At 47.2% G+C, this 144179-nt stretch overlaps 1 protein-coding gene and 2 non-coding genes across 3 annotated transcripts; 1 reads left to right on the top strand and 2 right to left on the bottom strand.

Annotated features, from left to right (window-relative positions):
• Positions 1 to 37203: 37203 nt before the first annotated feature.
• trnat-ugu (transfer RNA threonine (anticodon UGU)) lies at positions 37204 to 37276 on the bottom strand. The gene has a single exon. It is a non-coding gene; the product is annotated as a tRNA-Thr (tRNA).
• Positions 37277 to 45114: 7838 nt separating this feature from the next.
• trnat-ugu (transfer RNA threonine (anticodon UGU)) lies at positions 45115 to 45187 on the bottom strand. Its single transcript has one exon. It is a non-coding gene; the product is annotated as a tRNA-Thr (tRNA).
• A 21228-nt stretch (positions 45188 to 66415) lies between these two features.
• LOC144597961 (procollagen galactosyltransferase 2-like) lies at positions 66416 to 131529 on the top strand. Its single transcript, XM_078407807.1, has 11 exons — positions 66416 to 66521; positions 73290 to 73407; positions 76215 to 76349; positions 77493 to 77697; positions 94409 to 94528; positions 100474 to 100550; positions 104351 to 104457; positions 108218 to 108350; positions 124569 to 124696; positions 128216 to 128422; positions 129966 to 131529. Coding segments are annotated over exons 1-11 (1506 nt in total). The 5' UTR covers positions 66416 to 66519; the 3' UTR covers positions 130240 to 131529.
• Positions 131530 to 144179: the final 12650 nt, after the last annotated feature.

The following is a 144179-nucleotide window of genomic DNA, read 5'->3' as shown; positions in this document are numbered from 1 at the left end:
ACACACACACACACGGGACAAATCACCCCACACACTAGCAGTGTCCTACACACACACACACCTGGGACAGATCACCCCACACACTAGCAGTGTCCTACACACACACACACGGGACAAATCACCCCACACACTAGCAGTGTCCTACACACGCACCTGGGACAATTTACTATTTTACCAAAGCCAATTAACCAACAAACCACGTGGGTTTTCTCCGGGTGCTCCTGTTTCCCCTCAAACTCCAGACGCCTTTGGAGTGTTGGAGGAACAGCAGCACCCGGAGAAAACCCACGGAGGTTTAGTTTAAGAAAAAAAACTGCAGATGCTGATTTAAATCGAAGGTGGACACAAAATGCTGGAGTAACTCAGTGGGTCAGGCAGCATCTCGGGGGAGAAGGAATGGGTGATGTTTTGTTTAATCCTTTGGTGTTTTGTAACTCTTAATTGCTGAGGCATGTAACTAGAAAGTTCACAGTGCACAGACATGCATAAACACAGCTCCCCCAGATCATTGCAATAATGTATTGCATGCTTAGGCATATTTTATATAGAATGGGTGAGAAGGAGGGGTCGAGACCCTTCTTTAGACTGATGTTTAGTTTAGTTTGGTTTAGAGATACAGCGCGGAAACAGGCCCTTCGGCCCACCGAGTCCGCACCGACCAGCGATCCCCGCACACTAACACTATCCTACACACACTAGGGACAATTTTACATTTGACACCAAGCCAATCAACCTACAAACCTATACGTCTTTGGAGTGTGGGAGGAAACCGAAGATCCCGGAGAAAACCCACGCAGGTCACGGGGAGAACGTACAAACTCCGTACAGTCAGGATTGAACCCGGGTCTCTGGCGCTGTGAGGCGGCAACTCTACCGCTGCGCCACCGCGCTGCCCACAATGAAGTGTGTCCTTTATAGTTCTCATGTAACCCAATATCATAGACTTTATGAAACCGGAATAATGTTCAGTAAATCAGTCTTCCAGACTTGCCTTTTTGTCCTCCATTAGATAGGATAGTGAGGTTTAAGAGGCTTTCAGATAGGCACATGCAAGTACAAGGCATAGAGGGATGTGGATGGTGTACAGGCTCATGGTCATGTCATCAGTATAATTTGGCATCATGTTCAGCACAAACATTGTGGGCCGAAGGGCCTGTTCCTGAGCTGTGCTGCACTATGTTCTCTGTTAGGTTACCACTTCTTTTCTCCGAGATCTTCGGATTCCGCCCACACTCCAAAGACGTGCAGGTCTGTAGGTTAATTGGCTTGGTAAATGTAAAAAAACGTCCCTAGTGTGTGTAGGACAGTGTTAATGTGTGGGGATCGCTGGTCAGCACGGACTCGATGGGCCGAAAGGGCCTGTTTCCACGCTGTATCTCTAAACTAAACTAAACTAAAGATGGCAGTTTTGATAACTTTTGTTTTAAATTTACGATTCTTTACTTTTTCAGTCCTAAATTTATTGAGCAAATAAGTAGCAGTAAATTATGATATATGTTCAAATAAGAAACTGCAGATGCTGGTTTACACAAAAGGACACAAAGTGCTGGAGTAACTCATCAAGTCAAGCAGCATGTCTAGAGAACATGGATATGTGTCGTTTTGGATTGGGACTCTTCTTCAGACTGAAAAAATGTCTCGACCCGAAACGTCACCCATTCCTTCTCTCCAGAGATGCTGCCTGTCCCGCTGAGTTACTCCAGCTTTTGGTGTCTATCGTCAGTTTAAACCAGCATCTGCAGTTCCTTCTTATACCCTTCTTCAGACTGATTGAGGGGAAGGGGGAGGGGAAGAGGATGGATGAGATAGGGGGGGGGGGGGGGGGGGGTGGGAGGAGGAAAGTTGGGAGAGAAGAGTGGCAGAATAAGACCAATCCGAAACGTCACCTATCCATGTTCTCCACAGATGCTGCCTGACCCGCTGAGTTACTCCAGCACTCTGTGAAACGTCACCTATCCATGTTCTCCACAGATGCTGCCTGACCCTCTGAGTTACTCCAGAACTCTGTGAAACGTCACCTATCCATGTTCTCCAGAGATGCTGCCTGACCCGCTGAGTTACTCCAGCACTCTGTGAAACGTCACCCATCCATGTTCTCCAGAGACGCTGAGTTACTCCAGCACTTTGGTCTGTCAGTTTATGATATATCTTGAAAACCTTTAGCATTTTTATTTGCTTTTAAATATCGTGGGTTGTCTGATTCTCATCAGTGATGTAATGTCACCCACTTCTTTTCAACTATAAATAAATGTTGCAATCTAAGCAATGCTTCCAAGAGTTATTGCACTCCTTTTAACTGGATAATAGTCGCGAAACAGATGCAAGTGACGGACTTTAATGATTGAATTTCATGGTTTATTCTCTACATGTAAATTTTTTTAGATATTCAACATCAGATTTTAGACTATGTACCACGATCCTCTGCATTATTTAGAAGATGTACAGAGATTGGTGTAGGTCGGAACTGCAGATGCTGGTTTACACTGAAGATAGATACAAAGTGCTGGAGTAACTCAGCAGGTCAGGCAGCATCTCTGGAGAGAAGGAATGGGTGACATTTCAGGTCGAGATCCTTCTTCAGATTGCTTCAGTTCTTAAGTCTGAAGAAGGGTCTCGACCCGAAACGTCCCACATTCCTTCTTTCCAGAGATGCTGCCTGTCCCGCTGAGTTACAGTGCGGTATTTGTTCATTAGTTGTTCTTCAACGGACTTGACTCTGAGCCAAATGGTGAGCTTAACTCATTTCAGGGACAAGCGTTCGAAAATCTAAGATGATAGACAATGGGTGCAGGAGTAGGCCATTCGGCCTTTCGAGCCAGCACCACCATTCAGATTTTAGATTTAGATTTAGAGATACAGCGCAGAAACAGGCCCTTCGGCCCACCGGGACCGCGCCGCCCAGCGATCCCCGCACATTAACACTATCCTACACACACTAGGGACAATTTATTTATTTATCTATTTTTATTTAATTTTTTTTACATTTACCTAGTCAATTAACCTACCTACCTGTACGTCTTTGGAGTGTGGGAGGAAACCAAAGATCTCGGAGAAAACCCACGCAGGTCACGGGGAGAACGTACAAACTCCGTACAGACGGTGCCCGTAGTCAGGATCGTACCCGAGTCTCCGGCGCTGCATTCGCTGTAAGGCAGCAACATTCAATGTGATCATGGCTGATCATTCTCAATCAGTACCCCGTAGGTATGAACTGCATACCTTATCTCCAACACTTGAGAATGATACTCCAACACTTATCAACACGGGCGGCACGGTGGCACAGTAGTAGACTCACTGCCTTGCAGCGCCAGAGACTCAGGTTTGATCCTGACTACGGGTGCTGTCTGTACGGAGTTTGTACGTTCTCCCCGTGACCACGTGGGTTTTCTCCGGGTGCTCCGGTTTCCTCCCACACTCCAAAGACGTGCAGGATTGTAGGTTAATTGGCGTTGGTAAAAATTGTAAGTTGTCCCTAGTGTGTGTAGGATAATGTTAGTGATCTTTGATCGGTGCTGACCCAGTGGGGTGAAGGGCCTGTGTCCATGCTGTATCTCCAAACTAAATTAAAATAATATGTTCTCTTGCAGATGAGGCACTAAAGCTGTTCTCTGAAAAATGGATATCAAAAGTTAGCCGATCATTGTTGCGATGTTGTTTGTATATAAATTGGCCAGTGCATTTCCCACATGTGCAACAAAGACTGCACATCAGTTTGCTTTTAGACATCCTGGGATAATTAAAATGAGCGACGTAAATGTATTTCATTTTCTTTTAAACAAGGGGGATTTTTTTCAGTGATTCAGTGATTCTTATTCAGGGGAATAAGAAAGGAAATTGTTTTTTAAACTTTAGTTTAGAGATGCAGTGCAGGAACTAGTCCGACCAGCGACTAGCACTATTCGACACACACTCGGGACAATTTACAGTTTTATACAAAGCCATTTGACCTGCAAGACTGTACAACTTTGAAGTGTGGGAGGAAACGGAAAATCTTGAAGCAGACCCAAGTGGTCACGGCGAGAACGTACAAACTCAGTTTTACAATTTACACATACACCAAGCCAATTAAACTACAAATCTGTGCGCCTTTGGAGTGTGGGAGGAAACCGAAGATCTCGGAGGAAACCCACACAGGTCACGGGGAGAACGTAAAAACAGACGGCACCCGTAGTCAGGATCGAACCTGGGTCTCCGGCGCTGTAAGGCAGCAATTCATAATCTTATGAATTATCCCAGTATGGTACTTCTGTATTGTGGACATAGATTATGGTTGGATAGATCAAGTCGGTGTAAACCAGCATCAGCAGTTAGGAAGAAGGGTCTCAACCTGAAACGTCACCCATTCCTTCTCTCCAGAGATGCTGCCTGTCCCGCTGAGTTACTCCAGCTTTTCGTGTCTACCTTCGGTTTAAACCAGCATCTGCAGTTCCTACCTACACTTGGGCAGCACGGTGGCGCAGCGGTACAGTTGCTGCCTTACAGCGAATGCAGCGCCGGAGACCCGGGTTCAATCCCGACTACGGGCGCCGTCTGTATGGAGTTTGTACGTTCTCCCCGTGACCTGCGTGGGTTTTCTCCGAGATCTTTGGTTTCCTCCCACACTCCAAAGACGTACAGATTTGTAGGTTAATTGGCTTGGTGTATGTGTAAATTGTTCCTAGTGTGTAGGATAGTGTTAATTTAGTTTAGTTTAGAAATACAGCGCGGAAACAGGCCCTTCGGCCCACTGGATCTGCGCCGACCAACGATCCCCGCACATTAACACTATCCTGCACACACTGGGGACAATTTACATTTATACCAAGCCAATTAACCTACAAACCTGCACGTCTTTGGAGTGTGGGAGGAAACTGAAGATCTCGGAGAAAACCCACGCAGGTCACGGGGAGAACGTACAAACTCCGTACAGACGGCGCCCGTAGTCGGGTTCAAACCAGGGTCTCCGGCGCTGCATTTGCTGTAAGGCAGCAACTCTACCGCTGTGCCACCGTGCCATCCTTAATGTGCGGGGATCGCTGGTCGGTGCGGACTCGGTGGGCCAAAGGCTTGTTTCTGCGCTGTATCTCTAAACTAAACTAAACTAAAACCTCTGCTTGAGGGAGTCGACAGGTCAGGCAGCACCTGTGGATGTAAAGGAATGGTGCCCTGTGCAAGGATTTGACCGGAAACATCAACCATTCCCCTGCATCTGCAGATGCTGCTGGATCTGCTGTGCTCCGTCTGATTCCTGCATCTGCTGTCCCACGTGTGTCTAGCCCGTCCAATCTTTCACTCTAACAAAATCATCCATTCCACCTGCATTCTTGTTGATATTGGACTTGTACACCAGTAAATCGATAATTGTTCACATCATTCTCCGACCATTTCTATTATGTTCATGTGATAGGAGCAGAATTAGGCCATTCGGCCCATCAAGTTTGTTCTGCCATTCAACCATGGCTGATCTATCTCTCCCTCCTAACCCCATTCCCCTGCCTTCTCCCCATAACCTCTTGCACCCGTACTAATCAAGAATCTATCTCCGCCTTAAAAATACCCGTTGACTTGGCCTCCACAGCCGTCTGTGGCAAATATACCCACCGATTCACCACCTTCTGTCTACAGAAATTCCTCCTCATCTCCTTCCTAAAGGAATGTCCTTTAATTCTGAGGCTGTGCCCTCTGGTCCTGGACTCTCCCACAAGTGGAAACATCCTCTCCACATCCAGCTTATCCAGACCTTTCACTATTTGGTAACTTTTGGTCCCGTGTCGATAGTGGATGCGAAGGTGGGGTGACTGATGCGGTCGGGTGATCGGTGGTGGGCATGGACTCGACATCAGTGATCGGAGCAGAATTAGGCCATTCGGCCCGTCCCATCAAGTCTACTCCACCGTTCAATCATGGCCGGTCTATCTCTCCCTCGTCACCCCATTCTCCTGCCTTCTCCCCGTAACCTCTGACACCCGCCCTGGACTGGGCTGGATGAAGGACTGGATTAAGAAGGAACAGAGAGGAAATGATGGTTACCGTGTTAACCTGAGCAATAAAAATCTCACAGAGGGAGGACACTTGGGGTTTGCGTGGAAGTTTACTTACAGCAGGATTGTAAATTCATGCATTAGAATATCCTGAGGTCTTCTTGGGCATCGTAGAGCGAATCAATCTGAGCCTTGTCCTTGTACAGACGGTCGACAGATGGATTTCCAGGATACAGCCTTCCTGGAGATTATTATGCAATTAAATTGCAAAGCACCAGGAGGCTTGGCTTTACTGGATCGCATTTGCTTCAACTTTCGAAATGTTCTACTCAAATCTGACTCTAGTCTTACTGACCGTCGTAGAGATTCTTCAGACCCAGACCAATAAATCGCTTTGAAAGCTAACATAGCTGCAAAGTTACATCATCAAATGTCTTAAAGGTCTCCTTCACAAAATGATATAACCATTCACGGGGAAAATTGTGATTGCCTTCAAAATAGCAGTGATAGCTTTAACTGTGACAGCCTTACAAATTCCATTTTAAATAATGTGATAGATACAATTTTAAAAATTCAGTTTACACAAGGATACAAGGATTGGATAGTTAGTCAGTTTAGTTCATTATCACGTGTACTGAGGTACAGTGAAAAGCATGTTTTGTTGCGTGCTAACCAGTCAGCGGAAAGTCATGATTACAATCAAGCCGCCCACAGTGTACAGATACAGGGTAAAGGGAACGATGTTTAGTGCAAGATAAAGTCCAATTAAAGATAGTCCGAGGGTCTCCAATCAAGCAGAGGGAAATGGGCCAAACAAATGCAGGTGGGATTAGTGTAGATGGGGCATCTTGGTCGTCAGGGGCAAGTTGGGCCGAAGGGCCTGTTTCCCTGTTCTACAACTCTATGACTCTATGAAGTTTACGTTAGAGTTAGGGTTAGGGTTATGCAACTTGCTAGCTCGACACAATGCAGTTTTGATCTCCAAATTTGAGGAAGGATATTCTTGCTATTGAGGGCGTGCAGCGTAGGTTTACTAGGTTAATTCCAGGAATGGCGGGACTGTCATATGTTGAAAGATTGGAGCGACTAGGCTTGTATACACTGGAATTTAGAAGGATGAGAGGAGAACTTATCGAAAGGTATGATTATTAAGGGGTTGGACACGTTAGAGGCAGGAAACATGTTCCCAATGTTGGGGGAGTCCAGAACAAGGGGCCACAGTTTAAGAATAAGGGGTAGGCCATTTAGAACTGAGATGAGGAAAAACTGTTTCAGTCAGAGAGTTGTGAATCTGTGGAATTCTCTGCCTCAGAAGGCAGTGGAGGCCAATTCTCTGAATAGATAGAGCTCTTAAGGATAGCGGAGTCAGGGGGTATGGGGAGAAGGCAGAAACGGGGTACTGATTGAGAATGATCAGCCATGATCACATTGAATGGCGGTGCTGGCTCGAAGGGCCGAATGGCCTCCTCCTGCACCTATTGTCTATTGTCTATTGTAACGGTGAAAGCAACAGGTGTCCTAAGTTTTCTGAGACACAACTTTTATCATTGTTCAACTTCTATCAAGGAGAAGTTATACTTCACCCTTGTTAGACCACATTTGGACTACGCAGTTGCAGCTTGGGACCCATACACAATAAAAAACATTTCTTCCATCGAACATGTCCAAAGACGGGCAGTTGGTTTTGTTACACATACCTATGAGAGAGAGAAGCGTGTGTTACCCAACTTTTACATTCATTAGGGTGGAACACTCCCCAAGGCAGACGTAAAGCCCATCCACGTTTGACCTGTTTTTACAAAATATTAAATGGTCAGCTCGACATAGATGACCACATCTACACCAAACCCAAACCCTATCAGGAGTGGACGAGGACATTCGATTCCATTTGAGATACCAGCTATCAAGACAGATGTGTATAGCAATCCATTCTTCCCTCGCACAATCAAAGCATGGAATAGTCTTCACCCTACTATAGTTACTCAACCAGACACAACTACATTTAAGGCAGCTTTTCTCCAAGAAGCCCTTCTTGTTTAAGTCCATACTCCGCCACCTCCAGTTTAAATTCCATTTGGAATATTTTGGAGGAGCAAGAACCAAGAACAGACCTCCCTCTGGTGGGTTTTGGTTCTAGTGGACCAAAGATCCCGCTGCACCATCCCTCCCTTCCTCCGCTAGTTGTCCAGCAAACTGGTGGCACATGGCCAAAGTTTCCGGCAGCAAACAAGCTGCCAGAGGAGGTAGTGTAGAAAGGAACTGCTGATGCTGGATTATACCGAAGGTAGGCACAAAGTGCTGGAGTAACTCAGTGGGTCAGGCAGCATCTCTGGAGAAACGGATGGATGACGTTTCGGTTCGGAACGGGTCCAAAGAAGGGTCCCGACCTGCAATGTCACCCATCTTTTTTTCTCTAGAGATGCTGCCTGACCCGCTGAGTTACTCCAGCACTCTGTGAAACGTCACCTATCCATGTTCTCCAGAGATGCTGCCTGACCCGCTGAGTTACTCCAGCACTCTGTGAAACGTCACCTATCCATGTTCTCCAGAGATGCTGCCTGACCCGCTGAGTTACTCCAGCACTCTGTGAAACGTCACCTATCCATGTTCTCCAGAGATGCTGCCTGACCCGCTGAGTTACTCCAGCACTCTGTGAAACGTCACCTATCCATGTTCTCCAGAGATGCTGCCTGACCCGCTGAGTTACTCCAGCACTCTGTGAAACGTCACCTATCCATGTTCTCCAGAGATGCTGCCTGACCCGCTGAGTTACTCCAGCACTTTGTGCCTCTTGCCATAGGAGGTAGTTGAGTCAGGAACTATAACAACATTTAAAAGGCCTTTGGACAGGTATATGGATAGGAACGTTTTAAGGGGATGTGGGCCAAACGCTGGTGGGACTGGTGTAGATGGGGCTTTTTGGCCTGTTTCCATGATGTATGACTCCATGACTCTAAGTACATCGTGCCAAATTAGTTCACAGCATCTGTTGCTCCGTGGGAACAGAGGGCTTGTAGCAGGGCCATTTCTTCCTGTTATAAATGGTCTGGCACCTAACTCATGTCAGACGATGGCGATTTCCATTTGCCACATTTTCATATTTCCATTGTTTTACCAAATGCATTATTATCCTCTGATCTCAGGCCACCATGTTCCCTTCGTCCTTTATCTGGCAGTTCAGATCTCCAATTAATGGCCCATAGCAAACAGGATCTTGTAGGCTCCATAATTGAGACCAGAGAATTGGAACACTATTTAATTCTCCCCAAAACGGGGCGTACCATAAGACTAGCCTCGTAGCTGAACGGCTCTACAGTAGGTGCACTTCACTGAACTCCTGCTCTCAGTCTGCTAAGGTCTACCATATCTCCTGGGTTGTTCACCATTTTAATTCCCCTTCTTATTCCCAAGCTGACCTTTCTGTCCTGGGCCTCCTCCACTGCCCTAGTGAGACCACACGCAAAATGGAGGTTGTGGCAGTGGAGAGAGAGAGAGAGAGAGAGCAGCATGAAGTACGGGGCCTGTCCCGTGTGGGGCAGGGAGGGCCGTGTGCGGCCGGTGGGCTCTGTGGCTTCCAGCTTCTTTACAACCCCCCCCCCCACCAACCCCCAATGACCGCTTCACCCACCCACTCTGTTATAGTGGATCATGTGCTTTAACGGACACCAACTTCACCCCCTGGTCCATTATTGTGTGGGTTTGCTGCATGAGCCTTCACACTTGAGTAGTGAAGCCAGCGTTTGTTTAAAACTCGGATTTTGCACGTTATTCTGCAGATTACATCTTTGGCCAGCGAGCACTGGCTAAGACCCTGAGTTGCTTTATTTACGATTCATGTATACTTTGTGGAAAGAGCTAGCAGCCGTGAAGATTGAGGTGACATAACTGGAGCTTAATCTTGTGATCTGAGTTGTTGTCGACCCTCTGACCCAGAACTGACCATTTGTGCAGCAGTTTCCCAGCGTCAATTAATGTAAACGTCAGATGAAGGGATTAAAAGTACCATTGGCAAATTTGCAGGTGATACAAAGCTGGGCGGCAGTGTGAACTGTGAGGAAGATGCTATGAGGTTGCAGGGTGACTTGGACAGGTTGTGTGAGTGGGCGGATGCATGGCAGATGCAGTTTAATGTGGATAAGTGTGAGGTTATCCACTTTGGTGGCAAGAATAGGAAGGCAGATTATTATCTGAATGGTGTCAAGTTAGGAAAAGGGGACGTACAACGAGATCTGGGTGCCCTAGTGCATCAGTCACTGAAAGGAAGCATGCAGGTACAGCAGGCAGTGAAGAAAGCCAATGGAATATTGGCCTTCATAACAAGAGGAGTTGAGTATAGGAGCAAAGAGGTCCTTCTACAGTTGTATAGGGCCCTAGTGAGACCGCACCTGGAGTACTGTGTGCAGTTTTGGTCTCCAAATTTGAGGAAGGATATTCTTGCTATTGAGGGCGTGCAGCGTAGTTTTACTAGGTTAATTCCCGGAATGGCGGGACTGTCGTATGTTGAAAGACTGGAGCTCAGAAGGCAGTGGAGGCCAATTCTCTGAATTCATTCAAGAGAGAGCTAGATAGAGCTCTTGAGGATAGTGGAGTCAGGGGGTATGGGGAGAAGGCAGGAAGGGGGTAATGATTGAGAATGATCAGCCATGATCACATTGAATGGTGGTGCTGGCTCGAAAGGCCGAATGGCCTCCTCCTGCACCTATTGTCGATTGTCTATTGACTAGAATGACTGGAATTTAGAAGGATGAGAGGGGATCTTATTGAAAGTCGTCTTGTTGAGTCTCATTGTCTGTAACTCTTTTTAACCTGGCAGCTATACAAATAAATTGACTTGACTTGACTTGACACAGCTAACAATGGCCTGTTTTCTTTATCATCGTTATTTTTTTGCATATCTTTCACTCATTTGTTCCACATCTCTCTAGATCACCGTCTAGGATCTCTCGTATCCCTTTCCCCTGACTCTCAGTCTGAAGAAGGGTCTCGACCCGAAACGGCGCCTATTCCTTTTCTCCAGAGATGCTGCCTGGCCCGCTGAGTTACTCCAGCTTTCTGTGCCTATCTTATGTTCTCCAGTGATGCTGCCTGACCTGCTGAGTTACTCCAGCACTCTGTGTCCTTTTGTGTATGAACCAGAACCTGCAGTTGTGTTTTTCTACAACTTAGATGGATGGATATGATTTTATAATCGCTCTCCATCACTTGTAATGTTGTGACAACTGAGCCTGCCTTGACTGGGGAATTATCCATTTATCCCCAGTTGAAATGGCTGTTACAGTGTCCCTTTATACAGTCGGATGGTTTAATGTTCCTGGGATGGTTGTCTAACAGTTAGTCTGACCTCAGAGGAAACTAAGGGAAAATGGAACAAATTTATATGAATTATACGAGATGTGAAATTGAATGTCCAAATAAGGTCATAAAGTCATAAGGAATAGGAGTAGAATTAGGCCATTCGGCCCATCAAGTCATGTCTGCCATTCAATTTTGAGGAAGGATATTCTTGCTATTGAGGCCGTGCAGTGTAGGTTCACTAGGTTAATTCCCGGAATGGCGGGACTGTCGTATGTTGAAAGACTGGAGCGACTACGCTTGTATACACTGGAATTTAGAAGGATGAGAGGGGATCTTATTGATACTTTTTATGATTATTAAGGGATTGGACACGTTAGAGGGATTGGACACGTTTGGAGGCAGGAAACATTTTCCCAATGTTGGGGGAGTTCAGAACCAGGGGCCACAGTGTAAGAATAAGGGGTAGGCCATTTAGAATGGAGATGAGGAAAAACGTTTTCAGTCAGAGAGTTGTAAATCTGTGGAATTCTCTGCCTCAGAAGGCAGTGGAGGCCAATTCTCTGGATGCTTTCAAGAGAGAGCTAGATAGAGCTCTTAAGGATAGCAGAGTCAGGAGGTATGGGGAGGAGGCAGGAACTGGGTACTGATTGTGAATGATCAGCCATGATCACATTGAATGGTGGTGCCGGTTCGAAGGGCCGAATGGCCTACTCCTGCACCCATTGTCTATTGTCTAATGTCTATTGTCATTCATGGCTTATCTGTCTCTTGCTCCTAACCCCATTCTCCTGCCTTCTCCCCATAAGCCCTGACACCCTTACTAATCAAGGGCACTCCGATATTGCAGAGATCGCCAAGATCAGGAGGGGAATAGATAGGGTGAATGCACAGAGTCTTTTACCCAGAGCAGGGGAATCAAGAACCGGAGGACATAGGTTTAAGGTGAGAGTGGAAAGATTTAATGGGAACCTGAGGGGAAATATTCTCACACAGAGGGTGGTGGGTGCATGGAACGAGCAGCCAGAGGAGGTAGTGCAGAAAGGAACTGCAGATGCTGGTTTATACTGAAGATAGACGCAAAGTGCCGGAGTAACTCAGAGGGCCAGGCAGCATCTCTGGAGAAAAAGGATGGGTGAAGTTTCGGGGTCGGAAGAAGGGTCCTGACCTGAAACATCACCCATCTTTTTTCTCCAGAGATGCTGCCTGAACCACTGAGTTACTCCAGCACTTTGTGCTTCTTGCCATAGGCGGTAGTTGAGTCAGGAACTATAACAACATTTAAAAGACCTTTGGACAGGTATATGGATAGGAACGTTTTAAAGGGATGTGGGCCAAACACTCACAGGTGGGACTGGTGTAGATGGGGCTTTTTGGCCTGCTTCCATGTTGCATGACTCCATGACTCTTAGTACATCGTGCCAAATTAGTTCACAGCATCTGTTGCTTCGTGGGAACAGAGGGTTTGTAGCAGGGCCATTTCTTCCTGTTATAAATGGTCTGGCACCTAACTCATGTCAGACGATGGCGATTTCCATTTGCCACATTTTCATATTTCCATTGTTTTACCAAATGCATTGTTATCCTCTGATCTCAGGCCACCATGTACCCTTCGTCCTTTATCTGGCAGTTCAGATCTCCAATTAATGGCCCATAGCAAACAGGATCTTATAGGCTCCATAATTGAGAGAGACCAGAGAAATGGTACACTATTTAATTCTCCCACAAACAGGGGGTATCACAAGAATAGCCTCGTAGCTGAACGACTCTACAGTAGGTGCACTTCACTGAACTCCTGCTCTCAGTCTGCTAAGGTCTACCCGATCTCCCGGTTGCTCACCATTTTAATTCCCCTTCTTATTCCTACGCTGAACCTTTCTGTCCTGGGCCTCCTCCAATGCCATAGTGAGACCACACGCAAAATGGAGTGAAAGCACCTCATATTCCTTATAGCTTACAACCCAGCAGTGTGATTCAGTTTTAGTTTCGTTTAGTTTAGCTTGGATTAGTTTAGATTTTTAGATTTTGAGATTCAGCGCAGAAACAGGCCCTTCGGCCCACCAGGTCCGCGCCGCCCAGCGATCCCCGCACACTAACACTATCCTACACCCTCTAGGGACAATATTTACATTTGCCCAGCCAATTAACCTACAAACCTGTACGTCTTTGGAGTGTGGGAGGAAACCGAAGATCTCGGAGAAAACCCACGCAGGTCACGGGGAGAACGTACAAACTCCGTACAGACGGCGCCCGTAGTCAGGATCGAACCTGAGTCTCCAGCGCTGCATTCGCTGTAAGGCAGCAACTCTACCGCTGCGCCACCGTGCTGCCCTAGTTTAGTTTAATTTAGTTTTGTTTAGTTTGTTTTCACGTGTATCGAGGTACAGTGAAAAGCTTTTTGTCGGGTGCAGAAAGACAATACACAATTACAATCGAGCCATTTGCAGTGTACAGATACATGATAAGGGGATAACGTTTAGTGCAAGGTAAAGCCAGCAAAGTCCGATCAAGGATAGTCCGAGGTTCACCGATGAGGTGGATAGTAGTTCAGCACGGCTCACTGGTTGTGGTAGGATGGTTGAGTTGCCTGATAACAGCTGGGAAGAAACTGTCCCTGAATCTGGAGGTGTGCGTTTTCACACTTCAGTACCTCTTGCCCGATGGGAGAGGGGAGAAGAGGGAGTGGCCAGAGTGAGAGTCATCCATGATTAAGCTGCTGGCCTTGCCGAGGCAGGGTGAAGTATAAATGGAGTCAATGGAAGGTTACCAAGGTTGGCTTGTGTGATGTTCTGGGCATTGAATTCTCTAATTTTAGGTAACATGTAACTAACCTTCCCAAACTCTCACCCCCTTTCTCCCTGACTGGTGCCCCCCTCCCCCCTTTTTGTTCCCCTTCCCTTCCCTCCCCTGAGCTCCACCCAGACTCCCACCTCATTCTCTCCTCCACCCACCCCTCTCCGGCTTCACCATCAGCAGCTCCACAAACCTGAACTTCAACAGGACCTCATTGTTATATCTTTGCACTAAACGTTGAACCCTTTATCTGTGTACTGAGATTGTAGTCTTTGACTGGATAGCATGCAAACAAAACTCTTCACTGTATCTCAACAATAAACTTGGCAAAAATTGCAGCAGGATCTTGGTTGGTTGGGCAGGTGTATGGATTTTCACACAAAGGGTGGTGGGTGTATGGAACAAGCTGCCGGAGGAGGTAGTTGAGGAGTTGGGACTATCCCAATGTTTAAGAAACATTTGGACAGGTACATGGATAGGACATACCCTCTGGGTCTTCATTCCACATATGGACCCCCTTTTTGTCGAAAAATGGTACAGAGAAGATTTACGAGGATGTTGCCAGGACTAGAGGGTGTGAGCTCCAGGGAGAGGTTGAGTAGGCTGGGACTCTATTCCTTAGAGCGCAGGAGGATGAGGGGTGATCTTATAGAAGTGTATAAAATCATGAGAGGAATAGATCGATAAAAGATGCACAGAATCTCTTGCCCAGAGTAGGTGAATCAAGGACAAGATGACATAGGTTTAAGGTGAAGCGGAAAAGGTTTAATAATAATCTGAGGGGTAACTTTTTAACACAAAGGGTGGTGGGTGCATGGAGCAAGCTGCTGGAGATGGTAGATGAGGCATGGACTATCACAACATCTATGAAACATTTGGATGTACATGGATAGGACAGGTTTAGAGGGATATGGACCAAACACAGGCTGGTGTAGAAAGGACATGTTGGTCAGTGTGGGCAAGTTGGGCCGATGGGCCTGTTTCCACACTGTATGACTCAATAACTAAGCCAAAACGAAGAAGGGTTCTGACCCGAATCATCATTCATCCATGTTCTCCAGAGATGCCTGCCTGACACGTTGAGTTACTCCAGCACTCCAGTGTCCTTTTAACCTCCATTATTAACAGTTGGTTCCGACATCCATCTGATAAAGGATAAAGGATGGTGTGTGCAGGAAGGAACTGCAGATGCTGGTTAGAACCAAAGATAGACACGAAACGCTGGAGTAACTCAGCGGGACAGGCAGCATCTCTGGCGAGAAGGAATGGGTGACGTTTCGGGTCGAGACCCTTCTTCAGCCATCTGCTGGTGGAGATTGCAATGTGGAGTTGTGTAGGAAAAAAAACTGCAGATGCTGGTTTAAATCGAAGGTAGGCACAAAATGCTGGAGTAACTCAGCGGGCCTGAGTGACTCCAGCATTTTGTGTCGACCTGCAATGTGGAGTTGGGTCAGTTCTCATGTAAAAATACAGTTGGAGTTTGTGACAGGATAATAGTCCACAAACTCTTTGAAGCACTTCCCTCTGGAAGGCGACTCCGGACTGTCAAAGCAGGCACAGCCGGACATAAAAACAGCTTTTTACCACAAGCAGGAGCTCTACTCAACAGCCAAAAGTCTGTAGCCTCCTTTTGCTCTGGTATTTTATTTCATTCTTCACATGTGTAAAGTATAATGTTTCATTCTTAATTGCTTACTGTAGGTCCTGTTGTTACTTGCAGGCAAAGCACCAAGGCAAATTCCTTGTATGTATACATACTTGGCTAATAAAATTTATTCAATTCAATTCCATTCCATTCCATTCAATTCAATTCAATTCAATTCCATTCCATTCCATTCCATGTTTTAAAAGAAGGAGATGAAATAGTCAGGGCCCTTTTTCATCTGACTTTGTTCTCCCTGCTGTCAGTGTGTTTACAAGTAACAGATGCCAGGCAGCATTTCAAGTATTGGAGGCAGCCATGATGTTCAATTCTCATTCCTGTTCCTCTTTTCTCCCAACCCATTAATCTGTGTGCTCAGACGAGCAGTAACTCATGGGGCAGGAGGTTAAATCCTGCACTGTACATTGTCGGAACAGAGGAGGACAACGTGGCTGTGATCATGGATCTGATTCTTCATTGATCGGAGAGAATACGTTCAACTTATTAGATAGAAAGTGTGCTCAGAAACAAACCATTCTCTATTGCAGTGCCAGTCGACCTTGTGTTTTCAATAGTGTAAGAAAATAACTGCAGATGCTGGTACAAATCGAAGGTATTTATTCACAAAGTGCTGGAGTAACTCAGCGGGTCAGGCAGCATCTCAGGAGAGAAGGAATGGGTGACGTTTCGGGTCGAGACCCTTCTTCAGACTGTCTTCAATATATCACTATCTCTAAACTGAACCAGTTTAAGCAAAGCTAAACCAGTTTATGTTTATAAATTCATAAGTTATAGGAGCAGAATTAGGCCTTTCAGCCTATTAAGTCTACACCATTCAATCAGAGCTGATCTATCTTTCCCACCGAACCCCATTCTCCTGCCTTCTCCCCATAACCCCTGGCACACGCACTAATCAAGAAACTGTAAATCTCTGCCTTAAGATATCCACTGACGGCCTCCACAGCCTTCTGCGGCAATGAATTCCACACATTCATTCTCATCTCCTTCCCTTTTATTCGGAGGCTTGTCCGTCTCTGAATGCGTCCCTGCGAACAGCCCGTATATTAGCAGAGTCCACTGTGACAGAGCTGTTCGGAATAAATAAATCGTGACAGGGACCCTCCAGACTGTCTTTGCAACTCCACACTCTGTGAAGAGGTGGGCAACCGTCTCCTCTCCAGATCAGCCGTCCCGAGACTGCAAGAAATTGCAGCAAATTGTGGACGCAGTCCAGACCATCACACAAACCAACCTCCCTTCCATTGACTCCATTTGTACCTCACGCTGCCTCGGCAAGGCCACCAGCATAATCAAGGATGAGTCACACCCCGGCCACTCCCTCTTCTCCCCTCTCCCATCAAGCAAAAGGTACAGAAGTGTGAAAACGCACACCTCCAGATTCAGGGACAGTTTCTTCCCAGCTGTTATCAGGCAACTGAACCATCCTACCACAACCAGAGAGCAGTGCTGAACTACTATCTACCTCATTGGTGACCTTCGGACTATCTTTGATCGGACTTTGCTGGCTTTACCTTGTACTAAATGTTATTCCCTTGTCATGTATCTGTACACTGTAAATGGTTCGATTGTAATCATGTATTGTCTTTACGTTGAAGATAGACACAAAAAGACAATAGACAATAGGTGCAGGAGGAGGCCATTCGGCCCTTCGAGCCAGCACCACTGAAGTAACTCAGTGGGACAGGCAGCATCTCTGGAGAAAAGGAATAGGTGATGTTTCGGGGAGAAGGCAGAAACGGGGTACTGATTGAGAGTGATCAGCCATGATCGCATTGAATGGCGGTGCTGGCTCCAAGGGCTGAATGGCCTACTCCTGCACCTATTGTCTATTGTCTATTGAGACCCTACGCTGGCTGGTTAGCACGCAACTAAAGCTTTTCTCTGTACCTCGGTACACGTGACAATAAACGAAACTGATAACTGAGTTAAAGTGTGCTGATATCCCTTTTAGTCTTTTGTATAAACTGGTCTTTGACTTATTATTCATGTGCACAGGTCAGTGTAAAAAATTCTTGATGGGCCACATCATCCAAGTGAATATTTTCTTTTCTTTTTTCCATCAGATTTATGCAAGGAATTGGCACAAGATTAATATCAGGTGCTGTTTTTCACAGGAGGGTAATTTACATGCAGAGTAATCTTGTAATCTTAAGGTCATGGTAGACATATAACATATATAACATATAACAACTACAGCATGGAAACAGGCCTGTCCGGCCCTACCAGTCCACGCCGACCATTTTCCCTGACCTAGTCTCATCTACCTGCACTCAGACCATAACCCTCTAATCCCCTCCTATCCATATACCTATCCAATTTACTCTTAAATAATAAAATCGAGCCAGCGTCCACCACTTCCACCGGAAGCCCATTCCATACAGCCACCACCCTCTGAGTAAAGAAGTTCCCCCTCATGTTACCCCTAAACCTTTGTCCCTCAATTCTGAAGCTATGTCCCCTTGTTGGAATCTTCCCCACTCTCAAAGGGAAAAGCCTACCCACGTCAACTCTGTCCGTCCCTCTCAAAATTTAAAAAACCTCCATCAAGTCCCCCCTCAACCTTCTACGCTCCAGAGAATAAAGACCCAACCTGTTCAACCTCTCTCTGTAGCCTAAGTGCTGAAACCCAGGCAACATTCTAGTAAATCTCCTCTGTACCCTCTCCATTTTGTCGACATCCTTCCTATAATTTGGCGACCAGAACTGCACACCATACTCCAGATTCGGCCTCACCAATGCCCTGTACAATTTTAACATTACATCCCAACTTCTATACTCGATGCTCTGATTTATAAAGGCAAGCATACCAAACGCCTTCTTCACCACCCTATCCACATGAGATTCCACCTTCAGGGAACAATGCACAGTTATTCCCAGATCCCTCTGTTCCACTGCATTCCTCAATTCCCTACCATTTACCCTGTACGTCCTATTTTGATTTGTCCTACCAAAATGCAGCACCTCACACTTATCAGCATTAAACTCCATCTGCCATCTTTCAGCCCACCCTTCCAAAAGGCCCAAGTCTCTCTGTAGACTTTGAAAATCTACCTCACTATCAACTACTCCACCTATCTTAGTATCATCTGCATATTTACTAATCCAATTTGCCACACCATCATCCAGATCATTAATGTAAATGACAAACAACAGTGGACCCAACACAGATCCTTGGGGTACTCCACTAGACACTGGCCTCCAACCTGACATACAATTGTCAACCGTTACCCTCTGGTATCTCCCATTCAGCCATTGTTGAATCCATCTTGCACCTTCTGCCTAAAATCTGGCAACAGAAATCCAACTGCTTATGAGCCACGGTCTCATGAACAGATGATTAGAAGAATCTTTCCCTGTTGTTGTGGACTCGATTCAGGAGTGAATTCTGTTTGCGCGACTTAAAAATCGAGTTTAATTAAAAATTAGGACATTTGAAAATGTGATGCGTGGAGAGGCGTTCAAATGTTTTACAAAGTAATGGTGGCACACGTACATGGCCAATTGCATTCCTGCTCAAGCAAACCAAATAAAGCAACGAGGGTCTTTCTGTTATAGACACAAAATGGTGGATTAATTCAGCGGGACAGGCAGCATCTCTGGAGAGAAGGAGTGGACAGACGACGTATTGGGTCAGGACCCTTCTTCAGTCCCAGCCCACAACGTCGTTGGGCCATTCCCTCCGCAGATGCTGCCTGACCTCCCGAATTTCTCCAGCACTTTGTGTTTTGATCAGCATCTGCAGTTCCTCGTGGCGGGATGTGAAGAAGGAACTGCAGATGCTGGTTTAAACCGAAGACAGACACAAAATGGTGGTGTAACTCAGCGGGACAGGCAGCGTCTCTGGAGAGAAGGAATGGGTGACGTTTCGGGTCGAGTCCCTTCTTCAGACTGAGAGTCTGGGGAGAGGGAGACACGGAGATGTGGAAGGGCAAGGTGTGAAAACGAGAGATCAAAGGGGACGAAGGTGAAGGAAAATGTAGACTAGATCACTGTTAGCGAGGGGGAGGTGACAACAAAGCAAACAGGGATAAAATGTAATCAGGAGGACAGTCAAACTAGTCAGATAACTAGGGTGGGGGAGGGACGGAGAGCGAGGGAAAGCAAGGGTTACTTAAAGTTAGTGCAGTCCATGTTCATACCGCTGGGGTGTAAGCTGCCCAAGCAAAATATGAGGTGCTGTTCCTCCAGTTTGCGCTGGGCCTCACTCTGACAATGGAGGAGGCCCAGGACAGAAAGGTCAGTGTGGGAATGGGAGAGGGAGTTAATGTTTAGGAACCAGAAGATCAGGTAGGTTTAGGCGGACTGAGCGGAGGTGTTCAGTGAAGCGATTGCCTAGCCTGCGCTTGGTTTTGCCGATATATAGGGGTCCTGGAACAGCGGATACAGTAGATGAGAAAATAACTGCAGATGCTGGTACAAATCGAAGGTATTTATTCACAAAATGCTGGAGTAACTCAGCGGGTCAGGCAGCATCTCGGGAGAGAAGGAATGGGTGATGTTTCGGGTCGAGACCCTTCTTCAGACTGTAGATGAGGTTGGAGGAGGTGCAGGTGTAGTATACCAGTTGGGTATTTCCTTGGCTGATATTTATTTTTTATTACTATCGTAACAGCCAGCTCTTCTGCCTGAGAGGCCTATGTTACCATGAGATTGGACCCACTGTTTCTTACTTTGTTTTTTTAGTTTAGAGACACAGCATGGAAACAGGCCCTTCAGCCCATCGAGTCCATGCTGGCCAGCAATCAACCATACACAAGTTCTATCCTGTACACTAGAAACAATTTACAGAGGCCAATTAACCCACAATCCTGCACGTCTTTGGAATGTGGGAGGAAACCGGAGCACCCGGAGAAAACCGGGGCGGTCACAGGGAGAACGTGCAAACTCCGTACAGACAGCGCCCGTAGTCAGGATCGAACCTGGGTCCCTGGCGCTGTGAGGCAGCAACTCTACCGCTGCGCCACCATGCTGCCCCCATCATCTCACTGCAAGATAGCCACTTCCCAACGAATTAGACTCTGAGACTTTGAGTCTTACCAAAGTGAGTCAATTTCTCATTTTATAACGGTGGCTTAGTGAAGATGGAAGGAAGCCTGTTACATTGCATTTTCATCCTTTATCTCCTGCCAGACTAGTTCGTCCTAGAAATTAACTCCTCCAAATCAGTTGTTATCAATATCCTGGCTGCGTTTTATCAACATTCCCAGATAACCACGGATTATTAACCTTATACGTGGCAAACTGCAAATGTTGCTTCAGGCTTAAGGCAGTGTCCATTCCGCTGCTGCTGGCTGTTTTCACCCTCTGAATAACACATAGAACATAGAACAGTCCAGGCACAACAATGCTGGAGTAACTCAGTGGGACAAACAGCATCACAAGGGGTGGGGGAACCGCTGTGGGGGGTACAAAAGGAGGAGCTGGCGTGCTTTGTAACTTTGCCTGAGCCATAGGTGGCCACTATTTGTATACATTGGGTATGCAAGCAAAGAATCTCACTGTGCCCAGTCACAGGTGACAATAAACTATTCCATTCCTTTCCATTGCAGCTCTGGATAGAAGGAAGGGGTGACGTTTCGTGTCGAGACCCTTCATCAGTCTCCACCTGAAACGTCACCCATTCCTTCTCTCCAGAGATGCTGCCTGTCCCGCTGAGTTACTCCAGCACTTTGTAGTCTATCTTCAGTGTAAACCAGCATCTGCAGTTCCTTCCTATACATAGAGCAGTACAGTACAGCACAGGATCAGGCCCTTCGGCCCACAACGTCTTTGCTGAACATAGAGCCAAGTCAAGCAACTCCCCCCGCCTTCACATGGTCCATATCCCGCATAGCCATGCACCTATGTAAAGGTCCCTTAAATGCCTCTGTCGTATCTGCTCCACCACCACCCCTAGCAATGCGTTCCAATCACCCACCTCTCTCTATGTACATCAACTTGCCCAGCACATCTTTACACTTTGTCCCTCTCACCTTAAAGCCACGTCCTTTAGTCTTTGACATTTCACAGCCTGGCACAAAAGCCGTCTGACTGTCTCCCCTCAGTCACAAGCACAATCACAACCATTCTTTATTAGCCAAGTACTGTATGTTTTGCAACATACGAGGAACTTCATTTGCCATTCAGTCATACCAATAGAAAGCAATAGGACACACGAGATACATTTTAACATGAGCATCCACCATGAGGACCCCTCCACATTCCTCACTGTGATGGAAGGCGAAGAAAAGTTCAATCTTCTCCCTTCTTTGTCCTCCAGTGGTCGGGGGCCTCAAGCCTTCCGTTGACGGGATGATCTTATAATAATAATAATGCATTTTATTTATATAGCGCTTTTCATATACTCAAAGACGCTTTACAGAGATTTAGAGAACATAGGGAAATGAATAAATAGATAAATAAGTAAATAAGTAAACGAACAGAGAAAGGAGACAGAAGGTGAGGTGACCTTCAGTGGTTGAAGGCAGTGCTGAACAGGTGAGACTTCAGTGATGTTTTGAATGTGGTGAGTGAGGAGGAGTCTCTAACGGTTTGGGGTAGTGAGTTCCGTAGGGTGGGAGCAGCGATGGAGAAAGCCCTGTCCCCCCAGGATCTGACTCCCATGGCCGGCGGTGGGCCTTCCTCGTCAGGGCGATCAAGCTCCTGCATTGGGGGGGCATCTCAGCTCCCCGGGCTGGGCGTTCGGACCCCGGGTCGGGGCTATCGAACCTCGTGCAGCTCGGAGCTCCTGACCGGTCTCAACCTGAGACTGCGAGCTCCTTGAAGTTAAGTCCGCGGGCCACGTTGGAGCGTCGATCCCATGCAAGGGATCGCCCGCTCGGATGGTCAGTCCATGCCCCGCGGTGGGGCTCAAAGTCAGCCCCAGACAAGGCCGCCAGCTCCACGATGTTAGGCCGCAGAGCGACCGGAGATACGATCCGGAAAACAATCACATCTCCGGCAAGGTAAGAGATTGAAAAACAGTTTCCCCCGACCCCCTCCCCCACCCCCCACATAAAACAAACCAGAGAACATTTACACAAACTTTTAAAACGTACCAGAAACAACTAAAAGAGTTTGAAAACGACAGACAGACTGTAGGCGAGGCAGCCATCGTGGTCATTCCAGGCACCCACCTCTGCACACAGGCCCTTCGGCCCACCGAGTCCAAACTGACAATCGAACATCCATGCACTAGTTCCACTTTGGCATCCTGCACACTAGGGGCAATTTACAGAGGCCAATTACAGCATGGAAACAGGCCCTTCGGCCCACTGAGTCCGGACTGACCAACGATCGCCCATACACCAGTTCTATGTTATTCCAGTCTTGCATCCTACACACTAGGGGCAGTTTTACAGAAGCCAACTAACCTGCACGGGATTGGGATGTGGGAGGAAACCGGAGCACCCGGAGGAAACCCACGAAGTCACAGGGAGAAAGTGCAAACTCCGCACAGACAGGTCGACCTGGGTTCGATCTTGTCTACGGGTGCTGTCTGTACAGAGATTTACGATCCCCCCGTGACCACGTGGGTTTTCTCCGGGTGCTCCGGTTTCCCCCCCACATTCCAAAGATGTACAGGTTTGTAGGTTAATTGGCTTCAGTAAAAATTGTGAACTGTCCCCAGTGTGTAGGATAGTGCGAGTGTACATGGATCATTGGTCAGTTCGGACTCGGTGGGCCGAAGGGCCTGTTTCCACGCAGTATCTCTAAACTAAACTAAACTAATGGTGGCTTTAACACAATAACTAGAGTGCACGTCTAATCTTTTCCTTAACACTGACACAATCTTTTCCTCTATAACCAGCACTGGCAATGAATAAGGTCATAAGTGATAGGAGCAGAATTAGGCCATTCGGCCCATTAAGTCTACTTCACCATTCAATCATGGCTGATCTATCTCTCCCTCTCAACCCCATTCTCCTGCCTTCTCCCCATAACCCCTGACACCCGTACTAATCAAGAATCTATCTATCTCTGCCTTAAAAATATCCACTGTCTTGGCCTCCACAGCCGTCTGTGGCAATGAATTCCACAGATTCACCACCCTCTGACTGAATAGGCACCACTCCTAAAAAAATTAGTGTATTTCTTAAATCTATCATGTTTAATTTCTCTTTGGTCCAGAACCCTAATCATCTGGAAATAATCTGTATTCCATCCTTTCCCAATAGTAAAAGTCCATAAAGTCCTTCTGCAGTTGTACAGGGCCCTAGTGAGACCGCACCTGGAGTACTGTGTGCAGTTTTGGTCTCCAAATTTGAGGAAGGATATTCTTGCTATTGAGGGCATGCAGCGTAGGTTCACTAGGTTAATTCCCGGAATGGCGGGACTGTCGTATGTTCAAAGACTGGACCGACCAGGCTTGTATACACTGGAATTTAGAAGGCTGAGAGGAGATCTTATCGAAACATATAAGATTATTAAGGGGTTGGACACGTTGGAGGCAGGAAATATGTTCCCAATGTTGGGGAAGTCCAGAACCAGGGGCCACAGTTTAAGAATAAGGGGTCGGCCATTTAGAACGGAGATGAGGAAAAACCTTTTCAGTCAGAGAGTTGTAAATCTGAGGAATTCTCTGCCTCAGAAGGCAGTGGAGGCCAATTCTCTGGATGCTTCCAATAGAGAGCTAGATAGAGCTTTTAAAGATAGTGGAGTCAGGGGCTATGGGGAGAAGGCAGGAACGGGGTACTGATTGAGAATGATCAGCCATGATCACATTGAATGGTGGTGCTGGCTCGAAGGGCCGAATGGCCAACTCCTGCACCTATTGTCTATTGTCTATAATCTCCACTGTTCAAATGAATACTATTGATACTGAATTTTGCCATCCGTATTCTCTCTTATAATAAGTGTTTTAATCAACAATGTATTGACAATGTATTATCCATGTCTGGATAAGTCAAATGGACACTTCTTGCCTGAACAAAAACAAGTTAAATCAACTCTGGATATTGTGTCCTAACCACCGTAGAAAGCAACCTATCAGGGTGGCATGGTGGCGCAGTGGGTAGCGCCGCTGCCTCACAGCGCCAGAGACCCGGGTTCGATCCTGACCTCGGGTGCTGTTTGTGAGTGGAGTTCGCACGTTCTCCCAAGTGACCGCATGGGTTTCCTCCGGGTGCTCCGGTTTCCTCAAAGACGTGCGGGTTTTGCAGATCAATTGGCCCCGGTAAATTGCCCCCAGTGTGTAGGGAGTGGATTAGAGAGTGGGACGACCTAGAGCTGGCGTGAACTAGTGCGATGGACAGACAGCATGGACACGGTAAGCTGACGTGCCTGTTTCTGTGCTGTGTCTCTGAACTGAACTATACCCAACTTAAAAGAAAACTGATGGAAGTGCATACAATTATGAGAGGCATTGATGTGGTGGACAGTCAGAACCTTTTTTCCAGGGTGTTAAATGTCAAAGACTGAGGGCAGAGCTTTAAGGTAAGAGGGGAAAGTTCAAAGGAGATTTGCATGAGGGTGGTGGGGGACTGGAATGCACTGCCAGTGGTGCTGGTGGAGGTGGATTAGTGGAGTTTAAGAGGCTTTCAGATAGGCACACGGATGTGCAGAGAATGGAGGGATATGCATCACACTCAGGCAGGGGAATATTAGTTTAATCATTGAGGGCACGAACATTTGTGGGCCGAAAGGTCTGTTTTTGTGTTGTTCTATGTTCTATGCTGATTTGACTTTTGAAATGGACTATATTGTCGGTGTAACGGGAGCTTTAGAATTTAGAGAAATGGGCACTTCGGCCCACCGAGTCCATGCCGACCAGCGATCAACCCCATAAACTAACATAATCCTACACTCTCGAGAACATTTACAATTTGTACCGAAGCCAACCAGCGATGGCCCTGTAATCCTACACACCAGGGAGAATAATTTACAGAAGCCAATTAACATACAAACCTGCATGACTTTAGGATGTGGGGGGAAACTGCGGAGCACTCGGAGAAAACCCACACAGGTCACGGAGAGAACGTACAAACTCCGTACAGACAGCACCCGAGGTCAGGATCGGACCCGGGTCTCTGGCGCTGTGAGGCAGCAACTCTACCGCTGCGCCACTGTTAAATCGGCACGGTGGCACAGCAGTAGAGTTGCCGCCTTACAGCGAATGTAGCGCCGGAGACTTAAGTTCGATCCTGACTATGGGCGCCGTCTGTACGGAGTTTGTACGTTCTCCCCGTGACCTGCGTGGGTTTTCTCCGAGATCTTCGGTTTCCTCCCACACTCCAAAGACGTACAAGTCGTGTAGGTTAATTGGCTGGGCAAATGTAAAAATTGTCCCTAGTGTGTGTAGGATAGTGTTAATGTGCGGGGATCGCTGGGCGGCACGGACCCGGTGGGGCGAATGGCCTGTTTCTGCGCTGTATCTCTAAATCTAAAAAAAAATCTAAAATCCTGGAGAAACCAAGAGACATTTCCCAACGAATGAAATAATCTAATTCACCTTAACGTAGAAAGAGGCAGAGTTGAAGTTGCCATATTGTTACAGGCTGCAAGAGGCGTGTGCGGACTAATGCCGCAAAGAAAGCTGCTCACAAAATGCCTGAGACAGATCTCCAGTAGGTGCAGTGCCTGCCCCTCTCTACTCTGGATCAAAGTGTTTGTACATCAGTCATTCTGCGAGCTCCTTGCATGGTCCCAACTCTTCACCAGATCTACAGTGGCCATCAAACTCCCATGTTTTATGCACGTTCACAGGTTCACAAGTTTTATCAGTAGAATTAGGCCATTCGGCCCATCGAGTCTCTGCCATTCAATCATGGCTGATCTCTGCCTCATCCCATTTTCCTGCCTTCTCCCCATAACCCTTGACACCCGTTCTAATCAAGAACTTGTCTATCTCGGCCTTAAAAATATCCACTGACTTGGCCTCCACAGCCCTCTGTGGCAATGACCTCCACAGATTAACTACCCTCTGACTAACTACCCTCACCTCCTTTCCAAAAGAGTGCCCTTTAATTCTGAGGCTGGGCCCTCTGGTCCTAGACTCTCCCACCAGTGGAAACATCCTCTCCACATCCACTCTATCCAAGTCTGTCTTTCATTATTCAGCAAGTTTCAATGAGGTTTTCCCCTCATTACACCACAACAAGTTTGACTTCACCACAGAATGGACCCTGGGATTTACAGCCATGTTTTGTGGCTTTGGTGAATTACTAAACAGTGAGGAGACACATGGGATGTCGGTTGACAAAAATAATCGCAAAGTGCTGGAGTAACTCAGCGGGTCAGACAGCATCTTAGGAGTACGTGGGTAAGTGACGTTTCGCGTCGGGATTCCACTTCAGACCTCCAGAGATGCTGCCTGACCCGCTGAGTTACTCCAGCACTCTGTGTCTTTTATTGAGTAATGTAGTCGGGGATGAAGAATCCCAAAATGACTTGTTTCCACATTAATATCCTGCATTGTGTTTCCGCCTCTGTAAACCACTTTACTCAGCACAGTGGCGCAGCGGTAGAGTTGCTGCCTTACAGCACTAGGGACCCGGGTTCGACCCTGACCACGGGTGCCGTCTATACGGAGTTTGCACGTTCTCCCCGTGACCGCGTGGGTTTTCTCCAGCTGCTCTGGCCTACCTCCCACACTCCACAGACGTGCGGGTTTGTGGGTTAATTGGCCTCTGTAAATTGTCCCTGGTATGTAGGCTAGAACCAGGGATAGGGGCGGACCCGGTGGGCTGAAGGGCCTGTTTCATCGGTATATCTCCAAACAAAACTATTCTTGAACCAGTGCAGAGGGCTACTAGACATGGCTGAGCAACTTGTCATGCGGTTTTTAAATGCCAACATTTTGGTGTTCGAATCCCCACTTTTTTAAACAAAGTTCTGTATTGGATATCAGTTTAGGGTTTGGACCCAATCTCTAATGCAAAGTATTAATCCACAAGCTAGACAGAATGGATGTGGAGAGGATGCTTCCAGAAGTTTTTGACATCTCCACGCTGAGGTAACTTTTTGACTACCTACCCTATCCATGCCTCTCATAATCTTATCTACTTCTCTCAAGTTAATCATCTTGGTGCTCTCTGTGTGGAGTTTGCATGTTCTCCCTAAGACCACGTGGGTTTCCTCTGGGTGCTCTGGGTTTCTCCCACAAAGACATGTGGGTTTGGTCCATTGTCCATCTGTAAATTGCCCATGGAGAGTGGTCCTGAGCTACCATCTACCTCATTGGAGATCCTTAGACTATCTTTAATGCACTTTATCTTGTACTAAACATTATTTTGTTTATCACGTATCTGTACACTGTTGATGGCTCAATTGTGATCATGTATAGTCCTTTATTCACAAAATGCTGGAGTAACTCAGCAGGTCAGGCAGCATCTCAGGAGAGAAGGAATGGGTGACGTTTCAGGTCGAGACCCTTCTTCAGACTGATGTCAGGGGGGCGGGACAAAGGAAGGATATAGGTGGAGACAGGAAGATAGAGGGAGATCTGGGAAGTGGAGGGGAAGAGAGGGACAGAGGAACTATCTAAAGTTTGAGAAGTCGATGTTCATACCGCTGGGCTGCAAGCTGCCCAGGTGAAATATGAGGCGCTGTTCCTCCAATTTGTGGTGGGCCTCACTATGGCACTGGAGGAGGCCCATGACAGAAAGGTCAGACTGGGAATGGGAAGGGGAGTTGAAGTGCTTAGCCACTGGGAGATCAGTTTGTTGTCCTTTGTTGACTGGTTGGCACGCAACAAAAGCCTTTCACTGCACATCGGTGCACATGGCAATAAACTAAACTAAAGTGTAGGCAGTGGATGAGAAAGTTGGAGAACATACAGTGGAACTCGTGTGACAGTGTGATCGATGGTCGGCGTGGACTTGGTGGGCCAAAGAGCCTGTTTCCACGCTGTATCTTTCAATCAACTCAATCAATTTGAAGCAATGACTACAAAAATAAAATAGCATGATCTTACGCCAGCACACCTGGCAAGTTATGTAGACGCAGAGAACAAGTTGGCTGAACGTAATGTCGGATGTCGAAGCCAGGACCTGGGGTAGCATGAGATCACTCAGCCTTGATCTGGCACCGTAAACTACACACAAACTCAACCTAACAGTGCGAATCACAGCTCTTTACTATTTGAACCTTATTCGTCAAATGTGTTAGAAACCAAACTTTAGACATCCGACTTTAGACTTTCGAGGTACAGTGCGGAAACTGGGCCTTTGGCCCACTAAGACAATCCCAGCCAGTGATCACGCCGTACATAAGTAATAGGAATAGAATTAGGCCATTCGGCCCATCGAGTCCACTCCGCCATTCAATCATGGCTGATCGAGTCTGAAGAAGGGTCTCGACCCGAAACGTCACCCATTCCTTCTCTCCCGAGATGCTGCCTGACCTGCTGAGTTACTCCAGCATTTTGTGAATAAATCATGGCTGATCTATCTTTCCCTCTCAACCCCATTCTCCTGCCTTCCCCCCATAACCGCTGACACAGTACTAATCAAGAACCTGTCTATCTCCACCTTCAAATCACCAAACCCTGTAGCACTATCCTACACACACAAGGGGCCATTTACAGTTTTTACTGGAGCCAATTAACCAACAATCCTGTCCGTCTTTGGAATGTGGGGGAAAACCAGAGCACCCGGAGAAAACCCACGCAGTCACGGGGAGAACGTACAAACTCCACACAGACGGCACCCGTGGTCGGGGCGGAAGCCGGGTCTCTGGTGCTGTGAGGCGGCAACTCTACCGCCGCGCCACCGTGCTGCCCCAACCATCACGGACTGTTGCCTTTCTCTGTTTTGTACGTATTTTCACCCAATTTTGCCCATGTCACTGTTGGCCAGATTGCCGAAGTCTGTTTTGAAGCTGAGCTGCCAAATGTCTGGATTGGTGGAAGGAACAGTTGTGGTTGGAGCGGCAAAGCTGAGTCAGCAGGAGAGCTGAGAGAGTGGTGACCACATGGACTCCCACACTGCGCTGTTTGGAACAGGCTGCTCATGACTGCAGGCAATCCATGCCAACACACTCACTCACACACACACACACACACACACACACACACATGCACATGGACGATCGGCAGATTAGTTTACTTTGGAGATACAGCGCGGAAACAGGCCATACATCCCACCGAAGGTAGACACAAAGTGCTGGAGTAACTCAGCGGGTCAGGCAGCACCTCTGGAGAGAAGGAATGGGTGATGTTTCGGGCCGAGCTGAACAAAATGCTTGCACAACTGGTGATTGTGCAGGTCAAAGCAAATTTGACAGAATTTCCTCCCCGTGAACTGCGTGGGTTTTCTCCGAGATCTTCGGTTTCCTCCCACACTCCAAAGACGTACAGGTATGTAGGTTAATTGGCTGGGCAAATGTTAAAATAATTGTCCCTAGTGGGTGTAGGATAGAGTTACTGTGTGGAGATCGCTGGGCGGCGCGGACCCGGTGGGCCGAAGGGCCTGTTTCCGCGCTGTATCTCTAAATCTAAGTGGGTAGAGCAAAGGGGAAGGAACAGAGTGCAGAATATAGCTCTCAGCATTGTAACGCATCAGTTCCACAGACAAAGGCCAGTGTCCGCAATGGGGCAGAGGTTGAATCGGACAGTACCATGGCTTACAGAAGGGCCGTTCAGAAGCCTGATAACAGAGGGGAAGATGCTGTTCCTGAGTCTGGTGGTGTGCACTTTCAAGCTTCTGTACCTTCTGCCCAGCAAGAGCGGGGAGAAGAAGGAATGACCGGGGTGGGACAAGTCAGTCTGCTTTTTCGAGGCAGCATGAAGTTTAGATGGAGAATGTGGAGCAATTTGTGCAGTCCAATCAAACTGATAATCCAGCGCACTTGGCGCGTTGGTGGTGCTGGACTATTTGGATTTTCCAGATTATTGGATGTTATTCCTATTAATACTCCAGCAGGTTTTTAATAGTTCCAGGTTTATGGTTGTTTAGATTTAGATTTTTTAGAGATACAGCGCGGAAACAGGCCCTTCGGCCCACCGGGTCCATGCCGCCCAGCGATCCCCGCACACTAACACTATCCTACACACACTAGGGACAATTTTTACATTTACCCAGTCAATTAACCTACCTGCACGCCTTTAGAGTGTGGGAGGAAACCGAAGATCTCGGAGAAAACCCACGCAGGTCACGGGGAGAACGTACAAACTCCGTACAGACGGCGCCCGTAGTCAGGATCAAACCCGAGTCTCCGGCGCTGCATTCGCTGTGAGGCAGCAACTCTACCGCTGCGCCACCTTGCCGCGCTATGGTGTTATGACTCCAAGCTTGAAAAGGTGGGGCTAGAAGATTCAGATTGGTTTCAGATGAAAGCAATCCAGAGGCAGCAAAGTGGCAGAACGGTAGAACTGGTGTCTCACAGCGCCAGAGACCTGGGTTTGATCCTAACTATGGGTGCTGTCTGTATGGAGTTTGTACGTTCTCCCCGTGCCCTTGTGGGTTTTCCGTGGGAGCTCTGGTTTCCTTCCAGGTTTGTAGGTTAACTGACGATACAAATGCAAAATTGTCCCTGGTGTGTGTCGGGTAGTGTTAGTGTGCGGGGATCGCGGGTCGGCATGGAATCGGTGGGCCAAAGGGCCTGTTTCCGCGCTGTATCATTAAACTAAAGTAAATTAATGAAGCTAGTATGTGCCTGTGAGCATTGCTTTAAAGTCTAGACAGTAGCTGACAATTACATTTATTTCCGGCAGGGTTTAACATCTGCACGGGTCCTGTTTCCTGAGTCCACACATGAAGGAGCTGTTTATAATTTCCTTCAAGTACATTTTTCTGAAAGTTTGTGGGGTCAATAGACAATAGGTGCAGGAGTAGGCCATTCGGCCCTTCGAGCCAGCACCGTCATTCAATGTGATCATGGCTGATCATTCTCAATCAGTGCCCCGTTCCTGCCTTCTCCCCATACCCCCTGACTCCGCTATCCTTAAGAGCTCTATCTAGCTCTCTCTTGAATGCATTCAGAGAATTGGCCTCCACTGCCTTCTGAGGCAGAGAATTCCACAGATTCACAACTCTCTGACTGAAAATGTTTTTCCTCATCTCCGTTCTAAATGGCCTACCCCTTATTCTTAAACTGTGGCCCCTGGTTCTGGACTCCACCAACATTGGGAACATGTTTCCTGCCTCTAACGTGTCCAACCCTTTAATAATCTTATATGTTTGATAAGATCCCCTCTCATCCTTCTAAATTCCAGTGTATACAAGCCTAGTCGCTCCAGTCTTTCAACATATGACAGTCCCACCATTCCGGGAATTAACCTAGTAAACCTACGCTGCACGCCCTCAATAGCAAGAATATCCTTCCTCAAATTTGGAGACCAGAACTGCACACAAGGGGCTGGTCAGACTGCATTTGGAATATTGTGAGAATTTTGGGCCCCTTATCAGAGGAAGGATGTGTTGGCTCTGGAGAGGGTTCAGAGGAGGTTTACGAGAATGATCCCATGAATGAGTGGGTTAACATGTGTTGAGCGTTTGACAGCACTGGGCCTGTACTCGCTGGAGTTTAGAAGGATGAGGGGGGACCTCATTGAAACTTACAGAATAGTGAAAGGCCTGGATAGGATGGATGTGGAGAGGATGTTTCCACTTGTGGGAGAGTCTAGGACCAGAGGGCACAGCCTCAGAATTAAAGAACGTTCCTTTAGGGAGGAGATGAGGAGGAATATCTTTCGTCAGAGGGTGGTGAATCTGTGGAATTCATTGCCACACACAGCTGTGGGGTCAAGTCAATGGATATTTTTAAGGCAGAGATAGATAGATTGTTGATTAGTGCGGGTGTCAGGGGTTAAGGGGAGAAGGCAGGAGAATGGGGTTAGGAGGGAGAGATAGATCAGCCATGATTGAATGGCCGAGTAGACTTGATGAGCCAAACCGTCTATTTCTGCTCCTATCACTTATGAACTACGAACCTATGAACTGAGGGATGTTGTGGAAGTCTTGGACAAAGGGGAAAATCTTCCCTGGGTGCCTGAAGACCAAAGAGTAACAGGTCAGTGAAGTGAAGAACATACACTGGCTTTCTGCAGGCTTCGTTTGATATATATATTGTTATATATTGTGATACTGATTGTGAATGATCAACCATGATCACATTGAACGGCGGTGCTGGCTCGAAGGGCTGAATGGCCTCCTCCTGCACCTATTGTCTATTGTCTATTGTCTATTGTCTATCATTCAAAAATTCTACAGATGAATCAATCACTTATTGAAGTGCAATAATTTACTGTTGTGTTGGTAAAGGCATAAACAATTACTCACACAGCAAAACACAGCAGTAGAGTTAATGAATCATTTAATTCAATGCCTGAGGAAGGATCAATGTGTTCATCTCTCCCGAGAAGAAGGGTGTTGACCCGAAAGAAAAGTCTGAAGAAGGGACCCGACCCGAAACGTCACCTGTCCATGTTCACCAAAGATGCTGCCTGACCCGCTGAGTTATCGCATCATGAAAGGTCGAGATGGAGTGGATGTGGAGAGGATGTTTCCAGTAGTGGGAGAGACTAGGCCCAGAGGGCACTGGCACAGTATACAAGGATTTATCTTTAGAATGAAGATGAGGAGGAATTTCTTTAGCCAGAGGGTGGTGAATCTGTGGAATTCATTGCCACAGACGGTTGTGGAGGCCAAGTCAATGGGTACCTTTAAAGTGGAGACTGATAGGTTCTTGATTAGTACGGGTGTCAAACTTACAGGGAGAAGTTAGGAGAACTCCAAAGACGTGCAGGTATGTAGGTTAATTGGCTGGGCAAATGTAAAAAATTGTCCCTAGTGGGTGTAGGATAGTGTTAGTGTGCGGGGATCGCTGGGCGGCGCGGACCCGGTGGGCCGAAGGGCATGTTTCTGCGCTGTATCTCTAAATCTAAACAAAATGGGGTTGAGAGGGAAAAATAGATCAGCCATAATTGAATGGCGGAGTAGCCTTGAAGGGGCTGAATGGCCTAATTCTGCTCCTATGTCTTATGGTCCTATGTCACTGATGCACTACAATGCTGCAATTCAATCTGCACTCTGCATTTTCCTCCTTGATCTATCTATTTTACTTGATCTTAACTTGATTGCATTTATGTATAGTATATCTGATCTGCTTGCAAGACAAAGCTTTTCACTGCACCTTGCTGCCGTGACTATAATAAACTTAAACCTATAAACCTTGTTCTATAGGCGGATAATTATGTTGATTGGAGATCGACATGAATGGAGATGGTTGAATAAAATAGTGAGTTCGAATCAAGAGGCTAATGACTGATTCCTCGTGCTAGATAAAAAGTTTGAGTTTGTTTGTAAAGTTGATATGTTGATATGTTGAAAATAAAATCATTAGCTGTGACCTGTAATCAGGTTTGTCTAGATGGCAATACTGTATAATTAAGGGACCTCCCAGAAATGTCCATTTTTTTTTTTAATCAGCAGGAGCTGAGGTTAGACTACCCTCTAAAGTATTTTTCAAAGGCAGTATGTAGCAAGCAACTGCAAATGCTGGCTTACACTGAAGATAGACGCAAAATGCAGGAGTAACTCAGCGGGTGAGGCAGCATCTCTGGAGAACATGGATAGGTGACGTTTCACAGTGCTGGAGTAACTCAGCGGGTCAGGCAGCATCTCTGGAGAACATGGATAGGTGACGTTTCACAGAGTGCTGGAGTAACTCAGCGGGTCAGGCAGCATCTCTGGAGAAAAGGAATGGGAGGCCCTTCTTCAAACTGAAGAACTTCAGAAATTCTTCTGAACTTCAGACTTGTTTTAAACAGCTGATTAATGACAGTTATGGACAGCTCTCTGATACTTTTTTCCTCCTACGTTATCATTTTCAAATATGCCATATTTCACACAATGCTCTGAATGATAAATATGTGTATATCATTGCCATTAAAATTGCCATTCTGTAAGTCTGGGGATAAACTGGGATTTCAGGCTGATTTTTACTGTGAAGGCAGCAAACTGATTAAACTGTGTGTAGGAGAGAACTGCAGATACTGGTTTATGCCGAAGTTAGGCGCAAAGTGCCGGAGTAACTCAGCGAGACAGGCAGCATCTCTGGAGAGAAGCAATGGGTGAAATTTTGGGTCTTCAGACTGCGAGTCAGGGGAGAGGGAAATGAGAGATATGGAAGAGCAAGGTGTGAAAATGAGACATCAAAGGAGACAAAGCTCAAGGGAGACGTCGAACTGATCACTGTTAGCTATCTTGGGGAAGATGACAATGAAGCATACAAAGATAAAATTTAATCAGGGGGATTGTCAGACTGGTGGGAGAACTAGGGTGGGGAGGGAAGGAGAGAGAGGGAAAGCAAGGATCACTTGATGTTAGAGAAGTCAATATTCACACCACTGGATTGTAAGCTGCCCTAGCGAAATATGTTCCATGAAGGCTGGGGTTTTAATCCTACGGTTTGAAGAGGGAGGCAGACTAATATGTTTTAGGACGGAGGTATCATTATGCCCTGGGGTCAGAGAGACTTTGCACAGTGCATTGCTGAAATTCTGCAATTCTAATGCTGCTAAGTGAAAGTGGATTCTCACGGTACTTTTGCAGGAAGGAACTGCCGATGCAGGCTTAAACCGAAGATGGACACAAAATGCCGGAGTCAGGAGAGAGGGAATCTGTACGGAGTTTGTACGTTCTCCCTGTGACCGCGTGGGCTTTCTCCGGGTGCTCCGGTTTCCTCCCATACCCTTCTCTCCAGAGATGCTCCCTGACCTGCTGAGTTACTCCAGCATTTTGTGCCTTTCTTCGCACAGGCTGGGATGGCTGGCAGGGGCAGCAGTAGATTCACTGCCTTACAGTGCCAGAGACCCGGGTTCAATCCTGACTATGGGTGCGGTTTGTACGTTCTCCCCGTGACCTGCGTGGGTTTTCTCCAGGATCTCGGGTTTCCTCCCGCACTCCAAAGACGTACAGGTTTGTAGGCTAATTGGCTTGGTCTAATTGTAAATTGTCCCTAGTGTGTGTAGGATAGTGTTAGTGTGCGGGGATCGCTGATCGGTGTGGACTCGGTGGGCCAAAGAGCCTGTTTCTGCGCTGTGTCTCTAAACTAAACTAAACTAAACTTGGTTAGAAGGAATCTGCCCACCCTCTTCGAATTGCTGCAAGCAACATCAACAACCGAATGTACCAAAGACCATCTGATTCATTTTATTTTAATGTCTGTGCAGGAACATACTATAACTTTTTCAGTCAGAGACTTGTGAATCTGTGGAATTCTCTGCCTCAGAAGGCAGTGGAGGCCAATTCTCTGAATGCATTCGAGAGAGAGAGCTAGATAGAGCTCTTAAGGATAGCGGAGTCAGGGGGTACGGGGAGAAGGCAGGAACGGGGCACTGATTGAGAATGATCAGCCATGATCACATTGAATGGCGGTGCTGGCTCGAAGGGCCGAATGGCCTCCTCCTGCACCTATTGTCTATTTTTCTATTGTCTATTTGTTTATTCTCTTTATTATTGCATTTCTACTTATCATATTCCTATTCATTACATGTATTTAGTTTAGTTTAGAGATACAGCGTGGAAATAGGCCGTTCGGTCCACCGAGTCCGTGCCGACCAACTAGTTCTATGCTACACACTAGGGCCGATTCACAGAGGCCAATTAACCTGCAAACCTGCATGTCTTTGGATTGTGAGAGGAAACCAGAGCAACCGGGGAAAAGCCATGGGAGAAGGTACAAACTCTGTTCAGACAGCACCCGTGGTCGGGATCGAACCCAGGTCCCTGGTGCTGTTGGGCAGCAACTCTACCGCTGCGCCACCGAGCCGCCCCTGTCCCATTCATAGAAGCTTTTCAAAATCTATTCTATCATTGCCCTCTTAACATAGGACATAGGAAGACATAAAGTGCTGGAGTAACTCAGCGGGTCAGGCAGCATCTCTGGAGAACATGGATAGGTGACGTTTCACAGAGTGCTGGAGTAACTCAGCGGGTCAGGCAGCATCCCTGGAGAACATGGATATCCATGCTGTGTTACTCCAGCACTTTGCGTCTTTCTTTGTAAACCAGCATCTGCAGTTCCTTGTTTCTACATGGAACATAGGACTTGGGACACTGCAGCACAGGAATGCCCGTGACAAACATGATGCCAGGTTCAACTCATCTTCTCTGTTTAGTTCAGTTTAGTTTATTGTCACGTGTACCGAGGTACAGTGAAAAGCTTTTGTAGCGTGCTAACAGCAGAAAGACAATACATGATTACAATTGAGCCGTCCATTGTGTTCAGATACATCATGTGGGAATAACGCTTTGTACAAGATGCACTCGATCCTCCGATTTCTGAATTCTCTCCCCAATTAGAAAATAGTCATGCAGTTGCACAGCATGGAAACAGGCCCTTCGGCCCAACTGCACAGCATGTAATCCATATCTGACCCTTCCCTGCATATACACGTGCCGATCTAAAAGCCTCTTCATCACCACGTTTGTATCTGCCTACACCACCACCCCTGGCAGTGTGTTCCAGGCACCTGCCACTCTCTGTGTAAAAACACGCCCCTCACATCTCCTTTAAACATCCCCCTTTCCTCTTGAGGTTCGTCTTTGACATTCCCACCCCAGGAAAATGTTCAGGCCCCAGTGAGATTCGAACTCACGGCCCCTGGTTTACAAGACCAGTGCTCTAACCCCTGAGCTATGGAGCCTTCGTGGCTCGTACACTTCTGAGAACCATATATATTGAGTAAGATATGGAAAATACCCGGAGGGTTTTGCGCTAAAGGCTTTTCCTTGCATCTTGCCGTCCCACATTTTCTCACTGCATTCCTCTGTAAAATCTCTGCTGAGAGATTTAGTCGCTCTGTGACCACTCTGGTCGTGGATTAACGCCTCATAATTTATATTGCATGTTGGTGATTTCTCTTTGAAGGTTTCTGCTTTTTAATTCTATTTCTCAACCATTGCTGTGGCCCATTTGAGAGGGAACAGTTTTTAACTACATTTCTTTAAACCAGATTTATAAAGGGGAATCAGAAACCTTTTTTCCTTTGACACAGTAGTTATCACTCTCTTTAATATTGAACACAGCTCACACTATCATGCTATGAGAATCAACCTTCCACTGCAGCCTTTTCTAATACATCATAGTTATTTATTAAATTCACATGAGGTGCATTTGGCAAGTTATAATGCCAGCCATGATCTTTTTCCATCATGCCACTGACTTCATTCAGACCGCTTCATTCAAAATACTTAGCCAATCTGCTGTCTGTGACTACGGTTAACTCTTTTGTAACGCAATATAAAATTTGTGCAAGATAGACACAAAATGCTGGAGTAACTCAGTGGGACAGGCAGCATCTCAGCACCCATTCCTTCTCTCCAGAGATGCTGCCTGTCCCGCTGAGTTACTCCAGCTTTTTGGGTCTATCTTCGGTGTAAGCCAGCATCGGCAGTTCCTTTCTACAAGGGGCCACAGTTTAAGAATAAGGGGTAGGCCATTTAGAACTGAGGTGAGGAAAAACGTTTTCAGTCAGAGACAATAGACAATAGACAATAGGTGCAGGAGGAGGCCATTCAGCCCTTCGAGCCAGCACCGCCATTCAATGCGATCATGGCTGATCACTCTCAATCAGTACCCCGTTCCTGCCTTCTCCCCATACCCCCTAACTCCGCTATCCTTAAGAGCTCTATCCAGCTCTCTCTTGAAAGCATCCAACGAACTGGCCTCCACTGCCTTCTGAGGCAGAGAATTCCACACCTTCACCACCCTCTGACTGAAAAAGTTCTTCCTCATCTCCGTTCTAAATGGCCTACCCCTTATTCTTAAACTGTGGCCCCTTGTTCTGGACTCCCCCAACATTGGGAACATGTTATCTGCCTCTAATGTGTCCAATCCCCTAATTATCTTATATGTTTCAATAAGATCCCCCCTCATCCTTCTAAATTCCAGTGTATACAAGCCCAATTGCTCCAGCCTTTCAACATACGACAGTCCCGCCATTCCGGGAATTAACCTAGTGAACCTACGCTGCACGCCCTCCATAGCAAGAGTTGTGAATCTGTGGAATTCTCTGCCTCAGAAGGCAGTGGAGGCCAATTCTCTGAATGCATTCAAGAGAGAGCTGGATAGAGCTCTTAAGGATAGCGGAGTCATGGGGTACTGATTGAGAATGATCAGCCACATTGAATGGCGATGCTGGCTCGAAGGGCCGAATGGCCTCCTCCTGCACCTATTGCCTATTGTCTACTCACAGTCTAATCAGTATACTACCTTCACAGTCAAGATCAGCCTGAAATCCCAGTTTATTTCCACTGAAAGACAATTTTAATGGCAATAATATACACATATTTACCATTCAGAGCATGGCATGAAATAAGACATATTTGGAAATGATAACTCAGAAAATAAATGTAGTTGCTGAAGATTTTAAACACAGGACACAAACTAGCCTTCCTTCCATTGACTCCATGCCTCAGCAAGGCCAGCAGCATAATCAAGGACCAGTCTCACCCCGGCCACTCCCTCTTCTCCCCTGTCCCATCAGGCAAGAGGTACAGAAGTGTGAAAACACATATAAGGTCGTAAAGTCATAAGTGATAGGAGTAGAATTAGGCCATTCGGCCCATCTACTCCACCATTCATTCATCTGTACGGAGTTTGTACGTTCTCCCCGTGACCTGCGTGGGTTTTCTCCGAGATCTTTGGTTTCCTCCCACACTCCAAAGACGTACAGGTATGTAGGTTAATTGACTGGGTAAATGTAAAAATTGTCCCTAGTGGGTGTAGGATAGTGTTAGTGTGCGGGGATCGCTGGGCGGCGCGGACTCGGTGGGCCGAAGGGCCTGTTTCCGCGCTGTATCTCAAAATTTTTAAAAAATCAAAAATCATGGCTAATCTCTCTCTCCCTCCTAACCCCATTCTCCTGCCTTCTCCCCATAACCTCTAACACCTGTACTAATCAATAATCTATCTATCTCCCCCTTTAAAACATCCACTGACTTGGCCCCCACAGCTTTCTGTGGCAATGAATTCCAGAGATTCACCACCCTCTGGCTAATGAAATTCCACCTCATGCCTGGGATCATTCCTGATATCTCAAGATCCGGGGACAGTTTTCACCCATCTGTTATCAGGCAACTGAACTATCCTGTCATCAGCTAGATCACGGTCCTGACCTCCCATCTATCTCATTGGAGATCTTTGAACTTCCTTTTAATCTCACTTTTATCAGACTTCAATGTTATATCTTTGTACTAAATGTCGTACCCTTTAATCTTTTATCTTTGTACTGTGGACAGCTTGTTTGTAATCGTGTTTAGTCTTTTTTTAACTGGATAGCATGCAAATGAAAGTTTAGTTTAGTTTCGAGATGCAGAGTGCAACAGGCCCTTTGGCCCACCAAGTCTGTGCCGACCAGCGATCCCAGCACACTAATACTATCCTACTCACAGTAGGGACAATTTATAATTTTACCAAGCCAAGCATCCTCTAAGCATGCACATTTTTGGAGTGTGGGAGGAAACCAGAGCACCTGGAGAAACCCCACGCGGGAGAACGTACAAACTCTGTCAGACAGCGCCAATAAGCAGGATGGAACCCTAGTCTGTACCGCTGCACAAACATGACACCCATTCACGCATTCATTTCCTCCCGCCTCCACTACTGCAACTCCCTATACACTGGGATCAGCCAATCATCCCTGTCCCACCTGCAACTGGTCCAAAACGCCGCAGCGAGACTTCTGACGGGTACCTGTAAAAGGGACCACATCACCCCGATTCTGGCCTCTCTCCACTGGCTCCCAGTACGGTACAGAATCAACTTCAAGCTCCTCCTATTCACATACAAAGCACTAAACAGGCTTCCCCCCCCCCATATAAAAAATCTTCTAACCCACCACTCTATCTCCAGGTCCCTCAGGTCGGCCGACTTGGGGCTATTCACTATCCCGCGGTCTAGGCTTAAGCTCAGGGGTGACCGCGCTTTTGCGGTAGCAGCTCCTAGACTGTGGAACAGCATCCCTCTCCCCATCAGAACTGCCCCTTCCATCGACTCCTTTAAGTCCAGGCTCAAAACCTATTTCTACTCCCTAGCGTTTGAGGCCCTCTGAGGGGGCGCTGTGAACTGTTTATGTATGTGCTGTTATGTTTGTGTGCCATTGTATGTTCGTTCTTAGTACCTGAACTGATGTACAGCACTTTGGTCAACGTGGGTTGTTTCTAAATGTGCTGTACAAATAAAATTGACTTGACTTGACTTGACTAAGCTTTCCACATGGGACCATAATAAACTGAACTAAACTAACTCAACTAAAGTGATCATAACTTTGGTCAATTGGTATAATTTATTTTGCTAATGATGACATTGAAAATCAGCCAGTCATTTTGAGTCTAATGAGGATTGGGTGCTGTGGAAATGAATGTAGTTTGGAGATCTGAAATCCAGTTAAAACATTACTACCAAATTTATAAAAACCAATCTTGCATTATCCTTTGAACTATTCATTTCTATTCACACACTTCTTATAATCAGAGCTGTATGCTGGTGTCAGGATCGCACAAGAAGAGGTCACGCAGTTTTAATGCATTATTTGTAAAGATGTTTTTTTTGTTCTTTTACGTGTAGTGGCAAATCTGAGACATGTAAACCAAAACACAAAGTGCTGGAGTTACTCAGTGGGTCAGTCGGTATCTGTGGAGAACGTGGATAGGCAATGTTTCGGGTCCTTAAGACATAGGAGCAGAATTAGGCCATTCAGCCCATTGAGTCTTCTCCGCCATTCGATCGTGGCTGATCTATTTTTCCCTCTCAACCCCGTTCTCCTGCCTTCTCCCTGTAACCTTTGACACCCGTACTAATCAAGAACCTGACTATGGGTTCCCATTTGTGTGGTGTTTGTACGTTCTCGTTGTGACCATGTGGGTTTTCTCCAGGTGCCCCGGTTTCTACCCATACTCCAAAGAGGTGCAGGTTCATAGGTTAGTTGGCTTCTGTAAATTGTGAATTGTCCCTACTGTGTGTAGGATAGTGCTAGTGTACAGCATGATCGTTGGTCGGCACGGACTTGGTGGGCCGAAGGGCCTGTTTCCACGCTGTATCTCTAAACTAAAATAAAGTAAACTAAACTAAACCTAGCATAGTTTCTATCTGGAGAGGGATAAGCATCTAACAACTACAGTGTTCCTTGATTGGGAATTGTCCCTTCTAATGTTACTCTATGACATGGGTTAAGATTTGACTCCCACACCATAGATAGTCAGCACTACATTATTTTGAACTGATGGATAGGAACTCTAAAAGGGAAACCTTCGGAGAAAAAGGGTTTCGACCCAAGACGTCACCCATTCCTTCTCTCCAGAGATGCTGCCTGTCCCGCTGAGTTACTCCAGCTTTTTGTGTCAACGTTCAGAGAAATATCCATTGATAAGATGGCTGACATTTGCCAGCATGTTGTGCTTGCATTTCTAATCCGTGTACTTTGACATCACGTTCTGCCTCTGTGCTAACTGGAATTGACTTTCTTTAGCTGTTTGAATGGGCACACGAAGCAGACACTGGTTGGTAGTCAGGAGCTGATGTACAGATTAGTTTAGTTTAGTTTAGAGACACTCTACCACTGCACCACCGTGCTGCCTTGAGAGAAAGAAAAGCGGCTCAGATGGGCGGCACGGTGGCACAGCGGTAGAGTTGCTGCCTTACATGGAATGCAGCGCTGGAGACCCGGGTTCCATCCCGACTACAGGTGCCGTCTGTACGCAGTTTGTACGTTCTCCCCGTGACCTGTGTGGGTTTTCTCTGAGATCTACAGTTTCCTCTCACACTCAATAGACAATAGACAATGGGTGCAGGAGTAGGCCGTTCGGCCCTTCGAGCCAGCACCACCATTCAATGTGATCATGGCTGATCATTCTCAATCAGTACCCCGTTCCTGCCTTCTCCCCATACCCCCTGACTCCGCTATCCTTAAGAGCTCTATCTAGCTCTCTCTTGAATGCATTCAGAGAATTGGCCCCCACTGCCTTCTGAGGCAGAGAATGCCACAGATTCACAACTCTCTGACTGAAAAAGTTTTTCCTCATCTCTCCGAAGACGTACAGGTTTGCAGGTTAATTGGCTTGGTAAATGTAAAAATTGTCCCTGGTGGGTGTAGGATAGTGTTAATGTGCGGGGATCGCTGGGCGGCGCGGACCCGGTGGGCCGAAAGGGGCCTGTTTCCGCGCTGTATCTCTAAAACTAAAACTAAATGATAAATGTATCGTTCTTGTCCTTGGTCCCCAAATTCTTCTCATCCTTCCCTTTATAGAAGTCTCTGTCCTTTTTTTATTTCAACTGATCCATGTTTGAAGGAAATGTGCATTCTAACCATTCCACGGGAAGCAACATTTCCTCTGAATTCATTACTGAGGATTTAGTGACACTTCCCTTTTGCTCACAGATCCAAGTTTTGATTTCCCTCACTAGACTTCGTCCATATGTCGGTCCCAACGGCAGCTTCAGAATTTCAATGCCTCTATTTGAATGCCGGTCATGTCACCTCTCTAGAGGAAGGCAGTTGTGTTTGCTCAGTCGTATTCAGTAGCTGCACCTCCGTTCTGATACGCCCACACAAATCTGTTGTGTGCCTTCCTAGGTATCTTTATAACATCGAGTCATAGAGAAGAGAAACAGACCACTCGGCCCAACTAGTCCAAAATCTTTAGCCAGGGGCTGGTGAATCTGTGGGACTCATTGCCACAGAGGGCTGTGGAGGCCAAGTCAGTGGATATTTTTGAGGCAGAGATAGACAAATGCTTGATTAGAATGGGTGTCAAGGGTTATGGGGAGAAGGCTGGAGGATAGGATTAGGAGGCAGAGATTGAATGAATCAATGGCAAGGTGGACTCGATGGGCCAAATGGCCTAATTCTACTCTAACTTGTGAACTTGTGCACTTCAAAGTTTCAAGGTCAAGGTTTCAAGGTCAGTTTATTGTCACATGTACCAATTAAGGTACAGTGAAACTCGATTACCATACAACCATACTAAAAAACGCAACAAGACACACAACCACATAAAAGTTAACATAAACATCCACCACAGCAGATTCCCCACTTTCATCACTGTGATGGAAGGCAATAAAGTCTAATCTTCTTCCCTTCTGCGCTTGTGAAAATGTTCCATCAACGTTAGTCCCACTTGCCTGCATTTGGTCCAAATCATATCATATCATCATATATATACAGCGCGGAAACAGGCCTTTTCGGCCCACCAAGTCCGCGCCACCCAGCGATCCCCGTACATTAACACTATCCTACACCCACTAGGGACAATTTTCACATTTTTACCCAGTCAATTAACCTACATACCTGTACATCTTTGGAGTGTGGGAGGAAACCGAAGATCACGGAGAAAACCCACGCAGGTCACGGGGAGAACGAACAAACTCCTTACAGTGCAGCACCCATAATCAGGATCGAACCTGAGTCTCCGGCGCTGCATTCGCTGTAAAGCAGCAACTCTACCGCTGCGCTACCGTGCCGCCTTCGGAATCCTTCTGAACCTTTCTTATCCATGTACCTGTCCAATATGTACCATGTCCTTTTAGACCATAGAACACTGCAGCACAGACACGGGCCCTTCGGAAACATGGACGGGAGTCTGGTATCATAGGATACGACTGTGGATGGGAGACTGGTATCAGAGAATGGGACAACATTGATGGGAGCTCAATATCAGATGATGGGGCAATGTGGATGCGAAACTGGTATCAGGAGATGGGACACTGTGGATGGGAGTCCAATATCAAGGGATGGCACAATGTGGATGAGAGTCTGCTATTAGAGAATAGGACACTGTGGTTGGGTCCAATATCGAGGGATGGGACAACATTGATATCCAATATCGGAGGATGGAATACGATGGATGGGCGACTGGTATCAGGAGATGGGACACTGTAGATGTGAGACTGGTATCGGAAAACAGGACAACATTGATGGGAGTCCAATATCAAGGGATGGGCCGCCTTGGATAGGAGTCTGGTATTAGAGGATGGGACAATGTTGATGGAAGTCCCATATCAAGGAATGGGACATGTTGGTGGAAGTTCCATATCGAGAGATGGGACACTGTGGTTGGGAGACCAATATCAAGGGACTCTGTGGATGGCAGACCAATATCAAGGGAGACTGGATGGGGGTTTGGTATTGGGAGCATGGAACTACGTGGATGGCAATGGGAGATCAGAGGCTGATCTCCAGAAGGTGTTCTGGGACATGGGACATCCTGTGTAGGAGTGGGGTCAGAGGCCTGGATGAGCAGAAACGGTTGAAACCGACATGTTGCCTGTGAGGAGCTGGTGTTGTGTGTTAAGCTGAATTGTTGTCGGATTGTGGCAGGATTGGAGATTTACAATTTTTACCAAGCCAATCTTTGGAGTGTGGGAGGAAACTGTAGCTCTTGTGGAAACGTACAGGGAGAACGTACAAACTCCACACGGACACGTATTCAGGATCGAACCCAGGTATATCTAAGTCTACTGCTGCACCCCCACCCTAAAATGTTCAGGCCCCAGTGAGATTCGAACTCACGGCCCCTGGTTTACAAGACCAGTGCTCTAACCCCTGAGCTATGGAGCCTTCATGGGAGATGATCTTAGAAAGAGCTGTACATAAATTCTGCCTGGTCTGATTAGGCCTAAGAACACATTTGGAGAATGAACTTGTCTTTAGCAATATACAATTGAAAATTGACTTGTTCTTTTCCCCTCAGTAGGCAGTGAAGAAAGCCAATGGAATGTTGGCCTTCATAACAAGAGGAGTTGAGTATAGGAGCAAAGAGGTCCTTCTGCAGTTGTACAGGGCCCTAGTGAGACCGCACCTGGAGTACTGTGTGCAGTTTTGGTCTCCAAATTTGAGGAAGGATATTCTTGCTATTGAGGGCGTGCAGCGTAGGTTTACTAGGTTAATTCCTGGAATGGCGGGACTATCATATGTTGAAAGACTGGAGCGACTAGGCTTGTATACACTGGAATTTAGAAGGATGAGAGGAGATCTTATCGAAACGTGTAAGATTATTAAGGGGTTGGACACATTAGAGGCAGGAAACATGTTCCCAATGTTGGGGGAGTCCAGAACAAGGGGCCACAGTTTAAGAATAAGGGGTAGGCCATTTAGAACTGAGATGAGGAAAAACTTTTTCAGTCAGAGAGTTGTGAATCTGTGGAATTCTCTGCCTCAGATGGCAGTGGAGGCCAATTCTCTGAATGCAGTCAAGAGAGAGCTAGATAGAGCTCTTAAGGATAGCGGAGTCAGGGGGGTATGGGGAGAAGGCAGGAACGGGGTACTGATTGAGAATGATCAGCCATGATCACATTGAATGGCGGTGCTGGCTCGAAGGGCTGAATGGCCTCCTCCTGCACCTATTGTCTATTGTCTATTGTCAGTGTAAGATGATAATGTTTACCTTCAGGTACGCTAGTTTGTAACACGTGGAAAACGTAACAAGCCATTTCCTTTCCCTGTGAAGCCGATGTGAAACTGTGTGGGCTTTCTCCAGGTGCTCCAGTTTCCTCCAACATCACAAAGACTTTGTGGGTTAATTGGCTTCGGTAAAAATTGTAAATTGTCTCGGGTATGTAGGATAGTGCAAGTGTGCGGGGATCGCTGGTTGGCGTGGACTCGGTGAGCCGAAGGTTTGTTTCTATGCTGTATCTCTAAAGTAAAGTCTAAATGAGTTGTTGTTTGACGGCTGTTTATAACCTTATGTGCATGTAAAAGAAATCTTGTGGCCTAATGGAACAACTTTTTTTTAAATATATATTAAAAAAAATACTTTATTCCAGTAATAAATATTTACAAAACATTTTCTTTTGAAAAACTCCATCCGACATTCCCGGAGGTTATACACTCAATACAGATATTCATTGTCAGATTTACACAGAATCCCTTCCCTTATTTGGAGGGGCGTCTCTCTCCACCACACCCTGCCCCCCCATGTCCAGCAGCGGAAGGACCCTAGACTGTGGTCCTCCCCCACAGGGCCTTGGCGTTGGCTGCACCGAGCTTCAGTGCGTCCCTCAGCACGTACTCCTGCAGTCTGCAGCGGGCCAGTCGGCAACATTCCTTGACGGACAGCTCGCTCCGCTGGGAGGTCAACAAAGCTCGGGCAGACCAAAGAGCGTCTTTCACCGAGTTGTTGACCTTCCAGCAGCACTCGATGTCAGTCTCTGAATGCGGAACAGTCCGTAGAGCACAGAGTCCTCTGTGACGGAGCTGCTCGGAATAAATCGTGACAGGGACCCCTGCAAACCTCTCCAGACTCTCTTGGCAAATCCACGCTCTGCCTAATGGAACAACTGGTAGAGTTGCTGCCTCACAGCCCCAGAGACCCAGGTTCAATCCTGACCTGGGGGGCTGTCTGTGTGGAGTTCGCACATTCCCCTCATGGCCACATGGTGCTCCGGCTTCCTCCCACAGTCCTCAGGCATGCACGTGGGTTTGTGGGTTTATTGGCCCTCTGTAAATTGGGAGTGGATGAAAAGTGGGGTAACTTAGAACTATCCAGAGCAGGTGATCAATGGTTGGTGTGGTCTCGATGGGCCGAAGGGCCTGCTTCGACGTTCGATCTCCAAAACTAAAATTAAACTGTCGTAGGGAATAGAATATATCTCGTTGCTTATTAACCAAACTCTATCGCTTAACAATTGCCAGATGATCTACACCTCACGCTGCCTCGGCAAGGCCAGCAGCATAAGCAAGGACCACTCTCGCCCCGGTCACTCCCTCTTCTCCCCAATTGGAGAAAACCCATGCGGTCAATAGACAATAGACAATAGGTGCAGGAGGAGGCCATTCGGCCCTTCGAGCCATTCAATGTGACCATGGCTGATCATTCTCAATCAGTACCCCGTTCCTGCCTTCTCCCTATACCCCCTGACTCCGCTATCCTTAAGAGCTCTATCTAGCTCTCTCTTGAAAGCATTCAGAGAATTGGCCTCCACTGCCCTCTGAGGCAGAGAATTCCACAGATTTACAACTCTCTGACTGAAAAAGTTTTTCCTTATCTCCGATCAGGTCACGGGGAGAACGTACAATCTCCGTACAGACAGCACCCGTAGTCAGGATCGAACCCAGGTCTCTGGCGCTGCAAGCGCTGTGAGGCAGCAACTCTACCGCTGTGCCACCGTGCAGATGCTGGTTTACACTGAAGGATTTTTAAAACACTGAACACAACAATCTCATTGACACTGAGGAATGAATCAACCAGGTTGCAGTAGAATGAACAGATGTTGTCTCTCTATCCAATCGGGATGAGGTGTGAGATGTTCTGGGCACTGGAATCGTCCGTGGTTGCCAACCGAGTGGCTCTCAGCTCCACAGCAGGGCACGATTTAGGTGAGGTCATCTGTAAAGGAAGAGGTCTCACATCCAACTTATTCAGTTTAGTTTCGAGATACAGCAGGGAAACAGGCCCTTCGGCCCACTGACTCCACACTGATCAACAATCACTCGTTCACACTAGCTGTGGAGGCCAAGTCCAAGGTAGAGATAGATTCTTGATTAGTATGGGTGTCAGGGGTTATGGGGAGAAGGCAGGAGAATGGGGTTAGGAGGGAGAGATAGATCAGCCATGATTGAATGGCGGAGTAGACGATGGGCCGAATGGCCTAATTCTACTCCTTTCAATTATGATATGATCTTAACATAACAGGTCAATAACCTTCCATCAGAATTTCTTTCAGTTCACGTGAATAGTCAATGGCCCATACATAGCGTTTGACTTGCAACGCAAGAGCTCCAATATTGATATTTAGTCTGCGAGATTTTTTAAGTTACATGGTTTTCTCTGGAACGCCAGCGTTTGAGGGGAGACCTGATAGAAGTATAAACAATTAAAAGAGCCCTGGACATGGGGAGACAGTCAGAAACGTTTATCCGCAGGGTGGAAATATTGAAGACGAGACAAAATGCTGGAGTAACACAACGGGACAGGCAGCATCTTTGGATAGAGGATATGGCTGATGTTTTGGGTTGAGACCCTTCTTCAGACTAAATATCAACGACGAGAGGGCTTAGGTTTAAGGTGAGAGGGGCAAAGTTTCAAGGAGATGTGCGGGGGAGGTTTTTTCACACAGAGGGTGGTGGGTGCCTGGAACGAGCTGCCTGGGGTGGCATTGGAGGCAGATGCAATATTGGTGTTTAAGAGGCTTTTAGAATGGCACATGGATATGCAGGAATGGAGGGGTATGGATCTTGTGCAGGCACAGGAGATTCGTTTATCTTGGCATCATGTTCGGTACAAACATTGTGCGCCAAAGAACCTGCTCATGTGCTGTACTGTTCCATGTTTCTGTACAGGTTTGCAGGGTACAAAATAAATGTGTTCATACTTTCCTGTTATTATAGATGGAACAATCCTTGCCTGCTGAGATCATCCAGACTTTTGTGGTTATTTAAACACATTCAGCGGGATTGTTGATTTTAGACTTTAGACTTCAGAGGGACAGCGCGGTAAGGGGCCCTTCGGCCCACCGAGTCCGGGCCTGCCAGCAATCACCCCGCACACTAACCTGCATACACCAGGGACTATTCTACAAATAACCAAAGCCAATTAATCTCCAACCCTGTAGTCTTTGGAGTGTGGGAGAAAACCGGAGCACCCGGAGAAAACCCACGCGGTCACAGGGAGAACGTGCAAACTCCGTACAGACAGACAGCACCCGTAGTCACGATTGAACCTGGGTCTCTGCCGCTGTGAGGCAGCAACTCTACCGCTGCGCCACCATGCCCGCACTTTGTATGAAGTGAAAATGAATTATGAACACTGCAATCTTTTATTAAATAAAGTGCCTGACAGTTGTATCATTAAAGACAGTAGACAATAGGTGCAGGAGGAGGCCATTCGGCCCTTCGAGCCAGCACCGCCAATCAATGTGATCATGGCTGATCATTCTCAATCAGTACCCCGTTCCTGCCTTCTCCCCGTACCCCCTGACTCCGCTATCCTTAAGAGCTCTATCTAGCTCTCTCTTGAATGCATTCAGAGAATTGGCCTCCACTGCTTTCTGAGGCAGAGAATTCCACAGATTCACAACTCTCTGACTGAAAAAGTTTTTCCTCATCTCAGTTCTAAGCAGGTAATCGATGATCTTAGAAAAACCTGTTTGTACAGTTTGGTTCTGGTAGAGTTGCTGCCGCACAGCGCCAGAGACTGAGTACCATCCTAACCCCCGGTGCTGTCTGTGTGGAGTTTGTACGTTATCCCTGTGTTTCCATGGGTTTCCTCCGGGTGCTCCGGTTTCTTCCAACTTCCCAAAGATGTGTGGGTTTTGTAGGTTAATTGGCCCTCTGTAAATCGCATGGTTTGGAGGGAGTGGATGTGAATGTGGGACAACATAGAACGAGCGTGAATGGGTGGATCGATAGTCGGCATGGACTCGGTGTGCAAAGAGCTTGATTCAATGCTGTACTTTCAATAAATCTACAGTATACCAGTGGCACATAAATCACTCCTTACAAATCTTTGCTAACATTGACATATCTGATATCTGTGAATTGGATTCATCCTTGTATTTCTGAGGTACAGAATATCCTGCCACCAGATTGAATGAAACATATGATGAGCCTTTGACAGCATAGGGCTTAGAGATACAGCGCAGAAACAGGCCCTTCAGCCTACCGGGTCGGCGCCGCCCAGCGATCCCTGCACACTAACACTATCCCACACCCACTAAGGACAATTTTTACATTTGCCCAGCCAATTACCTCCAAAGACGTACAGGTATGTAGGTTAATTGGCTGGGTAAATGTAAAAATTGTCCCTAGTGGGTGTAGGACAGTGTTAATGTACGGGGATCGCTGGGCGGCACGGACTTGGAGGGCCGAAAAGGCCTGTTTCCGGCTGTATATATATGATATGATATGATATGATTAACCTACATACCTGCACGTCTTTGGAGTGTGGGGGGAAACCGAAGATCTCGGAGAAAACCCACGCAGGTCACGGGGAGAACGTACAAACTCCGTACAGACGGCGCCCGTAGTCAGGATCGAACCTGAGTCTCCGGCGCTGCATTCGCTGTAAGGCAGCAACTCTACCGCTGCGCCACCGTGCCGCTATGAGGAGGGACCTCATAGAAACTTACCGGATAGTGAAAGGCCTGGATAGAGTGGATGTGGGGAGGATGTTTCCACTAGTGGGAGAGTCTAGGACTAGAGGTCACAGCCTCAGAATTAAAGGATGTTCGTTTAGGAAGGAGATGAGGAGAAGCTTCTTTAGTCAGAGGGTGGTGAATCTGTGGAATTCATTGCCATAGAAGGCTGTGGAGGCCAATTCATATGGGTGTCAGAGGTTATGGGGGGAAGGGGGTTAGGAGGGAGAGATAGATCAGCCATGATTGAATGGTGGAGTAGACTTGATGGGCCGAATGGTCTAATTCTGCCCCTATCACTTATGACCTTGTGATTTATGAAAATCAAAGGGGCGAGTTATGATACCTTTGCTTTCCAGTTGGATTGGATACATTGTGAGTTGGGTTGGACATCTGATGTGGAGTGCTCAGTCTGAAGAAGAGTCTCGACCCGAAACGTCACCCATTCCTTCTCTCCTGAGATGCTGCCTGGCCCGCTGAGTTACTCCAGCACTTTGTGAAATAAATACCTTCGATTTGTACCAGCATCTGCAGTTATTTTCTTACACTGGTGTGGAGTGGGTAGCAGGAGGCAGGGAATTGGGCAGGTAATCTTGGGCAGGGAAACATCTGGTAGAATTTGCCCGTCCCAATCCAGAATATAATAGAAAAATCTGACTGGTTTACTGTGCTGGAATACGACTTAGTTTAGACATTTTGCTCAGTTTTAAAACTTCAGGAGCTCGGTGGCGCAGTGGTAGAGTTGCTGCCTCGCAGCGCCAGAGACCCGAGTTTGATCTTGACTACTGAGTGTGCTGTCTGCACGGAGTTTGTACGTTCTCCCCCTGGCTTTTCTCCGGGTGCTCCGGTTATTATCCTCTTCGTCCCCATTCTGAAGGCAAGTCCTTTTTATCTGAGGCTGTGCCCTCTGGTCCTCGACTCTCCCACGCCTGGAAACATCTTTTCACTTTTCACTCCCACATTCCAAAGACGTGCAGGTTTGTGGGTTAATTGGCTTCTGTTAATTCCCCCGCGTACGCAGTGAATGGGTGAGATGGTGGGATAACATAGATCTAGTGTGAATTAGCAGCAGGAGTCAGCCCTCAGCCATGGAGCCATGGAACCTTACAGCACGCAAACAGCCCCTTTGGTATATATGTATACAGTATGTATTTGTATATGTGTAGGTATGTGTATTTGTATAGATTTATGTGTGTGTATGTGTATGTGTATATACAGTATTTACTGTATATAACCTAAACATAACACACACACACACACTTGCAAGGGCAGAGAGAGACTGCTGATCATTTGGCTGTGTGTGACAGTGTTTTCCTGTATCGCAGAGAATACCGGTGTCTTTGGAAGAAGTGACACTGGATCATTTTGTTGATTCAGGAAAGAAAGTAACAGTTTGCATCACAGATGCATTCTGCAGTTATTTTCCATGGAGCTTGTCGGGTTAGCAGATTTTGTTCTTCAAACATTGATTTTCTGGGTAAACAGTCAAACAGTGAAAAACAACTTTGCTGTTGGCTCCCTGTGTGCACTTCAACAGCGGGCAGCACTGTAGTGTACGGCTTGTGGTCTCATGGAAAGTTTCTCTGCTGCCTTCTGCTGTGTGAGAAGCATCTCTTATGCACCTTTTTGGACGCTTGGGCAACTTAGAAAGGAGGGCTGTTTAGTTCCTGATGTATAGCCTGGTTTGTCTGCAGTGGGCATCCATCAAAGAGTTGCCTGTGTTGTATTGATGCTCAAGATCGAATACAGCAGTACACACACTACAGGCAAGCTGATGGCCTTGCCAGCTTGCACATCCAGGACCCCAATTCATTCAAAACGTGGACAATAGACAATAGACAATAGGTGCAGGAGGAGACCATTCGGCCCTTCGAGCCAGCACCGCCATTCAATGTGATCAAGGCTGATCATTCTCAATCAGTACCCCGTTCCTGCCTTCTCCCCATACCCCCTGACTCCGCTATCCTTAAGAGCTCTATCTAGCTCTCTCTTGAATGCATTCAGAGAATTGGCCTCCGCTGCCTTCTGAGGCAGAGAATTCCACAGATTCACAACTCTCTGACTGAAAAAGTTTTTTTCTCATCTCAGTTCTAAATGGCCTACCCCTTATTCTTAAACTGTGGCCCCTTGTTCTGGACTCCCCCAACATTGGGAACATGTTTCCTGCCTCTAACGTGTCCAACCCCTTAATAATCTTATACGTTTCGATAAGATCTCCTTTCATCCTTCTAAATTCCAGTGTATACAAGCCTAGTCGCTCCAGTCTTTCAACATACGACAGTCCCGCCATTCCGGGAATTAACCTAATAAACCTACGCTGCACTCCCTTATCCTCCTCGTCCCCATTCAGAAGGTAAGTCCTTTTTATCTGAGGCTGTGCCCTCTGGTCCTAGATTCCCCCAAGCCTGGAAACATCTTTTCACTTCAGGGATACAGTGTGTAAACAGGCCCCTTGGGCCACTGAGTCCACATCAACCAGCGATCATCCCAAACAGAAGCACTATCCTACACACTCGTGACAGTTTACAGAAGCCGATTAACCTACAAACCCTGTACGCGTTTGGAGTGTGGGAGGAAACCAGAGCAACCGGAGAAAACCCACGCGGTCACAATAGACAATAGACAATAGGTGCAGGAGTAGGTCATTCCAGTCAACTCTGGCCAGCTCCTCCCTCATGCCTCCATCGTCCCCTTTGCTCAACTGTAGTTTCCGATTTTCCCTTCTCTCTCTCTCAAATTGTAGATTAAAACTTATCATATTATGATCACTACCTCCTAATGGCTCTTTTACCTTGAGTTCCCTTATCAAATCCGGTTCATTACACAACACTAAATCCAGAATTGCCTTCTCCCTGGTAGGCTCCAGTATACGGAGAGAACTTACAAACTCCGTACAGACAGCACCCGTAGTTAGGATCAAACCCGGGTGTCTGGCGCTGTGAGGCAGCAACTCTACCGCTGCACCACCGTGATGCTCACGTCGTTTGACCTTCCACCCTCTCTGGGCCTTTCATTATCTCCTACTTCAACTCCAACAGGAACATTGAAGAAAATTCGCCTCATCTCCATTCTGAAGGTACATCCTTTTTATTCTGTGGCTGTGCCCTCTGGTTCAGGTCTCTGGCCTGAAACATTTCATGTTTCACTTCGCACAGATGCTGCCCGACCTGCTGTGTATTTCCAATAGGAATGTCTGAAGAAGGGTCTCGACCCGAGAGGTCACCCATTCCTTCTCCCCAGAGATTCTGCCTGTCTTACCCACCTGAGTTACTCCAGCATTTTGAGTCTGTCTTGAATATTTCCAACAGATTTAGATTTTAGATTTAGAGATACAGCGCGGAAACAGGCCCTTCGGCCCACCGGGTCCGCGCCGCCCAGCGATCCCCGCACACTAACACTATCCTACACACACTAGGGACAATTTTTACATTTGCCCAGCCAATTAACCTACATACCTGTACGTCTTTGGAGTGTGGGAGGAAACCGAAGATCTCGGAGAAAACCCACGCAGGTCACGGGGAGAACGTACAAACTCCGTACAGACGGCGCCCGTAGTCAGGATCGAACCTGAGTCTCCAGCACTGCATTCGCTGTAAGGCAGCAACTCTACCGCTGCGCCACAGTTCTACTGAAAGATCTACCGGCCCCATTTTGAAGCATTTACCCCAATCGATACTAAGTGTGAATGAGTTGGAAGGAACTGCAGATGCTAGTTTAAATTGGAGATTGACACAAAAAGCGGGAGTAACTCGGCTGGACAGGCAGCATCTCTGGAGAGAAGGGATGGGTGACATTACGGGTCTGAAGAAGGGAGTCAGAAACATCATTCTTGATCAGGAAAGGTGTCAAAGGTTACGGGGAGGGAGCAGGAGAATGGGGTTGAGAAGGGAAGGTGGGTCAGCCACGTTCCTTGCCGTTAGTTGCGTTCAAGAGCCTAATGATTGTTGGGAAGAAGTTGGTCCTGAACCTGGAGGTCACGGTTTTGCAGACTCCTATACCTTCTAGCTGAAGGTACAAGTGAAGTGAGAGTGTGGCCAGGGTGGTGTGGGTCTCTGATGATGCTGGCTGCCTTTTTGAGGCAGTGATTGCTGTAGATGGTGGGGAGGTCTGTACCCGTGATGGACCGGGGCAGTGTTCACCACTGTTTGCAATCTCCTCCTTTCTTGGCCTCTCGAGTTGCCGAACCGGGCCGTGATGCACCCAGTCAATATGCTCTCTGCCCCAAGCCCAGGAACATGGAGCTGTTGACTCACCCCACCACTGACCCGCCGATCACCTGTCCAAAGACCTCCTCCCACGGCCCCCGTCCAGACAGTCCTTTCAGGTGAGGCAGAGGTTCACCTGCACCTCCTCCAACCTCATCTACTGTATCCGCTGTTCAGGGTGAGGTCTCTTATATATCGCCGAGACCAAGCGCAGACTCGGCGATCGGTTCGCTCAACACCTCCGCTCAGTCTGCCTTGGCCTATGTGATCCCCAAACACTTTAACTCCCCCTCCCATTCCCACATTGGCCGCTCTGTCCTGGGCACCAGGTTTGCTGGTTAATCGGCTTGGTATAAATGTATTTATTCACAAAATGCTGGAGTAACTCAGCAGGTCAGGCAGCATCTCGGGAGAGAAGGAATGGGTGACGTTTCGGGTCGAGTATAAATGTAAATGCGAAATGTAAATGCGGACTCGGTGGACCGAGCACAAAATCCGAAATCCTTTGTGCAAAGACACTGACTGGAGACGCTTATATTTGCCGAGGTTAGTATTGTGTTGGAAGGAACTGCATGTGCCGGTTTAAACCGAAGATAAAAGGTTGGAGTAACTCAGCGGGTCAGGCAGCATCTCTGGAGAAAAGGAATAGGTGACGTTTCGGGTTGAGACCTTTCTTCAGACTGAGTGTCAGGGGAAAGGGAAATGAGTGATATTGGCGGTGATGTAGAGAGATATAGAACAAACGAGTGAAAGAAAACGTGGTCGTAGAGTCGGAGAGCAGGAAGCAGGAGAAAAGGACCGCACAAGCTAGATGCAGGAAAAATGTTCCCACTGTTGGGGGAGTCCAGAACCAAGGGGCCACACAGTCTAAGAATAATGGGGAAGCCATTTAAAACTGAGGTGAGAAGAAACTTTTTCACCCAGAGAGTTGTGAATTTGTGGAATTCTCTGCCACAGAGGGCAGTGGAGGCCAATTCGCTGGATGAATTTAAGAGAGAGTTAGATAGAGCTCTAGGCGCTAGTGGAATCAAGGGATATGGGGAGAAGGCAGGCACGGGTTACTGATTGTGGATGATCGGCCATGATCACAATGAATGCCGGTGCTGGCTCAAAGGGCTGAATGGCCTCCTCCTGCACCTATGTTCTATGTTTCTATGTTTCTATGGATCACAGAGGGGGAGCAGTGAGAGAGGATGTTGCAGAACTCTCGTCGGTGAGAGGAAAATGATTATGTTCAGGAGCCTAATGGTTACTGGAAAGGAACAAGCTCAGGGGAGGTTAGGAAACTTTGTGCAAGGCCGATGAAAATATGGAACTCCCATTAAAGCAGTCGATGCTGGCAGAATTATTATGTTTAACTTTGATATTAAAAGAGTTTCATGAGCCAAGGGTCTAAAGGGATGTGGAGTCCAGGGAATTGGATGAAATTTGGACCCAGATCAGCCATGAACTTACTGTAAATTGGCACAACACTCTGGGCAGCACATTGGCACAGTGGTAGAGCTACTACCTTTCGGTGCCAGAGACCTGGGTTCGATCCTGACTATGGGTGCTTGTCTGTACGGTGTTTGTACGTTCTCCCCGTCACTTGCGTGGGCTTTCTCCGAGATCTTCGGTTTCCTCACACCAAAGACGTTCAGGTTTGTAGGTTAATTGGCTTGGTACAAATTGTCCCTGGTGTGTGTAGGGTGATGTGCTGGGATCGCTGGTCGGCGTGGACTCGGTGGGCCTGTTTCCATGCTGTATCTCTAAACTAAACTAGACTAAACTCTAAGTGGCTGAGAGTGTGTAAAGTCAACAATCAGCTCCTGATGTTGAGAGCAAGGTTGTTGTTCTGGCCCCGTTCAATCAGCCGATCAATCTCCCTTCCACACTCCGATTCATCATTCTCTGTAATTCGTCCAACAACAACGATTCAGCCAATCATCCCTGTCCCGCCTGCAATTGGTCCAAAACGCCGCAGCGAGACTCCTGACGGGTACCCGTAAAAGGGACCACATCACCCCGATTCTGGCCACTCTCCACTGGCTCCCAGTACAGTACAGAATCAACTTCAAGCTCCTCCTATTCACATACAAAGCCCTAAACGGGCTTGCCCCCCCCCCCCCCCCATATCAAAAGTCTTCTAACCCACCACTCTATCTCCAGGTCCCTCAGGTCGGCCGACTTGGGGCTACTCACTATCCCGCGGTCTAGGCTTAAGCTCAGGGGTGACCGCGCTTTTGCGGTTGCAGCTCCTAGACTGTGGAACAGCATCCCTCTCCCCATCAGAAACCAAAGATAGACACAAAATGCTGGAGTAACTCAGCGGGTCAGGCAGCATCTCTGAAGAGAAGGAACGGGTGACGTTTCGGGTCGAGACCCTTCTTCAGACTCATTATCAAGCACAATCAAGCGTACTGTTCTATGTTCTAACTGGTGAACAATTACATGGACAGTTCTGGGTGCGAAGTGCAGAAAGTTTTGAATGCCTATTTAATGCCGATGAAAACGTAAACCGCCTTCTATCTCGTGTAACTGTCTCAAAGGTAATTTCCTTGTTGCTTTTGCCTGTGGCGATTGGTGACTGCTTCCTCAACATAGCTGCAGTTTGGAGTGCTTTAAAAAACGTCGTCCATTCTGCTGCCAAAGTGCGGATTGCCAGTGAAAACACCAGCTGGCTTCTTGCAGCGGTCTCAACGCCAACTTCGTGACCAGCCGCTAACTTGCAACCACCATTAGTGCCGCTCGGCTGGGACCCCTGCCGAACGTAATGAGGCCTGGCACCTGACCAAGAGACGACAAGCAATGTTACAGGCGATGGATTGCCCAGCCTTGCCCCGGGCTCAGAAATAAATGCTCAACAACATTTGTGAACGTTGCATGGATACAGAAATCGTACTTTGCTGGCTTTACCTTGCACTAAACGTTATCCCCTGCATCCTGTATCTGCGCACTGTCAACGGCTCAATTGCAATCGTGCATTGTCTTCCCGCTGGCTGGATAGCATGCTACAAAGCCTTTTCACTGTACCTCGGTACACGTGACGAGAAACTAAACTGAACTAAGTGCCGGGAACAGACGATGTTTGTGGTGGGTGAGACATGTGGAGAGGCCTCCTGGGGGATTGGATTCCAGCATGAGCTGTTTCTCTCTGCACAGATGTTGCCTAACTCCTGCTCGATTTGTTTGAATTGTATGTTTCCATCATCTGCAGAACTTTTTACTTGTGTTTAAATGGAAAATAATGGCATTATACTCAGGTAAAGAAAAATTTAAGGTCACACCACCGGATTAGCGGACTTTTGAAATACAGTGTGGAAGCAGGCCCTTCGGCCCACCGACCACTGATCAGCGTACACTAGCTCTACCCTATGCACTGCGCACGGCCAATCAACCTGCTAAGAGTCTGAAGAAGGGTCTCAACCCGAAACGTCTCTCATTCCTTCTCTCCTGAGATGCTGCCTGTCCCGCTGAGTTACTCCAACATTTTGTGTCTACCAACATGAAAGGAACTGCAGATGCTGGTTTACACAAAAGGATACAGAGTGCTGGAGTAACTCAGCGGGCCAGGCAGCATCTCTGGAGAACATGGATAGGTGACGTTTTGCGTCGAGACCCTTCTTCAGACTGGTTGTGGGGAGAGGTGGAGAACACTGGAAGAGTGGGGGGGGGGGGGGGGGAATGACAAAACCTGGCAGGTAATAGGTTAATCTTTGGAGTGTGGGATGAAATCAGAGCACCCGGAAAAAACCCACGCGGTCCCAGGAGAACGTATAAACTCCGTACAGACAGCACCCGTAGTCCAGGGCCGTCTTAACGCATGGGCCTGATGGGCACTTGCCCGGGGCCCCACGAGCATAGGGGCCCCATGCTGATCTGTGTATGTTAAGTGACTTGCAATAAATAAATACTACTTTAAAAATGTAGGTTCAATAAGTGCTTTTTTCGCAACATTTTCGGTCCCTAAGTGCTTCTCACAGCGATCTGTTTCGTAACAATGAGCTCCCTAAGTGCTTTGCTTTTCCATCCCTAAGTGCTTATCACAGCGATCTGTAAGTGCTTTTCGCAACAATGTAGCACCCTAAGTCCATCGCTAAGTGCTTTTCGGTAAGTGCTTTTCGCCGGCACGACAGGGGGGGGCTGGTAGGGAAAGGGGGGTGGGGGAGAGTAACGGTAGGGGCCCCAGTACACTGCTTTGCCCGGGGGCCCATAATGCTGTAAAAACGGCCCTGCCGTAGTCAGGGTCGAAACCGGGTCCCCAGTGCTGTTAGGCAGTAACTCTACCGCTGTGACGCCCTATTCTCTTCTAATCCTTCTACCACTTATCTTGCATCAAAGTCTTTCCTTATTCCCTGACCTATTTTCTCTGTGGAGACAGGGCAATGTGGGGTTAAGATCACAATCAGATGGGCCTTGATCTAATTGAAAAGTGGATCCAGTTCTAGAGTAGACTCAAAATGCTGGAGTAACTCAGCGGGACAGGCAGCATCTCAGGAGAGAAGGAATGGGTGACCTTTCAGGTTGAGACCCTTCTTCATACTGACCCGAAACGTCTCGACCCGAAACATCACCCATTCCTTCTCTCCTGAGATGCTGCCTGTCCCGCTGAGTTACTCTGGCATTTTGTGCCTGCCTTCGACTTAAACCAGCATCTGCAGTCTATCTTCCTCCAGTTCTGGAGGCCAGGTGTCCAACTTCTGCTCTTGGTTTGTACCTTGTTTGTGTGTTTGCCTGGCACCTTACCTTACCTCGGCTGGTGACGGATGCAGTCGAGACTGGGTTGGTCGGTTTGCAAGGCCACTTTAGCTGAAACAAGCATTGACATGGAAGCGTTGTGCGTGTGACCCGCGGTGTGGGCCCGCTGTTGGGGCTGCAAAGAGCGGGATTAATGCTTTCATTATAAAGCCCAGCATGTGGTGTTTTAGGCAAAAAAAAGAATTAATTAAGGAAAATTCCACACGCAACATCACAGAACATCAGTCGTGGGGGCTGCCAGATTGAAGTGCGTCGTCCAAATAATACTGTAGCCCCCAGGAACCGTTCAGCTAATTGAGATCACATGCTACATAATACTTTCAACAAACAACATTGAGACCAGGGATTAAAAGGCAAAACCGTCCATCTGCTTGACACCAGGGGAAAAACTGTGGTAACTAACTCACTGGCACCAGAATCTGTCTCTCGTTATGTGGGCTTGTCAATTAAGATTTTCACTTCTCTGCTCGTCAGAAAATGGGTGATATTTAGCAGGCAGCGAGTTGACTTTCCCAGTGGAGGTGTGAAAGCTGTGGAAGGTATGTTGCATGCTCATTGGGCCGATTGGGAAATTGGAGTCAGACAAAGTGAACTGGTGAAACATTTTAAGGACGTCCGAGTCCGACCCACTGGAATCTGTTCATGGCTACAATTTAGCTCACAGTAAAAACAGGCGTTACAATCCAAATTTGTACCTCTGTACACCTTTGTGCATGGATACTCGGAAGAAATGGGGTACAGGAATGGATTCTCTTGCCCGCAGTAGGGGAATCGAGAACTAGTGGACATAGGTTTAAGGTGAGGGAGTGGTGAAATGTCATAGTGGGGGTGATACGGTGGCGCAGCGGTAGAGTTGCTGCCTCATAGCGCCAGAGACCCAGGTTCGATCCTGACCTTGGGTGCTGTCAGTAAGGAGTTTGTACAATCTCCCCGTGACCGCTTAGGTTATTGGTCGATTAGTCGGCTTGAGTAAAAAATTGTCCCTCGTGAACGAAAGAACTGGTGTACGGGGTGATTGCTGGTACGTGTGGTCTCAGAGGGCTGAAAGGCCTGTTTCCACACAGTATTACTAAAGAAAAATAAGGAACTGCAGATGCTGATTCACTGAAAAAAAGACAGAAAGTGCTGAAGTAATTCGGCAGATGAGGCGGGTCTGCCTAATCGCTGAATTACTCCAGTACTTTGCGTCTCTAGATTTATATGAATCTCGTTTTCCACTATTACTAATCAATTAGAACCAGGCCATTTGGCCCACCAGGTCTAGACTTGCCCACGTTCAATCTCAACGTCTGTGCTACTGTGTCGCAGTTGTTGACTGTGGTTACTATCGATCATCTTCCCTCACTCACTTACACCCACCAGCTCCTCACCACAACCTGTGCTGTCTGTGTGGAATTTGTACGTTCTCCCCGTGACCTGTGTGGGTTTTCTCCGGATGGTCAGGTTTCCCCCCACACTCCAAAGACGTACAGCCTTGTAGGTTCATTCGCTTTGGTAAAATTGTAAATTGCCCCTAGTGTGTGTAGGATAATGTTAATGTGTGGGGATCGCTTGTAAGTGTGCATTCGGTGGGCCGAAAGGCCTGTTGACGCGTTGTACCTCTGAACTAAACTAAACTAAACAGTTTAGGAACCCCTAAGGAACCTGAGGGGTGACTTTTTTTACACAAAGGGTGGTGGGTGTATGGAATGAGCTGCCGGAGGAGGTAGTTGAGGCAGGGACTATCGCAACGTTTACGAAAATTTTAGACAGGTACAAGGACCAAACGCAGGCAGGTGGGATTAGTGCAGATGGTCGGCGTGGGCAGGTTGGGCCGAAGGGCCTGTTTCTACGCTGTTTTACTCTATATCTCTAAAGATGCCGATCCAAAACGTTACGTATCCATGTTCTCCGGAGATGCTGCCTGACCCATTGAGTTACTCCAGCACTCTGTGAAACGTCACCTATCCATGTTCTCCAGAGATGCTGCCTGGCCCGCTGAGTTACTCCAGCACTTTGCTTCCTCTTTTGTAAACCCGCCTCTGCAGTTCCTCGTTTCTATATCTGTGGAGGAAATGGATAGGCTAAGTTTCGGGACGGGACCATTCTTCTGAATGACTTCCCCGTGAAAACATGGGATGAACAACTATGCTCACAGATTTTCTCTGCAGAATGATCCCGACCTGAAACTTCGCCTCTCCATTCTTTCCACAGATGCTGCCTGACCCAACGAGTTACTCCAGCAGTTTCGCTACTTTAGTTTAGTTAGTTCGTTTAGTTTATTGTCACGTGTACCGAGGTACGGTGAAAAGCTTTTGTTGCGTGCTAACCAGTCAGCGGAAAGACAATACATGATTACAACCGAGCCATTTACAGTGTATAGATACATGATAAGGGAATGACGTTCAGTGCAAGGTAAAGCCAGCGAAGTCCGAATAAGGATAGTCTTAATATAAGAAAATAACTGCAGATGCTGGTACAAATCGAAGGTATTTATTCACAAAATGCTGGAGTAACTCAGCAGGTCAGGCAGCATCTCGGGAGAGAAGGAATGGGTGACGTTTCGGGTCAATAGACAATAGACAATAGGTGCAGGAGTAGGCCATTCAGCCCTTCGAGCCAGCACCACCAGACCCTTCTTCAGACTGATTTGAAGATAATGACTTGTGTGACAATTTGATTGATTAATTTCAGTGCTGCCTTGAAGCATAATTTCTTAAAGACACTATTATGAAAATATAAGTAGTAATGGGTATAATTTAACGTTTGAGGTGGTGAGAATCCCAGACAACCTCAGCTCTGGTGACCAACTGTGCAATTATTTCTGAAGTTCTCAGTGTGTTTTTTGGAGTGAGTGCGATAGATGGGAAATATTCTCTCTCTGCACTGAGGCCTCCATCTTGTTGACCTTGGTGTTCGGTGTGGATTGATATTATAGTGCTAAGTGGCCACTTTATTAATGCCAAATATTTCAGGTCTGTAAGGGAGGAAATTCTCCACTTTAATTTGAGACAGAGCGAAAAACAGATTCGCAAAATTCTAAGCTTTCCCAAAAAATATCCCACCTTCCCCTTTCTCAGGGGAGTGTGAAGAGATGAGCAAACTGCAAATCAGTTTCGGGTCACATCATGGATGGAACCTCATCTACTGTATCCGCTGTTCCAGGTGTAGTCTCCTGTGTATCGGCGAGACCAAGCGCAGGCTCGGCGATCGTTTCACTGAACACCTCCGCTCAGTCCGCCTTGGCCTACGTGATCTCCCAGTTGCCAAACACTTTAACTCCCCCCTTGCATTCCCACACTGACCTTTCTGTCCTGGGCCTCCTCCATTGTCAGAGTGAGTGAGGCCCAGCGCAAATTGGAGGAACAGCACCTCATATTTCGCTTGGTCAGCTAACACCCCAGTGGTATGATGTTGATTCCTCTAACTTCAAGTTTACTTCATTGCTTTCCCTCTCTCTCTCTCTGTCCGTCGACTATCCCAGTTCTCCGACTTGTTTCACTGTCCTCCTGATTAAATGTTGTTTGCCTCGTTATCACCTTCCCCTCAGCCAACAATGAACCATTCTACATTTCCTTATCACCATCTGCTTTGATCGCTCATTTTCACACCTTGCCCTGCCATGCCTCTAGACTCCCTCTCCCGTGACTCTCAGTCTGAAGAAGGGTCTCAACCTGAAACGTCTCCCATTCCTTCTCTCCAGAGATGCTGCCTGTCCCGCTGAGTTACTCCAGCATTTTGTGTCTCTCTTTGGATGGAATTACAAGCTCTATTTAGTTTATTTTAGTTTAGAGATACAGCACGGAAACAGGCCCTTCGGCCCACCGAGACCATACCGACCGGCGATCCCTGCACATTAACACTACCCTACACACACGAGGGACAATTTTACATTTACACCAAGCCAATTAAGCTACAAACCTGTATGCCTCTGGAGTGTGGGAGGAAACCGAAGATTTCGGAGAAAACCCGCGCAGGTCACGGGGAGAACGTACAAACTCCGTACAGACGGCGCCCGTAGTCGGGATCGACCGTGGGTCTCTAGTGCTGTAAGGCAGTGGCTCTACCGCTGCACCACCGTGCCACCTTCAATATAACCATGCTTCAAAGCACAGCTCCTTAAAGGAATGACGTGGTACATAACCTTACATGTAGGGTAATGCCAAGGTTTCCTGTGTAGTGAATTAATACTCGTTTGGAATCAAATAATTGACTGATCTTAAACAGAAAATAGAGTCCAAAGTCTTGGTGCATGAGTTAGGAGAATCTCACTAGCTTTGTGATCATGGCAATGTTTTTCATGGAATTTTGCATTTGACAAACTCAACTTGTTAGGCAAGTGAGACACAGAGTGCTGGAGTAACTCAGCGGGTCAGGCAGCATCTCTGGAGAACATGGATAGGTGACGTTTCACAGAGTGCTGGAGTAACTCAGCGGGTCAGGCAGCATCTCTGGAGAACATGGATAGGTGACGTTTCACAGAGTGCTGGAGTAACTCAGCGGGTCAGGCAGATCAGATTGGTTAACGCGGACTGAGCGCAGGTGTTGAGCGAAGCGATCGCTGAGCCTGCGTTTGGTTTCGCCGATGTAAATAAGTTGACATCTGGTCTCCCGGTGGCTGAGCACATCAACTCCCCCTCCCACTCCCAGTCTGACCTTTCTGTCATGGGCCTCCTCCAGTGCCATAGTGAGGCCCACTAGAAATTGGAGGAACAGCACCTCATATTTTGCTTGGGCAGCTTGCAGCCCAGTGGTATGAACATTGACTTCTCCAACTTTAGATAGTTCCTCTGTCCCTCTCTTCCCCTCCCCCTTCCCAGTTCTCCCTCTATCTTCCTGTCTCCACCTATATCCTTCCTTTGTCCTGCCCCCCTGACATCAGTCTGAAGAAGGGTCTCAACCCGAAACGTCACCCATTCCCTCTCTCCTGAGATGCTGCCTGACCTGCTGAGTTACTCCAGCATTTTGTGAATAAATACCTTCGATTTGTACCAGCATCTGCAGTTATTTTCTTATACCAACCAGCCCATCGACCACCTGTGCACCAGTTCTATGTCATTCCACTTTCTCATCCTACAAACTAGGGGCAATTTACAGAAGCCAATTAACCTACAAAGCATACTATGTGTATTTCAGTTTAGTTTATTGTCACGTGTACCGAGGTACAGTGAAAAGCTTTATGACTCTATGACTAACAATATTTATCTTCTATGTATTTACTCTGACACCCAAAGCCCAAACATTCCCCATGGGCAGATGTAAAACGAGAGATTAAAAAAATAATTTGAAGATGGTTAAAAATAATTTGATGTGCTACAATGGTGAGGACTATATTCTGCACGCTGTACCTTCCCATTTCTCTATCTATTGTAGTTGAGTTTGAACTGATTGTATTGATGTGTGGTATTATCAGATCTGATTATGCGGTTTATTTTTAGTTTAGTTTCATTTAGAGATGAAGCTTGGAAACAGGCCCTTCAGCCCACCGAGTCCGTCAAGTCAAGTCAAGTCAAATTTATTTGTCACATACACATACATGATGTGCAGTGAAATGAAAGTGGCAATGCCTGCGGGTTGTGCACAAAAAGAATTACAGTTACAGCATATAAATAAAGTTAATAAGTTACTATTAGTGTCGACAAAAATTTAGTCTCTGGGGTTATAAAAGTTGACAGTCCTGATGGCCTGTGGGAAGAAGCTCCGTCTCATCCTCTCCGTTTTCACAGCGTGACAGCGGAGGCGTTTGCCTGATCGTAGCATCTGGAACAGTCCGTTACTGGGGTGCCAGGGGTCACTCATGATCTTGCTGGCTCTGGATCTGCACCTCCTGATGTATAGGTCCTGCAGGGGGACGAGTGTAGTTCCCATGGTGCGTTCTGCCGAACGCACTACTCTCTGCAGGGCCATTCTGTCCTGGGCAGAGCTGTTCCCAAACCAGACTGTAATGTTGCCGGACAGGATGCTCTCTACAGCACACTCTACATGCTCTCGACCACACCAGATTTTATCCCAGACACTAGGGACAATTTACAGAAGCCAATTAACCGACAAACCCGCATGTCTTTGGGATGTGGGAGGAAACCGGAGCCCCTGCGGAAAACCCGTGCGGTCACGGGCAGAACCTGCAAACTCCGCACAGACAGCACCCGTAGTCAGAATTGAGCCTGGATCTCTGGCACTGTGAGGCAGCAACTCTACCGCTGCGCCACCGTGCCGCCCCAATGTACTATGCATGGTATTTCTGATCTGCTTGGATAGCATGTGAAACAAAGCTTTTCACTGTACCTCGATACAAATAACAATAATAAACCTCAATCTGAGGCGATACTTCAAGTCGTTCCTATTTTCGGAATACTGTCAAACTCAATTTAAAAAAAATTGTTTAGCCCTCACAGAAAAGCAACATTCTTTAATCATTCAAATTAAAATCTTTGTGCTTACGGTGGCATAGTGGTGGAGTCACTGTCTTGCAGTGCCAGAGACCAGGGTTCCAACCTGTGCCGTCTGCACGGAGTTTGTACGTTCTCCCCGTGACCCGCGTGGGTTTTCTCCGAGATCTTCGGTTTTCTCCCACACTCCAAAGACGTGCAGGTTTGTAGGTTAATTGGCTTGGTATAAATGTAAATAAAATTGTCCCCAGTGTGTGTAGAACAGTTAGCGTGCGGGGATCGCTGGTCAGATGTGGATTTGGTGTTTCTGCGCTGTATCTCTAAGCTAAACTAAACTAGACTACTAATTTATAGCCCATGTTTTACTTTAGTAACCTGCGATGATTTTTCCTTCCCTTAGGGCCGCCTCAGACCACAACATCGACAACACAACTGGAGTCCTGCGGGAATGGTTAAAGAATGTCCAGCAAGCTTACCATTATGTGGAGTGGAGGCCTCTCGAACATCCCATGTGAGTATTCCTGATTCCCGGAAACACACACCTTGGAAAACGATCGTGCGGACGTGTGCAAAACCGTGAGAGGAACTGATCGGGTAAAGGGTGCAGAGAACGTTAACGAGGATGTTGCCAGGACTTGAGGGCCTGAGCTGTAGGGAGAGGTTGAGTAGGCTAGGACGCTATTCTTTGGAGCGCATGGAGAATGGGGGGTGATCTTATAGAGGTGTACAAAATCACGAGGGATAGATCGGGTAGATGCACAGAGTCTCCTGCCCAGAGTAGGGGAATCGAGGACCAGAGGATATAGGTTTAAGGTGAGGGGGGGGAGATTCAAAAGGAAGCTGAGATCTACCTTTTTTACACAGGGGGAGTCCAGAACCAGGGGCCACAGTTTAAGAAAAAGGAGTAGGCCATTTAGAACGGAGATGAGGAAAACCTTTTTCAGTCAGAGAGTTGTGAATCTGTGGAATTCTCTGCCTCAGAAGGCAGTGGAGGCCAATTCTCTGAATGCATTCAAGAGAGAGCTGGATAGAGCTCTTAAGGATAGCGGAGTCAGGGGGTATGGGGAGAAGGCAGGAACGGGGTACTGATTGAGAATGATCAGCCATGATCACATTGAATGGCAGTGCTGGCTCGAAGGGCTGAATGGCCTCCTCCTGCATCTATTGTCTGTTGTCTATTGTTTATACCTTCTACCAGCTAACAATGATCTATTCTACATTTTCCTTGATCTCCATCCCCTTTGCCTCGTTTTCACACCTAACCCTTCCTTATCTCTGTCCCTCCCTCTCCCCTGATTCTCAGTCTGAAGAAGGGTCTCGACCTTAAACGTCACCCAATCCTTTTCTCCAGAGATGCTGCCTGTCCCGTTGAGTTACTCCAACATTTTGTGTCTATTTTGAGGGATCCATCTGTGGTAGCAGGGGGAACCCACGTTTACTAAAGAAAGGGGACGTCAAGCCAAGTCAAGTTTATTTGTCACGTACACATACAAGATGTGCAGTGAAATGAGTGCAGTGCAATAGAGCAATAAAAATAAACACACAATCACAACCAACACAAACAAAAAAAAAGAACCATCCATCACAGTGAGTCTCCTCCAGTCACCTCCTCACTGTGATGGAAGGCCAGAATGTCTTTTCCCTTCCCCTGCCGTCTTCTCCCACGGTCAGGCTGTTGAAGTTGCCACGTTCCAGGCCGCGCCGGACGGTGAAAGGTCTGCAGCGGGCCGACCCAAGCAACGTGATCCGGGGCGGGCGAAGACGCTGCCACTGCACGTCGGGGAGGTCAGGGCTCCCGACATTGAAGCCCCCGCCGGGCAGAGAACTTCCCGCGGCCTGTCACAGGCCGCGCCGGACGGTGAAAGGTCCACGGCGGGCCGATCCAAGCCCCGCGATCCGGGGCGGGAGAAGACGCTGCCGCTGCCGGAGCTCCCGATGTCGGCCCCCACCCAGGGGCCTGCGAGCTTCCAACATCCACGCGGCCCGCGCTGAAGCCTCCGAAGGCGAGTCGCAGCCGCTCTCGCAGCGCCACCACAGCCTCCGAAGGCAGCCAGCGCCGCAGATGGTAGAATGGGATGCTTCATCTTGGGGAGCAGATGTGATGGAGACGGAGAAATTGAGAGTAGGGGATGGCATCTTTACAGGAGCCAAGGAGGTATAGTCCACATAACTGTGGGTTCATAGTAGACATTCGTTCAAGAAACATTTGGACAGGTACATAGATAGGACAGAGTTAGAGGGATATGGGCCAAATGCGGGCAGGTGGGACCAGTGTGAATGTGGGCAAGTTAACTGGTGTGGGAACGTTGGGCTGAAGAGCCTTTTTCCACACTGTATTACCCTATCAGTTGATATTCTGTGCCCTGTGATGCAGACAGAGTGGTCAGGAAAGGGGAAAGAGACGTTGAAGATGGTTCAAGTGAATTTAAGGGCAGGGTGAAGTTACCGGTCAAGTTAATGAAGTCCATGAGTTCTGTTTCGGTGCTGTATCTCTAAACTAAACTAAAAATATGCAATTAAACATTACTCAGTGGAATTCATGTTGCATACAATGCTGGTGCCACCCATGTTTGACGCCATTTTATCATGTTCACAGTCCCGGCCTGGTTAAGTGTAGCCGCGATGTCCTCCGCTGCTACCCCACCGCTGTAGGCCGCGTGCAGTGCACGTGCTCGGCCTCTTGGAGCGGAGCCCGGTCCAGCCGAGCCCCAGGCTGCTGCAGGGCCTCCAGCGGACCACTCCCCGGTCCAGCCCAGCCCCAGGCTGCTGCAGGGCCTGGTTGTTGTCAATAGACAATAGACAACAGGCAATAGGTGCAGGAGGAGGCCATTCGGCCCTTCGAGCCAGCACCACCATTCGATGTGATCATGGCTGATCATTCACAATCAGTACCCCGCTCCTGCCTTCTCCCCATACCCTCTGACTCCGCTATCCTTAAGAGCTCTATCTAGCTCTCTCTTGAATGCATTCAGAGAATTGGCCTCCAATGCCTTCTGAGGCAGAGAATTCCACAGATTCACAACTCTCCGACTGAAAAAGTTTTTCCTCATCTCAGTTCTAAATGGCCTACCCCTTATTCTTAAACTGTGCCCCTGGTTCTGGAGGGTCTGCTGGTGAAAGGTCATGAGCTGGTGGGAGGTACCTGGGGGGGAGAGGGGAGGGAAGTGATGGGGCGGTCCAGAAGGCGAGACACCATGGCAGAGTGAGAGTCTGCGATAAACTGGAGCTACCTGAAGCAGCTGCCCAGTAGCTGGGTCCATGGGCTACAAGATCGGTGTGGTATTGCAGTACCCACAGCTGTATGACCGGCCGGCATTATTTGGGGCTCAATGAAAATGGTACACGTGACATAGAGTCGTGAGTTGCACACCACTCGTCTCCACCAAATATATTGTGGCACAATAACCATTAGGAGGCCAAATGCGTGGAGGGCTTTGTGGGAAATCAATGAGTGGAGAGTGTTATACTGGCATATGTCCCAAACTGAGCAATGGCGGCCTTACTTCCAACAGCACAGCAGAATCAGTAAACACAGTGTGTCGGAACGGAACTGCAGATGCTGGTTTAAACCCGAGATTCTAGGCTACAACTGATTCAATTCAAGGTTATACACAGATTACACCACTCTAAGGTTAAGCTGCATAAAATCTTTCCTGATCTCTCACCTTTGTGTAATAGATGCAAGACCGCTGAGGGTACACTCGCTCACCACTTTTGGACTTGTCCAAAACGTCACAACTTTTGGTGTCTTTTATTTCAATGGTACTCTACTGTTTTAAACGTCACTTTAACTCCGGATTGAAACTGCTCTATTCGGGTATTCCACAACGCTTGAGAAGCTAGACCATAATGCTCGCACAATCTTGGTTTATGGTATGGTCATTGCCAACAGATGTATTTTGAAACTATGGAAATCAGACTCTGCTCCTCAGTTTGAGACTTGGTTAAGAGAATTAATGGGCATCTTACACGTAGAGAGGCTGAGATATGAATTGTCTGGCAACCCTCAGAAGTTCTTCAACATATGGAACCCAGTGCTGCAGCATATTAAGGACAAGTAAAACTATCCCCTCAATGCCACACACTTTTGTACCTTCTTTGAATCCAGCAGTGAAAATACTGAAATATTTGACTTGTGAAAATTACCTTTTGCCTTTTGTCTTTTTTGTCACATTGTAGCTATGTTTTTCTAAAATTATTTATTTTTATTTATTTATTTGTTTGTTTTCATAATTATGTAGGGAAGGGGAGGGGTGGGGTTTACTGTTGTTGTTGTTATAATTAATTTTTAAAAAATTTTTTTAATATAATTTTTTTTTTTTTAAACCCGAGATTGACACAAAAATCTGGAGTAACTCAGCGGGACAGGCAACATCTCTGGAGAGAAGGAATGGGTGACGTTTCGGGTCGAGACCCTTCTGCAATGGTTCAGGGGAAAGAAAAACATCTTCCCTTTCCCCCCGACTCTCCAGTCTGAAGAAGGGTCTCGACCCAAAACGTCACCCATTACTTTTCTCTTAGATGCTGCCTGTCCCGCTGAGTTACTCCAGCTTTTTATGCCATGGTATTCTGGAAACAATATAACAAGCGGAAAAAAGTTCAGTATATATACAAATATGCACGCACGCACGCACGCACGCACATATAAGCAGAAAAGGTAGTGGCCCAACTGTAGAGCAGCTGCCTCGCAGCGCAAGGGGTCGCTCTTCGATGCTAACCTCGAGTGCTGTTTGTGTGGAGTGTGCACGTTCTCCCTGTAACCACATGGGTTTCCTCCGGGTGCTCCGGTTTCCTCTCGCGAGCCTGAGGTGTGCTGATTGATTTGCCTTTATAAATTGCCCCTCCTGTAAAGCTAGATTTAGATTTAGATTTAGAGATACAGCGCAGAAACAGGCCCTTCGGCCCACCGGGTCCGCGCCGACCAGCGATCCCCGCACACTAACACTATCCTACACACACTAGGGACAATTTTTACATTTGCCCAGCCAATTAACCTACATACCTGTACGTCTTTGGAGTGTGGGAGGAAACCGAAGATCTCGGAGAAAACCCATGCAGGTCACGGGGAGAACGTACAATCTACGTACAGACGGCGCCCGTAGTCAGGATCGAACCTGAGTCTCCAGCGCTGCATTCGCTGTAAGGCAGCAACTCTACCGCTGCGCCACCGAGATGATAGAAACTGGGGAGACCTGAGGAGAATGAAGGGAGGATTCTCTGTAGAAAGGGATTAACGTGTGGGTTGGTCGGTTAACTGGCCACTGTTTTAAACACTAATTATTAAACAGTAATTAAACACTACAATGTTCTGAATTGTATAGACTTGGGACATTGATTTTGTCTTTTTGCACTATTATTGTTTGTTTTTGTGTCTTTGTACGTGTGTGTGTACATTTGTGTGTTTGTGTACGTGTGTGTGTATACATTTGTGTGTAGTGTGTGTGGATGTGTGTATATGCATGTAGATGTATGTATACCTTCGATTTGTACCAGCATCTGCAGTTATTTTCTTATACTAGATGTATGTGTGTGTATATGTGTGTTTATAAATAAGATGGTCAGCATGGCCTCGGTGGGCTGAACAGCCTCTCTCCTTGCTGCATGACTCTAATTGCATTAAATAATAAATATACACTTTGTGTTTCACCGTAGAGCTTTAGGCTGTGCTTTCTCCTTTAAGATTTCCTGAACAATATTTGGCCTTGACAGATCGTGCCTGACCTTCTGTAATCTTTCAACGTTTTCATTATTGATTCTGCAGTTGGCTCAATGAGTCCAGGGGCTCTTTCCAATATCTCTGTGAATTGGTATTTGCATTGATTCACAGGGAAAAGCTAGCTCTTTATCACAGACACAACGAACTAGATCCAGAGGCAAGTGTTTATTCTCACATGTCCCAGACAGAACAATGAAATCGAGACCCTTCTTCAGACTTCAGTCTATCTTTGATTGAAACCTGAATCTGCAGTTCTTTCCCCTGGTCCACTCGTCCCTTCCTACCCAAACCACCCCATCCCCGGGCACTTTCCCCTGCAACCGCAGGAGATGCAACACCTGTCCCTTTACCTCCCCCCTCAACTCCATCCAAGGACCCAAACAGTCTTTCCAGGTGAGACAACGGTTCACCTGCACCTCCTCCAACCTCATCTATTGCATCCGCTGCTCCAGATGCCAACTTATTTACATCGGCGAAACCAAGCGCAGGCTCGGCGATCGCTTCACTCAACACCTTCGCTCAGTCCGCATTAACCAACCTGATCTCCTGGTGGCTGAGCACTTCAACTCCCCCTCCCACTCCCAGTCTGACCTTTCTGTCATGGGCCTCCTCCAGTGCCATAGTGAGTCCCACTGTAAATTGGAGATACAGCACCTCATATTTCGCCTGGGCAGCTTGCAGCCCAGCGGTATGAACATTGACTTCTCCAACTTTAGATAGTTCCTCTGTCCCTCTCTTCCCCTCCCCCTTCCCAGATCTCCCACTATCTTCCTGTCTCCACCTATATCCTTCCTTTGTCCCGCCCCCCTGACATCAGTCTGAAGAAGGGTCTCGACCCGAAACGTCGCCCATTCCTTCTCTCCTGAGATGCTGCCTGACCTGCTGAGTTACTCCAGCATTTTGTGAATAAATACCTTCGATTTGTACCAGCATCTGCAGTTATTTTCTTACTCTATATATCTATATATTTCTATATATATATATACATGTATACATACACTTAAGTACAAACAAACAATAATAGTGCAATAATAGTACAAATAGACAAAGCCAATGCCCCAGTGTCTACCCTCCCAAGTCTCTGTAGTTCGGAGCTTATTGGAGCTTGTGGTGTTTAACAGCCTGATGGCTGTGGGGAGGAAGCTGTTCCTGAACCTGGACGTTACAATTTTCAGGCTCCTGTACCTTCTTCTCGATAACAGGAGTGAAATTTGTTTTATATCAAAGGTAGACACAAAGTGCTGGTTGAACTCAGCAAGTCAGGCAGCAAAAGGAATGGTGATGTTTCGGGTTGGGACCCTTCTTCAGGCACTTTGTCTTGTTCTCGTCACATCACCTTGGTTCAGGGGCCGATCGGCCCACCTTTATTCACTGGGAAAGGAGAATCGCGCGTGGGCTAAATGGACAGTCTTTGCACACTCTGGCCAATTTTCGTCCTTAATGTGTCTCTGCTAGGCCGTTTCTCTCCACTGCCCCGCCTCGTGGGCTGTGGGTGTGACATCTGTTCTTCGTCAATTGGGTTTGGTCCCACCACTGATCCAGCAGCTTTGCCTTGATCTCCAGGTTCTACGCGGATGAAATTGGCCCGAAGCACTGGTCCAGTTCGAGATTCTCGCACATGATGAAACTCAGGCAAACGGCCCTGAAAACAGCCAGGGAGAAGTGGGCAGATTACATCCTGGTAAGTGGACATTCCTTAGTTTAGTTTAGGTTAGTTCAGCTTAGAGATACTGTGTGGAAACAGGCCCCTTCGTTATCCTACACACCAGGGACAATTTAAAATTTGACCAAAGCCAATTAACCTACAAACCTGTAAGTCTTTCAAGTGTGGGAGGAGACCGGAGCACCCGGAGAAAACCCACGCAGTCACAGGGAGAGCGTACAAACTCCGTGCGGACAGCACCCGTAGTCAGGATCGAACCCGGGTCTCTGGCGCTGTGAGGCAGCAACTCTACCGCTACACCACCTAGTTCCTTTACTTCACAGCCTCAATCAAACCAACCCAAGACCCACTTGGCCCCTGGGCCTGGCCAAGATGGCCATTCACGGGTCCAGGCAGTGGACAATCGAGGGTTCTGCCCGAGTCGACTGCCTGCCCCTCTTCCGGGCCTACCTCCGTGCCCGTGTGCCCTTGGAGAGGGAGCACGCGGTGTCCACGTGGACCCTGGAGGCCTTCCGTGAACGCTGGTCACCACAGCGGTTTAGTACATCGTGAATAAGGATAACAACATTGTAATCGGGTGACATCAGTCTGAAGAAGGGTCCCAAGCCGAAACATCGCCCATTCCTTCTCTCCAGAGAGGCTGTCTGACCCGTTGAGTTACTCTAGCATTTTGTGCCTATCTTAGTAATTTGACTGATGTTTACAAACTGCTGGGCGGCTTTGATCTTTCCAGTACTCTGTAACTGTGATTAATTGAATAAAACCTCCATGTCAAGGAAAAAAATGCAGTAAAACCAATCAGATAGTAAGTACCAAGACACTGTCCTGACTATTGATCTTATCCCGAGTTATATTTGGTATTTAAATTCCTAATCCCGAGTGCGTGGAGACTGTAAATGTTTTGTAACTGAAGTCTTAGATAAATGAGATGAATGTGGTTTTTTATGTGGAAAACTCTGATATCATCAAAGGCCAAGCCACTGCATTCCCTTAACAGTCACGTCCTGGTCTCACCCTCTTTTCCCCTCCCCCATCAGCCCAGACCATCACACAAGCCAACCTCCCTTCCACTGGCTCCATCTACACTTGGAGATGGCCTTGGCAAGGCCACCAGCATAATCAAGGAGCAGTCTCCCCCTCTTCTCCCCTCTCCCATCAGGCAAGAGGTACAGAAGTGCAAAAAGTTCCCAGCTGTTATCGGGCAACTGAACCATCCTATCACCAACTAGAGAACGGTCCTGAGCTCCCATCTACCTCATTGGACTATCTTTAATCGGACCTTGTTGGTTTTCATCTTGCACGAAACGTTATTCATGTTATTCCCTTTATCCTTTTATTTTCCCTTTATTGTGGGCGGCACGGTGGCGCAGCGGTAGAGTTGCTGCCTTATAGCGAATGCAGCGCCGGAGACTCAGGTTCGATCCTGACTACGGGCACCGTCTGTACGGAGTTTGTACGTTCTCCCCGTGACCTGCGCGGGTTTTCTCCGAGATCTTCGGTTTCCTCCCACACTCCAAAGACGTACAGGTTTGTAGGTTAATTGGCTGGGCAAATGTAAAAATTATCCCTAGTGGGTGTAGGATAGTGTTAATGTGCGGGGGTCGCTGGGCGGCACGGACTCGGTGGGCCGAAGGGCCTGTTTCTGCGCTGTATCTCTAAATCTAAAAAATAAAAATAAATCTTATTTATCAACAACTAGAGAACGGTCCTGAGCTACCATCTACCTCATTAGAGACACTCGGACTATCTTTAATCTGACTGTTGGTTTTATCTTGCACAAAACGTTATTCATGTTATTCCCTTTATCCTGTATCTGCACACTGGATGGCTTGATTGTAATCATGCACTGTCTTTCCACTGACTGGATCGCACGCAGCTAAAGCTTTTCACTGTAGCTCAGCTCGCGTGCCAATAAATAAACAAATCTAAATCTCAACTCCCCCTGTTTGTGGCAGATGTCTGTGTCTAGGCTGGTTCTTGTCGGTACACGTGACAATAAACTAAATTAAACTAGTGTGTATGAAGGAACTGCAGATGCTAGTTTAAACTGAAGATGGACACAAAATGCTGGAGTAACTCAGCAGGTCAGGCAGCATCTCGGGAGAGAAGGAATGGGCGACGTTTCGGGTCGAGACCCTTCTTCAGACTGGTTAGGGATAAGGGAAACGGGAGATATAGACAAAGATGTGGAGAGATAAAGAACAATGAATGAAAGACATGCAAAAGCGTAATGATGATAAAGAAGACAGGCTGTAAGAAAATAACTGCAGATGCTGGTACAAATCGAAGGTATTTATTCACAAAATGCTGGAGTAACTCAGCAGGTCAGGCAGCATCTCAGGAGAGAAGGAATGGGTGACGTTTTGGGTCGAGACCCTTCTTCAGACTGATGTCAGGGGGGCGGGACAAAGGAAGGATATAGGTGGAGACAGGAAGATAGAGGGAGATCTGGGAAGGAGGAGGGGAAGAGAGGGGCAGAGGAACTATCTAAAGTTGGAGAAGTCAATGTTCATACCGCTGGGCTGCAAGCTGCCCAGGCGAAATATGAGGTGCTGTTCCTCCAATTTCCGGTGGGCCTCACTATGGGACTGGAGGAGGCCCATTTCCTTGATCATCGTTACATTTTTGCATATCTTTCATTCATTGTTCTATATCTCCCCACATCACCGTCGATACCTCTTTCCCCTGACTCTCAGTCTGAAGAAGGGTCTTGACCCAAAACGCCACCCATCCAGTCTCTCCAGAGATGCTGCCTGTCCCGCTGAGTTACTGCAGCGCTTTGTACAAATCAAACTAGTAACTGAGGGAATGTCTTTGTCTTCCAGTTTGTAGATGCGGACAACTTCCTGACGAATGAGCAGACACTGAACATGATGATCGCTGAGAATCTAACCGTGGTCGCCCCCATGCTGGACTCCAGTTCCTTGTACTCAAACTTCTGGTGTGGTATGACCCCGCAGGTACGTCACCTGAAGTCCCACCGGTCCTCAACCCTGTTATTAGGTAAAAATATTTATTAATTCAGTATTTCATCCAAGGAATCATGTCGCTGAGACAATAGACAATAGGTGCAGGAGGAGGCCATTTGGCCCTTCGAGCCAGCACCGCCATTCAATGTGATCATGGCTGATCATTCTCAATCAGTACCCCGTTCCTGCCTTCTCCCCATACCCCCTGACTCCGCTATCCTTAAGAGCTCTATCTAGCTCACTCTTGAATGCATTCAGAGAATTGGCCTCCACTGCCTTCTGAGGCAGAGAATTCCACAGATTCACAACTCTCTGACTGAAAAAGATTTTCCTCATCTCCGTTCTAAATGGCCTACCCCTTTTTCTTAAACTGTAGCCCCTTGTTCTGGACTCCCCCAACATTGGGAACATGTTTCCTGCCTCTAACGTATCCAACCTCTTGATAAGCTTATACGTTTCGATAAGATCTCCTCAGGAGAACATGGATAGGTGACGTTTCAGGTGACTTTCTGCGTGCTGTTCCCATTACAATCGCTCCACTCTTTTAAATCTTTCCGTACATTGTGGGCGGCTTGATGGAATTTATGTATAGTCTTTTCGCTGACTGGATAACACGCAACAAAGAAAGATTCTCGCTGTACCTCACTCAGTACACATGATAATAATAAACTAAACTAAACCGCGTTAACTTTATCAACATGTAGAAACAAAGAACTTTGGAGGCTGGTTAAATAAACAAAAGGACACAGAGTGCTGGAGTAACTCAGCGGGTCAGGCAGCATCTTTGGAGAACATGGATAGGTGACGTTTCACAGAGTGCTGGAGTAACTCAGCGGGTCAGGCAGCATCTGTGGAGAACATGGATAGGTGACGTTTCACAGAGTGCTGGAGTAACTCAGCGGGTCAGACAGCATCTGTGGAGAACATGGATAGGCGACTTATCAGGTCGGGTCTATAGAAGGGTCTCAACCCGAAACGTCATCTATCCATGTTCTCCACAGATGCTGCCTGACCCGCTGTGTCACTCCAGCACTTTGTGTCTATCTTCATTATAAAGTAGCACCTGCAGTTCCTTGCTACACATTCACGTTGATGGTGTTGTAACTTCATTGCTGTTTTTGTCTTTCCGCCCAGGGTTACTACAAGCGGACTCCGGATTATGTTCCCATCCGTGAGTGGAAGCGTTTGGGTTGTTTCCCCGTTCCCATGGTGCATTCGACGTTCCTGATCGACCTGCGCCGGGAAGCGACCACAAGCCTGGCCTTCTTCCCTCCGCATCCCGACTACACCTGGGCTTTCGACGACATCATCGCCTTCTCATTTTCCTCCAAAATGGCAGGTAATTGTTTCCACTTTGTAGGTGGTGCAGTGGTAGAGTTGCTGCCTCACAGCGCCAGAGACCCGAGTTCCATTCCTGACTACGGCCGCTGTCTGCACGGAGTCTGTACTGTGTGTTCTCGTAAGAATTTCATTGTTCTATCTGGGACAATAAAACACTCTTGATTCTCTCTCTTAACTCTCTTAAACTGCGTGGGTTTTCTGCAGGGGCTCCGATTTCCCCCCACACTCCAAAGACGTGCAGGTTTGTAGGTTAATTGGCTCTGTAAAATTGTAAATTGTCCCTGGTGTGTGTCGGGTAGTGCTAGTGTGCGGGGATCGCTGGTCGTCGCGGACTCGGTGGGCCGAAGGGCCTGTTCCTGCACTGCATCTCTAAACTAAACTAAGCTAAATAATTTACAGTGAAAAGTGTTTTTGTTGTGCACTATCCATTCAGCAAATAGATAGTTTCCCTATCAGTCTCGACTCGAAAGGTCTTGACTCGAAACATCCCCTATCACTTTTCTCCAGAGATGCTGCCTGATCCGCTGAGCTACACCACCATTTTGTGACTATCTTCAGTGTAAACCAGCATCTGCACATGATTACAATCAAACCATCCACAGTGTACAGATGCAGGATAAAGGCAATAACGTTCAGTGCAAGATAAAGTCCAGTGAAGTCCGATTAAGGATAGTTCAAAGGTATGAGTCTGAAGAAGGGTCTCGACCCCGAAACTTCACCCATTCCCTCTCTCCTGAGATGCTGCCTGACCCGCTGTGTTACTCCAGCATTTTGTGATACCTTCGATTTGTAACAGCATCTGCAGTTATTTTCCTACACAAGGATAGTTCAAAGGTTTCTAATGAGGACAATGGGAGGTTAGGGCTGCTCTCTAGTTGGTGATGTTATCTGATTGCAACTATAATAATAATAATAATGTATTTTATTTATATAGCGCTTTTCATATACTCAAAGACGCTTTACAGAGATTTAGAGAACATAGGGAAATTAATAAATAGATAAATAAGTAAATAAATAAATGAACAGAGAAAGGAGACAGAAGGTGAGGTGACCTTCAGTGGTTGAAGGCAGTACTGAACAGGTGAGACTTCAGTGATGTTTTGAATGTGGTGAGTGTGGAGGAGTCTCTGACGGTTTGGGGTAGTGAGTTCCATAGGGTGGGAGCAGCGATGGAGAAAGCCCTGTCCCCCCAGGATCTGAGTTTGGTCCGGATGTGGGGGGATAGGAGATTGGCAGCAGCAGAGCGGAGGGTGCAGGTGGGAGTGTGCCTGTGGAGGAGGTCGGTCAGGTAGGATGGGGCCAGGTTATGGAGGGCTTTGTAGGTTATGAGTAGGATTTTGTACTGGATTCTCTGGGGGATGGGGAGCCAGTGGAGTTTATAAAGGACGGGGGTGATATGGTCACGGATCGAGGTGTGTGTGAGTAGACGGGCAGCGGAATTTTGAATGTATTGAAGTTTACTGATGATAGAGGAGGCTGTTGCAGTAGTCCAGACGGGAGGTGATGAAGGCGTGGATGAGGGTTTCTGCAGCTGTGGAGGAGAGGGATGGACGGAGACGGGCAATGTTTTTGAGGTGGAAGAAGGCTGTCTTTGTGATGTGTTTGATGTGTTTGTCGAAGGAGAGGGTTTGATCAAGGATGATTCCAAGATTCCAGATGTGAGGTGAGATGGATACTGGGAGACCATCAATGTTGAGGATGAAGTTTTGGGTGGATTTGGTGAGCGTTTTTGGACCAATGATGATGACCAATGACCAACTGTCTCTGAATCTGGAGGTTTGGAGGTAGTTTTATTTACTTTAGTTTAGATACAGCGCGGAAACAGGCCCTTCGGCCCGCTGAGTCCACACCGACCAGCGATCCCCGCACACCAATACTATCCTACACACACTAGGACAATTTGACATTTTTTTTTATTACCAAGCCAATTAACCTACAAACCTGTACGTCGTTGGAGTGTGGGAGAAAACAGAAGATCTCGGAGAAAACCCATGCAGGTCACAGGGAGAACGTACAAACTCCGTACAGACGGCGCCCGTAGTCAGGATCGAACCCGGGTCTCTGGCGCTGTGAGGCAGCGACTCTACCGCTTCGCCACCGTAGATCTGAAATGCCGTCCAAAGGAGATCCAACTCTCATGTCCCTTCTGCTGATGAATCCCTTGGACTAATCTCTCAGACACTGCTGTGACCATCCCTGAGGAGAAATAGTTGCTCTCTCATTTCCTTTGAAAGCATGCAAAATAAAAAATTAACGATGGGAAAGGAGAGGCAGGAGGCAGGATGTTCCTGTGATAAATCCCTCCAAGAAATAACCTAATTAGAGCTAATAATCCAGTAAATAATTGGAGTTCTAGGTACAGTTTGGTTGCAGGAAAAGCAATGAAAGAGGTCATTGCCTGTAGCACATCTTCAGAACTCTCCATCTCCATCGGAAACAGTACTGGCTGGACCACTGCGCGTATTCCAGATAGCTTAAGTTCATAAATTATAGGAGCAGAATTAGGCCATTTGGCCCATCAAGTCTACGCCACCGTTCAATAATTGCTGGTCTATCGTTCCTTCTCATCCCTGTAACCTTTGACACCCATACTAATCAAGAACACGTCTATCTCCACCTTGATGGCCCCCACAGCCGTCTGTGGCAATGAATTCCACAGATTCACCACCTTCAGGCTAAAGAAATTCCTCCTCATCTCCTTTCCAAAGGTACGTCCTTTCATTCTGTGGCTGTGCCCTCTGGTCCTAGACTCTCCCACGAGTGGAAACATCTTCCCTGCATCCACTCTATCCAGGCCTTTCACTATTCTGTACGTTTCAATGGGGTCCCCCCTCATTCTTCTAAACTCCAGCGAGTACAGGCCCAGTGCCGTGAAACACTCATTATTTGTTAACCCAATCATCCCCGGGAAGTATAACATGCTAACTGGTGTCCCACTAATCAGGCCACATCTCTGTAGGGGTGCCAACTATCTCACTCCCAAATACGGGACAAGGTGACGTAACCACGTGACCTCACCCAGCCAGCGGCCACGTGCTCCCGCTCCACCAATGGCGACTCCAGGGCCGGGAGGCGGGTTGCTATGCAACCTCCGTTAGGCGGCGCCCGGGCCTCCTGACCTAGACTGTCCGGAGCTAAAATGTCGGAAACCTAGATTGTCGGGACCTAAACTGTCGGGTCCTACAGCGTCGGAGCCTGCAGTGTCGGGGCCTGCAATGTCAGGGCCTACAGCGCCTGGGCCTACAGCGTCTGGGCCTATGGGCCTAATACGGGACAAGGGCGCTCCCGTATGGAACAAACCAATTTAGCCCAAAATACGGGATGTCCTGGCCAATACGGGACAGTTGGCCACCCTACATCTCTGCCAACCTTCTATTACCAAAGGATTCTCTATGTGGCTGAGGAACTGATGCAAGGATGAGCAATGTGCTTCAATATTCACTTAGGAGAAGGACATGGTCAGATGGTGAGATCAGTCTGGAGTTTAACCACGTGCCTGGGGAGTTTGACAATAGACAACAGACAATAGGTGCAGGAGGAGGCCATTCAGCCCTTCGAGCCAGCGCCACCATTCAATGTGATCATGGCTGATCATTCTCAATCAGTACCCCGTTCCTGCCTTCTCCCCATATCCCCTGACTCCGCTATCCTTAAGAGCTCTATCTAGCTCTCTCTTGAAAGCATCTGGAGAATTGGCCTCCACTGCCTTCTGAGGCAGAGAATTCCACAGATTTACAACTCTGACTGAAAATGTTTTTCCTCATCTCCGTAATAAATGGCCTACCCCTTATTCTTAAACTGTGGCCCCTGGTCCTGGACTCCCCCAACATTGGGAACATGTTTCCTGCCTCTAATGTGTCCAATCCCTTAATAATCTTATGTTTCAATAAGATCCCCTCTCATCCTTCTAAATTCCAGTGTATACAAGCCCAGTCGCTCCAGTCTTTCAACATACGACAGTCCCGCCATTCCAGGAATTAACCTAGTGAACCTACGCTGCACGCCCTCAATAGCAAGAATATCCTTCCTCAAATTTGGAGACCAAAACTGCACACAGTACTCCAGGTGCAATCTCAATAGGGCCTTGTACAACTGCAGAAGAACCTCTTTGCTCCTATACTCAACTCCTCTTGTCATAAAGGCCAACATGCCATTAGCTTTCTTCACTGCCTGCTGTACCTGCATGCTTCCTTTCAGTGACTGATGCACTAGGACACCCAGATCTCTTTGTACTTCCCCATTTCCTAACTTGACACCATTCAGATAATAACCTGCCTTCCTGTTCATTCCACCAAAGTGGATAACCTCACATTTATCCACATTAAACTGCATCTGCCCACTCACACAACCTGTCCAAGTCACCCTGCATCCTCATAGCATCCTCCTCACAGTTCACACTGCCACCCAGCTTTGTATCATCCGCAAATTTGCTAATGTTACTTTTAATCCCTTCATCTAAGTCATTGATGTATATTGTAAATAGCTACGGTCCCAGCACCCAGCCTTGCGGTACCCCACTAGTCACTGCCTGCCATTTTGAAAGGGACCCGTTAATCCCGACTCTTTGTTTCCTGTCTGCCAACCAATTTTTCTATCCATGTCAGTACCCTACCTCCAATACCATGTGCTCTATCTTTGCCCTCTAATCTCCTATGTGGGACCTTATCAAAAGCTTTCTGAAAGTCCAGGTACACTACATCCACTGGCTCTCCCTTATCCATTTTCCTAGTTACATCCTCAAAAAATTCCAGAAGATTAGTCAAGCATGATTTCCCCTTCGTAAATCCATGCTGACTCGGAATGATCCTGTTACTGCTATCCAAATGCTCCGCAATTTCGTCTTTTATAATTGACTCCAGCATCTTCCCCACCACCGATGTCAGACTAACTGGTCTATACTTTCCCGTTTTCTCTCTCCCTCCTTTCTTAAAAAGTGGGATAACATTAGCTACCCTCCAATCCACAAGAACTGATCCTGAATCTATAGAACATTGGAAAATGATCACCAATGCGTCCACGATTTATAGAGCCACCTCCTTAAGTACCCTGGGATGCAGACCATCAGGCCCTGAGGATTGATCAGCCTTCAGTCCCATCAGTCTACCCAACACCATTTCCTGCCTAATGTGAATTTCCTTCAGTTCCTCCGTCACCCTAGGACCTCTGTGCACTAGAACATCTGGGAGATTGTTGGTGTCTTCCTTAATGAAGACAGATCCAAAGTACCTGTTCAACTCGTCTGCCATTTCCTTGTTCCCCATAATAAATTCACCTGCTTCTGTCTTCAAGGATCTCTTGGGACTCAAGAGACCAAGGGACTCAAGTTTTGAGATTAAGAAGGACTTGTACAACTTTAACATGACCTGACAACAATAGACAATAGACAATAGGTGCAGGAGTAGGCCATTCAGCCCTTCGAGCCAGCACCGCCATTCAATGCGATCATGGCTGATCACTCAATCAGTACCCCGTTCCTGCCTTCTATACTCTAACTGCAGATGCTGGTACAAATCGATTTATTCACAAAATGCTGGAGTAACTCAGCAGGTCAGGCAGCATCTCGGGAGAGAAGGAATCTGTACTCTGAATGATGAAGGCCAATGTGCCGAGAGCTTTCTTGACCACCCTATCTAACTGTGAAGGCACTTTCAAGGAATTATGTGCCAGCAATGCTTCCAAGATGGCGCCCAACCCAGGCGACTATTTGCGTGCTAGCCACAGAAGCAGATCTACAATCACATATTACAATCGCTCCACACTCTTAAATCTCTATTCCTACAGCACCATTTCTTACTTTAACTATGATTACCTTGCACTAAACATTATTCCCTTATCATATATCTATACACTGTAAATGGCCTGATTGTAATCATGCATTGTCTTTCCGCTGGCTGGATAGCGCGCAACAAAAGCCTATCACTGTACCTCGGTGCACGTGACAATAAATTAATCTGCACTCCTAGATCCCCCTGCTCTACAACGCTCCACAGAAGTTGGGTAAACTGGGATTGCTTTCTCTAGCATGTCGGAGGTTGAGTGGAGACCAGATAGAAATATATAAAATTATCAGAGAAGGTGTGAGACAAGGTTGCAGAGTTGCAGATTGTGAAGCAAGAGGGGGGGGGAAAGTAGTTGGAAAAGCGGTACAGTGGAAACGAGATGTAGGTGGGAGTGGGAGTCACAGGAGAGGGAAGGGGGGAGAGAGGTGGACGTGGGGGAGAATCCTTACCTTTAGATACAATGCATATGTGTGCAAACTCTGTTACAAGTCGTCCAGTGCATTGTTTTGCAATGACCCTTGTTAAAAGCATGGTGAAGGTCTAATAGGAACTCAAACCAAACTGCTCAGTCCAACTTGCCCTCCCTGATCTCCCAGTTGCCAAACACTTTAACTCCTCCTCCCATTCCCACACTGACCTTTCTGTCCTGGGCCTCCTCCATTGTCAGAGTGAGGCCCAGCGCAAATTGGAGGAACATCACCTCATATATTGCTTGGCCAACTTACAACCCAGCCGTGTGACATTGATTTCTCTAAGTTCAGGTCGCCCCGGCACTCTCTCCCCGCCCCTCCCCCACCTAAGTCGTTGTACTCGTTTCAATGTCATCTTTGTTGAGTTTCATTGTCTGTAACTCGTTTTCACCTAGCCCACAGCCACCAATGGCCTGTTCCCTTTATCATCGTCGCTTTTTTGCATGTCTTTCATTTATTTGTTCTTTATCTCTCTACATCAACGTCTATATCTCTCGTTTCCCTCTCCCCAGACTCTTAGTCTGAAGAAGGGTCTCGACCCGAAACGTCACCTATCCATGTTCTCCAGAGATGCCGCCTGACCCGCTGAGTTACTCCAGCACTCTGTGAAACGTCACCTATCCATGTTCTCCAGAGATGCTGCCTGACCCGCTGAGTTACTCCAGTGTTTTGCGTCTGTCTTCGATGTAAACCAGCATTAAAGTTGCGCAAAGCTCATTCCCACTTTAGATTAATAAAGGAAGTAAATGACTAAGAACCAAAATCATGAATCCATTGCCAACAGCAGTTCTTCATTAGATCATGATGTGGTGGCTTAGATTGTGGTCCCTGGGTAGTTATTGGCCTTGTTAACGCTTAGATCTTCATGTACCAAAGAAAATCACTCTGCCCCTGGGGATAGATGGCGATATGGAAACAATCAAAGGTCATACTTTATTGATGCAATTGTGTTTTCCTGTCTTTAATTTGAATTTATCACGGAGGCACACAGTTCTTGTAATTGTGAACAGATAACTAACTGAATCATCCCACCACAACCAGAGAGCAGTGCTGAACTACCATCTACCTCATTGGTGATCCTCAGACTATCCTTGATCGGACTTTGCTGGCTTTACCTTGCACTAAACGTTATTCCCTTATCACGTATCGACACACTGTAAATGGCTCAATTGTAATCATGTATTGTCTTTCTGCTGACTGGTCAGCACGCAACAAAAGTGTTTCACTGTACCTCAGTACACGTGGCAATAAACTAAACTATACTGAACTCATAGAGTCATAGAGTGATACAGTGTGGAAACAGGCCCTTCGCCCAACTTGCCCACACCGGTCAACATGTCCCAGGTACTTGGGTCCCACCTGCCTGCATCTCGTCCATGTTCCTCTAAACCTGTCCTGTCCGTGTACCTGCCTAACTGTTTCTTAAACATTGGTATAGTCCCAGCCTCAACTACCTCCTCTGGCAGCTTGTTCCACACACCCACCACCCTCTGTGTGGAAAAGTTACCCCTCAGATTCCTATTAAATCTTTTCCCCTTCACCTTAAATCTATGTCCTCTGGTCCTCGATTCACCAACTCTGGGCAAGAGACTGTGCATCTTACCCGATCTATTCCTCTCATGATTTTGTACACCTCTATAAGGTCCCCTCTCATCCTCCTGCGCTCCATGGAATAGAGACCCAGCCTACTCAACCTCTCCCTGTAGCTCACACCCTCTAGTCCTGGCAACATCCTCGTAAATCTTCTCTGTTCCCTTCCCAGCTTGATAGCATCTGTCCTATAACACGGTGCCCAGAACTGATCAAAAGACTCTAATTGTTGCCTCACCAATGTCTTATACAAGTGCAACATGACCTCCCAATTTCTATACTCAATACTCTGACTGATGAACTACTTCTTCTCCACACCACTCTTTGATGGAGTAATCCCACGTGATCAGTTTAGTAATCTAATGTTTATTGATCTAGTGTTAGTAATCTGGTGAATTGAATTGAATAAATTTTATTAGCCACGTATGTACACATACAAGGAATGTGCCTTGGTGCTTTGCAACAGCACGACATACAATCAACAATTAAGAATAAAACATTATAATTTAAACATGTGAAGAATGAAATAGAATACTAGAGCAAAAGGAGGCTACAGACTTTTGGTTATTGAGTAGAGCTGCTACTCGCGGAAAAAAAGCTGTTTTATGTCTGGCTGTGGCTGCTTTGACAGTCCGGAGTCGCCTTCCAGAGGGAAGTGCTTCAAAGAGTTTGTGGCCAGGGTGAGAGGGGTCAGAGATGATCTTGCCCGCTTGCTTCCTGGCCCTTGCAGTGTACAGTTCGTCAATGGGGGGAAGGTTGCAGCCAACAACCTTCTCAGCTGATCGAATGATTCGTTGCAGCCTCCGGATGTCGTGCTTGGTGGCTGAGCCAAACCAGACCATGATGGAGAAGGTGAGGACGGACTCAATGATAGCGGTATAAAAATGGAAGTCAAAATCCCCTTTTTTCCTGAAGAAAGCAACCAACCAAACATTCTGGGTCGGGCCAGGTCAGCCGCTGGCACACCGACCGACCGACCCAGTGGCCCAGGACACCTTGGCCTTTAAGTCCAAGATTAGACTCGGTACTGTTAAGGGCTTTGAGACTTGAAAGGCACAAGTTGGCACCAGTCTCGTGATGTACTGCCTCGGTGAAGTCTGCTATTCTTTTTGTCCATTTAGAGATACAGCATGAAATCAGAACCACTGTGCCCGCGCTGACTGGCGAACACGGTGGTGCAGCGGTAGAGCTACTGCTTTGCAGCGCCAGAGACACGGGTTCGATCCTGACTACGGACGCCGTCTGTACGGAGCTTGTACGTTCTTCCCGTGACCTGCACGGGTTTTCTCCGAGATCTTCAGTTTCCCCTCACACTCAAAAGACGTGCAGGTTTGTAGTTTACTTAGCTTGGTATAAATGTAAATTGTCCCTAGTGTGCGCAGGATAGTGTTAATGTGTGGGGATTGCTGGTCGGCGCGGACTCGGTGGGCTGAAGGGCCTGTTTCCGCGCTGTATCAATAAACCCCGCACATTAACATTATCCTGCACACACTAGGGACAATTTACATTTATACCAAACCAAATAACATACTCTTTGGAGTGTGGGAGGAGACCGGAGAAAGCCCACAGGGAGAACGTACAAACTCCGTACAGACAGCACCCGTAGTCAGGATCGAACCTGGATCTCCAGTGCTGTAAGGCAGCAACTCTACTGCTGCGCCACCATGCTACACTACACTACACTACACTACACTACACTACACTACACTACACTACACTACACTACACTACACTACACTACACTACACTACACTACACTACACTACACTACACTACACTACACCACACTACACTACACTACATTACACTACACTACACTACACTACACTACACTACACTACACTTCTTGCACTACAATCATTGCACTTTTTGGCCCTATCCTATGATTGTGCTTATCTATAGTGTAAGAAAATAACTGCAGATGCTGGTACAAATCGAAGGTATTTATTTCACAAAATGCTGGAGTAACTCAGCAGGTCAGGCAGCATCTCGGGAGAGAAGGAATGGGTGACGTTTCGGGTCGAGACCCTTCTTCAGACTGATGTCAGGGGGGGCAGGACAAAGGAAGGATATAGGTGGAGACAGGAAGATAGAGGGAGAACTGGGAAGGGGGAGGGGAAGAGAGGGACAGAGGAACTAAAGTTGGAGAAGTCAATGTTCATACCACTGGGCTGCAAGCTGCTCAAGCGAAATATGGGGTGCTGTTCCTCCAATTTCCGGTGGGTCTCACTATGGCACTGGAGGAGGTCCATGACAGAAAGGTCAGACTGGGAGTGGGAGGGGGAGTTGAAGTGCTCAGCCACCGGGAGATCAGGTTGGTTAACGCGGACCGAGCGTAGGTGTTGAGGGAAACGATCGCCGAGCCTGCGTTTGGTTTCGCCGATGTAAATAAGTTGACATCTAGAGCAGCGGATGCAATAGATGAGGTTGGAGGAGGTGCAGGTGAACCTCTGTCTCACCTGGAAAGACTGTTTGGGTCCTTGGATGGAGTCGAGGGGGGAGGTAAAGGGACAGGTGTTGCATCTCGTGCGGTTGCAGGGGAAAGTGCCTGGGGATGGGGTGGTTTTGGTAGGAAGGGACGAGTGGACCAGGGAGTTACGGAGGGAACGGTCTCTGCGGAACGCAGAAAGGGGAGGGGATGGGAAGATGTGGCCAGTGGTGGGGTCCCATTGTAGGTGACCCCACTGTAGGTGCTTATCTGTAGTATGATTTTATTGGGTTGTATGCAAAACAAAGAATTTCACTGTACTTGGTACATGTGACGATGAAGTATTATTGAATCATTAGATTCAATGCCTGAGGAAGGATCAATTTGTTCATCTCTCCCGAGAAGAAGGGTCATTACCTGAAAGGAAAGTCTGAAGAAGTGCCCCGACCCAAAACGTCACCTGTCCACGTTCTACCTGACCCGCTGAGATACCGAATAATGAAAGGTCTAGATGTGGAGGTGGAGAGGATAGTTCAAGTAGTAAGAGAGTCTAGGACCAGAAGTCAGGATAAAAGGATGTACCTTTGGAATAGAGATAGGAGATAGCCAGAGGGTGGTGAATCTGTGGAATTCATTGCCAAGATGGCTATGGAGGCCGTCAGTTGCTATTTTTGAAGCAAAGTTATTGATTAGTACGGGTGTCAAAGGTTAGAGGGATACGGCAGGAGAATGGGGTTGAGAGGGAAAAATAGATCAGCCATGATTGAACGGCGGAGGAGATTCGATGGGCCGAATGGCCTCATTCTGCTCCTATGTCTTTTGGCCTCATGGTCATACTCCATCACTTTGTGTCTTTTTTTGGTAAACCAGCATCTCCAATTCCTTGAGTCTACATTTGCAGCAGGTTTTCTGATTCTATCTTTAAACAAGCTGAATTGTGGGTACAAATACTGCACATACAAATACAAATACAGCAGCAATCAGCAGTAGCAGCAGCAGCAATCAGCAGCAATCAGCAGTAGCAGCAGCAGCAGCAATCAGCAGTAGCAGTAGCAGCAGCAGCAGCAGCAATCAGCAGTAGCAGCAGCAGCAATCAGCAGTAGCAGCAGCAGCAATCAGCAGTAGCAGCAGCAGCAATCAGCAGTAGCAGCAGCAGCAATCAGCAGTAGCAGCAGCAGCAATCAGCAGCAGCAATCAGCAATAGCAGCAGCAGCAACCAGCAGCAGCAGTAGGCAGCAGCAGCAAGCAGCACCAAGCTGTGTTACTTGGGAAGTAGTGTGTGGGGATTGTGTGGGGATAGTAAGGAGTAAGACCTGTGTGATCTCCCGGACTAGTTTCGATCGCCTAGCTTGGGGTCGGAGAGGAATTTCCCGGATTTTTTCCCAAATTGGCCTGGGTTTTTTATCCGGTTTTTCGCCTCTCCCAGGAGATCACTCAGTTCTTTTGGGTGGGCGGTTGGAGCGGTTGGAGTAACCGAGCGCGGGGCTTTGTTTGGAGAGTATGACTGCCAGGGCAGTTTTTTGTTCTGGGTGTCGGATGTGGGGAATCTGGGAGTCTGATAGTCTTCCAGACATCCACATCTGCGCCAGGTGTGACGAGATGGGGCTCCTAAGGGACCGTATTAGGAACCTGGAGCGGCAGATTGATGACCTCCGTCTGATCAGGGAGAGTGAGGAGGTTATAGATAGGAGTTACAGAGAGGTGGTCACTCCTAGACCAGGGGAGGTAGACAAGTGGGTCACTGTTAGGGGGGGCAAGGAACAGAGGCAGGGACTAGGGAGTACCCCGGTGGCTGTACCCCTTGGAAATAAGTACTCCTGTTTAAGTACTGTTGGGGGGGACAGCCTACCTGGGGGCAACAACGGTGCCCGGGCCTCTGGCAAGGAGTCCGGCCCTGTTGCTCAGAAGGGTAGGGAAAGGAAGAGGAGAGCAGTAGTAATAGGGGACTCTATAGTGAGGGGGTCAGATAGGCGTTTCTGTGGACGCAGTCGGGAGACCCGGATGGTGGTTTGCCTCCCTGGTGCCGGTGTCCGGGATGTGTCTGAGCGTGTCCAGGATATCCTGAAAGGGGAGGGAGAGGAGCCAGAGGTCGTGGTACATATAGGTACCAACAATATAGGTAGGATAAGGGAAGAGGTCCTGAAAGGAGAATTCAGGGGGCTAGGAAGAGAGTTAAAAAAAAGGACTTCCAAAGTAATAATCTCAGGCTTACTGCCTGTGCCACGCGATAGTGAGAATAGGAATGGAGTGAGGTGGAGGATAAATACGTGGCTGAGGAACTTGTGCAGGGAGCAGGGATTCAAGTTTCTGGATCATTGGGACCTCTTCTGGGGGAAGTATGACCTGTACAAAAAGGACGGGTTGCATCTGAACCCGAGGGGAACCAATATCCTGGCGGGGAGATTTGCTAAAATAACTGCGGAGACTTTAAACTAGTACGGTTGGGGGGAGGGACTCAAACACAGATAGCCAATAGGCAGTGTGTGAGGCAGGAGGCAGAAAAGGGAAACACTCAGACCCAATATGTAGGAGAGAAAGAAGGGAAAAGAAATAAACTGAGAATAAGAAATGATGGGTCCCTTAAATGTGTATATTTTAATGCTAGGAGCATTGTAAGAAAGGTGGATGAGTTTAGAGCCTGGATTGACATCTGGAAGTATGATGTTGTGGCGATCCGTGAAACATGGTTGCAGGAGGGTTGCGATTGGCAATTAAATATTCTAGGATTTCATTGTTTCAGATGTGATAGAATCGGAGGGGCAAGAGGTGGGGGTGTTGCATTGCTTGTCAGGGAGGATATCACAGCAGTGCTTTGGCAGGGCAGACTAGAAGGCTCGATTAAGGAGGCTGTTTGGGTGGAACTCAGAAATGAGAAAGGTTTAGCAACACTTATAGGGGTGTATTATAGACCGCCAAATAGGGAACGAGAATTGGAAGAGCAAATATGTAAGGAGATAGCAGATATTAGTAGTAAGCACAGAGTGGTGATTGTGGGTGATTTCAATTTTCCGTATATAGACTGGGAATCACATTCTGTTAAAGTCAAGTCAAGTCAAGTCAATTTATTTGTATAGCACATTTAAAAACAACCCACGTTGACCAAAGTGCTGCACATCTGACCAGGAAAGGGCTGGATGGTTTGGAGTTTGTAAAATGTGTGCAGGATAGTTTTTTGCAGCAATACGTAGAGGTGCCTACCAGAGAAGGGGCAGTGTTGGACCTCCTGTTAGGAAATGAGATGGGTCAGGTGACGGAGGTATGTGTTGAGGAGCACTTTGGGTCTAGTGATCACAATGCCATTAGTTTCAATATCATTATGGAGAAGGTCAAATCTGGACCAAGGGTTGAGATTTTGGATTGGAGAAAGGCTAATTTTGAGGAGATGAGAAAGGATTTAAAAGGAGTGAAATGGAAATTGTTGTTTTATGAAAAGGATATAATAGAGAAATGGAGGATATTTAAAGGTGAAATTTTGAGAGTACAGAGTCTTTATGTCCCTGTTCGGTGGAAAGGAAAGAATAATAATTTGAAAGAGCCGTGGTTTTCCAGGGAAATTGGACACTTGGTTCGGAAAAAGAGGGAGGTATACAATAAATATAAGCGGCAGGGAGTAAATGAGGTTCTTGAGGAATATAAAGAATGTAAAAGGAATCTTAAAAAGGAAATTAGAAAAGCGAAAAAAAGATATGAGGCTGCTTTGGCAAGTAATGTAAAAGTAAACCCCAAGGGGTTCTACAGATATGTCAATAGCAAAAGGATAGTGAGGGATAAAATTGGTCCATTAGAGAGTCAGAGTGGACAGCTATGTGCTGAGCCGGAAGAAATGGGGGAGATATTAAACAATTTCTTTTCTTCGGTATTTACCGAGGAGAAGGATATTGAATTATGTGAGGTAAGCGAAACAAGTAGAGTAGTGATGGAAATTAGGAGGATTAAAGAAGAGGAGGTACGGACACTTTTGAAGAATATAAAAGTGGATAAGTCTCCAGGTCCTGATAGGATATTCCTTAGGACATTGAGGGAAGTTAGTGCAGAAATAGCAGGGGCTATGACGGAAATATTTCAAACGTCATTAGAAACAGGGATGGTGCCGGAAGATTGGCGCATTGCGCATGTTGTGCCTTTGTTTAAAAAAGGTTCTAAAAGTAAACCTAGCAATTATAGACCTATTAGTTTGACGTCTGTGGTGGGAAAATTAATGGAAAAGATACTTAGGGACAATATATATAATTATTTGGATAATCAAGGCCTGATTAGAAACAGTCAACATGGATTTGTGCCTGGAAGGTCATGTTTGACTAATCTTCTTGAATTTTTTGAAGAGGTTACCAGGGAAATTGATAAGGGCAAGGCTGTGGATGTTGTCTATATGGACTTCAGTAAGGCATTTGACAAGGTTCCACATGGAAGGTTGATTAAGAAGGTTAAATCGTTGGGTATTAATAGTGAGGTTGCAAGATGGATTCAACAATGGCTGAATGGGAGATACCAGAGGGTAATGGTTGACAATTGTATGTCAGGTTGGAGGCCAGTGTCTAGTGGAGTGCCCCAAGGATCTGTGTTGGATCCACTGTTGTTTGTCATTTACATTAATGATCTGGATGATGGTGTGGCAAATTGGATTAGTAAATATGCAGATGATACTAAGATAGGTGGAGTAGTTGATAGTGAGGTAGATTTTCAAAGTCTACAGAGAGACTTGGGCCTTTTGGAAGGGTGGGCTGAAAGATGGCAGATGGAGTTTAATGCTGATAAGTGTGAGGTGCTGCATTTTGGTAGGACAAATCAAAATAGGACGTACAGGGTAAATGGTAGGGAATTGAGGAATGCAGTGGAACAGAGGGATCTGGGAATAACTGTGCATTGTTCCCTGAAGGTGGAATCTCATGTGGATAGGGTGGTGGAGAAGGCGTTTGGTATGCTTGCCTTTATAAATCAGAGCATCGAGTATAGAAGTTGGGATGTAATGTTGAAATTGTACAGGGCATTGGTGAGGCTGAATCTGGAGTATGGTGTGCAGTTCTGGTCGCCAAATTATAGGAAGGATGTCGACAAAATGGAGAGGGTACAGAGGAGATTTACTAGAATGTTGCCTGGGTTTCAGCACTTAGGCTACAGAGAGAGGTTGAACAGGTTGGGTCTTTATTCTTTGGAGCGTAGAAGGTTGAGGGGGGACTTGATAGAGGTTTTTAAAATTTTGAGAGGGACGGACAGAGTTGACGTGGGTAGGCTTTTCCCTTTGAGAGTGGGGAAGATTCCAACAAGGGGACATAGCTTCAGAATTGAGGGACAAAGGTTTAGGGGTAACATGAGGGGGAACTTCTTTACTCAGAGGGTTGTGGCTGTATGGAATGGGCTTCCGGTGGAAGTGGTGGAGGCTGGCTCGATTTTATTATTTAAGAGTAAATTGGATAGGTATATGGATAGGAGGGGATTGGAGGGTTATGGTCTGAGTGCAGGTAGATGAGACTAGGTCAGGGAGAATGGTCGGCGTGGACTGGTAGGGCCGGACAGGCCTGTTTCCATGCTGTAGTTGTTATATGTTATATGTGTTATACTGGGCACTTAGCTGTGAAGGAAGGAAATGCAGATGCTGGGTTACACCAAAGATCGACACACAATCCTGGTTCTAATTGAACATATTATTAGTAATTATATGAGTAATTATTAGTATATTATTATTATTATTATTATTATTATTATTATTATTATTATTATTATTATTATTATTATTATTATTATTATTATTATTATTATTATTATATCTACCGGTATTATTATTATTATTATTGTTGTTGTTGTTGATATTATTATTGTTCTTATAGTTGTTAATGTTATTATTATTATTGTTCTTAATGTTGATGTTGTTGTTGTTGTTGTTGTTGTTATTATTATTATTATTTTTATTATTATTTTTATTATTATTATTATTATTGGTGTTGTTATTATTGTTCTTAAAGTTGTTAATGTTATTATTATTGTTGTTATTATTATTGTTCTTATTGTTGATATTATTATTATTATTATTATTGTTGTTCTTATCGTTGTTGATGTTATTATTATTATTATTATTATTATTATTATTGTTGTTGTTGTTGATGTTGTTATTATTATTATTATTATTATTATTATTGTTGTTGATGTTATTATTATTATTATCATTATTATTATTGTTCTTATTGTTGTTGATGTTATTATTATTATTATTATTGTTGTTGATGTTATTGATGTTATTGATGTTATTGTTATTATTATTATTATTGTTCTTGATATTATTATTATTATTATTATTATTATTATTATTATTATTATTATTATTATTATTATTATTATTATTATTATTATTATTATTATTTTATTATTTTATTATTTTATTATTTTATTATTTTATTATTATTATTATTATTATTATTATTATTATTATTATCTGTCCCATTCTAGGCATCCAGATGCACGTATGCAACAGGGAACAGTACGGCTATCTACCGGTACCCCTGAAGGCAGATCAGACCTTGGAAGAGGACGTTGAAAGCTTTGTGCACATTCTGCTGGAGAGAATGAGTGAGTTGATCAGTTGACATAAACAGGGCACACAGCCAGATGAGGCCGGGACTTAGCAATGAGCAGAGAACAGAATAGTAGTGAAACAAGGAGATTAGGGACCTGAATCAGTGGAAGGAAGAGACACCAAGTGCTGGAGTAACTCAATAGGTCAGGCAGCATCTACAGAGATAGACACAAAAAGCTGGAGTCACTCAGCGGGGCAGGCAACATCTCTGGAGAGAAGGAATGGGTGACGTTTCGGGTCGAGACCCTTCTTCAGACTGGTTGGGGATAAGGGAAACGAGAGATATAGACGGTGATGTGGAGAGATAAAGAACAATGAATGAAAGATATGCAAGAAAAGTAACAATGATAAAGGAAACAGGCCATTGTAAGCTGTGTGTAGGGTGAAAACAAGAAAGAAGCTGGTGCAACTTGGGTGGGGGAGGGATAGAGAGAGAGGGAATGCCGGGGCTACCTGAAGTGAGTGAAATCAAGAGTCATACTATTGGGCTGTAAGCTGCCCAAGCGAAATATGAGATGCTGTTCCTCCAATTTGCGTTTAGCCTCACTCTGACAATGGAGGAGACCGAGGACAGAAAAGTCTGTGTGGGAATGAGAAGGAGAATTAAAGTGTCCAGTAACCGGGAGATCAGCTTGGTTCAGGCGGGCTGACCGAAGGTGTTCAGCGAAATGATCGCCCAGTCTGCGTTTGGTCTCGCCGATGTATAAGAGTCCACATCTTGAACAATGGGTACAGTAGATGAGGTTGGAGGAGGTGCAAGTGAACCTCTGCCTCACCTGAAAGGACTGTCAGGGTCCCTGGACAGAGTCGAGGGAGGAGGTATAGGGACAGGTGCTGCATCTCCTGCGGTTGCAGGGGAAGGTACCTGGGGAGGGGGTGGTTTGGGTGGGAAGGGATGTGTTAACCAGGAAGTTGCGGTGGGAACAGTCTCTGCGGAAGGCGGAAAGGGGTGGAGATGGGAAAATGTGACTGATGGTGGGATCCCGTTGGAGGTGGCGGAAATTTTGGAGGGTTATGTGTTGTATGCGACGGCTGATGGGGTGGAAGGTGAGGACTAGGGGGACTCTGTCTCTGTTGCGACTAGGGGGAGGGGGAGCTAGGGCGGAGCTGGGGGGTACCGAGGCGACACGAGTGAGGGCCTCATCTATGATGGGAGAGGGGAACCCCCGTTACCTAAAGAATGAGGACATCTCCGATGTTCTAGTATGGAACAACTCATCCTGGGGGCAGATGCGGCGTAGACGGAGGAATTGGGAGTAGGGATAGAGTCTTTGCAGGAAGAAGGGTGGGAAGAAGTGTAGTCGAGATAGTTGTGGGAGTCAGTGGGTTTGTAATAGATGTCAGTCAATAGTCTATTTCTTGTGATGGAGACGGTGAGATCAAGAAAGGGGAGGGAGGTGTCAGAGACGGCCCAAGTAAATTTGAGTGTAGGATGGAAATTGGTGGTGAAGTAGATGAAGTCCATGAGTTCTGCATGGGTGCAGGAGGTAGCACCAATGCAGTCATCAATGTAACGGAGATAGAGTTCGGGGATAGGGCCAGTGTACGCTTGGAACAGGGATTGTTCAACGTACCCTACAAAGAGGCAGGCATAACTGGGACCCATGCAGGTGCCCATAGCTACTCCTTGGACTTGGAGGAAGTGGGAGGAGGCAAAGGAGAAGTTGTCGAGGATAATAGGGATAGGTGATGTTTCGGGTTGGGATGCTTCAGAACAAGTTGCAGTTGCATAAGACGTTGGTGAGGCTGCATTTTGAGTATTGTGTTCAGTTCTGGGCACCATGTTCTCAGAAAGGTGTTGTCAAGCTGGAAAGGGTATGGAGAGAATTTACGAGGATGTTGCCAGGACTAGAGGGTGTGGGCTATAGGGAGAGGTTGATTTTGTGTTCTTGTTCTATGCCTGCATGAAACTTTGCGAGTCTTCAAGGTACAACAGAAGTCGTTATTACAGTAACTCAATGCTGGCAGCAAGACAACTAAAATGGCTGCCACCCCACGATCTGACTGCACACTCCACACTGTGTACAGCCCAGATAACTATGTACAAAACATCTCCCTTTGTCCTGTGCAGTGCCACCTTCTGCACAGGAGGAGCAACAGGTCCTCCCACACCACACAGTACACCAGACATCACAGTTGAGTAGGCTGGGACTCTATTCCTTGGAGCGCAGGAGGATGAGAGGTGATCTTATAGAGGCGTATAAAATCATGAGAGGAATAGATCGGGTAGACGCACAGAGTCTCTTGCCCAGAGTAGGTGAATCGAGGACCAGAGGACAGAGGTTCAAGGTGAAGGGGAAAAGATTTAATAGGAATCTGAGGGGTAACTTTTTCACACAAAGGGTGGTGGGTGTATGGATCGAGCTGCCAGAGGAGGTAGTTGAGGCAGGGACTATCCCAACGTTTAAGAAACAGGTAGACAGGTACATGGATAGGACCAGTTTAGAGGGTTACGGGCAGGTGGGACTAGTATCACTGGGACATGATGGCTGTTCTGCTGTTGCTGAGCAGAATGCACCAGGTCTGTGTCTTGCTACAGTATATAAAGGAGGCATCGTTCACTGGAACACTTGTCAGAGTTATTAGACACAGACTTCCTTGGGCTCAACAATATAAAAACATTGGCACAGAAGGAATTTGGGAGTGTGTATGGTCGTTAAAGAGATGTAGGTGAGTCCTACAATCAGGCACGGCGGCACGGTGGCGCAGCGGTAGAGTTGCTGCCTTACAGCGAATGCAGCGCCCGAGACTCAGGTTCGATCCCGACTACGGGCGCCGTCTGTACGGAGTTTGTACGTTCTCCCCGTGACCTGCGTGGGTTTTCTCCGAGATCTTCGGTTTCCTCCCACACTCCAAAGACGTACAGGTATGTGGGTTCATTGGCTGGGCAAATGTGAAAATTGTCTCTAGCGGGTGTAGGATAGTGTTAGTTTGTAGGGACCGCTGGGTGGCGCGGACCCGGTGGGCCGAAGGGCCTGTTTCTGCACTGTATCTCTAAATCTAAATCAAAGGTCACGATAGCACTGGGGTATCTGGAGCTCTGAATGAGATATTCGTTTTGTTTAGTTCAGAGATGCAGTGTGGAAACAGGCTCTTCGGCCCAGCCAGTCCGCACTGACCGGCGATCCCTGCCCATTAACATTGCACTACACACACTAGGAACAGTTTACATTTGCACCAAGCCAATTAACCTACAAACCTGCACGTCTCTGGAGTGTGGGCGGAAACCGAAGGTGTCTGAGAAACTCCACGTGGTCACGGGGAGAACGTACAAACTTCGTACAGACGGCGCCCGTAGTCGGGATCGAACCTGAGTCTCTGGCGGCGTGAGGCAGTAGCGCCACCGTGCCGCCCAAAGTAGTCTGGGTAAAAAGGGGCGTGAGTGGTTTGAATTGGCCAGGTGTTGAGGCTGTGGGTGTAAAGTAATGACACAGGGGTCTTCTCACCCGCCCAATAATTGCCGATGAGGATCCTGACCATGCAGGTCAGAGGGCTGAAGGGTGTGCAGCAGTGCGTGAGGCAGCTGGAGGTTGATTCAATCCCTCAGGCTGCCGGTGATAGGAGAAACAGAAAGTGCTCTCGACATCTGCGGCTTACAGCGAAAAAAAACAGAAAGTGTCAGTCCATCACACGACCAGACACGCCAGTCATTCCCAGCGTGCAAATGTCTTAGACTGCAAGGTCAGAGAGGAAACGCTTAAAGGCGATGTGCAGGGCCATTTGCTTTTTACACAGAGGGTGGTGGGACCCTGGAATGTAGCAAAACTGTATTCACTGGATGAATTGAAAAGAGAGTTAGATAGAGCACTAGGGGCTAGCAGGAACCAAGGGATATGGGGAGAAGGCAGGCACAGGTTACTGATTGTGGACGATCAGCCATGATCACAATGAATGGCGGTGCTGGCTCAAAGGGCCGAATGGCCTCCTCCTGCACCCATTTTCTATGTTTCTATGTTTCTATGTTTCTATGTATTGAAACCACAAAATTTTTGCTTTCACTTCCACCTTTTAGCACAGTTTTTAGATTTTTTTTGGATTTAGAGATACAGCGCGGAAACAGGCCCTTCGGCCCACCGAATCCGCGCCGCCCGGCGATCCCCGCACATTAACACTATCCTACACACACTAGGGACAATTTTCACATTTACCAAGCCAATTAACCTACAAACCTGTACGTCTTTGGAGTGTGGGAGGAAACCGATGATCTCGGAGAAAACCCACGCAGGTCACGGGGAGAACGTACAAACTCCTTACAGACGGCGCCCGTGGTCAGGATCGAACCCGGGTCTCCGGCGCTGCATTCGCTGTAAGGCAGCAACTCTACCGCTGCGCCACCATGCCGCCCATGGTGGGAACGGCAGGTGTCGGCCTGGCCTGGTGGTGTTGTCGATGTCCTCCACCGCTGCTCCGAGCCGCTGCAGGCCGCGTCTGATCCGCGTTCCTGTCTGACCTCTGTGAGGTCTCCAGTCGGGCCCGAACAGCGCCACCCCCAGGCTGTTGCATGGGCCTCCAGCGGCCCACTCCACTCCACTCCACTCCACTCCACTCCACTCCACTCCACTCCACTCCACTCCACTCCACTCCACTCCACTCCACTCCACTCCACTCCACTCCACTCCACCACTCCACTCCACTCCACTCCACTCCACTCCACTCCACTCCACTCCACTCCACTCCACCACTCCACCACTCCACTCCACTCCACTCCACCACTCCACTCCACTCCACTCCACTCCACCACTCCACCACTCCACTCCACTCCACTCCACTCCACCACTCCACTCCACTCCACTCCACTCCACCACTCCACTCCACTCCACTCCACTTCACTCCACTACACTCTACTCCACTACTCCACTCCACTCCACTCCACTTCACTCCACTCCACTCTACTCCACTACTCCACTCCACTCCACTCTACTCCACTCTACTCCACTACTCCACTCCACTCCACTCCACCACTCCACTCCACTCCACTTCACTCCACTCCACTCCACTACTCCACGCCACTCCACTCCACTCCACTCCACTCCACTCCACTCCACTCCACTCCTCTCCACTCTACTCTACTCCACTCTACTCCACTCCACTCTAATCTACTCCACTCCACTCTACTCTACTCTACTCTACTCTACTCTACTCTACTCTACTCTACTCTACTCTACTCTACTCTACTCTACTCTACTCTACTCTACTCTACTCTACTCTACTCTACTCTACTACACTCCACTACTCCACTCCACTCCACTCCACTCTACTCTACTCCACTCCACTCCAGCACTCTGTGAAACGTCACCTATCCATGTTCTCCAGAGATGCTGCCTGACCCGCTGAGTTACTCCAGCACTCTGTGAAACGTCACCTATCCATGTTCTCCAGAGATGCTGCCTGACCCGCTGAGTTAAGGATAAAGCTCTTAAGGATAGTGGAGTCAGGGGGTATGGGGAGAAGGCAGGAACAGGGATACTGATTGAGAATGATCAGCCATGATCACATTGAATGGTGGTGCTGGCTCGAGGGGCCGAATGGCCTACTCCTGCACCTATTGTCTAAAGTACCCAAGCCATACTGTGATTTTTTTTTAGAGATACAGCGCAGAAACAGGCCCTTCGGCCCACCGGGTCCGCGCCGCCCAGCAATCCCCGCACACTAACACTATCCTACACCCACTAGGGACAATTTTTACATTTGCCCAGCCAATTAATCTACAAACCTGTACGTCTTTGGAGATCTCGGAGAAAACCCATGCAGGTCACGGGGAGAACGTACAAACTCCATACAGACGGCACCCGTAGTCAGGATCGAACCTGAGTCTCCGGCGCTGCATTCGCTGTAAAGCAGCAACTCTACCGCTGCGCCACCCGCTGATCTATATGAATCGCTGATGTATATGAATGAGAGACAGCGCACAAACATAACCATGTTGTTGGTTTTTCAGTTAATGACCCTCCCATGGAGCCGACCACCCATGTTTCGTTGCCTCCCAAGAGCCCAGACAAGATGGGCTTTGACGAGGTGAGAGATAGATTGTTACTGCTGAACTCTGAGTTCAAAATGAGTTGTCGTGTGTGTGTGTGTGTGTGTGAGCAACCATGAATAATGCAGGGAGTCTGTTCTTTTTAATGAGTTGTGTGGGAAGGAACTGCAGATGCTCGATTAAACCGAAGATAGACACAAAAAGCTGGAGAAAACCAGCGGGTCAGACGGCATTAGGTGACATTTTGGGTCGAGACCCTTCTTCAGACTTAAGGGCCTGTCCCAGTTACGCGATTTTTAAGGCGACTGCCGGTGACTGTCAAAGTCGTAGCAGATCGCTGAAATATTCTTTTACCTGACGACAATGACCATGACAATGACCACGACAATGACCACCACAATGACCACGACAATGACCAACACAATGACCACGACAATGACCACCACAATGACCACAACAATGACCACCACAATGACCACGACAATGACCACGACAATGACCACGACAATGACCACGACAATGACCATGACAATGACCACCACAATGACCACGACAATGACCACGACAATGACCATGACAATGACCATGACAATGACCACCACAATGACCACAACAATGACCACGACAATGAACATGACAATGACCACAACAATGACCATGACAATGACCACCACAATGACTACAACAATGACCACCACAATGACCACCACAATGACCACGACAGTGACCATGACAATGACCACGACAATGACCACGACAATGACCACCACAATGACCACGACAATGACCACAACAATGACCACGACAATGACCATGACAATGACCATGACAATGACCACCACCATGACCACCACAATGACCACCATAATGACCATAATGACCACCACAATGACCATAATGACCACGACAGTGACCACGACAGTGACCACGACAATGACCACGACAATGACCACGACAATGACCATAATGACCACGACAGTGACCACGACAGTGACCTCGACAATGACCACGACAATGACCACGACAATGACCACGACAATGCTGAATCAGGTCGATACAAGTGACTTTTTTTGTGAAACTAGCACCTGGCTAAGAGATTACACCGTCTTCGGAAACATCGCGAGATTCCCACACTCACCTGACCGTCAAACTGTCACCTCCGATCTACCTGTCAAATGTCCTGACGGTAAATAAATTGGTTAAACAAAACTATCTTCTGGTATCTTCAAATGCCTTTTCTTAATTTAATATTACGTGCTTCTAAATGCATCTGGGACAACCTAGCAAACCTGGGGACAGCGTGCGACAGACAGCGCCCGCAATAAGCAACGATACCTGGCCACAAGCCAGCTGTCGCCCAGAAATTTCTATCTGGAAAAATTTTCCGCGCCGCGCCGAGATCCACTACAATTCATTGAAGACTCCTCACGATCATGCCCGCGACACCCCGGCAAACGTTCAGCGACAGCCTAGTCACCGACAGTCGCCTTAAAATCCCCTAACTGGGACAGGCCCTTTAGACTGCAAGAAGGGTCTCGACCCGAAACGTCTCCCATTCCTTTTCTCCAGAGATGCTGTCTGACCCGCTGAGTTACTCCAGCTTTTTGTGTCTATATTTTTTTTTTAATTAATTGTCTCGTTGTACATAATCAATAAGTGTAGTGCTGTAACCAGATTTGAATATTCACAGCCTTCTGTCGAGAACTAAATTAGCAAGCCCATAATCATAATCATGGATAATCATCGTCTGGTGTTTAATGGAATCTCGATTTTTACTGTCTATTACATGGATTCCCTGCTGATGAAGCTATATTGGCAAAAAAGACAGCTCTGGCATGTGTTATGATTGACCTTGTATTCAGAAGGGATGTTCATCACAGAAATCAGTAAGGTTGTGGCACGAATGTACATTTAAATACTGTATCCTTTACTTGTTTAGAGATACAGCGTGGAAACAGGCCCTGCGGCCCACTGAGTCCACACCGATCAACGATCACCCACAAGGTTGACCTATCCTACATACTAGGGACAATTTACAGAAGCCAATTAACCTACGAAGGTGCGAGCGTCTTTGGAGTGTGGGTGGAAATCAGTGACAATAGACAATAGACAATAGGTGCAGGAGGAGGCCATTCGGCCCTTCGAGCCAGCACCACCATTCAATGTGATCATGGCTGATCATTCTCAATCAGTACCCCGTTCCTGCCTTCTCCCCATACCCCCTGACTCCGCTATCCTTAACAGCTCTATCTAGCTCTCTCTTGAATGCATTCAGAGAATTGGCCTCCACTGCCTTCTGAGGCAGAGAATTCCACAGATTCACAACTCTCTGACTGAAAAAGTTTTTCATCATCTCCGTTCTAAATGGCCCACCCCTTATTCTCAAACTGTGGCCCCTTGTTCTGGACTCCCCCAACATTGGGAACATGTTTCCTGCCTCTAACATGTCCAACCGCTTAATAATCTTATATGTTTCGATAAGATTCCCTCTCATCCTTCTAAATTCCAGTGTACACAAGCCTAGTTGCTCCAGTCTTTCAAGATACAACAGTCCCGCCATTCCGGGAATTAACCTAGTAAACCTACGCTGCACGCCCTCAATAGCAAGAATATCCTTCCTCAAATTTGGAGACCAAAACTGCACACAGTACTCCAGGTGCGGTCTCACTAGAGCCATGTCTCCCTAGGCTTGTACTCGCTGGAATTTAGAAGACTGAGGGGGGATCTTATAGAAACATATAAAATTCTTAAGGGGTTGGAGAGGCTAGATGCGGGAAGATTGTTCCCGATGTTGGGGAAGTCCAGAACCAGGGGTCACAGCTTAAGGATAAGGGGGAAGTCTTTTAGGACCGAGATGAGAAAACATTTCTTTGGCTATATTTAAGAGGGAGTTAGATGTGGCCCTTGTGGCTAAAGGGATCAGGGGGTATGGAGAGAAGGCAGGTACAGGTTACTGAGCTGGATGATCAGCCATAATCGTATTGAATGGCGGTGCAGGCTCGAAGGGCCGAATGGCCTACTCCTGCACCTATTTTCTATGTTTCTATGTTTCTATGTACAACTGCAGAAGGACCTCTTTGCTCCTATACTCAACTTCTCTTGTTATGAAGGCCAACATTCCATTGGCTTTCTTCACTGCCTGCTGTACCTGCATGCTTCCTTTCAGTGACTGATGCACTAGGACACCCAGATCTCGTTGTACGTCCCCTTTTCCTAACTTGACACCGTTCAGATAATACTCTGCCTTCCTATTCTTACCACCAAAGTGGATAACCTCGCACTTGTCCACATTAAACTGCATCTGCCATGCGTGTCAGCACGAAAAAAATTAATTGGAATGGGTGGTTGATCAAAACCCACCTGAATTCAAGGAAAGTGTTAAAACAGGAGCGACATGGTGGCGAGGCGGTAGAGTTACCGCCCTGTTGTGCCAGAGACCCGGGTTCAATCCTGACCACGGGTGCTGTCTCTGCAGAGATTGTACGTTCTCCCTGTGACAGCGTGGGTTTTCTCCGGGTGCTCCGGTTTCCTCCCACGCTCCAAGGACGTGCAGGTTTGGAGGGTTAATTGGCTTTGGTAAGAACAGTAAAGTGTCCCTAGTGTGCAGGATAGTGCTAGTATGCGGGGTGATCGCTGGTCAGCGCGGGCTTGGTGGGCCGAAGGGCCTGCTTCCACACTGAATCGTTAAACTAAGCGAAACTAAAGTAAACTTAGCGAAGCTAAACGAAACACTCGTGACTCTTGACTAGACTTCTAACGCACTGAGTGCAGAAGAAACTAAACGTGCAATGGTCAATAGGTTATTTGTATTGATAATTCTACGTGAATCTGTGCCTAGATCTTCATGATAAATCTCAAGCGCAGGAAAGACAGGACGGACCGAATGCTGCGGACACTGTATGAACAGGACATTGATGTCAAGATAGCGGATGCTGTGGATGGGAAGTAAGTGTTGATGCTGACCTGAACAAGGGCAGCAGGTGCGAAGGCCGGGGACACCAAGGGGATCAACAAGCTCGTCAGGAAGGCTGGCTCTGTCCTGGGGGCAGAGGTGGGTTCACGGGAGGTGGTCTTGGAGGGGAGGGCGCTCCTCAAACTGCAGAGCATCCTGGACAATACAGCTCACCCCCTCCATGACACACTGGTCAACCTGAGGAGCACCTCCAGCAACAGACTGGTCCCACCAAGATGCAGCACAGAACGCCACAGGAGATCCTTCTTCCCTGTGGCTATCAAACTGTACAACTCCTCCCCCTTCTGTCGTGGGGTAAACTGAGACTGGCTCCCCCCTCCCCCTCCCCATCCCCAATCTTTGCACATCGCAATTCCTTTCCACTCGCCACTTTAATTTCGTGTTTCTTGTACCTTGTGTTTTATGAATGTTGGCAGATCAATTTCCTTCATGGGATAAATAAAGTTCTGTCGTGTCGTATCGTGTCGTGATGACCTGGCTGGGAAGTGGGTTTGCAGTTCTGCCAGTGTGTCCACTAAACACCTTCACCCACACTCCGCTTGTTCCCCACTGGTGCGTAGGTGATGGTGTGTAGGTGGTGTAATCTGACAGGGCTTTTGGTTGAAAGACACAGCATGGAAACAGGCCCATGAGTCTGTAGAAGGGTCTCGACCCGAAACGTCACCCATTCCTTCCATCCAGAGATGCTGCCTGTCCCGTTGAGTTACTCCAGCATTTTGTGTCTATCGATGGAAACAGGCCCTTCGACCCACTAAGTCCACGCTAACCGTGCCGACCAGCGATCAGCCGTTCACACTAGTTCCATGTTAACCCACTCCCTGCACACTTGGCGCAGTTTCAAGAGGACCAATTCACCGACAAGCCTGCATGCCTTTGGGATGTGGGAGGAAAACTGGAGGAAAACCCACGCGGTCGCAGGGAGAACGTGCAAACTCCACACAGAGACAGCTGCCGAGGTCAGGATCGGAGCCTGGTCCCTGGCGCTGTGAGGCAGCGGCTCTACCCGCTGCACCACTGTGCCGCCCAACAGGTCTTGTGCACGCTCTTTGCAAGCCAATCAAGTCAATGGTGATGGGAAATGGGCAATAAACGCGGGTCAGGCAGCATCTCTGGGGAAAAGGAATAGGTGACATTTCGGGTCGAGACCCTGCTTCAGTCTGGGGGTCAGGGGAGAGGGGGACGAGAGGTATATAGTTTAAGAAAATAACTGCAGATGCTGGTACAAATCAAAGGTGATTATTCACAAAATGCTGGAGTAACTCAGCAGGTCAGGCAGCAACTCAGGAGAGAAGGAATGGGTGACGTTTCGGGTCGAGACGCTTCTTCAAACTGAGGTATACAGTTACTCTGCTGAGTTACACCAGCTTTTTGTGTCTAGCAAACAGACATTGTTGGCTTCCAAGTGGGTTTCAAATATCACCCTTCTGAACGGTCCTTCCATTAGCTGGAGTACTGTCCTGATCTTCCAACCTACCTCATTGTGGACGTTGGACTTTTTCCCAGCAACTGTTACGCTACATTGCTGAGAAACTATATTCTACACTCTGGTATTTTCATCTTCGCTCCGTCTGTTGCACTTGTGTTTGGATTGATTGTAGTCATGCATAGTATTATCGGATTTAATTGGATCGCACTCAAACTTTTTTAGTTTTAGTGGTTACCTTTAGTTTTAGTTCAGTTTAATGTCACGTGTACCGAGGCACAGTGAAAAGCTTTTTGTTGCGTGATATCCAGTCAGCACAAGGAACGTACATGATTGCAGTCGAGCCGTCCACAGTGTGCAGATGCATGATAAAGGAATAGGTGATGTTTAGTGCAAGATAAAGTCCAATTAACATAGTCCGAGGGTATCCAATGAGGTAGATGGAAGCTGAGGAAATCTCTCTAGTCGGTGATAGGATGGTTCAGTTGCCTGATAACAGCCGGGAGGAAACTGTCCCTGAATCTAGAGGTGTGCGTTTTCACACTTGGGTACCTCTTGTCCAATGGGAGAGGGGAGAAGAGGGAGTGACCGGGGTGAGACTGGTCCTTTAATTGCTGGCCTTGCCGAGGCAGCGTGAAGTGTAGATGCTTCCAAAACGAAACAAAACACAAGCTTTTCACTGTGCCACATTGATAATAGCAAATCTAAAGCTAAATGTAAATAATATGCTATGTACTGTCCAACAGGGTGTTAACGTTAGATTAATAGAAACATAGAAACATAGAAAATAGGTGCAGGAGTAGGCCATTCGGCCCTTCGAGCCTGCACCGCCATTCAATATGGTCATGGCTGATCATCCAACTCAGTATCCCGTACCTGCCTTCTCTCCATACCCCCTGATCCCTTTAGCCACAAGGGCCACATCTAACTCCCTCTTAAATATAGCCAATGAACTGGCCTCAACTACCTTCTGTGGCAGAGAATTCCAGATTCACCACTCTCTGTGTGAAAAAAACTTTCACATCTCGGTCCTAAAAGACATGCCCCCTTATCCTTAAACTGTGACCCCTTGTTCTGGACTTCCCCAACATCGGGAACAATCTTCCTGCATCCAGCCTGTCCAACCCCTTAAGAATTTTGTAAGTTTCTATAAGATCCCCCCTCAATCTTCTAAATTCCAGCGAGTACAAGCCGAGTCTATCCAGTCTTTCTTCATATGAAAGTCCTGCCATCCCAGGAATCAATCAATCAAATATACCTGACTTGCCCACTTCTGTTTCATTCTGAAACACAAATACTTGAGAGAGACCTAGACACAAAGAACTGCAGATACCGGTTTACAAAAAAAGCCACAAAGTGCTGGAGTAGCTCAACAGATCAGTCCGCATCTCTGGAGAATGTGGATAGGCGATGTGTCAGATTGAAGGCCTTCCTCAGACTGATTGTAGTAGGGACGATAAAGCAGGAAGAAAGTTGGTATTTGGGAGTGATAGGTGGATACAGGTCAAGGGAGCGTTAATCTTGAAGAAGGGTCTCGACCCGTAACATCATCTGTCCATTTCCTCCAGAGATTCTGCCTGATCCATTGAATTAGTTTAGTTTGAATTAGTTTCGAGATACAGCGCGGAAACAGGCCCTTCGGCCCACCGAGTCTGCACCGACCAGCGATCCCCGCACATTAACACTATCCTACACTCGGGACAATTATTTTACATGCATACCAAGACAATTAACCTACAAGCCTGCACGTCTTTGGAGTGTGGGAGGAAACCAGAGCACCCGAAAAAAAACCCACCCAGGTCAGGGGAGAACGTTCAAACTCCGTATAGACAGCACCCGTAGTCAGGATCACCCGTAGGGCGGCACGGTGGCGCAGCAGTAGTGTTGCTGCCTTACAGCGAATGCAGCGCCGGAGACTCAGGTTCGATCCTGACTACGGGTGCCGTCTGTACGGAGTTTGTACGTTCTCCCCGTGACCTGCGTGGGTTTTCTCCGAGATCTTCGGTTTCCTCCCACACTCCAAAGACGTACAGGTATGTAGGTTAATTGGATGGGCAAAAGTAAAAATTGACCCTAGTGCGTGTAGGATAATGTTAGTGAGCGGGGATCGCTGGGCGGCGCGGACCTAGTGGGCCGAAGGGCCTGTTTCTGTGCTGTATCTCTAAATCTAAATCTAAATCAAATTACTCCAACCTTTAGAGTCTTGACTTGAGAGAGACACTGACTGGAAACTGGAAGTCGCATTTTACCTCTGCATTGTTGTAGATTCCACGTCAGGTCATTGTACGCCATGTATTATGTGTTCTCAGGGCCCTCAACACAAGCCACCTGAAGGCACTTCACATTGAAATGCTGCCAGGGTACCACGACCCGTATTCTGGACGCATCCTTACGCGGGGAGAGATCGGCTGCTTCCTCAGCCACTACTACATCTGGAAAGAGGTAGGAACTCGCACTCTCACACCTGTCCGCAGTTTGGAGATCTGCGTCACATAGAAACATAGAAAATAGGTGCAGGAGTAGGCCATTCAGCCCTTCGAGCCTGCACCGCCATTCAATATGATCATGGCTGATCATCCAACTCAGTATCCCGTACCTGCCTTCTCTCCATACCTCCTGATCCCTTTAGCCACAAGGGCCACATCTAACTCCCTCTTAAATATAGCCAATGAACTGGCCTCAACTACCTTCTGTGGCAGAGAATTCCACAGATTCACCACTCTCTGTGTGAAAAAAAACGTTATCATCTTGGTCCTAAAAGACTTCCCCCTTATCCTTAAACTGTGACCCCTTGTTCTGGACTTCCCCAACATCGGGAACAATCTTCCTGCATCTAGCCTGTCCAACCCCTGAAGAATTTTGTAAGTTTCTATAAGATCCCCCCTAAATCTTCTAAATTCCAGCGAGTACAAGCCGAGTCTATCCAGTCTTTCTTCATATGAAAGTCCTGCCATCCCAGGAATCAATCTGGTGAACCTTCTCTGTACTCCCTCTATGGCAAGAATGTCTTTCCTCAGATTAGGAAACCAAAACTGTACGCAATACTCCAGGTGTGGTCTCACCAATGCCCTGTACAACTGCAGCAGAACCTCCCTGCTCCTATACTCAAATCCCCTCGCTATGAATGCCAACACACCATTTGCTTTCTTCACTGCAGACGTAGATGTGAAGGCAGCACAGTGGCACAGCGGTAGAGTTGCTGCCTTACCATCGAGCCGTCCACAGTGTACCGATACAGGATTTTAAAGATTGCTGCTGTAGGAGTAGAGTAGAGGTTTAAGAGAGTGGAGCGATTGTAATGAGTGATTGCAGACGCACTGCTGGGACCAGCACGCATGTTGTGGTTCCCTGATCCTCGAAATTAAGACAGGCGACACGAGAATTCTTCGAGAAGTTAAAAGCCTTTATTTGCAAACAACGGCTGGAACAATCAGGACATCGGGCAGTCTATGTTTATAGGATTATTCCAAACTTTATCTTCTTTACATTACCTCATACCCACACTCCTTTCTTCAGTCATTCATTTCTTTGCAGTCACCCGTCTGTCCCGCCACCATTAAATCCCATTCAGTAATATATCCTTATCTCAATGCTCACATCCCTTCATACTTCGCCTGCCTTATTTCCCTGCTAGTCCATCCCTCACATTCATCCATCACCCCAAGGCCTATGTCTTTCCTTATCTCGCCACCATTATCTTTCATCCAAATGTGACAAGGTTACAGACAGTTGCAATGTACTAAAGTATAAAGAATGCCTACGCTGTTAAATTTAAATGGCTAATAACGATTACAGCAGTTACAACGTAACAAACTAATATACAAAATACAACACGCAGAGAGTATCCCGGCTTGGGCGCCATCTTGCCGTGTGCTAGTTAGTTAACTGCTGGCCACGGAACAAGCCACTTGTTGTTCTACTTATCGCAGATGCAGGCCAACCTGCATTCCGATGTGCCCCTGGGGCCAACAACACGATGTGCGGCATTACTTGCTTTCAGTTTAACCTTCAAAGGCCTTCTCCAGGCATTGGAGGCGAACGTGAGTGGGCATTTCGAAGCTGTACCTCCACTCATCCACAGCAACTAAGTTGGCGCGGTTGGAATCCATTGCCAACATCATTCCCGAGCTCGATGCCCGTCCAAGATCGTACTTGGGACCATCTCCAGCTTACCTCTCGGGGAATGGTGGGCTTTCTCTTGAAGCCCCCCTTTGCTGAGTGTTTGGAGAAGCATCTCAGCAGGAACAGTGTAGGGAGGAACTGCAGATGCTGGTTTAAACCGACGAAAGACGCAAAGTGCTGGAATAACGCAGCGGGTCAGGCAGCATCTCTGGAGAGAAGGAATGGGTCGAGACCCTTCTTCAGACTGACAGTCAGGGAAGAGGGGGTCTAGAGATATGGAGAGGTAAGCTGTGAAAACGAAGGATCAAAGCAGATGCTGATAAGGAAATGTAGATTGGTTAGGGAGGAACTGAGGAACCGACGATAGGCACAAAAAGCTGGAGAGAAGGAATGGGTGACGTTTCGGGTCGAGGTCGTTCTTCGGAGTGAAGAAGGGTCTCGACCCGAAACGTCACCCGTTCCTTCTCTCCAAAGATGCTGCCTGACCCGCTGAGTTGCTCCAGCATTTTGTGTCTACCTTCAGCAGGAACAGTGTCCTTGTCACAATTATTATCCAACAATCCATGGGTTCACGTGTTCCATCCCCAGCCCAGTCCCACAGTTGACCATCGTGCTGTTGACTGGGATCTATTAACGATACGATACGATACGATACGATACGATACGATACGATACGATAACGATACGATACGATACGATACGATACGATACGATACGATACGATACGATAATGATACGATACGATACAATACAACTTTATTGAACCCGGAGGGAAATTGGTCTGCCAACAGTCAAAAGACACATTTACAAGGCATTGAAAATATCATCACGATAATAATTAAATTTAAGGGACCAGTTATCGCAATATGTGAAATTAAATTATGGTGGAAAAGTCCGGGATGAGGGATGTGCAGAGATGGGGGTGGGGGGGGGGGGGGGGTCAGTCTACCCCACGACAGAAGGGGGAGGAGTTGTGCAGTTTGATAGCCACAGGGAAGAAGGATCTCCTGTGGCGTTCTGTGCTGCATCTTGGTGGGACCAGTCTGTTGCTGAAGGTGCTCCTCAGGTTGACCAGTGTGTCATGGAGGGGGTGAGCTGTATTGTCCAGGATGCTCTGCATTTTGAGGAGCATCCTCCCCTCCAAGACCACCTCCCGTGAACCCAACTCTGCCCCCAGGACAGAGCCAGCCTTCCTGATGAGATTACCTGGGATGCTCATGTCTTCGTAAGTCACAGGAATAGAAGTAGGCCATTCGGCCCGTCGAGTCCTCTCTGCCATTCAAGCCTGCCCCACCATTGAATACCATCAGGGCTGATCTGCCCTGTGCCTCAGCTTCCCTTCTCTGCCATTTCCCCATAGCCCTCAATTCCCTCATCTTACAAAACTTCCTCCCTAAGTATAAGTTCATAAATTCATATGCCATAGGAGTTCATTCAGCCCATTGAGTCTACTCCACCATTCAATCACCCAGAGAGTTGGGAATTGTCTGCCACAGAAGGCAGAATGAGGCCAATTCACTGGATAAAATTATAAAAGGACTGGACAAGCTAGATGCAGGAAAAATATTCCCAATGTTGGGTGAGCCCAGAACCAGGGGCCACAGTCTTAGAATAAAAAGGAGGCCATTTAAAACTAAGGTGAGAAGGAACTTTTTCACCCAGAGAGTTGTGGATTTGTGGAATTCTCCGCCATAGAGGGCAGTGGAGGCCAATTCACTGGATGAATTTTAAAGAGAGTTAGATAGAGCTCTAGGGGCTAGCGGAATCAAGGGATATGGGGAGAAGGCAGGCACGGGTTACTGATTGTGGATGATCAGCCATGATCACAATGAATGGCGGTGCTGGCTCGAAGGGCCAAATGGCCTCCTCCTGCACCTATTTTCTATGTTAATCATGACTGATCTATCTCTCCATCCCAACCCCATTCTCCCGCCTTCTCACCATAACCTCTGACACCCGTACTAATCAAGAATCTGTCCATTTCCGCCTTAAAAATATCCATTGACTTGGCCTCCACTGCAATCTGTGTCAATAAATTCCACAGATTCACCACCCTCTGACTAAAGAAATGCCTCCTCATCTCCTTCTTAAAGGAGCGCCCTTTTATTCTGAGGCACAGACTGTTGATTTACAGCAGTAATTCAACAGAAAATCCGCAGCCCAAAAATGCTTCTTTTGGCAGCATGTCTGATTTACAGTATGTACAATATACAGGGTGGCGGCACGGTGGCACAGCGGTAGAGTTGCTGCCCTACTGCGCTCACAGCGCCAGAGACCCGGGTTCGGTCCTGACTACGGGAGCCGTCTGTACGGAGTTTGTACGTTCTCCCCGTGACCTGCGTGGGTTTTTTCCGACATCTTCGGTTTCCACCCACACTCCAAAGACGTACAGGTTTGTAGGTTAATTGGCTTGGTATAAATTGTGTTGGATAGTGTTAATGTGCGGGGATCGCTGGTCGGAGTGGATTCGGTGGGCCGAAGGGCCTGTTTCCGCACTGTACCTCTAAACTAAACGAAACTAAACTATTGGTATCCACTAGCCTCGGCTATTAAGCAGAAGATACAAGTTTGAATTCCTCCTTGGCAGCTGTCGAATTTAAATCGAGATAAAATTCATGTTATTCCAGAATTCAACAATTCTGAGCAGAAAGCTGGTTTCAATTATGGTAATCACAAAGCCTTTGGATTCACCTTAAACAAAGAACCTTTGTGGCTCATTGGATGGTAGATGAGAGTTGTGGGATCTGTTTTCTTTGGAAAGCAGAAGACTGAGGCGAGATGTGATGGAAGTATATGTTTGGACAGATGGCAGTGCCCTTTGATCAAGAGATCACAAGTGTAAAAGAAAAAAGTATTTTACAAGGATGTTGCCAGGACTTAGAAACATAGAAACATAGGAAATAGGTGCAGGAGTAGGCCATTCGGCCCTTCAAGACAGTACCACCATTTGAGGAAGGATATTCTTGCTGTTGAGGGCGTGCAGCGTAGGTTTACCAGGTTAATTCCCGGAATGGCGGGACTGTCATATGTTGAAAGACTGGAGCGACTAGGCTTGTATACACTGGAATTTAGAAGGATGAGAGGAGATCTTATCGAAACGTATAAGATTATTAAGGGGTTGGACACGTTAGAGGCAGGAAACATGTTCCCAATGTTGGGGGTGTCCAGAACCAGGGGCCACAGTTTAAGAATAAGGGGTAGGCCATTTAGAACGGAGATGAGGAAAAACGTTTTCAGTCAGAGAGTTGTAAATCTGTGGAATTCATTGCCTCGGAAGGCAGTGGAGGCCAATTCTCTGAATGCATTCAAGAGAGAGCTGGATAGAGCTCTTAAGGATAGTGGAGTCAGGGGGTATGGGGAGAAGGCAGGAACGGAGTACTGATTGAGAATGATCAGCCATGATCACATTGAATGGTGGTGCTGGCTCGAAGGGCTGATTGGCCTACTCCTGCACTTATTGTCTATTGTCTATTGTCAATATGATCATGGCTGATCATCCAGAATCAGCTCCTGCTCTCTCCCCATATCCCTTGATTCCGTTAGCCCTAAGAGCTAAGTCTAACATGAGCTCTAGGGAGAGATTGGGCGGGCTAGGACTTTATTCCATGGATCGCAGGAGGCTGAGGGGTGACCTGACAGGTGTATAAAATCATGAAGGGAATAGATAGAGTAAGTGCTCAGAGCTTTTTACCCAGAGTAGGGGAATCAATAACCAGGTTGAAGGTGACTGGGGAAAGATTTAATTGGAACCTGAGGGGCAACTTCAGATTCCTATTAAATCTTTCCCCTCTCACCTTAAACCTATGTCCTGTGGTTCTTGTTTCCCTGCTGTTTCACTCAGAGGGTGGTGTGTGTAAGAAATGTGCTGCCAGAGGAGGTGTTTGAAGCAGATACTATAAACCAGCATTTAAAGGACATTTGGACAGATACATGGATAGGAAAGGTTTAGAGGGATATGGGCTAAACACGGTGTGATATCATGAGAGGTAGAGTCATAGAGGGGAGATACATTTCCTCCCGGTGGATGCAACCAGGACTACAAACCATCATGGCTGCCAGCAAAAGACTACAAAACCCATAGTCAGCAGGGCTGCCTGCCCTGCTGACACTGATTGCTGCTGACACTGATTGCTGCTGACACTGATTGCTGCCCAGCTGAACCAGATGAGCTGATTGCCTCAGTGAGAGAGCTAAAAGGGAAGGAAAGCAGTGTATTTAAAAAGAGAGACAACGACTGGAGCAGACAGGGAGAGAAGCAGTGTTTGAGTTATATTTTCACCCACACCTCCCAACCTTCAAGAGAAAAGCTCCCGACCTCTCAAGACATCACAACGGGCATACAAGTCACACAATGTGGAGACATGCCCTTTGGCCCAACTTGCCCATGCCAACCAACATGTCCCTTCTATACTAGCCCCACCTGCCTGCATTTGGCTCATACCCCTCTAAACCTGTCCTATCCATGTCCCTGTCTAAATGTTTCTTAAAAGTTGTGATAGTCCCTGCCTCAACTACCTTGTTCCATACACCCACCAACTCTTCTAGCTTCTTCCATACACCCACCAACCTTTGCGTAAAGGAGTTCCCCTTTGGGTTCCCATTAAGCCTTTCCCCACAACCCCCCCCCCCCTCCCCCCTCACCTTAATCCTATGTCCTCTGGTTCTCGATTTCCCTATTCTGGGCAAGAGACTGTGCAAATATGTGAGCATTTCTTTTAATAGGTAATTTATACATTCATGGAATTCACATGTTTACGTTGGAATATATTTGCCGATATTACTAGCTCCTCTCACGCCTGTACATTGGCTAATGTCAGACACTACCTCCTCAGTTGTGGGAGATCTGCAGCTTATCCACACACCGGGCTGGCAATGGGACATGACATGAGTCACTGTATTCCCATCTCAAAGGCTTCCCTATATCCGCCGTACAATTAACTGTCTGTTTTGACAGAACGTGACAAAATATCCTCGTTCGCACATTTTCAGCATGAATGGACCTTGGATTGTACCTTCTTTACAGTTCACAAACCTGGCGGCACCTCTCAGGGCTAAAGGAATCAAGGGAAATGGGGAAAAAGCAGGAACGGGGTACTGATTTTAGATGATCAGCCACGATCGTATTGAATGGCGGTGCTGGCTCGAAGGGCTGAATGACCTCCTCCTGCACCTACGTTTCTATGACACTCTGCATCCTGGTCCCAGAAGCAGAACTGCAATCATTCATTACAATGGCTCCACTCTTTCAAACCTCTACTCCAACAGCAGCATTTCCTACTCTAACTGTGGATGGCTTGATTGTATTAGACAATAGACAATAGACAATAGGTGCAGGAGGTGCAGGTTCTTCCACTGATGGGATAGCATGCAACAGAAAAGCTTTTTATTGTAACTTGGTACACGTTACCATAACCTAAACTAAACTAAAGGATTGTGCAGGTCTCGACCCAAAACGTCGCCCATTCCTTCTCTCCAGAGATGCTGCCTGTCCTGCTGAGTTACTCTGGCATTTTGTGTCTATCTTAAACTAAAATTATTCAGTTATCAGGCAACTGAACCTTCCTATCACAACCAGAGAGCAGTGCTGAACTACTATCTACCTCTTTGGTGACCCTCGGACTATCCTTGATCAGACTTTGCCAGCTTTACCTTGCACTAAACGTTATTCCCTTATCATGTATCTATACACTGAGAATGGCTCGATTGTGATCATGGATAGTCCTTCCGCTGATTGGGTAGCACGCAACAAAAAAGCTTTTCACTGTACCCGGGCCAAATGACAATAATCTAAACTAAACTAAACTAAACTAATAGAGGAACAGAAGTTTGAAAACACCTATCACAGATTCAGATCAAAGATATTTATTTCACAAAGTGCTGGAGTAACTCAGCAGGTCAGGCAGCATCTCAGGAGAGAAGGAATGGGCGACGTTTCGGGTCAAGACCCTTCTTCAGACTGCATCTGCAGTTATTTTCTTACACTATCACAGATTCAGGGACATCACAAAATCATGAGAGGAATAGATTGGGTAGATGCACAGAGTCTCTTGCCCAGAGTAGGGGAATCGAGGACCAGTGGACATAGGTTTAAGGTGAGGCTTTTTCTTCCCAACTGTTATCAGGCAGCTGAACCTTCCTCTCACCAACGAGAGAGTGGTCCTGACCTCTCATCTACCCCATTGGAGACCCTCGATCCATCTTTAATCAAACTTTATTGGACTTTATCTTACACTAAGCATTATACCCTGTGTCCTGTATCTGTACACTGTGGACAGTTTGATTGTGATCATGCAGGAAGGAACTGCAGATGCTGGCATGGTTGTAATCATGTATAATCTTTCCGCTGACTGGATAGCACGCAACAACAAATCTTTTAACTGTACCTCGGTACACGTGATGACAAACATTCACCTCAGCACTTAACTTCAACAATCTGCTGCTTTGTAACAAGAAAAGTCACTGAAAGGAAGCATGCAGGTGCAGCAGGCAGTGAAGAAAGCCAATGGAATGTTGCCCTTCATAACAAGGGGAGTTGAGTATAGGAGCAAAGAGGTCCTTCTGCAGTTGTACAGGGCCCTAGTGAGACCGCACCTGGAGTACTGTGTGCAGTTTTGGTCTCCAAATTTGAGGAAGGATATTCTTCCTATTGAGGGCGTGCAGCGTAGGTTCACTAGGTTAATTCCCAGAATGGCGGGACTGTCATATGTTGAAAGACTGGAGCGACTAGGTTTGTATACACTGGAATTTAGAAGGATGAGAGGGGATCTTATCGAAACGTATAAGATTATTAAGGGGTTGGACACGTTAGAGGCAGGAAACATGTTCCCAATGTTGGGGGAGTCCAGAACCAGGGGCCACAGTTTAAGAATAAGGGGTAGGCCATTTAGAACTGAGATGAGGAAAAACGTTTTCAGTCAGAGAGTTGTGAATCTGTGGAATTCTCTGCCTCAGAGGGCAGTGGAGGCCAATTCTCTGAATACATTCAAGAGAGAGCTAGATAGAGCTCTTAAGGACAGCGGAGTCAGGGGGTATGGGGAGAAGGCAGGAACGGGGTACTGAATGAGAATGATCAGCCATGATCACATTGAATGGCAGTGCTGGCTCGAAGGGCCGAATGGCCTACTCCTGCACCTATTGTCTATTGTCTATTGTCTATTGTCTATTGTCTATTGTCTAAAACAGATACATGGATAGGCAAGCTTTAGAGCAGTGGTGACCAAACTTCTTTCAAAGAGGGCCAGATTTGATAATGTGAAAATACCCAAGGGCTAATGGACCCTCTCGAGACTTTTTGAACCATAAAAGTTACATACAAATCCAGTTATATAACTATTTTATTTGCAATGACACAACAATAGTCATTTTTTTAAATGAACATGTGCCCAAATGTAAGCCATTCAGGTGGGAAAAACCTAAAAACAATTCTGCCTTTCTTTCATATCTAAAGAATCAAATAACATAAAGAACAAGCTGTCTGGAGTACCTAAACAGGGCAACCAGCCAGTCCTCACTTTTAAATATTTTGTTTAAGAGGACAACAATATTGAGAACCATGTAGACTCAGACACAACCGTATGGCAAACACTCCCAATACATATAACATATAACAACTACAGCATGGAAACAGGCCTGTCCGGCCCTACCAGTCCACGCCGACCATTCTCCCTGACCTAGTCTCATCTACCTGCACTCAGACCATAACCCTCCAATCCCCTCCTATCCATATACCTATCCAATTTACTCTTAAATAATAAAATCGAGCCAGCCTCCACCACTTCCACCGGAAGCCCATTCCATACAGCCACAACCCTCTGAGTAAAGAAGTTCCCCCTCATGTTACCCCTAAACCTTTGTCCCTCAATTCTGAAGCTATGTCCCCTTGTTGGAATCTTCCCCACTCTCAAAGGGAAAAGCCTACCCACGTCAACTCTGTCCGTCCCTCTCAAAATTTTAAAAACCTCTATCAAGTCTATACATTAGGTAACGCCATGTTTAGCGATTAACGTGGCCACTTCGTAGCTTGCTTTGGTGATGTTTTCATTTGACTCAAGGGCCCTCGAAAAGAACCGCCGTCGTGAGGCCAAGGCAGCATGGAGTTGATTTACTTTCTCAGCACGATCGCTTCCTGTTAGCCTGTCGTATGCATTCGCATGCTTTTGTTTCGTAGTGCCTCTTTACATTGAATTCCATAAATACGGCAACAGTCTCTTGACAAATTAGGCAAACACAATTGTTTCGGTTTTCAGTGAAAAAATACTGCAATTTCCATCTTTCCTGGAAGCGGCGGCCCTCAGTACAAACTTTCACATTGCCAGACACAGTTATTGAGTGGTGCTGCCACCATGATGTGAAAAGAGGAATTTCATTTTGAACCTGTATGATTTATTCATTCCGTTAGACAGTGCTGGCGGGCCATAAATAATACATTTTAAGACGGAAGCTGCGGGCCGTATAAAATCTGACCGCGATTGGCCCCCGGGCCGGACTTTGGACATGTCTGGTTTAGAGGGATGTGGGCCAAATACAGGCCAATGGGACTATCTTCGATTGGGATTTTTTTGTAGCTTTGGTTACTGTTGTCACATGTATCGAGGTACAGTGAAAAGCTTTTTGTTGCGTGCTATCCTGTCAAAGAAAAGACTGGACACGATTACAATCAAGCTGCCCACAGCGCACAGATAAAGGATAAAGAGTACAACATTTGGTGCAAGATAAGGTCCAATAAAATCTGATTAACGGTAATTCAAAGGTCTCCAATGAGGTATGAGTAGGAAGGAACTGCAGATGCTGGCTTACACTGAAGATAGACACAAAATGCTGGAGTAACTCAGCGGGACAGGCAGCTTCTCTGGAGAGAAGGGATGGGTGACATTTCGGGTCGAGACCCTTGTTCAGACTGAGAGTTGGGAGAGGGAGTCGGGAGAGATGGAAGAGTAAGTTGGAGGAACAGCACCTCATATTTTGCTTGGGCAGCTGACAGCGGTATGAATATTGATCTCTCTAACTTAGCTTACTTTCCCTCTCTCTCCCCATCTCTCCCCTGTTGTGATATTGCAAGGACTACTTTGTTGTATCACAAGGACTACTTTGTTTGCCCGTGTAGTAACGTGTATATAAGAGAATGAGGTGTTGTGGTGGTCACTCTGGTTCCAGGTGGCCATGGAATAAACAGCCTGGATTTAAGCTCCTGCATTCTAACCTTATAAACATGTGTACTTGTGGTCCGTCCAGAGTCATATCTGTTATACCTTTGATATGACTCTGGACGGTTCTCCGACTAGTTTCACTGTCCTGATTACATTTACTGTGTGTTTGTCACCTTCCCCTCAGCCAACTATGAACCATTCTCCATTTGCTTGATCATTGTCTGTTTCGATCTGTCGTTTCCACACCTTACCCGTACAGCTTTTGGTGTCTATCTCCAGTGAGGTAGAGGGGAGGTCAGGACCATAATCTTGCTTCTACGCTCTATGAATTTAGAACACCATTGAAGGACTTGATGCATGTGCTTACATCATGTCAAGTATCCTCCCACTGTCTACTGATATTCGCAAACGTTTTGTCATTTTCACCACACCTAACAATACAAGTCATTCATACAGTGTCATACACTCCACTCCAAAGACGTACAGGTATGTAGGTTAATTGACTGGGTAAAATGTAAAAATTGTCCCTAGTGTGTGTAGGATAGTGTTAATGTGCGAGAATCGCTGGGCGGCGCGGACCCGGTGGGCCGAAGGGCCTGTTTCCGCGCTGTATCTCTAAATCTAAATCTAAAAAATCTAGAAACAGGCCCTTAGCCCAACTTGCCTACACCGGCCAACAATGTCCCAGCTACACGAGTCCCACTTGCCTGCACTTGGTCCATATCCCTCCAAACCTGTCCTATCCATGTACCTGTTTCTTAAAAGTTGGGATAGTCCCAGCCTCAACTACCTCCTCTGGCAGCTTGTTCCATACACCCACCACCCTTTGTGTGAAAAAGTTACCCCACGGATTCCTATTAAATCTTTTCCCCTTCACCTTGAACCTATTTCCTCTGGTCCTTGATTCCCCTACTCTGGGCAAGAGACTCTGTGCATCTACCCGATCCATTCCTCTCATGATTTTGTACACCTCTATAAGATCACCCCTCATCCTCCTGCGCTCCATGGAATAGAGACCCAGCCTGCTCAACCTCTCCCTGTAGCTCACACCCTCTAGTCCTGGCAACATCCTCGTAAATCTTTTCTGAACTTTTTCAAGCTTGACAATATCTTTCCTGTAACATGGTGCCCAGCACTGAACACAATATTCTAAATGCGGTCTCACCAACGTCTTATACAACTGCAACATGACCTCCCAACTTCTATACTCAATACTCTGACTGATGAAGGCCAAAGTGCCAAAAGCCTTTTTGACCACCCGATCTACCTGCGACTCGACCTTCAAGGATCCATGCACCTGTACTCCTAGATCCCTCTGCTCTACAACACTACCCAGAGGCCTACCATTTACTGTCCTGCCCTTGTTCGACGTCCCAAAATGCAACACCTCACACTTCTCTGTATTAAATTCCATCAACCATTCCTCCACCCACCTGGCCAATCGATCCAGATCCTGCTGCAATCAGCTTCACTATCTTCACTATCTGCAAAACCTCTAACTTTTGGTGTTTGATGCTTCCTTGTGGAACTGCAGATGCTGGAATCTTGAGATAAACACAAAGGGACTCAGCGGGTCAGGCAGCATCTGTGGAGAGATTGGGCAGTTGACATTTTAGGTCATGACATATTATAGAGTCATATTTGTTACTTAATGTCCAATAATAAATAGCAGCTTAGACTCATAGAGTCTGAGTTATATTACATGGAAAGAGGCCCTTCGGCCCAACTTTCTCATGCCAACCAAGATGCTCCATCTACACTAGTGACACCTGCATGCATTTGGCCCATATCCCTTTAAATGTCGATAGGTGACCCAAAGTGCTGGAGTAACACGGGTGGCATGGTGGCGAAGCGGCAGAGTTGCAGCGAATGCAGCGCCGGAGACCCAGGTTCGATCCCGACTACGGGTGCTGTCTGTACGGAGTTTGTACGTTCTCCCCGTGACCGTGTGGGGGTTTTCTCCGAGATCTTTGGCTTCCTCCCACACTTAAAGCTCTCCGTTTCAGCCATGATTGAATGGCTGAGTAGATTTGATGGGCTGAATGGCCTAATTATACTATTCCTTATGACCCAAAGATGTACAAGTTTGTAGGTTAATTGGTTTGGAATAAATGTAAATTGTCGCTAGTGTGTAGGATAGTGTTAATGTGCGGGGATCGCTGGTTGGTGCGGACTCGGTGGGCTAAAGGTCCTGTTTCTGTGCTGTATCTCTGAACTAATCTAAACTAAACAAAACTCAGCAGGTCAGGCAACATCTCAGAAGATCATGGATAGGTGACATGTTCTCCTGAGATGCTGCCTGACCCGCTGAGCTACCCCAGCACTCTGTGTCTTCCATGGTGGAATGGTGTGCTGGGTGTGAAGACTGGGGGAGCAATGGGTGAGAACTATATCCCTATTGTACACCAGTCACTGAACGTTGGAGTGCAGGTACAGCAGGCAGTGAAGAAAGCTAATGGCATGTTGGCCTTTATAATGAGTATAGGAGTAAAGAGGTTCTTCTGCAGTTGTATAGGGTCCTGGTAAGACCACATCTGGAGTATTATGTACAGTTTTGGTCTCCTAATTTGAGGAAGGACATCCTTGTAATTGAGGCAGTGCAGCGTAGGTTCACGAGATTGATCCCTGGGATGGCGGGACTGTCATATGAGGAAAGATTGAAAAGATTAGGCTTGTATTCACTGGAGTTTAGAAGGATGAGAGGGGATCTTATAGAAACATATAAAATTATAAAAGGACTGGACAAGCTAGATGCAGGAAAATATTCCCAATGTCGGGCGAGTCCAGAACCAGGGGCCACAGTCTTAGAATAAAGGGGAGGCCATTTAAAACTGAGGTGAGAAGGAACTTTTTCACCCAGAGAGTTGTGAATTTGTGGAATTCTCTGCCCCAGAGGGCAGTGGAGGCCAAATCACTGGATGGATTTAAGAGATAGTTAGATAGAGCTCTAAGGGCTAGTGGAATCAAGGGGTATGGGGAGAAGGCAGGCACGGGTTACTGATTGTGGATGATCAGCCATGATCACAATGAATGGCGGTGCTGGCTCGAAGGGCCGAATGGCCTCCACCTGCACCTATTTTCTACGTTCTATGATTCTATGTTATTCTGCCTGGGGGAGAACAGCCGTTCAGGAAATGGAGGAGATGTGGGAGAGAGTACCATGACTCACAGTGGGGGAAAGACCCATTTACTGAAGGAGGACATCTCTGATGTCCTGGAACACAAGGTCTCATCGGGAGAACAGACGCGTTGAAGGGGAGCTCTGTAAAGAGAGGACATAGTTTTAAGGTGGAGGAGAAAAGATTTAATAGGAATCTGAGGGGTAACTTTTTCACACAAAGGGTGGTGGGTGTATGGAACAAGCTGCCAGAGGAGGTAGTTGAGGCTGGGACTATCCCAACATTAAAAAAACCGTTAGACAGGTACATGGATAGGACAGGTTTAGAGGGATATTGGACGGGTGTGGACCAGTTGGGTCCAAACCTCTCCTGCGGGCCCGGCAACCCCCGTTGGGTGCAAGCCTCTCCTGCGGGCCCGGCAACCCTCCCCCAGCTGACGATCCGTGGACCCGTTGTCGGCCGGGGAGTGTCCCCCGGGACCGTGGGCAGGCGAGAGGGGGAGAGGAAAGGGGAGAGGGAGCCACTCACCTCGGCCCCGGGCGGCCATCACATCGGCCAGAGCAAGCCGTGGACCCGTTGGGTGCAAACCTCTCCTGCAGTGGCAGCTCGGCGGCGACGGCCATCTTGTGTGACCCTCTGCCGCCGCGCTGCACCATGGGAGGAAGGTCAGGCACGGGGCATGCTGGGATGGGCACCGGTCCTCCCAGCCAGAGGGGTGGGGGAGCGCATTTATTAAAGCTTATTAAGTTAATTGTTTTTAAAATGTGACAAAAATTGATCAATCGAGACCGCGGGGGAATGGTGAGTAGGGTGGGCCTAAAATCTCGGGAACAAATCTATCCACAAACCCACAACCCCAGAAATGTACAAGATGAGAGTTTTAGTAATACATAGATAGATGGGCCAAACGCAGGCAGGTGGGACTAGTGTCGCTGGGCATGTTGGCCGGTGTGGGCAAGTTGGGCCGAAGGGCCTGTTTCCACACTGCATCACCCTACGTGACAAAATAGCGCCATCTGTAGTTGGAGCACAGAACTGCTCGCATGAACTCTGTCTTCAGAAAATTTACAGTTTTGGTTCAGTTGAATAACTCGGAATTTCCTCAGAGCGATGAGACACCACTTAAAGATATTCATGTTCTAGCCTTCAGCCTGCTTTGATCCACTTGTTGAAACCCTGCATTCTTGAGTCAGAGGGTGGTGAATCTGTGGAATGCTTTGCCACAGATGGCTGTGGAGGCCACAAGTCAGTGGATATTTTTAAAGCAGAGATAGGTCGATTCTTGATTAGTACGGGTGTCAGATGTTATGGGGAGAAGGCAGGAGAATGGGGTTAGGAGGGAGAGATAGATCAGCCATGATTGAATGGCGGAATAGACTTGATGGGCCGAATGGCCTAATTCTGCTCCTATCACACGATCTGGACTCGGTAAATGGCTCCAAAACATGGCGCCTCTTGCGTGCGGGATTCAGCAGATTATTTGTGTACACTTGCTAATCAAGGATCGAGGGTACAGCAATAATCTACTGCACGGTTTGTATGAAAAAGAATTTCACTGTTTGCACTTCACCCATGTGACAATAAAATCACCATCGAACCATTGACAACAGGTCTGTAAACCTTAATGGATAACATAACAACAACAAACAATAAAAGAAGTTCAATGAATAAGAAAAAGAATATTAGTGCAAAGCAAGACAAAGGTCCAAAGTCCCCCGTCCAACCAGGATAGTTGGAGGTTGACTTGGTGTTTGCAACGTTCAATAGTTTGATGGTTGTTGGGAAGAAGCTGTTCCTGAACCTGGACCTTACAGTTTTCAGGCTCCTGTACCTTCTTCCCGATGGCAGGGGTGAAATGAGTGTGTGGCCAGGGTGGTGTGGGTCTCGGATGATGCTGGCTGCTAATAATGTCACTTGCGCAAAGACTCATTTTGTAAGAAGGTTCAAGGTGGAGGGGAAACGACTTAATAGGAATCTGAGGGGTAACTTTTTCCACACAAATGGTGGTTGGGTGTATGGAACAAGCTGCCAGAGGAGGTAGTTGAGGCTGGGACTATCCCAACGTTTAAGAAACATTTGGACAGGTACATGGATAGGACAGGTTTGGAGAGATATGAACCTTCCTATAAAATTGGTCTTAGCACTACTGACATCATTAGCATGCAGGTGGGACTAGTTTGCTGGGTCATGGTGGCAAGTTGGGCCGAAGGGCCTGTTTCCACATTGTATCACTCTATGACTCTTTATGACTCTGTATGCGCCTTGTCTTGCAGGTCGTTGACCAAGGTCTGAAGAAGGTTCTTGTCTTGGAAGATGACAATAGATTTAAGCCACATTTTCGAAGGAAAATAGCAAAGCTGATGGAAGATATTGAGCAGAACCAGCTGGATTGGGATCTCATGTGAGTGGATTGTCCATGAAACAGATTCACAAAATGCATCATGAATGATGGTGATATTTTATTATCACATGTACCTATGAACCTGGGCACAGTGAAAATCTTCGTTTTGTATAGACAATAGACAATAGGTGCAGGAGGAGGCCATTCGGCCCTTCGAGCCAGCACCGTCATTCAATGTGATCATGGCTGATCATTCTCAATCAGTACCTCGTTTCTGCGCTCTCCCCATACCCCCTGACTCCGCTATCCTTAAGAGCTCCATCTAGCTCTCTCTTAAATGCATTCAGAGACTTGGCCTCCACTGCCTTCTGAGGCAGAGAATTCCACAGATTCACAACTCTCTGACTGAAAAGGTTTTTCCTCATCTCCGTTCTAAATGGCCTACCCCTTATTCTTAAACTGTGGCCCCTGGTTCTGGACTCCCCCAACATTGGGAACATGTTAACTGCCTCTAACGTGTCCAACCCCTTAATAATCTTATACGTTTCGATAAGATCCCCTCTCATCCTTCTAAATTCCAGTGTATACAAGCCTAGTCGCTCCAGTCTTTCAACATATGACAGTCCCGCCATTCCGGGAATTAACCTAGTAAACCTATACTGCACGCCCTCAATAGCATGGTATACAATCGTATACAATCCAGTCCTAAGACTATAGATAAGCACAATCATAGACGAGAACAGATTGCAGTGTAATGTTTAGGAAGGAACTGCAGATGCTGGTTTAAACTGAAGATTGACACAAAAAACTGCAGTAACGGTGGGACAGGCAACATCTCTGTGGCCCATTCCTTCTCTCCAGAGATGCTGCCTGTCCCATTGAGTTACTCCAGCTTTTTGTGTCTATCTTCGATTGTAGTGTAATGGTAGACCTCACCGAGACTGTACGATATGTTTCTGGTTTTCAAGAGTGGAATCTTATTTTGTTATCCCGTTGTCCTGGAGGCACCGATGCTCTCCTCCGTCCGCCACCATCTTGAAAACGGCGCGTTCTCCATGGTTGGAAGATGCAGGTAGGCTGAAGGACTGCACTCCGTCCAACTCTTCCCACTCTGGGCGGACCAGGTGGGTTCCTGGTCCCTGGCACAGGTCCTCTGTCCGCAGTGGGCAAGGCGGGCAAGGCGAGCAAGCCACAGTCATAGAGTATTGGAGTGATACCAGTGTGGAAACAGGTCCTTCGGCACAACTCGCCCACACCGGCCAACAATGTCCCAGCTACACTAGTCCTACCTGCCTCAACTACCTCCTCTGGCAGCTTGTTCCATACACCCACCACCCTTTGTGTGAAAAAGTCACCCCTGAGATTCCTATTAAATCTTTTCCACTTCACCTTAAACCTGTGTCCTCTGGTCCTCGATTTCCCTACTCTGGGTAAAAGACTCTGTGCATCTGCCCGATCTATTCCTCTCATGATTTTGTACGATCTATTCCTCTCATGATTTTGTATGATCTGTTCCTCTCATGATTTTGTACGATCTACGAGTCCAGCAGTAAAACATTTCCGGCTATAAGGCCCGCAGGCAACACTTGATGAGAAGAGACACAGAGTGCTGGAGTAACTCAGCAGGTCAGGCAGCATCTCTGCAGAACATGGTTAAGGTTTTGGGTCGGGACCCTTCTTCACTTGGAAGAAGAGTCCCGACTCGAAATGTCACCTATCCAAGAGTGTTTTGTTGTCATGTGTCCCAGATAGATCAACGAAATTCTTACTTGCAGAGGCTCAACAGAATTTGCAAACATAGTACACTGTCAACAATATGATAAACGCAAAAAATAAGCTTAGTGTGTGTACAGATACATATACACACATATACATATACATGTACATGCTTATACACATACACATACACACATAGAAACATAGAAAACAGGTGCAGGAGTAGGCCATTCGGCCCTTTGATTATTCAATATGATCATGGCTGATCATCCAAGATCAGTACCCCGTTCCTGCTTTGTCCCGTATCCCTTGATTCAGTTAGCTCTTAGGGCTAAATCCAACTCTCATCTTGAAATTATTATTTTTTACACACATATGTATACACATACACATAGTACTCTGTAAAGAATATAATAAACGGTTAAAAAATGTTCAGTGTGAATGCATATATACCGACACACTGATTTTTTAATATATATATATATATGTGTGATGCATCACAGTCCCTTGATTTCAGTCAATCCCCTGAGTTGCCCCTGATTTTCCTTTGTAGGATGTGATGGTATTCAAGGCCTGCTGCAGTTGTCCAACATCCGCCTCATCCTCCAGCTTAGATCCGTTCTCCAGAGATGCTGCCTGACCCGCTGAGTTACTCCAGCACTCTGTGAAACGTCACCTATCCATGTTCTCCAGAGATGCTGCCTGACCCGCTGAGTTACTCCAGCACTCTGTGAAACGTCACCTATCCATGTTCCAGGAGTTGATGGTGAAACATAGAAATGTAGAAAGTCAGTGCAGGAGGAGACCATTCGGCCCTTTGAGCCAGCACCAACATTCAATATGATCGTGGCTGATCATCCAGAATCAGTACCCCGTTCCTGCTTTCTCCCCATATCCCCTGATTCCGTTACCCTAAGAGCTATATCCAACTCTCTTGAATGGGTGGTAGGAGATGGGGGGAGGATGGGTGGTAGAGTTGCTGCCTCACAGCACCAGAGACCCGGGATGGATCCTGACTACGGGCGCTGTGGAGGCCAAGTCAGTGGATATTTTTAAAGAGGACATTGACAGATTCTTGATGAGTAAGGTTGTCAGGGGTTATGGGGAGGAAGCAGGATAATGGGTTTGGGAGGGAAATATTGATCAGCCTTGATAGAATGGCCGAGTAGACTTGATGGGCCGAATGGCCTAATTCTGTTCCGAAATTTTAAGAGACATGATATGGGCCAAATGCAGGCAGGTGGGACTAGGGCAGATGGGACATATTGGTCGATGTGAGTAAATTGGGCTGAAGGGCCTAATTCTGCTACGAGATCTTAAAAACATGATATGGCCCAAACGCAGGCAGGGTACATGGATAGAACAGGTTTGGAGAGATATGGACCAAACGTGGGCAGGTAGGACTAGTGCTGATGGAACATGTTGGACAAGTTGGGCCGAAGGGCCTGTTTCCACGCGATATGACTATGAATAATACCGGTCTTCTCGATGTTGGGGGAGTCCAGAACAAGGGGTCACAGTTTAAGAATAAGGTGTAGGCCATTTAGGACTGAGATGAGGAAAAACTTCTTCATGCAGAGAATTGTGAATCTGTGGAATTCTCTGCCACAGAAGGCAGTGGAGGCCAATTCACTGGATGTTTTCAAGAGAGAGCTAGATTTAGCTCTTCGGGCTAAAGGAATCAAGAGATATGGGGAGAAGGCGGGAACGGGGATACTGATTTTAAATGATCAGCCAAGATCATATTGAATGGCGGTGCTGGCTTAAAGGGCCGAATGGCCTCCTCCTGCACCTATTGTCGATGTTTCTACGTTTCTCCTCGCATTTAAATTCACTGACATTTTCCATTTACTTTGGCTTCAGTTACATCGGTCGAAAAAGAATGCAAGTGCAGCAGCCGGAGAAATCTGTGCCGGGAGTTATGAACCTGGTGGAAGCTGATTACTCGTACTGGACACTGGCTTACATTATATCCCAGCAAGGAGCCAAAAAACTGCTCGCCGCTGAACCGCTTGGCAAGATGTTGCCGGTGGACGAGTTTCTGCCCATCATGTACAACAAACATCCAAAGTAAGTAACGGACTGATACCCCGACACTGACTTCAGTTTAGTGTAGTTTGCAGATACGAACCAAGTCCGTGCCGACCTGCGATCCCCACACATTAACACTGCCCACACACACACCAAGGGACAGTTTCCAATTGTTACCGGTCATTAATTGTTACGTGGTGACCGAGCACTTCAACTCCCCCTCCCACTCCCAGTCTGACCTTTCTGTCATGGGCCTCCTCCAGTGCCATAGTGAGGCCCACCGGAAATTGGAGAAACAGCACCTCATATTTCGCCTGGGCAGCTTGCAGCCCAGCGGTATGAACATCGACTTCTCCAACTTTAGATAGTTCCTCTGTCCCTCTCTTCCCCTCCTCCTTCCCAGATCTCCCTCTATCTTCCTGTCTCCACCTATATCCTTCCTTTGTCCCGCCCCCCTGACATCAGTCTGAAGAAGGGTCTCGACCCAAAACGTCACCCATTCCTTCTCTCCTGAGATGCTGCCTGACTTGCTGAGTTACTCCAGCATTTTGTGAATAAATACCTTCGATTTGTACCAGCATCTGCAGTTATTTTCTTATATTAATTGTTACGTGTCTATTAATGATAGCGGAGTCAGGGGGTACGGGGAGCAGGCAGGAACGGGGTACTGATTGAGAATGATCAGCCATGATCACATTGAATGGCCTCGAAGGGCCGAATGGCCTCCTCCTGCACCTATTGTCTATTGTCTACTGTCTAACCTACAGCCCTGCACGTCTTTGGAGTGTGGGAAAACCAACTTGGTCACAGGGAGAACTTACAAACGTACAAACTCCGTACAGGCAGCACCCGTAGTCAAGATCGAACCAGGGTCTCCGGCGCTGTGAGGCAGCGCCACCGGGCCGCCCCAGTAGACCAGATCTAATTATGATCTACTGTAACTGGGGTGGCATTGTGGCGCAGCAGTAGAGTTGGGCCTGTTTCCGCACTGTATCTCTAAACTAAACTAAACTAAACCTAACTAAAAGAACTGCAGCAGAATCACATAAGATCTCCCTTGTCGTATGTTACGTTCAGTATTATCCTGGCTTTGCCATGACATTAAACCATGTAGGGAAATAACTGCAGATGCTGGTACAAATCGAAGGTATCACAAAATGCTGGAGGAACTCAGCAGGTCAGGCAGCATCTCAGGAGAGAAGGAATGGGTGACGTTGGGAGAGACTAGGAGAGAGAGAATTGGTGACGTTTTGGGTCGAGATTGAAGAAGGGTCTCGACCCGAAATGTCACCCATTTCCTCTCTCCTAGATGCTGCCTGACCTGCTGAGTTACTCCAGCATGTTGTGATAGCTGACATTAAACCATTATACATACAGCCATCTCCTCTGGGTAGGGAGTTCTATGATTTAGACCCAGCAAATTTGAAGGATTGACAGTGTATTCCCAAAGATTGACACAAAAAGCTGGAGTAACTCAGCGGGACAGGCAGTGTCTCTGGGGAGAAGGAATGGGTGACTTTTTCGGGTCGAGACCCTTCTTCAGACGGTTTGCACTAAACCCCCGCTCTCTTGTTTTGAACAGCGAGGATTACAAGATGCTCTACGATCCTCGGGACCTGAAGGCCTTCTCTGTGGAGCCTCTGCTGATATATCCCACCCACTACACGGGAGAGGTGGGCTACGTCAGCGACACAGAGACTTCGGTCATCTGGGACAACGACGACGTCGCCACCGACTGGAACCGCCAGCTGTCCAGCAAAACGAACGAGCAGGGGGAGATCGGCACCGAGGCCCAGAACACCGAGGCCCTGCAACCTCAGGCACCCTTTGTGGCCGCATCCCGAGATGAATTGTAGAGCAGCAAAAACACTGGCCAGTTCCCATCAGTGATGGGAACCAACCTCTCCTTTGTCCATCACCTTGCTGTAGTTTGAGTAAAAATGCCTTCTGGAAGGCAGCTTAGAAACAAAGCAAACAAAATCTAATGTGGCATAGAATTAACTGAGAGCTGGAGTATTAATCTTTGTCGGGTAACTTCACCGCCAAAGTGTGATGCAGCAGCAGCTAATTATGGTGGCTAATTATTAATTAGTGTTGAATTAATTGATGTTGAATTCTCCAGTTTATTTTCTAGGTGATTCCTCCTGTCTTCCCCTCTCCTCCATTTTACCTGTCTTTGCAGGTAAAAAAAAGGAACTGCAGATGCTGGTTTACACCAAAGGAGATAAAATGCTGGAGTAACTCAGTGGGCCCAGGCAGCATCTCCTGAGAGTTTGGATAGATGACGTTTCAGGTCGCGAACCTTCTTCAGAGGGTCATGACCCGCAACGTCACCTGCCCATGTTGTCCAGAGGTTAAGGGGTGGCACGGTGGCACAGCGGTAGAGCCGCTGCCTCTCAGTGCCAGAGACCCCGGTTCGATCCTGAGTCTGTGTGTGGAGTTTGCACCTTCTCCGTGTGGCTTCCTCCGGGCGCTCTGGTTTCCTCCCACATCCCTAAAGACGTTCAAGTTTGTAGGTTAATTGGCCTCTGCAAATTGCCCCTAGTGTGCAGGATGCGAAACTAGGATAACATGGAACTGGTGTACCGATGATCGCTGGTCGGCGCGGACTCGGTGGGCCAAAGGGTCTGTTTCCACGCTGTATCACTAAACTAAACTGAACTGAACTAAGCTAAAGATGCTGCCTGACCCATTGAGTTACTCCAGCACTCTGTGTCCTTCCCCTGTCACGGCTTGCCTTTAGTAAAGGGCTCTCGGGTGTGGAGCCTTTGCGTGTGTTATCCGAGGGGTAAGATATGCTTCATTACTGTGCAACGTCACATTGACAACAGCCCAGAAAGGATATTAACTTATGTATGTACTCTGGGGCCAAATATGAGCAGTGCTCGCAACTTAATGGCTCATAATCCAACTTTTGCAAGACTAATGAGGGCTAAATTTTCAACCTGCTGTTAATTTCAAAGGGCATTTTTTGGTGCCTCAAATCAATATTCAGAATAATTCTGCTGGTACGGATTTCCTATAATTGCTACTGTTTATCTAGATTTGTCACGTTAAATAATGATATTTGTGTGTGTTTGTGTGTGTCTCTATTTATTTTTTCTCCTCTCTCGTGAAAACGCGTGATTGCAAACCGACATAATTATGTGGAGGTTCTCTAAAATTTAACCTTGCTCTTTCTTGTTTTCTTCCTGAAAATAATATTAAACTGGTCAGTTTAACTGTAGGCTCCATTTCTTTAGTTTAGAGAGACAGGGTGGAAACAGGCCCTTCGGCCCACCGAGTCCGTGCCGACCGGTGATCCCCCGTTCACGCTGGTTCTATGCTATCCCACTTTCTCGTCCACTCCCTGCACACTGGCTCAATTAACCTACAAACCCGCACGTCTTTCGGGTGTGGGACGAAACCGGAGCACCCACCAGGCCACAGGAAGAACGTGCAAACTCCACACAGACAGCGCCCGGGGTCAGGATGGAACCCGGGTCTCTGGCGCCGTGAGGCAGCGGATCAACCATCAAGGTCACTGTGCCATCCTTAATCTGTTATTGAAGGGCAAGGCTCATGTTGGTACAATGTGGATACCATATAGAGTCATAGAGTGATACCGCATGGAAACAAGCCCCTCAGCCCAACTTGCCCACACCGGCCAACATGCCCCAGCTACACTAGTCCCACCTGCACGCGTTTGGTCCATATCCCTCCAAACCTGCCATATTCATGTACCTGTCCAACTGTTTCTTAAAATGTTGGGATAGTCCCAGCCTCAACTACCTCCTCTAACAGCTTGTTCCATACACCCACCATCCTAAACTAAACTAAACTAAACCTGCCATTTCTGGTCTTTTCACTTCTGTGAGGAGTTTACACTTTCTCCATGTGACCGCGTGGGTTTTCTCCGGGTGCTCCGGTTTCCTCCCACACTCCAAAGACGTACAGGTTTGTAGGATAATTGGTTTTGGTAAAATTGTAATTTGTCCCTGGTGTGCAGGATAGAGCTAGTATGCGGGGTGATCACTGATCGGCATGGACTCGGTGGGCCGAAGGGCCTGTTTCCGTGCTGCATCTCTAAAGTCTAAAGACTCCAAATACACCACATCCACAATTTTTCCTCTTCCGTCGCAGCTTGTTATATCCTCATATTTGCCTTCCCACGGATGCTGCCTGACCTTCTGAGCGTTTCCAGCATTTTCACTTTTAAATTAGTGTTGTTTAGTGGATCCATTAATGTAATCCCGAGCACACACACGCCACAACTCACGTGAGGGCTACCTGCCACGTAACCGTGAATAAGTCAGATGTTACGTAAGTCAGAAACGGAAGTGCTACTGTGTAAGCATAAACTTACTACCCAATGTGGAGACCAGGGAGAGAGCTCCGACGTGGAGGCCATGGGGGGGAAGCTCCATGCTGAGACCACAGGGGGAGCTCCGTGCTGAGACCACAGGGGGAGCTCCGTGCTGAGACCACGGGGGAGCTTTGTGCTGAGACCACGGGGGAGCTTTGTGCTGAGACCACAGGGGGGAGCTCTGACACAGAGACCATGGGGAGGAGCTCCGTGCTGAGACCACGGGGGGAGCTCTGACACAGAGACCACGGGGGGAGCTCCGTGCTGAGACCACAGGGGGAGCTCCAACGTGGAGACCACGGGCAGGGGAGCCTCCATGAGAACAGCTGACGGGCTTGTGGAAATGGCCGATTGTACAGTAGTGTACTGCTTCCAAGAATCCCTCAGACTTCTGCACCAGAGCATCTTTTGAGTCACCCCAAATGGTGAATCCATCGGGTGTTTAGTTCAACCAAATAATTCGAATAATGAAAGGCCTGGATAGAGTGGATGTGGAGAGGATGTTTCCACTAGTGGGAGAGTCTAGGACCAGAGGGCACAGCCTCAGAATTAAAGGACGTTCCATTAGGAAGGAGATGAGGAGGAATTTCTTTAGTCAGAGGGTGGTGAATCTGTGGAATTTATTGCCACAGACGGCTATGGAGGCCAAAGTCAATGGATGTTTTCAATACAGAGATAGATAGATTCTTGAGTGGTAAGGGTGTCAAAGGTTATGGGGAGAAGGCAGGAGAATGGGGTTGAGAGGGAAAGACAAATCAACCACGAGTGAATGGCAGAGTAGACGTGATGGGCCGAATGGTCTAATTCTTCTCCTATCACTTATGAACCGATGAAAATATGAATTCAAATCAGTCATTGAAGTGGGTGAATGATGTTGTAATCATAATTCAAGGCACCGCCAATTTGTAAAATGGTAACTAAATTTTTAAAAAACTTTGAACAGATGAAAATTACATGCAGTTTAAATGTATAAGGTACAGGTCTGATTAAAATTCCTTTGTGCTTCATAATATCATCTTTTAATTGTTAGAGATACAGCATGGCTCCTTGGCCCTCTGAGACCACGCCAAACAGCAATCAAGGACCAGTCTCACCCCGGCCATTCCCTCTTCTCCCCTCTCCCATCAGGCAAAAGGTACAGAAGTGTGAAAACGCACACCTCCAGATTCAGGGACAGCTGTTATCAGGCAACTGAACCATCCTACCACAACCAGAGAGCAGTGCTGAACTACTATCTACCTCATTGGGGACCCTCGGACTATCCTTGATCGGACTTTGTTGACCTTACCTTGCACTGAACGTTATTCCCTTATCATGCATCTGTACAGTGTGAATGGTACACTAACACTATCCTACACTCTAAGTACAATTTACAATCTTACAGAAGCCAATAGACTGACAAACCTGCACATCTTTGGAACATCCTTCTTGGATCCCATCTTTGATAGGTCTGAGTGAGTGGCAGGCGAGAGTGAGGGAGAGTAGGTGGGGCTGGTAAGATGATATAATGTGATGGATCTGAAGGTATTGTCTAAACATCTAGAAGAACGTCTAAAAGAAGAAACAGTCTAAACGATATTCCCTTCAGTGTCAGTTGAGTTTATTGTCACGTGTACCGAGGTACAGTGAAAAGCTTTTGTTGCGTGCTATCCAGTCGGCAGAAGACAATACATGATTGCAGTCAATTCATTTACAGTGTACAGATACATGATAAGGGAATAACTTTCAGTGCAAGGTAAAGCCGGCAAAGTCCGATCAAGGCTAGTCCGAGGGTCACCAATGTGGCACTGCTCTCTGGTTGTGGTAGGATGGTTCAGTTGCCTGATAACAGCTGGGAAGAAACTGTCCCTGAATCTGGAGGTGTGCGTTTTCACACTTCTGTACCTTTTGCCTGATGGGAGAGGGGGGAAGAGGGTGTGACTGGTCCTTGATTGTGCTGCTGGCCTTGCTGAGGCAGCGTGAGGTATAGATGGAGTCAATGGCGGGGAGGTTGGTTTGTGTGATGGCCTGGGCTGCGTCCACAATTTGCTGCAATTTCTTGCGGTCTTGGATGGAGCTGAATCTGGCGGTCCACTGACTGGATCGCACGCAACAACAGCTTTTCACTGTACCTCGGTACGCGAGACAATAAACTAAACTGTAAGCTGTGTTGAGGGTGGGTGGAGACCAGTGATCAGAAGGGGTCAAAGTCTGTGGCTGGGGATCGGCAGACGGAGAGGGGAGGACATGGGTGATGAGGATGCAGTAAATTAACGCTGAAAGACAGAGGGAGCTGGGAGACGGGCAGAGGGACCGTTGTCAGGGTAATGAGAGGCAGAGTGGTCGGGGTGACGGAAGCAGGGGACTCACCAACCTGTGGGACCAGGGGCGAAAGGAGGCAGAATCAGAAGATGAGAGATAGACACTCCAAAGACGTACAGGTTTGTAGGTTAATTGGCTTGGTTATAAATGTAAATTGTCCCTGGTATGCGCAGGGTAGGCGATTTTAAGGCGACTGCCGGCGACTAGGCAGAATGAGGTTGAGAGTCGCAGGGAGATAATGTGGTCAAAAAGGCTTTGTGCACATTGGTCTTCATCAGTCAGAGAATTGACTATAGAAGTTGGGAGGTTGCACGCTGTCCCCAGGTTTACTAGGTTCTCTTAAGATACATTTAGAAGCACATAATATTAAAATAAGTAAAATAATTTCAAAATACCATAAAATGCTTGTGTTTAACCAATTTATTTACCGTCAGGACATTTGACGGGTAGATTGGAGGCGACAGTTTGACGGTCAGGTAAGAGTGGGAATTTTCGCGATGTTTTTGGCCTCAGCCATTACATTTAAAGTGGGCTCCAAACCCAGATATGCAACCCAGAAACCAGATATGCATCTCCCTTACATTTTCAAAGAATGCCCACACTCCGCACTCCGCACAAAAATCCACTGAACCGCTTTTAAAATTAACATTTTTAATACTGCTATTAGTAAACTGGAAGTAAATCCGGTTTATTCCTTGTTACAGTGAAGCTTGGTTTTTAAGTAACCCATACAAGATGTTATATTTCAAAACTCTCAACTACTTACCGACTTGTCAGTGATTTCAGCGAAAACTAGGACGCCAGAGAAGCATTGACAGCTGTAGATGCTGTAATCTCAACCTGACTCGGCATTGTCGTGGTCATTGTCGTGGTCATTGTCGTGGTCATTGTCGTGGTCATTGTCGTGGTCACTGTCGTGGTCATTGTCGTCAGGTGAAAAAAAAGTTTGGCGATCTGCTACGACTTTGACAGTCGCCGGCAGTCGCCACAAAGATCGCCTAAGTGGGACAGGCCCTTTAGTGTGCAGGGATCGCTGGTCAGTGGGGACCGTACCTGGAGTATTGTGTGTAGTTTTGGTCTCCTAATTTGCGGAAGGACATTCTTGCTATTGAGGTAGTGCAGCGTAGGTTCACCAGGTGAATCCCCGGGGTGGCGGGACTGACAAATAATGAAAGAATGGATCGACTTGAGCTTATATTCACTGGAATTTAGAAGGATGAGAGGGGATCTTATAGAAACATATAACATTCTTAAGGGATTGGACAGGCTAGATGCAGGAAAATTGTTCCCCATGTTGGGGGAGTCCAGAACCAGGGGTCACTGTTTAAGAATAAGGGGTAGGCCATTTAGGACTGATTTGAGGAAAAACTTCTTCACCCAGATAGTTGTGAATCTGTGGAATTCTCTGCCACAGAAGGCAGTGGAGGCCAATTCACTGGATGCTTTCAAAGAGAAAGCTAGATAGAGCTCTTTGGGCTAAAGGAATCAAGGGATATTTGGGAAAAAGTAGGAATGGGGTACTGATTCTGGATGATCAGCCATTAGCAAATTTGCAGATGATACTAAGTTGGGGGGTAGTGTGAATTGTGAGGAAGATGCAATAAGGCTGCAGGGTGACTTGGACAGGTTGTGTGAGTGGGCGGATACATGGCAGATGCAGTTTAATGTAGATAAGTGTGAGGTTATTCACTTTGGAAGTAAGAATAGAAAGGCAGATTATTATCTGAATGGTGTCAAGTTAGGAGGAGGGGGAGTTCAACGAGATCTGGGTGTCCTAGTGCATCAGTCAATGAAAGGAAGCATGCAGGTACAGCAGGCAGTGAAGAAAGCCAATGGAATGTTGGCCTTCGTAACAAGAGGGGTTGAGTATAGGAGCAAAGAGGTCCTTCTACAGTTGTACCGGGCCCTGGTGAGACCGCACCTGGAATACTGTGTGCAGTTTTGGTCTCCAAATTTGAGGAAGGATATTCTTGCTATGGAGGGCGTGCAGCGTAGGTTCACTAGGTTAATTCCCGGAATGGCGGGACTGTCGTATGTTGAAAGGCTGGAGCGATTTAGAAGGATGAGGGGGGATCTTATTGAAACATATAAGATAATTAGGGGATTGGACACATTAGAGGCAGATAACATGTTCCCAATGTTGGGGGAGTCCAGAACAAGGGGCCACAGTTTAAGAATAAGGGGTAGGCCATTTAGAACGGAGATGAGGAAGAACTTTTTCAGTCAGAGGGTGGTGAAGGTGTGGAATTCTCTGCCTCAGAAGGCAGTGGAGGCCAGTTCGTTGGATGCTTTCAAGAGAGAGCTGGATAGAGCTCTTAAGGATAGCGGAGTGAGGGGGTATGGGGAGAAGGCAGGAACGGGGTACTGATGTTTTGAGTCTGAATAATGTCCCCCGACCCGAGACGTCACCTATCCATGTTCTCCAGAGATGCTGCCTGACCCGCTGAGTTACTCCAGCACTCTGTGAAACGTCACCTATCCATGTTCTCCAGAGATGCTGCCTGACCCGCTGAGTTACTCCAGCACTCTGTGAAAACATCACCTATCAATGTTCTCCAGAAATGCTGCCTGACCCGCTGAGTTACTCCAGCATTTTGTGTCCATCTATGATATGGAAACGATGTGGGTTGGTGGTTTGGATGTCAGCAGCTGAGGCAGGATGGAGGAGTGAGAAATGGACCTGTGTGGGTGAGATAGCTACGAGGTCAGCCAGGGCTTCAACCAGGGGAGGTGGGGGAGGTGAGGGAGGGGGGGGGGGGAGAAAGGGTTGGGGTTTATGGGGGAGAGAGTGGAAATATTTTCTAGAGGTTACCTAAAGGGTAGAAGCTTAATTGATTGGTCGATGGAATAGAATGGAAACAGAGTTGGGGAATGGATGCCACAGACCTTTACATGCCTGTGGAATCACAACTTTATGATAGGAAAGATCCAGAGGGATATCGGCCAAAAAAACCACCAGGCGCAGTGGTAGAGTTACCGCCTCACAGCGCCAGAGACCCGGGTTCGATCCTGACTACAGGCACCGTCTGTATGGAGTTTGTACGTTCTCCCCGTGACCTGCGTGGACTTTCTCCGAGATCTTCGCTTTCCTCCCACACTCCAAAGACGTGCAGGTTTGTAGGTTAATTGGCTTGGGTATAAATGTAAATTGTTCCTGGTGTGTGTAGGCCAGTGTTAATGTGCGGGGATCGCTGGTCAGTGCAGACTCGGTGGGCCGAATGGCGTTGCATCTCTAAAACTAAATAACATTAAAGGTTATCTAAAGGGGAGAAGGTTAATTGATTGATTATTGCTAGTTAATGGATTAGAATGGAAGTGGAGTTGGGGAGTGGATGCAACAAACATATAGACGTATGGAAAATTACAACTCTATGTATAGGAACGGTCTGGCGGGATATAGGCCTAAAACGGGTGTAGATAGATCATCATGGACAGCATGGGCAAGATGGGCCGAAGGGCCTGTTCTGGTGCTGTATGACTGTGGGACTCTATTAGGCAAAATAGAGATGCAGAGCCCCAGGGGAGAGGAGGTGCAATGGGTGAGTGTTTTACAAAAGATGGCCATATCCAGGAACCTCTCAATGTTGTTGCCCAAGGTCTTGAACCATTTAAGTGGAGCTGATGTTGCTCTTGTGGGTAGAGTGTGGCCTGTTACCTCATGGGATGCCTTCACCGTACGCAGTCAAAAGACCCAAAAGGAAAATCATGAGCCCTTACGAGAATGTTCCCAGGACTCAGGGCCTGAGCTATAGGGAGAGGTTGAGTAGGCTAGGACTCTATTCCTTGGTGCACAGGAGGATGAGGGGTGATCCTGTTAAAGGTGTACAAGATCACGAGGTAGGAGGTAGTTGAGGCAAGTACAAGCCGAACGTTTAAGAAACACTTAAGCAGGTACATGGATAGGGCAGATTAGGAGAGATATGGGCCAACGCAAGCAGGTGGGGCTAATATAGATAGGCATGGGCAAATTCGGGGTGAAGGGCCTGTTTCCACACTGTACGACAATACGAATGAATGAATGAATGAATGAATGAATGAATGAATGAATGAATACTTTATTGTCACATGTGGCAAGTCACAGTGAAATTCTTTGCTTGCATGCCTAAGGTATGCAAATAGTTGCCACGTAAAGGTCGCTGACAAAGTTACAACGTATCCCGCGCCAGGTCCAACTCTGTTGTCCCCCCTCCCTCATGTCGTTCCCCCCGCACCAGGTCCACCTTTGTTCTCCCCCCTCCCTCACGGCGGCCCCCCACGCTTTGGCCTCATGCCATTAGCATGGCTTTGCCTTCACCATTTGATTCCACAACCTTTGTGCCTCCATGATAGACCTTGGCAACACCACAACGATACCGCAAATGCAGTTAACGGACACACACCCTTACAGAACGAGTCCCAAGCCCTTCAGTGGGAAACAGAGAGAGTTCAGGGACAACGTGATCCCATCTCAAGATGGGCCAAATGGCCGAATACATTTTATTTTGATTTTTTAAAATCTATAACCTTTCCACTGACTGGGTAGCACGCAACAACTTTATCAGATGTAACCTTTTAGGGCGGCACGGTGGCGCAGCGGTAGAGTTGCTGCCTTGCAGCGCCAGATCCTGACTACGGGTGCTGTCTGTGCGGAGTTTGTACGTTCTCCCCGTGACCGCGTGGGTTTTCTACGAGATCTTCAGTTTCCTCCCACACTCCAAAGACGTGCTTGTTTGTAGGTTAATTTGCTTGGTGTAAAAATATCAAATTGTCCCTAGCGTGTGTGGGATAGTGTTAATGTGCGGCGATCGCAGGTCAGGGCCAAAGGGCCTATTCCCGCACAGTGTATCTCTAAACTAAACTAAACATTAGCTCTTTTATCCTGTATCTGTAGACTGTGCACGGCTTGATTGTAATCATGTATAATCATTCTGCTCACGGGATAGCACGCAACTAAAAAAAGCTTTTCACTCGGTACACGTGACAACAGTAAACTAAACTAAACATAAAAAGGGTAAAGGGTCGCTGTCAAAATAAAGATTTAAAAGAATGGAATGATTGTAATGAATGAAAGCAGATGCACTTAATAACCTTGTTCTGGTATAATTATCAATTTTATTCCTTAATCTGTGGGATTCTTTGCTACGGACAGCTGTGGAGGCCATTTTATTCACAAAATGCTGGAGTAACTCAGCAGGTCAGGCAGCATCTCAGGAGAGAAGGAATGGGTGATGTTTCGGGTCCAGACCCTTCTTCAGACTGAAGAAGGAAGCCAAGTCAATTGATATTTTTAAGGCAGAGATTGACAGATTCTTGATCAGTACGGGTGTCAGGGGTTATGGGGAGAATGAGGTTGAGAGTCGCAGGGAGATAAGGTGGTCAAAAAGGCTTTTGGGACATTGGTTTTCATCACTCAGAGTATAGAGTGTAGAAGTTGGGAGGTCATGTTGCAGTTGTATAAGACGTTGATGAGACCGCATGTAGAATATAGTGTTCAGTTCTGGGCACTGTATTATAGGAAAGATATTGTCAAGCTTGAAAGGGTTTGGAGAAGATTTACGAGGATGTTGCCAGGACTAGAGGGTGTGAGCTACAGGGAGAGGTTGAGTAGGCTGGGTCTCTATTCCATGGAGTGCAGGAGGATGAGGGGAGATCTTATAGAGGTGTACAAAATCACGAGAGGAATAAATCAGGTAGATGCACAGAGTAGTGGAATCGAGCACCAGAGGACATTGATTCAATGCGAAGGGGAAAAGATTTAATAGGAATCTGAGGGGTAACTTTTTCACACAAAGGGTGGTGGGTGTATGGAACAAGCTGCCAGAGGAGGTAGTTGAGGCTGGGACTATCCTAACGTTTAAGAAACAGTTAGACAGGTACATAGATAGGACAGGTTTGGAGGGATATGGAGCAAGCGCAGGCAGGTGGGACTAATATATCATATCATATCATCATATATATACAGCCGGAAACAGGCCTTTTCGGCCCTCGAAGTCCGTGCCGCCCAGCGATCCCCGTACATTAACACTATCCTACACCCACTAGGGACAATTTTTACATTTACCCAGCCAATTAACCTACATACCTGTACGTCTTTGGAGTGGGACATGTTGCCAATGTGGGCAAGCTGGGCCTGTTTCCACGCTGTATCACTCTATGACTATGACTCTATGAGAGACTTAGATCGGCCATGATTGAATGGTGGAGTAGACTTTTAGTTTAGTTTAGTTTAGAGATACACCACAGAAACAGCCATTCGGCCCACTGAGTCCGTGCCATCCAGCGATCCCCACACACTAACACTATCCTACACGCACTAGGGACAATTTATACAATTATACCAAGCCAATTAACCTACACCCCTGTACCGGATATCCTGGGGAAAACCCATGTGGGTCACGGGGAGAACGTACAAACTCCGTACAGACGGCACCTGTAGTCATGGAGTCATACGCTGTGGAATCAGGCCCGTTGGCCCAACTTGTCCACACCGGCCAACATGTCCCAGCTACACTTGTCCCACCTGCCCTATCCAAATATATTCATATATATGTATCCATATATATATCTAAATAGTCAGGATGGAACCCGGGTCCCTGGAGCTGTAAGGCAGCAACTCTACCGCTGCACCACCATGCTTGCCGCACAATTTGATGGGCCGAATGGCCTAAATCTGTTCCTATAACTTATGAACGGCCTTGCTCAGGTATAAATATCAACTCTGCTTAAACCTTATTAAACAGAAGCAAACACTTGTTTCTCGTAGAGCATGTGAAAATGGTTGTAAGGTTGTCAGGAATAGGAGTTGAATTTGGCCATTCGGCCCATCGAGTCTACTCCGCCATTCAATCATGGCTGATCTATCTCTCCCTCCTAACCGATTAGGAAAAGGGGAGATGCAATGAGACCTGGGTGTCGTTAAAAGTAGGCATGCAGATGCAGCAGGCAGTGAAGAAAGCGAATGGTATGTTGGCATTCATAGCGAGGGGATTTGAGTATAGGAGCAGGGAGGTTCTGCTGCAGTTGTACAGGGCATTGGTGAGACCACACCTGGAGTATTGCGTACAGTTTTGGTCTCCTAATCTGAGGAAAGACATTCTTGCCATAGAGGGAGTACAGAGAAGGTTCACCAGATTGATTCCTGGGGTGGCAGGACTTTCATATGAAGAAAGACTGGATAGACTCGGCTTGTACTCGCTGGAATTTAGAAGATTGAGGGGGGATCTTATAGAAACTTACAAAATTCTTAAGGGGTTGGACAGGCTAGATGCAGGAAGATTGTTCCCGATGTTGGGGAAGTCCAGAACAAGGGGTCACAGCTTAAGGATAAGGGGGAAGTCTTTTAGGACCGAGATGAGAACGTTTTTTTCACACAGAGAGTGGTGAATCTGTGGAATTCTCTGCCACAGAAGGTAGTTGAGGCCAGTTCATTGGCTATATTTAAGAGGGAGTTAGATGTGGCCCTTGTGGCTAAAGGGATCAGGGGGTACAGAGAGAAGGCAGGTACGGGATACTGAGTTGGATGATCAGCCATGATCATATTGAATGGCGGTGCAGGCTCGAAGGGCCGAATGGCCTACTCCTGCACCTATTTTCTATGTTTCTATGTTTCTAACCCCATTCTCCTGCCTTCTCCCCATAACCCCTGACACCTGGACTAACTGTTTGTTTTGCTATGTAGTGTACAGATTAGTTGTGATGGGTGCCCTGGCTGTTTTGGTGTATTTGGACTGTCTCTTTAAGCAGGTGGGGTTGTGTGCGAGTTGGCACAGCGGTACTGCAATAGCCGGCAGCTGCAGACACACGCAAGGAAGGGCTCAACACCTCCACCCACCCACCTGCAATACAATGCAATGCAAAGCCTTCTTCCAGACCACCAGGTGAGAGAGGGTGAGAGAGAGAGAGAGAGAGAGAGAGAGAGAGATCCAGACCACCAGGTGAGAGAGAGAGAGAGAGAGAGAGAGAGAGAGAGAGAGAGAGAGCCTGTAGGAAACAACTGCAGGTGCTGGTTGGAACCGAAGATAGACAGACACAACAAGCTGGAGTAACTAACTCAGCGGGACAGGCAGAAACGACACCCATCCCTTCTCTCCAGAGATGCTGCCTGTCCCGCTGAGTTGCTCCAGCTTTTTGTGCCTTGAGGGAATAATTCATTGAGGGGTTAATTCCTTTGCAATTCCTTAATTCCTTGCAAGCTCCCTACTGGTCCACACTTTAATTCCAACCATGAACTAAAACTCTTTGCAGGTTCTGCCCCATAAAACAGCAGCTTATTTTTAAAAAAAACAAGTGTCTAAACTAGCCAGCACAGTGCTTGGGAATTAAATGAGCTCCGGTGTAGGGCTTGGAAATGGCCCTTAAAGATGTTTGAGGTTCCACGACTCATTCCCCTTGCTTGGTGGCCTATTTGTTTTAGAGTTGGAGTGAGATGGACAATGATACTGGAACTGTTCTTACCACCAATCCATCCCAATGTTGGCGATGATCAGTGTGCACCTTTCTGCCATTGCTGTTCAGATCGCTCGGAGCAGCGTCGGTGACTGTACAAAGACTAGTGTATTCTGATTGCATTTTTTTAAAATCCCTTAATTCCCAATTAGTAGCGAGAGGATCACTTCTGAAACGCACAGGTCGATGCATATTCACTGGAGCGGTAGCTCCTTTAACGGTGGAGTTTAGTTGATAAGTTCCAGGAGCAGAATTAGGCCATTCGGCCCATCGAGTCCACACTGCCATTCAACCATGGCTGATCTATCTCTCCCTCTCAACACCATTCTCCTGCCTTCTCCCCACAACCCCTGACTCTCTTAACAATCATTAATCTCTCTCTGTCTCTCTCTGCCGTAAAAATAGAATATAATATCATAAATTGTATTTGTCATATGTAGGTCGGCACAGGGTCAACGATACAATGAAATGTATTTGACAAGACAATGGGTCACCTCAGCAGTAATATTCCATGGATAAACAAGATTTTAAAATGATATTAGTAAGGTAAAAAGACAATATTAAAAATAGGTAAAAAGACAATATTAAAAATAGGTAAAAAGACAATATTAAAAATAATCAACATATATGATTTGAAAGTGTAAGATAATAACTGCAGATGCTGGTACAAATCGAAGGTATTTATTCACAAAATGCTGGAGTAACTCAGCAGGTCAGGCAGCGTCT

This window comes from Rhinoraja longicauda, chromosome 11, assembly GCF_053455715.1.
Source record: "Rhinoraja longicauda isolate Sanriku21f chromosome 11, sRhiLon1.1, whole genome shotgun sequence".
Taxonomy (NCBI): domain Eukaryota; kingdom Metazoa; phylum Chordata; class Chondrichthyes; order Rajiformes; family Arhynchobatidae; genus Rhinoraja; species Rhinoraja longicauda.
This window is presented reverse-complemented; position numbering and strand designations above follow the sequence as displayed.

Bases quoted from the DNA above. Each gene is read 5' to 3' on its own strand.
- LOC144597961 (XM_078407807.1), top strand. The intron at 73,408-76,214 runs GTAAGTGGACAT...TTTGTCTTCCAG, and splicing joins AGTGGGCAGATTACATCCTG to TTTGTAGATGCGGACAACTT. The intron at 94,529-100,473 runs GTGAGTTGATCA...TTGGTTTTTCAG, and splicing joins CATTCTGCTGGAGAGAATGA to TTAATGACCCTCCCATGGAG.